The 126,896-nt window shown below is 38.0% G+C and overlaps 2 long non-coding RNA genes and 1 pseudogene across 2 annotated transcripts, besides 6 other annotated features; 1 reads left to right on the top strand and 2 right to left on the bottom strand.

Annotated features, from left to right (window-relative positions):
• Positions 21,068 to 21,247: an enhancer, noted in NCBI's record as "active region_24962". NCBI's record gives its function as "activates an Ori minimal core promoter by ATAC-STARR-seq in GM12878 lymphoblastoid cells {active_cell/tissue: GM12878}" and the evidence as "EXISTENCE:reporter gene assay evidence [ECO:0000049][PMID:35858748]".
• Positions 25,709 to 26,003: a silencer, noted in NCBI's record as "tiled region #11267; K562 Repressive non-DNase unmatched - State 24:Quies". NCBI's record gives its function as "represses a minimal TATA promoter and a strong SV40 promoter by Sharpr-MPRA in K562 cells {active_cell/tissue: K562}" and the evidence as "EXISTENCE:reporter gene assay evidence [ECO:0000049][PMID:27701403]".
• Positions 30,452 to 31,037: an enhancer, noted in NCBI's record as "NANOG-H3K27ac hESC enhancer chr6:113908315-113908900 (GRCh37/hg19 assembly coordinates)". NCBI's record gives its function as "activates a minimal SCP1, AML or CMV promoter by ChIP-STARR-seq in naive H9 embryonic stem cells {active_cell/tissue: H9 hESC(naive)}" and the evidence as "EXISTENCE:reporter gene assay evidence [ECO:0000049][PMID:30033119]".
• Positions 30,731 to 98,880, top strand: LOC124901379 (uncharacterized). The gene is made up of 2 exons (XR_007059713.1): positions 30,731 to 30,976; positions 95,575 to 98,880. It is a non-coding gene; the product is annotated as an uncharacterized LOC124901379 (long non-coding RNA).
• Positions 36,151 to 36,687, bottom strand: RPS27AP11 (RPS27A pseudogene 11; annotated as a pseudogene).
• Positions 52,542 to 53,305: an enhancer, noted in NCBI's record as "OCT4-NANOG-H3K27ac-H3K4me1 hESC enhancer chr6:113886047-113886810 (GRCh37/hg19 assembly coordinates)". NCBI's record gives its function as "activates a minimal SCP1, AML or CMV promoter by ChIP-STARR-seq in primed H9 embryonic stem cells {active_cell/tissue: H9 hESC(primed)}" and the evidence as "EXISTENCE:reporter gene assay evidence [ECO:0000049][PMID:30033119]".
• Positions 53,306 to 54,070: an enhancer, noted in NCBI's record as "OCT4-NANOG-H3K27ac-H3K4me1 hESC enhancer chr6:113885282-113886046 (GRCh37/hg19 assembly coordinates)". NCBI's record gives its function as "activates a minimal SCP1, AML or CMV promoter by ChIP-STARR-seq in primed H9 embryonic stem cells {active_cell/tissue: H9 hESC(primed)}" and the evidence as "EXISTENCE:reporter gene assay evidence [ECO:0000049][PMID:30033119]".
• On the bottom strand, positions 72,907 to 76,313 carry LOC124901380 (uncharacterized). Its single transcript, XR_007059714.1, has 2 exons — positions 76,249 to 76,313; positions 72,907 to 74,747 (listed from the first exon to the last, which is right to left on the bottom strand). It is a non-coding gene; the product is annotated as an uncharacterized LOC124901380 (long non-coding RNA).
• Positions 104,170 to 104,359: a silencer, noted in NCBI's record as "fragment chr6:113834993-113835182 (GRCh37/hg19 assembly coordinates)". NCBI's record gives its function as "represses an EF-1alpha promoter that drives an FKBP-Casp9 reporter gene in an ReSE screen in K562 erythroleukemia cells {active_cell/tissue: K562}" and the evidence as "EXISTENCE:reporter gene assay evidence [ECO:0000049][PMID:32094911]".

The following is a 126,896-nucleotide window of genomic DNA, read 5'->3' as shown; positions in this document are numbered from 1 at the left end:
TTTGCTTTAAAATAATTCAATGGGAGGCAGGGAGAGGGGTGTATAGGGATGTAGATAAACATACAGTGATGACTCTTGAAGCTACATGACGGGTACATAAAAATTTATTATACTATACTCTCTTCTTGCATATGTTTGTAATTTTCCATAATAAAATATTTTTTTAAAAGCCTTTGGAACTTTGTTTATTTGTGGGCATAGTCATCATCTAATTCAGTTAGTAGTTTTAGAAATATTACCCTCTTTCACTACTCACCATCTTAAGAATATCAGAACTGACGTTCTGGGGAGACAAGTACTTGGAACATCAAGAGGGGAGCTCAGTAGAATCTATACCCTCATGCAGACTAATCTCTGTTCTAGACATGTATTTGCATACATTTTTATAAAGTGAGAGAAAAAGATTACTTATGGAAGTTTGACCAAGGTCGGTTTTTGAAAAAAATCAACCAAATATATAAATCAAATAATGAAATATAATGTACATGCAATAAAATTCATATATTTTAAATATTCAAGTTTATGACACTGTAGAACATCACCCAGAACAAGACACAGAATAATTTTGACCTCCCCAGAAAGCTTCCTTAGGCCACTTGTGGTCAATTACCTTTTTCCCCTACTTAGGAAACTGCTGATTTGATTTTTATTATCATAAATTAACTCTGCCTTTTCTTTTCTTCTTCTTTTTTTGTTTTTTTTTTTTTTTTTTTTTTTTTTTTTTAGACAGAGTCTTGCTCTTGTTGCCCAGGCTGGAGTATGATGGTGCGATCTCAGTTCACTGCAACCCCTGCCTCCCAGGTTCAAGTGATTCTCCTACCTCAGCCTCCTGAGTAGCAGGGATTATAGGTACAAGCCACCACACCCGGCTAATTTTTATATTTTTAGTAGAGACGGGGTTTCACCACATTGGCCAGGCTGGTCTCGAACTCCTGACCTCAGGTAATCTGCCCCTCGGCCTCCCAAAATGCTGGGATTAACAGGCATGAGCCACAGCACCTGGCTGACTTTGCCTGTTTTATAATTTCACACAATAAAATCATGCACTGTGCATTTCTTTGTATTGTCTCCTTTCACTCAGCATAATGTCTGTGTGATTCAACCCTGTGGTGATGTGTCATTTTTTTAAAAAAAATTAAGATATTTTATTATATGAACATACCATAATTTGTTTATTCATTTGGTGAACATTGTGTTGATGCCAGGTTTGGGCCATTATGAATAAAGCTGCTTTGAATGTTTATGTACAAGTCTTTTGTGTACACATGTGTTTTTATTTCTCTTGAGTAAACACCTGGGAGTGGGATTGCTGGGTTTTATGCTTAGGTATGTTTTTGACTTTGTCAGAAACTGCTAAACTGCTTTTCAAAGTAGTTGTACCATTTTACACTCTCACAGGCAACGCATGAAAATTCCCTTGGCAACGTTTGATATTGCCAATCTTTAATTTTAGTTATTCTAGTGGGTATAGAGTAATATCACATTGGTTTTAATTTATATTCCCAAAATGACTAATGTTTAACATCTTGGATATTCACATGTCTTTGTGAAGAGTCTACTAAAATCTTTTGCCCTTTTAAATAAATTGTATTAATTGCCTTCCTATTGAGTTGGAGATATGCTTTATGTATTCTGGATATACTCCTGTATCCATTAAGGTGTTGCAAATATTTTCTTCCAGTCCGCTTTTTCATTTAAAAAAATTTTTTTTTGAAGACAGCAGAAGGATTTACTGTTGAAAAAGTCCAATTTAAGCACTTTAAAATTTTTAATTAAAAAATTATTTTTAGTGATTTTTCCTTTTTTATCTAAAAAATCTTTGCCTACCACAGGGTCATCATACATGTTTGAATCTATTTCAGAACTTTCTATTCTATTCCACCATCTTGATTGCTATAGCTTCACAGTTAAGTTTTAAAATCGAGTAGTGTAAGTTATCTTTCTAAACATTGTTTTTCCCCCTTAGATTCTTTTCTTTTTCATGTATAATTTAAAATAAGCTTGTGAATTTCTTTAAAAAAAAGCTTGCCAGGATTTTGATTGGGATTACATCAAATCTGTAGATTAATTTGCTAAGAATGGAGAACAATACTGAGTCTTCCAATCCATAAACATAGTATTATCTCCATTTTTCAATTCTTTAAAAATTTCCCTAGCAATGTCTTACAGATTTCTGTGTAAAAGTCTTGCATATTTTTTGTCTAAATTTATTTCTAAATTTCTATGTCTTCTGAGACCTTTGTACCTGGCGTTCTTTTGAAATTTTATTTTCCAATTTTTAAATTTAGTTTCCAGAGGATCATTTCTGATTATTATGTTGAGATTATCTAGCACCTTTGCCAGCCTAAACCATATCTCTACCAGTTTCATGAATTATCTATCACAAAAAAGACACAATTAAATTGACTCTACACTGCAGCTGAAAATGGAGGCACCTCAAGCTGAAATCATTTGCATCATACCAATACGATGTGCACAGCGCCTCCCAGACTTTTGGCCATGCCTCTTTTCTTAGGTGGAAGAGAAGTGGATAGATGTCACCCTGTTCGTAACACTTCTTGGAAATGGGAAGGGGATACTTTTCTCTTCTATGCTGAGAATGTCCCTAGAAGGGAGCATAACCTGAGGATGGTTGGGGGAGAAAAGAAGCAAAATCCTTTGCTGTGATGGCTCAGGGAGTGCATACTGAATGTCCTGTGCTATGTTTTTTACAACAGTCATGTGCACTACAGCCCAGTCTGGGCACTTTCTGCTACTTTCCCAGAAATATCTTAATTCTCTAGGTTTAAGACAAAGCTTTGTAACTTAGTAGTTGAGTAAGTTTGTATAATTTGTTCGAGGGCACTCAAAATGTTGTTTCATTTTTCTCTTGTAAAATAAATAGGATAATAATCCTTGCTCGGATAACTTTATGGAACTTTTTCTGAGGATTAATGCTAAGACTTGTAAAAGCCCTTTGTAAATAGCAAATCTTTAATTATACATTAAATATCAATATAGTTGTAACCTTTTTGGAATGGCTATACAGAGAAATTTGTTCCTTTTTTTAATTTAAGGAGGCCAGTACCTTATCTATTAGGTGACTGCAGTTTTTTTGTTGTTGTTGTTTGTTTTTTTGTTTTTTTTTACAGGAATAAACGAGAGAAAGGGACATTAATATATATTGAATATCTGCTGTGTCAGGCACCTTACATATATTGATTGCTTCTTCACTTCTTTTAATCTTTACTACACCACATGAGGCTGTCATAGAGATTCTGAGGTAAGAATCATTATCATTCCTTTGTAAATAAGAAACTGAGGCTCAGAGAGACTGATTAATTTGCTCAAGGTTCCTCAGTTGTTAACTGTCTGACTCTAAAACTTTGCATTTCCACAGAACAAATTGTCTAATTGAGAAACTGCTGAGCATTGGAAATGAGCTTGCCAGGGGAACAGAGGGATACCTGAATAGCGAATGCAAGGCAGTTCAAAACTCAAACTCAGGCCACTGGATTTGCTGCCCACTGCTCCTTGTATGATCGCCCTTGGGCACCACATCCATGTAGAGTCTTCTTCTAAGAGGCAAGGAAGGTCAAAGCTGAAACCACACATCCCAGATTATGATTGAGGTGTTTTTATAGAACTTGTTTATTTACAGCGTCTATACTAAAACTTATTTTTGGAAGCTGTAGTCAAATAATGTTTCTTAAGTGCCTTCACAGGATAGACCAGCAATAGATGCTGTGGAAGAAGTGCATGATGTAGCTCCTGACCTCAAGACACTTTTCCACTGGATACGGATACAGGGCATATCTCCAGGGAGATCATTCAGGATAATGCCCAGTCATCAGCAGGCAGTGCCATATGAATGCATAGCAAGTTATGCTCCAGGAAGCAGAGGAAGCAGAGCACATGAGGAATGGGCTTCTATGTGTAGCTGGAGTCTCACCTGGGTTTTGAATTCATAAATAGTGTTCAAGGAGGAAGCAGGGAGGGTATAGCTCTTGATAGGAAGTGATGGGATGGCGATACGAATATATGTTCCTTGTTTGAAATACCACATGAAGGGCATGTGGCTGTGAAACCAACTTTGCAAAGATGATGACAGTGAGAGAAATCTAGCATGGCTGACTCCATCTTGCTTCTAGCCTCGCAGGCTGGCTACCCTCACTCACTCTTGGGCATAGGCCCAGCTAACCATGGGAGTCATTTGATTTATAGATTAACTTTGAAACAAGAATGATAAGAGTCTCTCCCTAAAACTGACCCCTTCCTTGTTCAGGAGCTGAAACTGCCTTTGTAAGACTAATGAAAGGCCACAAGATTAGGATTATGGGAGAGGCCTGGATTCTGCTAAAATGTAGGTGTAGTAAATGATAAACAGACATTGATCTCCAGTTGGCTTTTCTATAATCCCTTCCTGCTCCGGGGTCAGGTGGCCAGAGGCACAAGATTTGTGGCTTCCGCAAATTCTCCTGTAGGTAACATCACTATTGTAGAATTTGAGATTGGTCTTTTGAGATGTTTTTCAGGCTTTTGCATTCTGGCAACTCACTGACCCCATGACTCATGACTCAACCTGTTCTGTGGCCCCCACACAGAGGCTAGTTCAGTGCACAAGAACCATTTTCCACACCCCTATGTTGTCATTCCCAACCAATCAGCAACACCCACCCCTGAGCTCCCTGCCTGCCCAATTATCCATAAAACTCTAGCCTCTGAGTTCTTGGGATGGCTGATTTGAGCAATTATTCCCATCCTTCCATTCAACTAGCCCTGCCATTATTAAACTCTTTCTCTACTGCAATACATCTGTCTCAGTGAACTGATTTTATCTGTGCAGTGGGCAACAATTAGCCATTGGGTGATTATAGCTGGAAAAGTGCCTACCTTGTGGCAGTTAAACATGAGGTTTGGAGGGAGACTACCTACATCTAACCACCACTGACCACCATTGTAGTTGAGGTTCTGGTCAACTTATTAACCCTTTGTGCGCACATGTGCATGCGTGCACACACACAGACACACACAGACACATTTTCTCATGTGTGAAATGGGGACCATAATGTTGGATCTCCCAGTGTTGCAGGAAGGACTCATTGTAACAGAACATGAAAATATTTAATGTGCTGCCTAATGTATAACAGACACTGAATAAAATAACCACTGTTTTCATTAGTAATGGTCTTAGATACCTAGCTAAGGCAAAAATTTACTCGATTTCCTGTCCCTCATCTTTCAAACTTACTTGGGTTTGTAACCATCCTTGCTTCCTTCCCCTCTTTTCAAAGTGTTATTTCCTTTCAAAGTTAATCCTTTCACTTGATTCTCATTCCATCACGTATTGTCTTCCTTCTCTCTTTGTGAGTGTCTTGATATTTGGGGTTTTATGTCATATCTCCTTCTGCTATTCATTTATTTAAACATTTTTCTTTGAAGAAAGAGGTAGATAAATATAAATTTTCCTTCCTGTCTCACATACTTACTATTGTAGAGATAGAAAGAATTTTTTCCTTTTCTTAAATTGAGAAAAGACCCTTTGTTTTAAGATTTTTACACAGATTTTACACAGTGCAGGATAGGTAGCAGCAAGTGACATATTATGAGTGCATATGTGTACATACAGCTTTTAGCCTGAAAATATGGAAATCCTAACTCACATTTAGACAATTTCTAAAATGTGTGCCGTCCAGTTAAATAATATACCCCAAATGGGAAAAGCAACAGAAAAAAAAAAAAGGACTCATGAAAATATCAATGCTGGCCGATTGCAGTGGCTCACACCTGTAATTCCAGCACTTTGGGAGGCTGAGGTGAGAGAACTGCCTAAGCCCAGGAGTTTGAGATCAGCCTGGGCAACATGGTGAGATCCTGCCTCTATTTATTTAAAAAGAAAATCAGTGTTAAGGAAGATTGCTTGTCTGTATTCAAAATGCCAATCACCACTTTTAAATAGAAAAGGAAAAGGTACATTTTAAAAATGCATATTTTAAAAGTCCTGTCAAATAAATAAGCACAAATATGTAATTTAAAGTTCTGATGTGAAAGAATAATTTAGAGCTTTCCTAGCAATAGGAGCTTTGTTAAACAGTCGTGTGGCCAGTGGTGCCTAAGCCCTCTGCCATCTCAGCTGCCTGCCAGTGTCACTGAATCTCTGCCATTTCAGACACACTGTAGATGTGGTGTTAACTTAAATGGTGCTCAGGGGAAAAAAAATACACATGTTGTGTATGGAGAAAAGCCCAAGTTCTTCCTCTTTTTTTTAAATAAGCTGCCAAATCTTGCTGCTGGTGTTTACATTAACAGAGGAATGTGATATTAATATTTAGCTCACTCTGCAGAAATATGTATTTAAATGGGAGACATTTCAGCATGCAGGCTCCAGAGCAAGATTTCTGTCTCTCTGTATCTTTTTACACACACACACACACACACACACACACACACACACACACACACGCACACACGAAGAATGTTTTCCAGCTCACATGGCTAGGAGCCCTCAATGAAATGCAAAGACTAACACATGGCCAGCAGAAGGAGGCGATCTAGCAGAATGGCAGTGTTTACAGCTACAGGGGATGCCCAGTGTGCATGAGGGCTTTGTGAGCCCTGTTGGAGATGGAAGTCCCACATGGACAGCTGCAGCATCACATAATCCTGGTGACCTAGATTCAGCTATAGATTGTGGACTGCTTTGGCCTGTGCTGCTATCACTACGCCAGTAGCCTGCTTGCAGTTTCATAGGCTGCCTGGCAAACAGCGTTGACCCATTTCACCATGACAACCTAGGCTGCTCTACTAAAGGCTGTGCATAAGGAAATGCTCACTGTTGGCATTTTAAAGATTCCAAAATTAAGTTTACTCAGAGTTTTGAAAAGCACATTTAGAAGACCAAACTAAAAGCTGATTTTTTTTTGACAATGGTAGAAGAGATGGAGAAGAGAAATGTGGAAAAGTTGCTGTTAGCCTTTTCCATGTTCTCAACTCTCAGGAAAACTATTCATTTGATGTTTTACTCAGCCAAGAGCATTGTAATAAATATGTTACTAACCAAAATAAATTGATAGACAATAAGTAAGCCAAAAGGCTAGTGGATTAACTTCTACTGCCATATATATTCTGGTCTATTAAAACAGAATCTACAGAATAAAATAATTTAAAATCTTATGATAAATAAATGGAAGTGTTTAGAGGTGGATTTATTACAGCCTTGGGTCAACCTTGAACTGTACAGAATCAAGTTTCATTGGAGAACTAGAATAGTATGCCCCTTGGGGCAAAAGTGGGTCTGTACTTTGGTAAAGGAATTCTATTTAGTAAGTGCAATTTAGGAAAATCAGGACCTGGTATCGGCATGTGATCGCATTAAAATGCAGCCTCTGCTTTTTTGACAAAAACCACAGTGCAGAATTGAAAGCATTTGCAGGTCTTTAAATTGAAATCCATGCATCATTCTCAGCAACACTTTTTTGCTGTTGTTAAATTAGCTCAGGAAGTTAACTCTTAGAATTTCCTGACTGATCCTGTCTATTGCCTACACAGAGAAAGCAAAGTCAAAAGAGGCCAAAGGATTGCTCCACATGATGCACAGTCTGTTCTCACTGACAGATTCTGTCCTTGGGCCATAAAGGTTTTTACTTGGGAATGATAAAATCACACAGAGCCTGTACTTTTTGAGGAGATAAACTGGAAGAGCAGTGTGTTAATCTGTTCCCACGCTGCTAATACAGACATAACCGAGACTGGGTAATTTATAAAGGAAAGAGGTATAATTGACTCACAGTTCAGAATGACTAGGGAGGCCTCAGGAAACTTACAATCATGGTGGAAGGAAAAGCAAACATGTCCTTCTTCACATGGCAGCAGCAAAGAGAAGTGCAGAGCAAAGGGGATGAAAAGCCCCTTATAAAACCATCAGATCTCATGAGAACTCACTCACTATCACAAGAACAGCATGGAAGTAACTCCCCCCATGATTCAATTACCTCCCACCGAGTCCCTCTCATGAAACATGGGGATTATGGGAACTACAATTCAAGATGAGATCTGGGCAGGGCCACATCCAAACCACATCAAGCAGCCATAGCTTGACATTATGGGAATCAACCCAGTGCAAAGTATGGAAATATAGAAATAAAACTAAAGCATATCTTTTAAAAATCAGCCATTCACTCTTTTTTTTCCAGAGATTTCAGAGACTTTTTAATTCTCTCTAACTCAGCATTTTCCTTCAGATCCTAAAACAATTTTTATTCCTTCTGCAATGACTTAGCCTCCTTTCCAGATCCTTCCTGTCTTAGAGCCTTCCAGGAACAATGTCTATCCTGTGTTAAAGAACTGGCTTCTGGTCGGGCACGGTGGCTCATGCCTGTAATCTCAACAGTTTGGGAGGCTGAGGCAGGCAGATCACGTGAAGTCGGGAGTTTGAGACCAGCCTGGCCAACATGTTGAAACCCTGTCTCTACTAAAAATACAAAAATTAGCTGGGTGTGGTGGTGCACACCTGTAATCCCATGTACTCTGGAGGCTGAGGCATGAGAATCGCTTGAAGCCGGGAGGCGGAGGTTGCAGTGAGCCGAGATTGCACCACTGCACTCCAGCCTGGGAGACAGAGCAAGACTCTGTTTCAAAAAAAAGAAAAGAAAAAGAAAAAAACTGGCTTCCTTTTGGAGAAGCTTCTAACTCTCTTTGCAACTGTGTATGCCTGCCACTTTTCAAGCTAGAGACAGCTGTGAAGAATTTATTAGACTAACTAAGCATCTAAGCATCTAACACATTGCTGAAAATTAGATCAGGAATTAGAAAACAAATATTTATAAACAGTAGTAGGTATGGAATCAATCATTCAACTCTCAAAACAAAGATAAAAATCAATTATCCAATACACCAGAAAGACAGTAATAGTTTTTCATGGCCAAACATGGATTTGTAAATAGGATAACCATACATTCTAGTTGACATGTCTGCCTGTAGACCTGATGTAATTATAAATAATGCCCCCTTTGTATCCTCATTTGCATGATAAATTGCATGGTTTTCCTAATAATATTTTCAGTGCTTGAAACACCTTCCTTTAGTGCCTTTCCACAGTTAAGTTTACTGTGTTTGAATAGCTTTATCAGCAAGAGGGCTATTCTTAAGAAGCTGAGGCCACCATCTCTTGGCAGAAGTGCCACCACTTTCACAGTATGATTGATGATAAATTTGAACTGATTACTGAGTGAGTGAATGAATTAATGAAACCAATAAACGTAAAAGTAGAACTATAATAAAAGGAGTGTATCAGGGGCAACGATAGTCAAAGCTGGGAAGTAGGCAAGGTTTAGATTCGTGTCTAGGTCTCTCCAGGATAACCTTATATACCTTTCTTTCCTCATTAATATGCTGTCTTCTAAACTTGGCTCTCTTCATCCCACTTCTCCCCTCGCTCCTCTTCCCTTTCCAAGGTTTTGGGTTTTCAAATCCTCCACTAGCACCAACATACATGTGACTGATAAAAGCTTTAAAATTTGTTTGCTTCCATTTTTGCAATTTGCTATTTTAAAAGGAGAAAAGACTTGAAAAACTAAATGAAACCTTCCTTAGTACAATTTCTGGCATCCATTCATAAAGTCACACACTCACCCTCTTCATTTATCCTTCTTCCTGTGTCACCAGCCACTGATGGTACTTGGGTATCCAAGAAGTCAACAGATTTCTCTAGGGGATTCCCTAGTATAAATAACCTGACACACAAGGTAAAACTGCCTTTTGGTTCTAACTGCTTTTCATTCCTTGGTCTATGAATATGAAACGATGTTATTTATATGCTTCTAAAAATGGCATTTATGGGAAAGCACACATAGAACCAAAGTTTGTATTATTTCATACTTAGAAGACAGGAAATATTTTAGGTCTGTGTAATGTCAGGTCTTTTGATGTAAAAGAACAATGTATCTATGGCATATTTAAGTCATTTCCTTAATTAAATTGGCATTCAACTGGCAGTCTAGTGTTATGATAATTACTTTTTATTGTGTGAGGAATAAAGCCTTACAGTATCAATAAATTCTGAAGGATTGTTTCCCATATAATATTTTATATATAGGGTAGGGCATTTTATTAGATCATTCAAAATCCTTCCAATGGTTGTGATATGGTCTCCCTTCCACCCTTCAATCACTAATTTATTAACTTTTATGGTTTGCCTTGCCAGGGTATTCAAAGACTCGTGTAAACATTATCTTTGTAAATGCTTTCAGATTTCCAGCTCTGAACTCCTGCATAGTATTAATGGAATTCATTATTCAGACATGTGCTATCTTGTAGACAGAATCATTTTTGTTAATTGATCATGAGTCCATTGATGTTTATAACTACCAGGCATTTAATAATATAAGTTACCAGTCCATTTCTAGAATATTAGAGCATCCACTGATGGTAAAGATTCACTTGCTTTGACCTGCAAAAGCATGGTGTTGGGTTGAGAGTATTTAGTTCTAATGCAGGTAGGATACATGTAAGCATTTATTCTTGATACAAAGTTATCTTCCATTTGGAATTTTCATAACAAATAGTTTATTACATGTTTTGCTTATATTCTATGTTGGTCATTTTACTGACAGATAATTTCTTTTAAAAATTACTTTTTTGTTTTTTTCTTGTAAATTTGTTTGAGTTCATTGTAGATTCTGGATATTAGCCCTTTGTCAGATGAGTAGGTTGCGAAAATTTTCTCCCATGTTGTAGGTTGCCTGTTCACTCTGATGGTAGTTTCTTTTGCTGTGCAGAAGCTCTTTAGTTTAATTAGATCCCATTTGTCAATTTTGTCTTTTGTTGCCATTGCTTTTGGTGTTTTGGACATGAAGTCCTTGCCCACGCCTATGTCCTGAATGGTAATGCCTAGGTTTTCTTCTAGGGTTTTTATGGTTTTAGGTTTAACGTTTAAATCTTTAATCCATCTTGAATTGATTTTTGTATAAGGTGTAAGGAAGGGATCCAGTTTCAGCTTTCTACATATGGCTAGCCAGTTTTCCCAGCACCATTTATTAAATAGGGAATCCTTTCCCCATTGCTTGTTTTTCTCAGGTTTGTCAAAGATCAGATAGTTGTAGATATGCGGCATTATTTCTGAGTGCTCTGTTCTGTTCCATTGATCTATATCTCTGTTTTGGTACCAGTACCATGCTGTTTTGGTTACTGTAGCCTTGTAGTATAGTTTGAAGTCAGGTAGTGTGATGCCTCCAGCTTTGTTCTTTTGGCTTAGGATTGACTTGGCAATGCGGGCTCTTTTTTGGTTCCATATGAACTTTAAAGTAGTTTTTTCCAATTCTGTGAAGAAAGTCATTGGTAGCTTGATGGGGATGGCATTGAATCTGTAAATTACCTTGGGCAGTATGGCCATTTTCACGATATTGATTCTTCCTACCCATGAGCATGGAATGTTCTTCCATTTGTTTGTCTCCTCTTTTATTTCCTTGAGCAGTGGTTTGTAGTTCTCCTTGAAGAGGTCCTTCACATCCCTTGTAAGTTGGATTCCTAGGTATTTTATTCTCTTTGAAGCAATTGTGAATGAACCCCATCAAAAAGTGGGCGAAGGACATGAACAGACACTTCTCAAAAGAAGACATTTATGCAGCCAAAAAACACATGAAGAAATGCTCATCATCACTGGCCATCAGAGAAATGCAAATCAAAACCACTATGAGATATCATCTCACACCAGTTAGAATGGCAATCATTAAAAAGTCAGGAAACAACAGGTGCTGGAGAGGATGCGGAGAAATAGGAACACTTTTACACTGTTGGTGGGACTGTAAACTAGTTCAACCATTGTGGAAGTCAGTGTGGCGATTCCTCAGGGATCTAGAACTAGAAATACCATTTGACCCAGCCATCCCATTACTGGGTATATACCCAAATGAGTATAAATCATGCTGCTATAAAGACACATGCACACGTATGTTTATTGCGGCACTATTCACAATAGCAAAGACTTGGAACCAACCCAAATGTCCAACAATGATAGACTGGATTAAGAAAATGTGGCACATATACACCATGGAATACTATGCAGCCATAAAAAATGATGAGTTCATATCCTTTGTAGGGACATGGATGAAATTGGAAACCATCATTCTCAGTAAACTATCGCAAGAACAAAAAACCAAACACCGCATATTCTCACTCATAGGTGGGAATTGAACAATGAGATCACATGGACACAGGAAGGGGAATATCACACTCTGGGGACTGTGGTGGGGTCGGGGGAGGGGGGAGGGATAGCATTGGGAGATATACCTAATGCTAGATGACACATTAGTGGGTGCAGCGCACCAGCATGGCACATGTATACATATGTAACTAACCTGCACAATGTGCACATGTACCCTAAAACTTAGAGTATAAAAAAAAAAAAAAAAATTACTTTTTTTAAAAAATTATAGCTCTGCATTTATGTTTATTGGTTTCATTAATTCATTCACTCAATGAATATTCAGTTAATTACACCTCCCTCCCCTAACAAGGCAATGTGTTAGGTACTGTGCCCTGCAAGATATGACTTCTGCTTTCCATTGAGTTTCAGTCTGGTGGGAAAGCTAAGACTTGTACCTGTACATATAATATTCCAGGCAGTGATGATATGCCATTGCTGTGATGCAGACCCTGTGCTCCAGCAAATTTGAATGGAAGTATTCCAACTATGGTGGGGATAAGGTCTGGAGCTGAAGGATAGACTTCATTATGATAAAGATTGAAGGGCAGTGCTATGCAGTGTTGCAGAACCTATAACATGGAGGCTAGAAGGACAGATTGTGATCAGAAAATACTTCAAAATAAATTGTATTTTGTGTTCAACCTTGAAGAGTAGTAGTGCTTGAGACTGAAAGATTCATTAAGAGCCAGATTTGTTGGGCTAAGGGGTTTGGACTTAATTCCATCGATACTGAACTCGAAGATATTGAGTAGGAGCTTGGCAACTTCTCCATTTTATTATATACTCTTCTTTTCTTCTATATATTATTTTCTTTTCTTCTATATATTATTATAAACTCTTCTTTATTTATTAAGAAAATAAAGTTGGAGGGTAATCTGCAGGATAAACCAGAGGAGAGAGGGGCAAGAGAAGGAGGAAGGTCAGTTGGGAGGCTGTTGCAATACTCAAGGTGTGGTGTAATAAGAGTTGGAAATGAAGTGGGAGCAGTATAAATAAAAGAGAGAGAAGATATATCATGTGGAAGTGCTATTTCCCCAGAGAATTAAGTTTGCCTTGATTAGTGAACCAATAAAATTAGTTATGCTTACGCTAAGCTTTCCAGGAATGTAACAACTTATTTTGCAGGAATTTTGCCTAAGATTTACCTATGAGTGTTATGAAAAGGATTCAGTCAGTGACTTGAAAGACATATGTCAAATGATGTTTATCATAATCTTAAATCCAATATGCTTTCTTTTCCAACCCCCCACTGCCCATGATATTACCTATCCAATGCTCATCAATCCCTCTGAGACTGATGAGTCATTCTTGCTTGAAGATGGGGAAACTGCAGCCCAAAAGTTTAAGTATACAAAGTGACACAAAAGCCATATTCCCATTGCACCAGTTTTCTTTAGCAAGAGACAGGTCAGTACCCCTAACAATGGCTACTCAACAGTGAAGTGGTTTAATCAGGGCAAACTTGTGATGACCAGGCTAATTTGGAGATAATTAAAGCTGAGCATATTTGGAGGACAGAGGTTTCTTCCTAACAAAGGATGGTCCTTGATTGCTGAAGCTGGCATGGATAATTTAGGAAATTTAGGAGAATGAGATTGGATTGTTGTCATGAATTATCTGACATTTTTTTGGTCCAAATTAAGAAAAAAAATAGAATTGCTCATTCTTTACTTTGTGTATGTCCCAATCCACTTGTATTGATTCACCAATGGTAAGAGAAAATTGAAATACTGGACAGAACATAGAGTTCAGTTGAATACAAGGTTTGGCAGCATTGCTGAATATACATCCCAGTAAATGACATCAGAAAGCATGATTTAGTTAAACAATTATTATGAAAGTGCATTGGCTATGCATTATGTATTTATGTGTCTACTTGGGAACATAGAACTTTGAATTTTTCGTGTGTAAATGATGAGGTAGAAACAAGAAGAGGGAAGGAAGTTAGAGATTTTATCTAAAAGCAGAATTTTCTAAGTATTTATGCTTAAACAATTTTTTCCTTAAATTACTTAAACACTTACTCTTTAGTTGTGTGAAATGAAAATTATCCTTTTAGAGTTCTATTTTATTACTCAGTTTTGTTCGTACAGTGTTGTCCAAGAAGGCTGCACTGTAATGGGCTATGATTTACTTTTCTATCACAAACAAAAGAAGAATTATGGGACTTTGAAAGCTGACATGGGAGAAAAAGGAGGAAAAAAAGAAAATGTTTATACCTCCTCTTTTTGACATGGCTCCTTCAGAAATCGGATACTAAATATCTTCCTGCATCTGGAGGAGGGAAGAAAGAGACCATACAGGCAGTCTGTACATAATGTTGAAATAAAACCCTCTATTGTCCACCAAGACAATAGAACTAGCCTATAATAATGTAGTACAAGTAGAGCATAAATGACATAAGCCAGCAATGCAATCTTTGTTCCAGTGTAATCTTCCATATCAACCATCTACAATCTCCAGAGGTAAGAGAAAGGCCTTTCTTCCATTTCCTATAACTGGCCACCATTTCTCTCTCTCTCTCTCTCCCTCTCTCTCCTTGCTGGTTTTCCTTTGGGATGGCTAATCATGTTTGACAGCATAGGAACTGTCCTGAATCTTGGCTCAAACTGTTTGTATGCATGAGAAAAATTAGTTAGCTTCATTGTTTCAAAATTTACACGAGGTGTTTACTTTGGTGTGAAGAGATATAGGAATACTGAGAAATAAGGTATGGGTGCCCACAGAAAAAGCACTGCTGGGGAAGATTTCATTTCAATTTCTATCAAAAACATTAACACCTTTTCATAAAAATAGGAGATAAAGACACAGGCCATTACTGAAATAAAATATATATATATATACATACTCTATATATACACATATATACATATATGTACATACATATATATGTGTATATATATACATATTCGATATATATATAGAATATGTATATATATATACGTAATATGTGTGTGTGTGTGTGTGTGTGTGTGTGTGTGTATATATATATATACACACACACACACACACACACACACACACACATAGAAGAATAAAGCCAGAAGCACTGACTGGGCACACTGAAGCTGACAACAGATTCACTACTACCTGCTACTATGTGAGGCACTGGTGGGTCCTGCAATGATGAATAAGGCTGGCATACTGCTGTCTTAATGGAGATTACATGCATAGTGGGCTTTCTGCTCAAATGCAAAGATGAGCATTTGAGAAATATTGCAACCCTTGGAATGTTTTCTGAGCCTAACCAAATTTGAGCTCCTAACCTTGCATGAGTTTGTTCGTTACTAATCTTGCTGAAACCTATGACTTTAGGTTATATGCAGAAGTCAAAAATAATAAATTCTCAAGATATGTCATGTCTTTTTACAATAAAATTAACCTTTTGCCTAAGAGAAAATTCAATCTGTTAAAAATAGATAATGAATGGAAGGTATTAGTCTGTAAATGTAAAGAGAAGATCATTAAGAATTGAAAAAGCAGGCCAGGAGCAGTGGCTCACATCTGTAATCCCATAACTTTGGGAGGCCAAAGTGGGTGGATTACCTGAGCTCAGAAGTTCAAGATCAGCTTGGCTAACATGGCAAAACCCCATCTCTACTAAAAATACAAAAATTACCCTGGTGTGGTGGTACATACCTGTAGTCCCAACTACTTGGGAGGCTGAGGCAGGAGAATCGCTTGAACGTGGGTGGTGGAGGTTGCAGTGAGCTGAGATCACTCCACCGCATTCCAGCCTGGGAGACAGAGTAAGACCTTGCCTCAAAAAAAAGAAAAAAAAAAAAAAGAATGTCAAAAGCAACCAAAACAACAAGAAGAAATTTGTGTATTTAAAAAATTGAAAGGGCTCTGGAAGAGAAAAGTGTATGCTGTTGTCTTTGTTTTGCTTAAGAACAGGAGAGAAAGGAAAGAATTACAACACTCATAGCCCTCAACGGGCTACTCTCCTCAGAATGGAAAAGGCTGGTTTAACATCTCTTTGGTGCACCTTTGGTTTTGGCATGTGTCTCAGTGTCTGTTATATAGACATGTTCAATAATACTTATTGAATGAACAAATGTTCACCTATTGCTGTAGGGGATATAACAATGTCTTAGTTTGTTTTGTGCTCCTATAACAGACTACCATAAACTGGGAAATTTATGGTAAATAGAAATTTATTTCTCACACTTCTAGAGGCTGGGAATGCTGAGATCAAGGTGTCGACATCTGGTAAGGGCCATCATGCTGCATCATAACATGGCGAAAGGCATCACATAGCAAAAGGGGAAAGAAAGGAAGAAAGAGAGAGAAAGGGAGATATAAAATGGGGCCAAAGTCATTCTTTCATAGGGAATCCACTCCTGCAATAACAAACAGATTTTCCTGATAATGGCATTGATCCATTATGAGGGCAAAGCTCTCATGGCCTAATCACCTCTAAAAGTTTCCACCTTTTAATATTATTACACTGAAAATTAAATTTCAACATGGTTTGGGAAAGGACAAACATTCAAATCATAGCAATCAGTGAACAAAAACAAAGACCTTGATCTCACAAACCTTATAAACCATAGTTGGAAACATATATTAGATACATAAATATTTTGGGTTAAAAATATTAATAAGGAAAAATGAAGCAGTTAAATGTAGAATTATGGAGTAGTTTTTATATAGAACTATCATGAAAGACCTCTTTGGTTGGGGGATATTTAGTAGAAATCTGATGTGAGGGAACATGCTGGGCAGATATCTAGGAACAAGGTCTCTAGAGAGAAAGAATGGCAAGTGCAAAGGCCTTGGGGCAAGCATGTGTCTGGTATTTTTATAGCTATGAGGTCAGTGTGCCTGAAAGAGTAAGCAGTGGCAGAGTAGGAGGTCATGAGATCAGAGAGGTGAAGAGTGAGTGAGTAGGCAAGTCATAGATGAATCTTTTAGGCAACATTAAAGAGTTTGAATTTTATTGCAAACAAGATGGGTATATTAGTCTGTAATACTCTTTATTAATAAAGAGTATTTATTATTTATTATATCAATACATTGCTATAAAGAACTACCTGAGACTGGGTAATTTATAAAGAAGAGAGGTTTAATTGACTCAGAGTTTCACAGGCTGTACAGGAAGCATAGCTGGGGAGGCTTCAGGAAACTTACAATCATAATGGAAGGCAAAGAGGAAGCAGGAATATCTTACATGGCAGGAGAAAGAGGAAGAGTGCAAAGGGGAAGGTGCTACACACAACAACCAGATCTCGTGAGAACTCACTCACTATCACAAGAACGGCAAGGGGAAGTTCAAACCCATGAGACAATCACCTCCCATCAGGCCTCTTCTCCAACATTGGGGATTACAATTCCACATGAGATTTGAGTGGAGACACAAATCCAAACCATATCAACAGGTAGTTTATTCAGGGTCATAAATGAAGCTGTGAGGACTCCCTATTTCAGAAGTGATCTCAAACAAAGGGAAAATAAGTCTACATTTCACCAAGAAAATTTAGGTAAAATGTGCAAAATAATGTTTGGATTTTAAGGCATTTAGTCATTGGAAAAGTTTATTAAAGAGCAAGAATAAATCTCATTTCCTAGAGATCCTTAGAAAAATACAATGTTTATTTGACATAAAATACCACCTAGAGAAAAGAATCAATGTGCTTTTTTCCTCCAGCCACTTAAGCTAATCAACAATCAATTTGATTGACCATGTAATCATACTGACTTACTAATTAAGACCACTAGGAAAGCTGGAATATATTCAACCCCTGTGTCTATTGTTTTTCATCAGTAGGCACTTCCCAGGGGATATATCCTTTTGACTGTCTCCAGGACAGTGATTCTGCCATTATTTGACCCATGAACAACTTCAGTAGATCTTCAGTTATTTGTTCTAGAATTTGTCAGAATTCAGCTATCTGTGATCATAATTTTCAGTTGATGGCCACCACTATTTCCCCAAAAAATACTCAATAGAAGTGAGTTTGCCCTAGTGAAGAGTATTTTCTTTTTTTTTCTCAAGGGCACTAGGAATGAGATCAGTGCACATTGATTCCTGTAACATTTTGGTGACCTTTATAGATTAGTGACAATTAGTTGCCCAGCTGGCTGGTCCTACTCTTTTGTATTTATTTATTTATTTATTTATTTTTAATCCTGCTCCTTCTATAATGACTCTACTCTTAATGTGGTCATATAAACATGTTGTAAACAATAATGCTGCATAGCACTTGCCCAGGAGCCATGTAAGGGCTTCACAGGCCAGCTAAGACTCAGGCAGAGTGGCCAGGGGCATTTTGAAGAAGTGTGGGACTTGTGGTCTCAGACTCCTCCCCTACCTCCTTTATCATTCCCATGGAGACTGTAACATTCTCTTCTCTTTCCTGTGAATCATTGCTTGAGAGGCTTATCTTATTCCCTTTGCAAAGCACAGTGCCTGCAAAAGTAAGGGATTCATATTTGTTTGTTGGTTTTTGGTTTCTGTTTGTTTTAAAGAATGATGATGGATGCTCTAGTTGCTTTTAAAGAGTTAAATGATGTTTGCACTTGCTAAGAGGTCACAGTCTCCAGATGGTAATCTTTTCCACAGGGCTCAGGCTGAAGAGCCACACAGCCGGGCCCACCCTTTTCTTCCCTTCTATTCCCAAACTCCTCTGACAGCATGTTTTGTTAAGATTGGGACCATTAACATAGATTCTTTCCAACAGCAAACCAAAATTTCATGTTGGCAAAGTGTGAACTCAGTTCCGGGAAGGAAAAGTGAAGGATGTCTTGCTCTAGTTCACCTCCAGGAATTTCTGGTAGATCTATAAGCTACGTGAGACAAAGAACAGGTAAAAATTCCCTATTGTCGTGAAGAGATCAGGGATGCTTGTGTAATTCTAAACTACCTATTTTTGGTTCTAAGCACTCTATCTGTCTAAGTCTCTCCACACATGTTTTTCCCCACCTTCCTGTTCATGGACCTGCCATTACACACTCAGTCCATGTGTCATCCAGCATTAAAAGCAATTTATTTATTCATGCATCTTATCTGTGGTATGTGAGAAGTTCTGTATGAGATCAGGCAGAAGAGCGGTGCCAAAACATAACATCCATCATTATAACATCAAGACTTTTAAAAAATACTGTTGTGTGGTATCAGTGATAATTGGGCCTAATGATAATAACAAGTATTACATGGCAGTAGAGATATAGTATTCTATATGCAGAAAAGAATTTGGAAACGGGATTGAGGCAAGATGGTATGCATCTCTGGTTGGGATACGCTGGACAGACAATTACCATACATGCAATTACAAGTAAGGATGCTGGGTTCACACCTGGGCCTTGGGTGTAAGAATTGCCCCTTTCTGGTCTGCCTTTAGGGCAGCCTTGAAGCTAGTAAGGAAACAAGTCTTAAAAAAAGCCATTCTGTTATCATCTAGCGTTCAGCTTCAGAGGGGTTTCTATTGGGTAGCTTCTGATGTCCTTTCAAGGTCACAGCCTTCAACTGCCTTTGCCCATCACTACTTCCCAGAAAAGCTGAGTCTCCCATTCTTTCCCCAGATGCTATTTTCCTGATGCAACGTGGAAGGTAGAGTGGGATGGTAGGAAGGAGATGGCAAGAAGCAATCCCTCAGACTTTTTTTTTTGAGACAGAGTCTCGCTGTCACCCAGGCTGGAGTGCAGTGGCACAGTCTCAGCTCACTGCAACTTCTGCCTCCTGAGCAGCTGGGATTACGGGTGCCTACCACCACGTCTTGCTAATTTTTGTATTTTTAGTAGAGACGAGGTTTCACCATGTTGACCAGGCTAGTCTCCCGACCTCAGGTGATCCACCCACCTGGGACTCCCAAAGTGCTGGAATTATAGGCATGAACTACCACATCTAGCCCCTCAGATTGTTTTTTGAAATCATTTTCACCGAAAGTTTTATTTAGACACTGATATATGCAATGGGAGCAACCAGATTTATTCATTTGGAAAGGAGGAGGCAGCACTGTAGCTCTGGAGGAGAATCCACCCCAGATGCTGCTATTGAACTCGAAGACCTTACAATGGGGAGGGAGGTAAAGGCTTCTCTGAAAAGCACATTTCCTGTTCATAAAAGCTTCCTTGTATTGAGTGCCTATCAGGAGTTATCTAATTTAATCTGCATAATCGTTCTGTGATGTAGCTATTATTATCTCTATTTTATATATTGGGAAACTGAGATGCAGAATTCTTAAATAACTCACCCAAGATCTCATAACTAGTAAGTGGAAGAACTGGTATTCAAACCAAGAGCCCTTTATGTTCAAAGTGCATGTTTTTTTTCCAGAAAATAAACTGCCTCTTGGCTCATACTTCTTTGGGGGAAATGTTAGAATAATTTAATAAAACTGATTCTAAGCTTTGAGGCACTAAGAGAGTGATCTTTCCACAGTGTGCACAATTTGGATGTATTGGCCATGGGTAGGCCTGTTGGTGATAAAAAGAGGGTGCTGATTAATTCTTTCTCTAAACCCCATGAATCTGTAAGTTGGTCCATTTCACCCTTGCCCTTCTGGGGAAGTTAGGAACGAGGTAGTGTTGGTCACTGTTTTGTGGTGATGTACCCATGGTAAATGCAGAACTCTGAGGTTAGCCTGGCTGAGGGGTAACTCCTCTGGGATTCAGCCTCTTACTCATTACATAAATACAAAAGTTTGAGCAAGTCCCCATGTCTCTCCAGATGGGGCCAGGGGTGATGGCCCAACCTGAGTCTGGAATCCCACCTGCCCAAGAGTGACACCTGGGACGTTGATGAATACATTCTCTGTGCCAACGGCAAAGGCTGCACAGTGAGAAAAATAATCATTCTTCCCTAAGCAGTTGAAACCTGAGCTTTTCATTTCATGATACTAATCACCAAGTAAACAGCTCTTTTATGCTAACATCTGTGTGAGGGCTGCTTCCCACACCAGCCTCCTTCCGGCCTGCCTGTTCTCACTGAAATACCAGCAGCATCATGGGGACACTTAACCCTAAAGGTTATCCCTGGGCTCTCCCAGGGCCTATGACATGTTCCAGAGAGGCTTGGTCTTAGGGACTTTTCATTTCCTCAAGAGGGTAAGTGACTCCTTTGGTGTGCAAGATGTGTGAGCTGCCTTGGCAGCTGCTGAGACCCATTCAGAGACCTCTGTGCCATTTGCCTGGATTCTGGAGTTTCATACTCCTGAAAGTGCCTGGTTAATTTGCTGGGAGAACTGACTGCTTGAGCATAGCTCTTGGTTTGCTTTAACTTTCTTATTTGCCTGATATCAGCCAGTTCATGAAGCAGTTCACATATACCGTGCCAGATTTATAAAGTGTGAATTCAAGTCTGTCCTTGGCCTTCTCTGCCCAACCCCCACCATTTCCTTATTGTAGTTTCTCTTAAAACAGCCATGTTTCCCTTCTAAAACCCTTAGTAAATCCTGCCAGATTAATGAATGGGGGAAAAACGACAATTGCTTATACAATTTCATATGTAGGCTATAAGCAGTCCCTGTTCTCTGAGATCCTCCTCACCGTGTTCCTAACAGTCCAGGGCAGTTATTATGCTCCAGGTTTTATAAGAGGAAAAACAGAGAACATTCCTTTTCTTTTTCACTGCCAAAGGGGCGGGGTGGGGGGGATCCAACCCTGAAATTAAGTGAATTGAAAATGAAGTCAAAGGAACGGAGGCCTTCCGTTCTCTAAGCTCAACACTTTGTGATTTGCTTGATTACACTTCCCTCAGCCCCTCCCTCAAATCTCATAGGCACAGACTCATTACCCCATTAGGATTTGGCTGGGGAGGCCTAAGGGACAATGAGAACATACAAGAATCTGGCTGGGCTGCCAGAGTTAACAACTTCTCATGTGCAATAAAATCAGACAGCATTTTTGATGGACCACATTCTCATTGCATTCAAAGAGCCTTGGAAAGCTTCCATGGCTGCTAATTTCAAATAAGCAAACATCCCGGAGGGATGTGAGGCAAAGATGTGTCCTTTCGGCTCGCCCCTAACATTTGCAGGGCCCAGGGCAAGAGTACAAACGGAGGCCCACAAGCCATATGCCTAAATACTTAAAAGTTATGATGCAAGCTTGAACATTCTTAAGTAAAACATAAAATATGTTCTACCCTCCCTTCATGACAAATGTATTTTCATTAACTATCTAGAGGCTGGATTTGAATTTAGAGTTCCCTGACTCCTTGGAGTTTCATCCTGGAATTGGATGGCCAGGGAAATCGGGCCTCTCACTGCCTGGCCCACTGCCCTAGGTCCTGGGTCTACCCCCATCTTTTCAGACCCTACCCCCATCCTACAATGCATGGGACCTCTCAAACTCCACCACACGTGTCCAAGCTGCATTAACACCCTCATCAACAGCCACCTCTGGGACATCCCTTGGCCTAAAGGTGTGCCTAGTCAGGTCCTAAGAAGTTGGTTTTAGTTGATTGGGAAGGGAATTTTAGGGTCCTGGGAACTCAAAGCATGATTAAGGATGTGTTTGGGGTGGGGTGGGGGTATCGCTTTGGCCCCGTGGACTCTCCTTTTCATGAAGAGAAGTGCTGTTGAAAGAAGGCCAGGTTGCTTGCTCCCTTATAAGATGCAGAGCAGCATCCTCTCTTGCTTGGATTTATGGATGGTACATACACAGTAGGTCTTTCATTTTTTATTTTTTTGAGACAGAGTTTCACTCTTGTTGCCCAGGCTGGAGTGCAACGGTGTGACCTCAGCGCACTGTAACCTCCGGCTCCCAGGTTCAAGTGATTTTCCTGCCTTAGCCTCTGAAGTAGCTGGGATTACAGGCACCCACCACCACCCCCGGCTAATTTTTTGTATTTTTAGCAGAGGCGGGGTTTAACCATGTTGTCTGGGCTGGTCTTGAACTCCTGATCTCAAGTGATCCACCCGCCCCAGCCTCCCAAACTGCTGGGATTACAGGTGTGAGCCACCTACTGGCCTACAGTAGGTCTTTTATAAGGAAAGTTTCATCTAGAAAGTGGACACCTGCCACAATGTCTGCTGGTAGAGGAGCTGTAGGGCCAGGTACTTGCTTCATGCACTGAATGAGAATAGATGTCTAGCTGCAGTGATTCTATTCTGGATGGACAGTGACATCACCTGGGGAAGATTTCCCATGACTCTGCACAGATAGATTCTGATTTCTTTGGTTTAGGGTAGGGTGCAGGCACAAGTGTTTTCAAAAGGCTCCCCAGGTGTGATGGTTAATACTGAGTGTCAACTTGATTGGATTGAAGGATACAAAGTATTGATCCTGGGTGTGTCTGTGAGGGTGTTGCCAAAGGAGACTAACATCTGAGTCAGTGGGCTGGGAAAGTCAGACTCATCCTTAATCTGAGTGGCACAATCTAATCAGTTGCCACCACAGCTAGAATATAAGCAGGCAGAAAAATGTAAAAAGGGAGACTGGAGGCCGGGCATGGTGGCTCACGCCAGTAATCCCAGCGCTTTGGGAGGACAAGGTGGGCAGATCACCTGAGGTCAGGAGTTCGAGACCACCCTGGCCAACATGGTGAAACCCTATCTCTACTAAAAAGTACAAAAATTAGCTGGGTATAGTCGTGGGCACCTGTAATCCCAGCAATTTGGGAGACTGAGGCAGGAGAATCACTTGAACCCAGGAAGTGGATGCTGCAGTGAGCCAAGATCACGCCACTGCACTCCAGCCTGAGCAACAGAGCGAGACTCAATCTCAAAAAAAAACGAGAGAGGGACTGGCCTAGCTTCCCAGCCTACATCTTTCTCCCGTGCTGGATGCTTCCTGCCCTCAAACATCGAACTGCAAGTTTTTCAGTTTTGGAACTCGGACTGGCTCTCCTTGCTCCTCAGCCTTCAGATGGCCTATTTTGGGACCTTGTGGTCATGTGAGTTAATACTTAATAAACTCCCCTTTATTAAGTTTATTAATACTTAATAAACTCCCTTTTATATATATATATTCCATTAGTTCTGTACCGCTAGAGAACCCTGACTAATACACCAGGTGATTCTATGTGCAGCCAGGACTGAGAACCACTGGGCCCAACCTAATGACTTTGCTTCTCATACAGCATGGCATTAAATCTTTGTACCTACTTGAAAAGAACTCAAAGCCATTATGACCCCAGAAAGGTTCATTTCTAGAATAACATCTTCCATATTGTAACCAACAATTAAATCTGTGCTTACAGCAGCAAGACTTGTCTGCAAAGGTTCTGCTAGTGGTAGGCAGAAATCTTAACTGGCATCTCCTTTGTGCTTCATGCAAGGTAAAACTCAAAATATTTAATATTTAACAATCATTATAGCAATCAATCAATACAAACAGACTCCAACTATAAAATACAGGTTGCTGATATGGTTTGGCTGTGTCCCCACCTAAACCTCGTCTTGAATTGTAGCTCCCATAATTCCTATGGGTTATGGGAGGGACCCATTGTGAGATGATTGAATCATGGGGGCAGTTTCCCCCATACTATTCTTATGGTAGTGAATAAGTTTCATGAGGTCTGATGGTTTTATAAGAGGTTTCCCCTTTTGCTCTGATCTCTCATTTTCTCTTGTCTGCCACCATGTAAGACATGCCTTTTGCCTTCTGCCATGATTGTGAGACCTCCCCAGTCATGTGAAACTGTGAGTCCATTAAGCCTCTTTCCTTTATAAATTACCCAGTCTGGAGTAGGTTTTTATCAGCAGCATGAAAACGGACTAATACAGTTGGCTTTACCATTGCCTGATAAATTAATCTAGTTACTCCTCCCAGAAATCCTTTAAGATGTGCCTGTACCAGGTGACTTATAAGAAGGTGGGAGATCTGGGACTCAAACCCAGGTCTTTTGACTCCAAATCCTGAGTTCTGTCAACTCTACCAGACAGCTTTGCATAGCACTTCCGGTTGGCACAAACTGAGTTCTTTAGTCTAAAACATTGGCCTAAACCAGAAAACTTTAGAGAACTGTATTATCAGCCTCATTAAAAAAAAATACCACCCTCAAAATGTATCACCCAGTCTAAATCCATACAAACACAAAGGGGAAAACAACAGTTCAGAGCCTCTAGTTGAATGACAATTGTTTCTGGGACTAAGAAGTGGCTCTTTCATTCTGAAGTTGATACATATATTATGACATATACTTAGAACTGTGCTATCCCTTAGCAATGGCTCACACTCAAGACCTGCAACATGCAGGATCTGTGGTCATAAGCTTGTAGGTACACTGTGACCCGTGTAAGTATAATACTTTGAAATCACAAAATCACAAGGCGGAGTGGGATCTTTCATGGTCATTAAGTCCACCTCTGTTTCTGGGAAAGTCTGCATTTAAGCCATCCCAGAGAGACAAACCTCCCCCACTTGGAATACAATTTCTTTCTCTCCTCAGCAGGGGAGCCTTCTATTCAAAGCTCAGGTCAAGACCTACCTTCCTGGCAAAGTAATTCATTGTGGATCTCTCCTCAGCAGGGCAGATTCAGGTTCTGGGGAATGGAATTTTATACAATTTGAGGGGTTTTCTTTATGATAAAGAATACAAAATCAGGTACAAAAGTGAATATTTATTTAGCATGAGAAAATGAAACACAATAAATTACTGGAGACTTTGAGCTTCAGGTCCTTTTCATATAACACCCCTGGCAACTTTCCAGACATGCTTGCTTAGAATGCTTCCTGACTGCAGCCTGGCTTTCCTGTTACACCTCTGAAAGTCCTCAAAGCCTAGCAGATTCCAACATGCTCAAGGCCTGGTAAATCTGCTTCTGCTTTTCAGCAAACATGTATGGGGATTATTTATTTGTTGGTTTATCTATTTAGGTGTTTCATCATTTTAAAAGAATTTGAAGCAGAGAATCTAGCTCTTTACACTCCTGCAATGCAGCACACATTGATTTTGCACACACCATGCTGTCATACTGTTCCTCACTTCTGCCATTTCTCACTTCCCCTGCCCCAACAGTACTTGTAACCTGGCAAAGCTCCATTCATTAATACTTTTCTGAATGTTTCTAGACCAATTATTCTCAACTGGGGGCCATTTTGTTGCTCAGAAGACATTTGGTAATATAGGGAGACATTTTTGAGTTGAGTACCCTTCCTCTGTGAGTTGGGTACCCTTCCTCTGTGCTCTCAGAGCCAAATACACAGATTCTGTCTTTGTACTCAACATATTGATTATAACCATCTGTATATGTGTCTATTTCTCCCTTTGGATGGTGAGTCTTACAACAGCCACTTTTGCATTTTAGCAACCTTAGTATCCCCAGAACCTAACAGGGAGCGCACAGGAGGTGATATCATGGTCACTGAAAAGACAGAACACTTCTACTTTTATCTGAACCATACAGTTCAGCATGTTTACCATATATTGTCTTGTTTTAAAATATTTCACTTGTGTAAATACTGTCTCATGAGAAAGACTATAAACTTCATATGGGAAAAGATCATGTCTTTCTTAAACTTTTTTTCGATTTTCCCACAATACTTTTGCAGTGCTAAGAATGTAATAGAGACTCAATAATTATTTGTGGATTACCGATTGGTTTCTTGCAAATCTCTATAAAGTGTTAAGTAATAGATGGATCAAGATAGGGTGGAGTAAATCAAGGAAGGTTTCTGATAGAGGGGTGCTCAAAACTGATTTTTGAAGCAAAAGAAAGAACATTTGATTGGAAAAGAGGGATTCCACATGGGAGACAGAAAATTAGAGGTATTTAGTGATGTTTTTTAATTTAAGAAAAATCTGAGTTTATGACGAATATTTTTGTGAGATTTAATCTACTAAGTACAGGAACATCTTGAGGTTTGTTGAATAAACTTTTTTTTTTTTTTTGGTAAGAGTTTCAAAGCCAATGTTGTGGTTTTAAAGTAATTAAAGTAGTATCTGATTGTCAGGGGTTACGCTTCCAAATGTTTCAATATATAGAACAACCTGATGGACAAGTGATTGCTGTAAATTGAAATTACAGAAATATTTTAAGGCCCTGAGAAATCTCCAAATAGCAGTGCTCTTTTTGTGTGCATAGGCCCTTTTGTGGGTAACAGAATCACTTATGGGCTCACCCACGAAGGAGAGGTTTTAGATTTTCTTTTTTTTTTTCTTTTTTTAAGTTTTTTATTTTGAAAAAAAATAGAGACAAGTTCTCACTATGTTGTTCAGACTGGTCTCGAACTCCTGAGCTTAAGCAATCCTCCCACCTTGGACCCCTAAGGTGCTGGGATTACAGGTATGAGCCACCACACCCAGCCATGGGTTTTAGATTTTCACATTCATGACTCCCATTCATTTCTCTTGGCATGGTGACTGGGAGGGCGATGAGATGCCTTCAGATGGTAATAAGCACCCTTTACATAGCACCTTTTTCCAAGATGCTTTGTACGTGAGAATCACAAGAACTTGGAGGCTGCAGAGAACTAATAGTTTCAAAAATTACATGAACACTTGGACATCTGTCTCACACTTTGTGGAATGGTAACTCACACCTTGTGGAATAGTAACAAGCAGGTAGGAGACACTCATGGCTTTTTAGAAATTCCTTATGCCAATCCCAGTTAAGCCCAAATCCCACACTTTGCTTCTGCTACTACAGGGGTTTGCAGGATATCAAAGAACCCAGGGATGTTGGTGGGTAGTAGGGAGGAGACATCCCTGAGGCTTGAGGCTTCCATTAGTTAGACAAAGGCTAACTCTCTGCCTTATCACTTTCTTATTGATTTTTCTGGTGGATAAGAAGGAATTTTATTTTTCAGTTTACCCTCTAGGCTGTGTGTTGAGTAATTATAGTGTTACCTCTATCATCTGATAGCCAGTGGGCCTCTCATCTTTTTTCTCCCTGTGCATAAAACACACTGTGGATCTCATGGTAGGAACTAAGTAAATATGTCTTGATTGATTGATTTGTATTTTTTAAAGTGCTTCCTCTCAATACAGTTGAGCCTCTGCTATGTCTCCTTAACACTGGCTCATTCTAACTTGTCCGAGACTTCACATTGCATAGATGCCAGGTAAAATTTTGGCTGAAGGACTTTTTTTTTTTTTTTTTTTTTTTTTTTTTGGTATGTGGTCTCACTCTGTTGCCCAGGCTGGAGTGCAGTGGTGTGATTTCAGCTCACTGCAACCTCTGCCTCCCTGGTTCAAGTGATTCTCCTGCCTCAGCCTCCCATGTAGCTGGGATTACAGGTGGATGACACCAGGCACGGCTAATTTTTGTATTTTTAGTAGAGTTGGGGTTTCACCATGTTGGCCAGGCTGGTCGCAGACTCCTGACTTCAAATGATCTGCTCTCCTTGGCCTCCTAAAGTGCAGGGATTACAAGCATGAGGCACCACACCCGTCCTGAAGGACATTTTAATATTATTTCCTTTTCAAGGTAGTAGACACACCTCTATTAATCTCATTAGTTTAGGTAATTACAGAAGCTGGTTATTAGAAGCCCTGATTTAACTTGAGTTATATTTTATTTCAAACATTGAGTAGTAAGTCCTCCATGGAGTAAACATGGAGGAGTGGATTATAGGTAGCTATTGGTTTTATCCATCATCCCCTGAAGGCTTTCTCATCTTCCTCTTTGTGTAACAGACATTGCACCTCCAAACATCTAAGTAGGCAGTAACAAGAACTGGCCAAATATTTCCCTGGTCATGGAGATGCAGTTAAAATTTGGGCCTATGAGCCAAACAAAGTGAGTTAGAATCTTTCTCTGCTTTTGCTACATGGGAACCAGGAGAAAGGAGTGACCTCTTTCTGATGGGGTTACTAAACAAAGGGGAGGTAAATCTAGAACTTCCTTCAGCCACTTTCTTGGGCTGCTCAGAGGGAGTCGTCATTGTTTTCTAGCATAAGGGTTACTAATCAAAGGGGAGGTAAATCCAGAACTTCCTTCAGCCACTTTCTTGGGCTGCTCAGAGGGAACCGTCATTGTTTTCTAGCATAACGGAGCTCAACTACAAAAGTAGGGCTGAAAGATGAAGGAATGACAGATGGGAAAGAAGAAGGAAAAAAAAGGGTCAAATATTGGACACTTGACATTTATACATTTATCCTCAGATTTAGCCATGCTTTAAGCCAGTGCCTCCCTTGGATTTTCATTTCCAGAGTCAATAACTATCCTCCTCCTTTGTTTTCTTGCTTATTCACTTAAATTGGTTATTTGCCACTAACCACTGAAGGAATTCTGATTAATACCATCTGTGGACTATATAGGTGGCTTATCCAAACCAACGTGGTCACATTTGGACAGAAGTATATTTCACTAGAATTTTGTTCCATAAAAGAACTTTCACAATTGAGTGTAGTAAGTCCTCAAATTGAAGAAGTGATCAACTTTTGTTCTTATGATGTTCTGACTATTAGATCTATCAATCACCTAATGCTCTTAACAGCACATGGCTCTAATTATTTGCTAACTATCATCATTATCATCATCACCATCATCATCATCATCACCATCATACTAGGTGTTTATTAAAGGTTATTGAGATGGGGACTAGGTTGAGAAATTTCCTGGAAGCCAGATAGTGTTACATTTATATGCTGTGCAAGAATATTTTTGCAGGTGGTACAACGGGTTTTGTCTATATTACTGTAGAATATGGAGTATAGTGTGCTTCATGAGATTTTTGTTGTGTTTGTTGTTTTAAGAAAGTCTTCTCTTGGCCAGGTGTGGTGACTCACACCTGTAATTCTAGCACTTTGGAAGGCTGAGGTGGGAGGATCACTTGAGCTCAGAAGTCTGAGACCAGCCTGTGCAACATAGTGAGACCTGTGTCTCATTAAACAACAACAACAACAAAAAAACAAAAACAAAAAAGGAGAAGTCTCCTCTTTATTTGGCAACATTCTTAGAGCCTTTTCAAGTTAGTTACATAAGTGTATTTGGGAGGAGTTGGCAAGATTTATTTTTACACAGAAAAACAATGCATTATTTTGACCCTATATATACAAGGTGAGACAAAACGTAGCTTATAAACATGGGCTAAGACAACTTCAGAAACCAAACACATGCCTATTCTTTTTCATGAGTTGTAGTTTACATAACCTATAAGATCACTTTAAAGAAAAAGAGAATTTTCTGTCACTTATGAACTAAAAATTTTGAAGAAATTTAGAAGTTATTTTTAAGAAAACATGAGAATTGATTATTGAAATTAATCCCAAATTAAGCAAAAGTTGTCATAATACGTTGAGAAGCACACATATCTGTCCTCTGACTGATGAGGCAATTAAAACCAATTTTGGTGAATAAGGTCAATTATAACAGGGTAGGAGACTACAGTTGCCAAAATCTGGGGAAGCTCAGTAAAAAGACAGAAACTGAGAAAATTCTAACTCTTTAAAAATCAGCCATTTTTGCCCGAGAGGATGCAAGTTGAAAACGTCTTTGTTTTTTCACTCACAATTTTATTTCTGTTCTCACACCCCACCCTCCTTTACATGAATATTAAGGACTAAGGCTTTAGCAACAGGCTTTTGGTTGTGGGGGAGCGAGGGGTAAAGGGAAAAGTGTTGTGTATGGCTTTTCATATGCTAATAAGTTGATTCCATGACAACCATTGAAAAAAGAAGGGCTGGAAACAAAAGCTGCAGCCAGAGAGAGGATCAGGGCTCTTTCAGGGACGCTGTAAGAATAACAGCCAAGACTCCCTCCTCTGAAAGGTATCTGATGGCTGCTTGTCAATGGGCTTTGTTTTAATAGTGCAGAGTCAGTATATAATTAATGCAGACTTTTATGAATCCAGATTTTACCCTCAATGTTGCTTCTATTTTAAAAAGTAGTGAATAAGAATCTGAAACCAAGAGGATGTCAAATCACTTCTCTCATTCAGGACCTGGAAGGGAGTCCATCCAGGGTAGGTTCGTAGACTATCAGTTCCAATGATCATACACTTCAGTTTTACGTAAAAAGGTCAAGGGCTTTTATCTTTGAGTCTAAGAAGGTGTTTAGAGATGGTTTAGAGGAAGTGCAATGGGAAAGGCTTGCTCTCCTCTTCAGGCAGCCTTTGAACAGCATAACATGTTATTTCCAGTGACATGTTGAAATTGTCCAGGATGCAGACAAGAGCAAGCTGTAGAATGCTGATGGCATCCTAGGTTTCCCTGACCTATGAAAGAAATCATGATTGGCTGTTTATCTTTCCAGAAACATAAAGTGACATCTTCGTGCCAGATACCCTAATGTCTAGTACAGCTAAGTTTTTGCTTGAAATCTAGTAGTCACACATATGAATTAGCTGTTGTATCATGCTAATACAATGCATTCCTTCTAGCTGGTTCTTAAATACCATAAAGTATTGCACTCAGTTATAATGCTGACTTTACTAATATTCTGTCCAGCCTTGTTTTTCTCTCATGTGCATTCCCCTGTCTTTGATTGAATTATATTAAATTCCTCTATTTTGTCCCCTTTAAGTAGCTGCCAAAAACTTGCCATGAGTAACTTGTGATACAGTGTTTTCTCTGTTTGGATGGACACAAGAGCTTTCATCACAATGGAATGCTTATGGAATCACATATTTCAAAGGACACTAACACGAAAATACAACTTCATTCAGAGACAGGTTACAATGATGAATAGTAATGCAGCAATTACTAAAAGAATTTGCAATTTGCTTTTAAAGTATTGGCTTTGGTCTTCAGTGATTATAAAATGCAATTCATGTTTTGTCCTTATAAACTTTATGAACCTAAATGAATCTCACTTTCATGCTATTTGTGACTGTAGTAGTGTTGTTTGATGAAAAGAAAAGAGATATTGTAGCTATGATGAATCAGAATTTAAGATCTGACCAATATTGTTACCAAGATTGTATAATAAAATTTGCTGGTTTTCTTGAAATAATCTTATTTTTCAAATGCATATTTTACTCAATATCTGCAGTGTGGAATTTATCATCTTCTAATATTTGGTAAAAATCATTGAACCATTCATTCACTCAACAAATTTTTAATAAGTACTCATTGTGACTAGAACTGGGATGAATTATATAGACACAAGTGTAATGCTATGACTGCTTTTTTCTTGAAAAATATAGTTTAGTGAATGAATAATTATGTTAATAAATAATTATAGCTTTTGTCTTTTTTTTTTTGAGATGAAGTCTTGCTCTGTCGCCCAGGCTGGAGTGCAGTGGCTGATCTCGGCTCACTGCAACCTCTGCCACCCGGGTTCAAGCTATTCTCCTGCCTCAGCCTCCCGAGTAATTGGGATTACAGGCACTCACCACCACGCTTGGCTAGTTTTTGTATTTTTAGTAGAGATGGGGTTTCACTATGTTGGCCAGGCTGGTCTCAAACTCCTGACCTTGTGATCCACCCGCCTTGGCCTCCCAAAGTGCTGGGATTACAGGCATGAGCCACTGCTCCTGGCCAGCTTTGGTCATTTTTAATATCTTATCTCATCTAAAATTAAGATTTGCTGTGGCTTAAGTAGATACATATCATAAAATATAAAAATAAAATAAATGAGAATAAATAGGTGAAATAAAATCAAAACAGGAAAATGAAATAAAGTAAAAGTAGGAATAGGCTGAGCTCTAGACGCCGACCACAAAATTCTGTATTGTTGCCAGAGGTGAACCACAAATGTAACCCTGATTTGCTCCAATGGGTATTTACAAATTTAATCTTTTACATAAGAGCAAAACCAACCAGAAACTCATGATAAGCAAAGCTTTTATTTGCATCAGGATGTAAGAGAAATTTATCTCTTAGACCTGTGAAAACTGTATTCAGTGAGATGTAGTTGTACATTCTCAACAACATAACTAAAATAAATGCAATACAAGTCTCTATAAATATTTTGTGTACTATTCCTCAGTGCAAACCAGGACAAACTAAAATTTAAAGTGCTTACAATAGCCACAGATCACTAAGGAGAGGAAATTAGCCATAGCTGGCTGGCCTACAAGTAGCTGTGCTCTGTACCCTATAGCTCCCCTTCTAACACACAAACACACACACACACGCACACACACACACACACACACACACACACACACTTGCGCAGATAACAAATGCCCCAATTATAAACATTATGGCCACAGCTAATTGGCCTGGGGATGGGAGGGGCACTTGACTGAAGAGTAACTGGTGTTTACAGACTTGCTAGTGGCCTACAAGGCCATCTGACAAAAAAGCTTTGCTTAGAAAGCATGACTGAAGTTGAGAGAAAACAACTGGATGTTTTCTTTTAGGGTGTTTGAAGACAATAGGTACAAAGCGGAGGCAATTATTTGGAAGCGTGGGCAGGAACTGAAGGGCCAAGGAGAAAAGTTAGGTTGCAGAGGCCAAGAGGCAGTTGAGACAATACATAGGCACAAAATGAAAAGGACACACAGAGGTGATGATTTTGTTGGGCTAGCAATGGTGTAATCCATAAGCCCTGATGCTGAGCTGAGGTTTGAGACAGCTGATCATGGGGACTGTGGAAATTTCTGAATGACATAGCAGGTTTCCCTGGAACCTCACTCTATTGTGGTTCTGCTCTTCCTGCAAGACACGGGTTTGTGTTTATTACTTGAACTAACCTGACAGAATCACTGATTTTTGTCATTGTGAGAAGAAGCCAAGTGTCTGATGGCACAACCTAAAGTGTAATTCAGCGAAAAAAATCCTTCAGGAGTCAGGCAATCTGGTTCACATAGGCAACCTCTGAAGATCTAGCTTGATCCAAGATAAAATTTATAGTATATATGAGGTATTTTTCCCAGAGTCCAGAAACCCAAAGCTTGGTACCATAAAGCAGAACTTCCATGATGTTTACCTATAAACATTTGAAAGTACTATGGGCAATGATTGTCCCCCATGGCCGTAATAAATTTCCATTATGTTCACATAGAACATCTTGCCTGGTATGGCATTCTTAGAAAGAACCAACGGAGTATTGGAGTTCAACTTCTCAAAATAATGGCTTCAGTTTTAGCAATAATATAAATATTAGGGTCTGTTACTTATTGGAGTACATCTTGGTCATCACATTGATCCGAATGGGAGAGGAATGGAACATTTTCAAAATATGTATGTCCAGGCCCTATCCTTGAGGAATCAGACCATAGGACCAGGATGAGCTCTGGGCCAGTGAAATTGGATCAAGTTTCCCAAGTCGTCCTGACCTGCTTCTCTGATTAAAGATCAAAACCAATGCTTGGTGAGAGACCAACTTCTAGATGTAAATGTCAGAACTACTTTGGGATCTTATCTCCATGTTAGTTGGGATTTACTTTGAATGCACTCTTGCTTAATTTAATTGTTTGGCCAATTATACATTTCAAAGTACATTTCAAAGTTAAGTTTAGACCTTTATTAAGTTTCTGATTCAAAAAGTCTATACAAAAACTAGACTCATTTCACTACATGATGGTATTATTTACTTGTATCTAGTGCAAAATGGGAATAACAACAACCATCTGTTGGATACAATTGATTTTGTGAATGTAAGTATTCTCAAATATGATTTTATTATCTTTTCTTATTTTTTTCCTCTTGGATCTTGCTGAGCCAAACTAATTGACTTCCAGAAGTAATTAAGAATTCTAATTTACTAGCAAGATATCAAGGGGCAAAAGTGAACAAAAGAGTTCATTTTTAATATTACTAATTTAGAGGAGATTTTCTATTTTTTAAAGAGATTGTTACGCTAAAAGCAGTAAACACCTCAAAAGGTACTGCCTTTCAGTTCCCCGATTAAAAATTTTTCTATCATCCGTGTCTCCATGGTGGATGGAATACTGAGGTTCATATCAAAAGAATTATCTGGTTCTTCCAGTACGTACTAAGAGTGTTCTGTTGGGCAAAGTTCTTATATTTAAAAAAATCTTGACTTTGCCTGTTTCATTTCTCTGCAAAATGGAATGTTATCTGCTACTTAGACAATGTTTCTAAAAAGAAGGAAATAAAATAAACTCTATTAATACACTGCCATAGTTTCTGACATAGTAGGTGTTTAATAATTATTTTTCTTTGCCGAACTTTGGAAAGTTGAATAAAAACAGAGCATTGTCAAGGCTAACTAGGATTCAAGTAAGTCATTCTAATTAGAGACTGAGGGATTTATTTCTGGTTATTGTAGAACAATCTCTCCCTTGAGATGACTTCTCTAGTTTAACAAGTTTCATGTTTTGAATAAAATGTGGAACTCTGCATTTACAATTGCAACTATGGTTTGTCCTTTTACTTTGGGTCGTCTCTATGGATGGAAAGTGAAGGGGAAAATTGAGGCAGCTGTCTGAATAATTCCAGCCAAACCAATAGAGACTATAATTGTGTGGGTTGTTATCAGCGAAAGTGGTCTGTAGCTTAAACTATCTAGATAATTGCCTCAATTCTTTCTCTATTTTGCGTACAAATACATAACCTTAGTATTGGAGAAACGTGAGGAATAGTATTCTGGCCAAATTTCAATTCCAAATTATTCATTAATGAGCTTCCTCGCTTCATTGGGTTAATACCCTCATGGAGCTACCTTATTCCTTTTTCTACCATTTGCTGTACCTCGTTGGAGAACGATATAATATTCATAATCCAAAAACATACTTTTTAATGCTGAGTTTCAAAACAAAAGATGACTAGTGTTTTAAAAATAATTCCCAAGGGACCAAACTGTTTACATTTCTCTGAGAAGCTAAGTATATTCTAGGTGTTGAGAGGAGTTTGAGACCTTCATTCCTGGGTTTCATGAATCTCAACATAATACTCAAAAGAAAGAAAAGGAAGGAAGGAAGGAAGGAGAGAAAGAAAGAAAGAATGAAAGAAAGAAAGAAAGAAAGAAAGAAAGAAAGAAAGAAAGAAAGAAAGAAAGAATCATTCTGAAATTAGAAACTATTACATCTAGAGAACCCAAATATTAGATTAGTACTTCAATAGTTTGTTTTGTAGGAGATATCTGCCAAAAATAAGGGTATCTCAGGAAGTTAGGCTCTGTGGAAGGTTCTAATTAGATACGTTTTAAAGTTTTTATATGATGTAGATGCCTAACATAGGAAGGCAGTTGGATGTACAGAGAAAATGTTTTTGTTGTTGTTGTTGTTGTTAGTTCATGTCTTTTATTAACTCATACAATTACTTGTCTTCTGGTTTGTTAAGCAGTAAGTCAGACAACATTTGCCACAATAATGTCTGTCAAAGTGGCTTGCCATAAACACCTCAGCACCACATTCATCAGAAGGTCACTCTCGACGAAGGCAACTAATTTTGCCATTCTCATCCACCTTATAATATTTCAGGACAGCCAGCTTAACCTTCTTTCTCTTGTGCTTATTCTTCTTGGGAGTGGTGTAAGACTTCTTCCTTTTCTTATCACCACCACGAAGTCTCAACACAAGATGAAGAGTAGACTCCTTTTGAATACTGTAGTCAGACAAAGTACATCCATCTTCCAGTTGCTTTCCAGCAAAGATCAGTCTTTGCTGATCAGGAGGAATTCCTTCCTTATCCTGGATCTTGGCCTTTACATTTTCTATCGTATCCAAGGGTTCAGCCTCGAGGGTGATGGTCTTCTCCGTAAGGGTTTTCAAGAAAATCTGCATTTTGGTGGTGGCTCCACCACAGATGGTGGATCGAAAAGCGAAAATGTTTGTTTTATTGGAACAAACCTTCTACTATAACTCTTAAAACATTGAGTTCTCCACTAGGAAGTGGTGGGACTTTGGAAATGACATTTCTCCAAAGGGGCTGTGAGAGAGGGCTCTGGAGTCAGACTGGAGCCTACTTGCCTGGGTTTGAATCTCAGCTCTTCAGCTTACTAGCTGTCTGACTTTCAGCAACTTACCTAAACACTTTCCACTTCAGTTTCTTCATCTATTAAATGGGACAATAATAGGACCAATCTCATAGATTTGTTTTGAGTGTGTTATGATCAGGCATCATTGTACATGCTTATATATATATATAATTTCTTTGTGTATTTTATATATATATAAAGTGATATATATATATCAGTAATAGGATCAACCTCATAGATTTGTTTTGAGTTTATATAAAGTTTCCCTCCTGCCACCCTCAACCCTCAAGGAGACCCCAGTGTCTGTGTTTCCTTTCTTTGTGTTCATGAGTTCTCATCATTTAGTTCCCACTTGTAAGTGAGAACACCTGCATAATGGTTTAAATTGCTGTTGATAACTGTATGAGTTAGTGTAGACTAAACAGGTATAACCGACAGACTCAAAATACAATGTGGCTAAACCACAATTGAAGTTGGTTTTTCACTCGGTCCAGATTACAATGTGGCTCAACCACAATTGAAATTGATGTTTCACTCAGTCCAGATAGGATGCTCCTATGTTCCAGGTATGGAGGTAGCAGAAGGACTCTTTTCTTATATAAACTTACAGCAAATCTATGAGATTGATCCTATTATATAGATTATATATATATATATATTTATATATATAATACACATATAAATTATATATATGTGAAAGCATTTAAAATGATGCCTGATCCATAGACATTCTCTCTACCCCCAAAAGTCACCTGATAGTGTATGGAAAACAATAATGTTAGCATAAGATGTATAATGTCATGAAGGGGGGATGATGTGACAATTGGCCTATTTGGACAGACTGGCACCTTTTAGAAAGAACTACATTGAAACATCTATTGAAAAATATCATTTCATTTTAACCATTTGTCAGAGAAAAGTTTCTAGCAGTGTAAATTAATACATTGCAAAGAAAAGCAAACAGGGAGAGAAGAAAAGTGAAGACAGGAGAGGCCTTGTATAATTGTCTGCATATGAATTATAGGTACCTCATTTCCCTCTCAATGTTGCTATGTTCTCAATCCCCATCAGATTAAGAAAACATTCTCCTGTAGGTCAATTCATTTGAAAATATTTATTGGTGCTGAGAACTATGAGGCCAGGGTATGGGTATAAGTTGTAAAAAAAAAAAAAATGGCCAGGTGTGGTGGCTTACCCCTGTAATCCCAGCACTTTGAGAAGCCGAGGTGAGTGGATCACTTGAGGCCAGGAGTTCAAGACCAACCTGGCCAACATGGTGAAACCCTGTCTCTACTAAAAATACAAAAATTAGCCAGTTATGGTGGCATGCATCTGTACTTCCAGCTACTCGGGAGGCTGAGACAGGAGAATTGCTTGAACCCAGGAGAAAGAGGTTGCAGTGAGCCGAGATTGCGCCACTGTACTCCAGCCTGGACAACAAAGTGAGACCTTGTCTCAAATAAATAAATAAATAAATATAAAAATAAAATAAATAAAATAAAAAATGGAGGTGTCAAGAAAATAAAAACGGTGGGAATAGAGATATAATAAATTTAGAGACACACACACACACATTTTTGTACCTGCACAAAAATGAAAGCTAAAGAAAAAACTAAAAGAAAAAGCTAAAGACTAGGGAAAAATAAAGAAAAAAGATAGAATAGGGTAGGGTAAAATGGAAAAAAGGAAAGAAAGAAGCAACTATTAGTTTATCATTTTCTTCTTTAAAAAGGACTATGCAAAAATAGAGACTCAGAAGGAAGAAAAAGAATAAAAGAATTCCCTGCATTTTCTGAATGGAGAAATGAAACTAAAAAGATCCTTAAAGGCAGTTTCCAAGGCATGGGCTCAAAGGACAGAATCCTGCCCTGCATACTGGTAATATGCCAGTATGATGGTAATAGCTGTTTTTTCTGCTCCTCTCGCTCCTCACACCCTCAACCCTCAAGTAGACCCCAGTGTCTGTTATTCCCTTCCTTGTGCTCATGAGTTCTCATCATTTAGCTCTCAATTATAAGTGAGAACACCTGCATAATATTTTAATTGCTGTTGGTAGCTCTATTAGTTAGTGTAGACCAAACAGGTATAACCAATAGACTCAAAATACAATGTGGCTAAACCACAATTGAAGTTGATGTTTCACTCAGTCTAGATTGCATGTTCCTGTGTTCCAGGTAAGGAGGTAGCAGGAGGACTCTCTTCCTGCAGTTTTCCAGGGACCTGTGGTGAAGGCAACTCTATCATCCTCAATTTGTGCCTTACATGGATACATGGAACACCTGATCATCAACATCTCAGGCAGTGGAAGGGGAAAAGAGCACATGAGGTTTCATACTCTAGGCCTGGAAATAGAACACATTAATCACTTCTACACACTTGCCATTGGCTGGAACCTAGTCATGCGGCCCTAACTAAATGCAGAGGAGCTTGCAAAATGTGGTCTAGTTGTGTGCTCGAGAAGAAGAGGAGGAAGTATTTGATAGCTGTGTGACCAAGAAGAGGAGAATATATTTTGATAGATGGCGAGTAGTCTCTGACACAGTTGCTGACATTTAAAACCAACAGATTTCACTCTCTCTCTCTCTCAGACACACACACACACACACACACACACACACACACACACACACACTTAAGTTTCTAGCTCCAAAGGGGGGGGAAATGAATGAAGTAAAAAAGGGAAAGGAAGGAAGGGAGAGAAAGAAAGAAAAGAAAGAAAAAGAAGGAAAGGAAGGGAGGAAGGGAGGAAGGAAGGAAGGGAAAGAAAAGAAAGAAAGAAAGAAAGAAAGAAAGAAAGAAAGAAAGAAAGAAAGAAAAGAAAAGAAAGAAAGAAAGAAAGAAAAGAAAAGAAAGAAAGAAAGAAAGAAAGAAAGAAAGAAAGAAAGAAAGAAAAGAAAAGAAAAGAAAGAAAGAAAGAAAGAAAGAAAGAAAGAAAGAAAGAAAGAAAAGAAAGAAACCGAGTTTGGTAATCCCAGCACTTTGGGAGGCCGAGGCAGGCGGATCACCTGAGGTCAGGAGTTTGAGACCAGCCTGACCAATATGATGGTCTCTACTAAAAACACAAAATTAGCCGGGCATGGTAGCATGCGCCTGTAATCCCAGCTTTTTGGGAGGCTGAGACAGGAAAATCACTTGAACCCGGGAGGCGGAGGTTGCAGTGAGCCGAAATTGTGCCACTGCACTCCAGCTTGGGCAACAAGAGTGAAACTCTGTCCAGAAAAAAAAAAAAAGAGAAAAAGAGAGAGAGAAAAGGAGGGAGGGAGTGAGGGAGGGAGGGAGTGAGGGAGGGAAGGAGTGAGGGAAGGAGGGAGGCAGGGAGGAAGGAAGGAAGGAAAGAAGGAAGGAAGGGAGGGGGAAGGGAAAGATCTGGAAATTTTAGCTGCATTCCACATCTAATCTACTGATTAGAGTTCAGATTACTTTTCTTTTATAAATCTCATATATAACATCACCCCTATAATGTTAAATTTTGTCCAGTAAAGGAATATATATATATTATAAATTATATATATTATAAAATTATACATATATAAAAAATATTTTAGATTTGGAGTCTGGCTCTGTCACCCCCAAGCTGGAGTGCAGTTGGCTCAGTCATAGCTCACTGCAGCCTCAAACTCCTGGCCTCAAACAATGATCCCATCTCAGCCTCCTACTACTACAGGTGTGTGCCACCATGCCTGACTAAGCTTTATTTCTTTTTAGAAATGAAGACTTGCTATGTTGCATAGGCTGGTCTCGAACTCCTGGCCTCAAGCAATCATCCCAACTCAGCTTCCCAAAGTCCTGGGATTACAGGCATGAGCCACTGCACCCAAGTAAAGGAGGAATTTATAGAAACTTGTGAAACATTCTGAGGGAAGAATCTTTTAAGTTTTGGTGATATCCCCCCAATCATTCACAGTTGTTTTTTCGTTTGTTTTCTTTTTCTTTTTGAGACGGGTCCTCATTGTATTGCCCAGGCTGGAGTGCAGTAGTGTGATCATGGGTCACTGCAGCCTTGCACTCCTGGGCTCAAGCAACCCTTCTGCATTGGCTTCCCAAAGCGCTGGGATTATAGGCATGAGCCAGTGTGCCCAGCCCCCAGTTGTCTTAATCACACTTGATTTTTAGTGACTTGCCTTTACTGAATTGTTCCAAAGTATTCAAGTTAGTATTCATAGAAACAATAACTTCCTTTTAACTTGTACTCATATTTCACTGGGTGAAATAATATTTTGAAAAATCATGTACTTATAATAACAAATATATGTGATATAAGTAAGTCTGAAGACACACACCACTGATTTTCAGTAAATACATTAATTACAGGCTAAGTTATTGTAATAATTAAAATTCAATACAGAGGTACTATAATATGGTAGAAATTTGTTTTCACATAGCAGTCCAAATTCAGGTGAGTAGTCTAGGGTGGGTAAAAAATAACCCCCGTGTGTTTTTTCTCCTTTAAAGTTAGAGGTTAGCTATGCCATGTCTGCATTTCAATCCAAGAAAGAGGAGAGGAGGAGAGTCAAATAAAAGCAGCATTGTATTTAAGGGGATGACCATGACATTGTCCTGAATTATTACTGTTCACATTCTACTGGCTCCAGCCTACACATAGCCTTACATAGCTGCAAGATGGCTGGAAAAATAAAGTCCATAGCTGGCCATTTATCCAGATAAATATGGAACTTCACTTAAAGGAAGAAGGGGGAAATTACTTCTAAGCACCAGCAGTCTGATCCCATAAACAAAGAAAGTAATTAATGGAGATAGAAATGAGTCCTATGTGATATTGTATCAGTTAGCTTTTGCTGTGTAACAAGTCATCCCATACTTAGTTGCTTAAGACAACAATCACACATTGTGATCCTGTGGGTTAACTGAGCAGTTCTTATCTTGATGGGTTAACTGCTGCTGCATGATCTAGGAATTCTCACTAGGATTTCTCATTTTTGATACATATGATTTTTTTCTTCTTATAGGCTAGTCCAGGTGTCCTTTCATAGATATATCAGAGTTTCATAAAGCAGCAAGAATGTAAGTTTCAAATGTATAAGCAATTTTCAGGCCGCTGCTTGCAAACATTTGCTAAAGTGCTGTTGGATAAGGCATGTCTCATGGTCATCTCCAGGTTCAAGAAATGGAAGGATAGGCACCACCTCATGGTGGGAAGGCTGCAGTGTCACATTGCAAAGAGGAGCACACATAAAAAAGGGAGGAATTTGTGGCTGCTTTTGAAATATACCACAACTAAGAAACAATCTATTAACTTTGAGGGTTCAATTTTTAATACAGAAAAGGGAGAGTGTTGATTATCCAGGCTAGTCTGCTAAATGAAATTCAGTCAATAAAGCTTCTATCTATTTATTATGAGATTTGATTCTTGAAGGAAAAATAGCGGCTTACCTTTGCCCCTACTTAAAAATAAGAAAGGATTTCTTGGATAGAAGGACTTCTCTCTAATAAGAATTTTTTAGAAAGCGAAAACCACAACAAAAAGGTTGATAAATTGAAATTGAATACACTGGAATTAAAACTATCTCCTTAGAAGATACAAATAACATAAAAAGCTAACCACAAATTGACTGCTAATGCAGCATGAATAACCAAATAGGTTTGGTACTCAGAATATTTTTTTAAACTTCTGAAAATCAATAAAAAAAGATAAACAACTCAGTGGAAAATTGAAAAAAACTACAGGGTCATTTTATAGAAGAGGAAACTTGAAGGGCAATTGGCATATAAAAAGAATCTCAGCTGTATTTAATATCAAGGAAGTGCCAAGTAGAAATCTCTATCAGACACCATCAGGCTCAAAAGATGGGCAAAAATGAAAAAGCCAGACACTAATGAATGCTGTCCAGTGAGTAGCAAAAGAGAATAACTGTGACTCAGAAATTAATTTCCTGATTGGCTATTATTGCTCTCAGAGTCACCAGTCCAAATTTATGCTTGGCCTCTCATTCCAACTTCAACACGGCAGTGGCCATCTTTCTCCTACCACCCTATAATACTTTAAAAAATTCCTAGGCCAGGCGAGGTGGCTTATGCCTGTAATCCCAGCACTTCGGGAAGCCAAGGCAGGTGGATCACTTGAGGTCAGCAGCTTGAGATCACCCTGGCAAACATGGTGAAATCCCGTCTCTACCAAAAATACAAAAATTAACTGGGCATGGTGGTGAGTGCCTGTAATCCCACCTACTTGGGAGGCTGAGGCAGGAGAATCACTTGAACCTGGGAGGTGGAGGTTGCAGTGAGCTGAGATCACACCACTGCACTCCTGCCTGGGGGACAGAGCAAGACCCCTTTTCAAAATAAAAATTAAAATTAAAAAATAAAATAAAATAAAAATACCTAGACTCTAGGCTCAAGAGAATGTGGTTGCAGAAAGAGAAAGGAATCCAGCTTATTCACTGCCAGTTCTGCCATTGAAGTCATAATTTTTAGTCTTATGACCTACATCATTTTGGTACAATTAACAAAGACCATCTTTTTTCTTCAGTGAGTACCAGCTTCAAAAAGGCAATGACATAGGAACAAAAATGTTAGCATAAGGGAAAAGAGATAGATACATTTGGTGGATAGGAGGAGTTGGAGTGGAACATGAGTAGTGGGGGATGGGCCCTTTCCTTAAAGGTAGCTAAATAACTCTTTCTTGAAGAAGTGAATAAAGGGCCGGTGAGAATTCTTAGAGTATACTGTGATGGGAAGAAGATGCAAAAGAAAACTAAGAAATGAAAACATAGGAAGTGGAAAAATAAGCAAATCCATTCTTAGAAACCAGAATAAGATTGATCAAATGGTTTTTGTTGCCAATTTTTTTTTGAACTTTAGTTGAGTGTAACTCCAGTAATGGGGTGTGCCAACCTTCTGATGGGGTCCATTTTCATGACCTAATGAAACAACATTGCAAATGGAAAGGCAGCTCACAATGTTTGCCAAGGGAAAGGGAAATTCTAGGCACACCAATTTGGATGCCTTTCAAGTTCAATGCATGTGTTTACTTTGAAAGTCCGAACACCGAACAATTAAGAGAACACTCCTCTGATTCGGCCTGCTTATGTCAAATGACTAGTGAAATAAATGATTACATGACTTAAAAATATTAGTTTTCGTTTTTTTTTTTAAACAGGAAGGGGGAACTAAAGAAATCTGGGTTAAAGAATAATTTATTCATCCAGCAAACATTTATTGTCCATTTCCGTAGAGATACTCTGATGGCTTATATGAATACAAAGAGTATTTAAACACATTCCACGATTCCTAGTAGCCTAGCATCTAATGGAGATAAAAAGTAATATAGATTATGTAGTCTAGTGTGAAGATAAAGGACCTCAAGTGGGTAACAAAACAGCAAAAACAAGCAAAAACCACAGGAATGTACTATGGTAAGATCTATCAAATCCGATTAGTAGTTATAAAATAGAAAGGGACTTGAAGATAAATGGACTTGCCAATTATAATGATTGGCAATTGGTTTTAAGAATTAGAACAAAATAGTTGTTAATGGAACTGCTTATGTAACAACTCCGGATAAAAACTGTGTAGAATTCTAAGGTTGAGAGACAATATCTTTCTGGAGCAGGGTAGAGGAAGGAAAGAAGGATCACAGTAAAGTCTATTTTCTCATGCCACCTTATTGAAGTAGGATCCAGAAAACGGAGACAGTTGGAAATGGAGAGAGGAGGAGGAAAGAGTAGCCTATAGCTACCAAGGAAGAGTTTACAATAACTTATCCTTACTGGTATCAGGAATAACAAGGGTAATGATTTCCTGTAAAAACAGCAAAGTCCAAGTATATACATAGATGGAAGGGTCAAGAGAACTGGTAAGCAGAATAAAGTGCAGATAAAAAGTGAGAGTGAGACAGGTAAGGGGCGAACAATAAACATTAGTAGAAATTTTATTTAAATTTGAACTCTAAAGTCAGTGGGCGTGTTGTTTGTTCCGCTAGTGTAATGATTATACCTACTTATGATTAATATGCAAATAAATACCTTTTGTAATTTAACTTTGAAAGTTGAAATTGGGGCTGGGTGCCTGAGCTCAGGAGTTTGAGACCAGCTTGGTTAACACAGTGAGACCCCATCTCTATTAAAAATACAAAAAATTAGCTGGGTGTGGTGGTGGGTGCCTGTAATCCCAGCTACTTGGAAGGCTGAGGCAGGAGGATTGCTTGAACCTGGGAGGCAGAGCTGAGATCACAGAGCTCGTGGGACACTGGCTCAAAAAAAAAAAAAAAAAAAAAAGCAAAAAAAAGCTGGGCACAGCGGCTCACACCTGTAATCCCAGCACTTTGGGAGGCCGAGGTGGGCTGATCACTTGAGGTCAAGAGTTCAAGACCAGGCTGACCAAAATGGTGAAACCTGGTCTCAACTAAAAATACAAAAATTAACCAGTCATGGTGGCACGTACCTGTAATCCCAGCTACTTGGGAGGCTGAGTCAGGAGAATTGCTTAAACCCAGGAGGCAGAGGCTGCAGTGAGCTGAGATCTCGCCACTGCACTCCAGTCTGGGTGACAGAGTGAGACTCCGTTTCAAAAAACAAAAACAAAAGTTGAAACTGGAATGTGGCAGAAAGTACTTCAGGCTAAAAGTTATTCCCATGTAAGGAATTATTATTATATGCCGTTTGTAAAGGGTTTTATTCCCAAAGTGTAGAGCAGAAAAAAAACCAACCAAACAAAAACTGATCTTTTGAAAAGTGAAGAAAACACTTATTCATTCATTTCATACAGATTTATTAAATGCTTGTTAAGTATGTATTGTTTGGGATTAGAAAACCAGTATAATATTATATTATTTTAATTATTTGTAAGTGTTTTCTTTTATTTTTGAGTTGAAGTTTTGCTCTTTTTGCCCAGACTGGAGTGCAGTGGCATGACCTGGGCTGACTGCAACCTCTGCCTCCCAGGTTAAAGCAATTCTCCTGCCTCAGCCTCCTGAGTAGGTGGGATTACAGGCGTGCATCACCACGCCCGGCTAATTTTTATGTTATTAGTAGAGACGAGGTTTCCCTATGTTGGCCAGGCTGGTCTTGAACTCTTAACCTCAGGTGATCTGCCTGCCTCACCTCTCAAAGTGTTGGGATTACAGGCGTCAGCCACTGCGCCCGGCCTGTAAGCATTTTCATCTTTCATTTGTTTTTACTTTGCAGCTAACACTTTCTGTGACGACGAGGATGTACATTTTATTAGTAGCATTATTTAAGACAGGGTTCCCCAGCCCCCTGGCCATGGACTGATAATGGTCAGTGGCCTGTTAGGAACCTGGCCGCACAGCAGGAGTGAGTGGCGGTGGCGAGCATTACCACCTGAGCTCGGCCTCCTGTCAATCAATAGGCTGGCATTAAATTCTTGAGCCCTATTGTGAACTGCACAGGCAAGGGATCTAGGTTGCATGTTCCTATGAGAACCTAATGTCTGATGATCTGAGGTGGAAGTTTCATCCCGAAATTACCCCCATCCCCTGCCCCCATCACTAGCTATGGAAAAACTGTCTTCCACGAAACTAGTCCCTGGTGCCGAAAAGGTTGGAGACCACTGATCTAAGAGATCTGTTTAATTTTCAGTGAAACCCTACCCAATTACATTAGATAAAAATAAAACAAGAACTATAACCTTCCATGTACATGAGGCAATCATGTTACCTCATACTTTTAAACCTTTGGGGCCCCAGAGTGGTAGCAAGTAGACCCTGTTTCTTCTTTTTTTAGCCATTTTCTTTCTTTCTTTTTTAAATTGAGAAAACCCCAGTATAATCAGAGAAACAATGTTTCCAGTTACAATATACTACTCTCCTCAGTTTCCTTTGAAATTAGGGTTGGTTGTATAACCTAGTGTTTATCAGTAAGATGTAAGAAGAAATCTACATATAGCCCATAATAGGGCTATATGTAGCCCATAAAACGGGCTGACTCCTTCATGATGTCTGTTGCCCTTTGTTCATCTCCTGCTTTTTCCCTGGGGACGTGGTCATGATGCAGCAGCCATCTTGTAAGCACAAGGATGTGATGGAACCTGAGCTGTGGCAGAGTGAAGAACAGCTGTATGGATCTGGGATGGGATCCCTCCAGGATGGATCCACATGGAATCCTGATGCCACCGTAATTGTAACCCTTCAATTTCAAGACCTCCTTGTTATGTGGGGAAACTATACCCTTATTTGGCTTGGCTACTGTCATCAGGTTTCTGTTTCATGGAATTTTAGGGAGTCAAGGACAAAACAATAATCTTAGAAGAAGAAAAACTAAGGATTAAAAAAATTGAAAAACATGGGACAAAGTGCAAAAACCGCAGAAAAGTATCTTAACTCTCAAATTCATTTCAACTTCTATGAAGTAGTAAAATAGTTCTATCTAATGTGGTATAGCTCGTGCAATAGGCACAGCATTTCATGATTCTAGATATACATTTTTTCATATTTTTATGTCTGGGTGTTTTACAATTGCTGTTGGCTAGGTGGCAGTCATATTGTGGATGCTATTGTTTGCATAGGTGCATACAAACTTGCAGAAAGAGTGTCAGTGGCTTGGAAAAAAATTATAGACACAATCATAGAGTGAGAAATGCTGCTCTTGATGGCATAAATGATGAAGTTATGTAGAAAAACACAGATATTAACAATTATTCTATATGACATGTTTTAGTAGAGTTGAACTCGAAATATGAGAAAGCTTTGCAAATACATTACCCTATTTATTTTGCTTATTTTCCTTTTTATATATGCATAAGCGATATATAATCCCAAATAAACCTAAATGGGCTCTTTTAATACATATAACATTAAAATTCTAAGAGATAAAAAATGATATCATAATTTAGTTGGCAGCTTCTTAATCTTTCCTAGTGGTATGTAAAATAATGATGTGTTTTACAAGATGTGATATTCCAGATTTGATGAAATACCATAAAGCTCCTTTCTGCCAGGAGTAAATGTCAGCCTTCTTTTTCACAGCATGATGTTGTAATAGAACACAGGCCTTGGGGAAAGAGGCCAAGGAATCTACCCCAAAGTAATGTTTTATGGATTCTGTGCAAAATGCCTGGTAGAGTGCCTGGCAGTTATATTGCCTTAGGGACACATCCTATGAATTGCTCCCATAGGTAGCTATGAACTCTGGTCTGAATCTGCATAGGCAAGCCAGATCATAAACTTGGCAGATACACAAAATATGTATTTGTAGAATAAATTAATTTCTACAAATTCCAATTAGCTTCATATATCGTGCAGGTTTGTTTGGGATTTTAAGTATTTCTTTTAGTAGAATGTTTTAATGTAATTTATTTATACTTTTGCCTTTCAAAACTTTTATATTTCAAATAAATTTCAGGTACTGTGATGACTTCTCTTCTATAAAGGCAGGTTCTTATATACCTATTTTAAAATAGAAGAATCTGAGGTTTCAAGAGATTAAGTAAATTGCCTAAGTCACAGAGCTAATATGTGGTATAATTAGGATTAAAATTCACATTTACCTGTTTCAAAAGTTCATGTTCTTTATAGTATATGTAAATTAAAGTAAGCCCCTCATTCCCTAAATCACTCCCAAAACAAGACACTGGAAACACAGCATAAGTTGCTAACAGAAGCAGCCAACTATCATGGCCAAACTGTGGACGGTTCAACTATAAAAATAGAAATAAAGAACTAACCAGTTTATATCAAGTTGGCATTATTCAGAAAAAAGAAAAATCTATAATGGGATAAAATTTTCTAAATAACAAACTGAGAATAAAGAAGCAGCAATTACAAATGACAAAATATTCTTTCCTAATTTTATCTTTAACATGAAGACAAGGGTAACAATGGTGACTTGATTGCCAAGATGCTTTTTAAAAGAAATAAGACTTTATAAAAGAATTCAGCAGGACAGATCATGTTTTGGACATTTAGGAAATTTCTTCTTAAGAGTCTAATTTCTCATGCACTATCAACTTAAATGTGAAGATGTAAAATCATTGGCCATACCTATACTAGCAACAGAATTGGGTATGACAAAGACTTGTTGACTTGTTTTAATCCGATTGGCTAGAATTTATTAAGGTGATCCCTGCAATTTATGATGTATAATAGTCATAGCTAAATGCCTAAACCTGTCTTTGAAAAGTGGTTTCGTTTGAGACTCACAAACTGATTTTCTACATATGAAAAGTTGTCTAATGAACAAGAAATTCATTCTTAGGGTCTTGACAAAAACATAAGAAATGTTCTCTTTTTTTTTTTTTTTTTTGTGACAGAGTCTCTCTCTGTCGGCTCACTGCAACCTCCACCTCCAGGGTTCAAGCGATTCTCCTGCCTCAGCCTCCCAAAGTGCTGGGATTACAGGCTTGAGCCACTGCACCTGGCCTACTATATATATTTCAACCTAATACATTGTAATGGTTTGTTGGCCAAAGACACAAAATGCAACTTGGGTCTGAAATAAAATATTAAATTGCCTATGAGAAGATCAAAGTTGAATGAAAGTGACTCTGTCAAGGTTCTCAAAGTGGCTCCCTGGGCCAGCAGCATCAGCATCACTTGGAAACTTGTGAGAAATGCAGACTTCGGAGCCTGGCTGCAAACTCACTGAATCAGACATTTTGAGATGTGTCCCCAAAATCTGTGTTTTAATAAGCCACCAGGTGATTTTGATGCAGGCTAACATTTAAGAATCACTGGAGTATGTTTTCTAGCATAAACTATGTATGTCCTCAATACCACTGAAAATGAAATCGAGTTGTATTGGACTTGTATTTACTTTTTGTGCGAGCTGGTACAGAAAACACAACAGCAGCATAATCATTCCATTTTACCCATTTACAACATTTCATTTCACAAGAAATACTAGATATAATAAAGCTATATGAAAAAAATCTATAGCAAGATCATCTTTAATGGAGGAGTTCTAGACCCAGTCCATTCATGGATAGACAAGGATGTTCATTTTCAACCCTGATGACATTATAAGAGCTTCTAGCCAATTAAATAAGGAAAATAGATTTTAAAAAAGTAATAGAGATATAACCTTAAATTCAAGGGCCTCAATAAACTATTAACATAATAAAAAGACAAAGAAACTTGAATAAAAGGAAAGATATATTTAATATTCTGTATACATATTTTAAATTTCCATTACTTAATTTATTAATTCTAACAAATCCAGTCAAAATCCCAGCAGAACTTTTGAGTAACTTAAAAAATTGATTCTAAAATTTATGTAGAAAGATAAAGGCCCATGAATAGTTAAAATGTTTTTTAAAAAGAGCCAAGAGAGACTTACCCAAACAGAAATTAAGACATTTAAAAAACTATTGTTTAAACATGTGGTACCGGCACAGGAACACACGGGTAGATAATAGAATAGAATAGAGTCCAGAGAGTAGAGAAAATAATACATGAGATTGAGATGATAATCACAAATAGCAAGGGACTAGGAGTAGTGGCTCATGCCTGTAATCCCAGCACTTTGGGAGGCTAAGGCAAGAGGATTCTGCTTGAGGCCAAGACTTTGGGATCAGCCTGGACAACATAGCGAGATACCATTTCTATAAAAAAAAAAAATTAAAAAAGCAGCCAGGTGTGGTGGTGCATTCCTCTAGTCCCAGCTACTCAGGAGGCTGAAATGGGAGGATGGCTTGAACCTAGGAGAGCAAGGCTGCAGTGAGCTATGGTCGTGCCACTGCATTCCAGCCTGGGTAGACTGAGTAAGAAACCATCTCGAAAAAAGAAAAAAGGAAGAAAAGAGAAGAAGTTAGCAAGGAAAGAGTGGATTCCTTATTAAGGAATAGATTAATTGGGTCACCATATGAAGAAAAATAAATTGGGAATTCATACATCATAGCATATATAAAAAGAAAAGAAGAAAAAAGAAAAAGAAATCCATTTAAATTAGATTAAAGGGCTAAAGTTGAAAGGCGAAAATCTAAAGCTGTTATGGAAGAAATAGAGAAATTTATCTTTGTGATCTCATGTGGAGGAAGCTCCAACAGAAACCCAAAGCACAAATGAGAAGAAGAAAAATGAATGTGTTTTGCAATATCCAAATATAAACATTCTGTTTAACAAAGGACTACATAACCAAAGTTAATAGGCAGATATAGATTGAAGGAAGGTATTTATAATGTGAAAACTAACAAGAAATTATCTTACATACACATAAATGTATAATTGGTTTTTGGAAAATAAGCAAGAAAGACTGTAAACCAAATAAAATATGGACAAAATACATGAATAATAATTCACAAAAGCTTAGGGTGGGAATCAAATAGTTAACAAGCATATGAGCAGGTGCTTCCTAATATATTTATGCATTTATTTTTTTGAGACAGGGTCTTGCTCTGTTGCCCAGGCTGGAGCACCGAGGTACAATCTCAGCACACTGCAACCTCCGCTTCCCGTGTTCAAGCAATTCTTCCACCTCAGACTCCTGAGTAGCTGGGATTACAGGTGCATGCCACCACGCTCGGCTAATTTTTGTATTTTTAGTAGAGACAGGGTTTCACCATGTTGGCCAGGCTGGTCTCAAACGCCTTACCTCAAGTGATCAGCCTACCTCGGCCTCCTAAAGTGCTGGGATTACAGGTGTAAGCCACCTCACCGACCAATGTTTACTAATTTGAACAGTCATGAGCTACCATTATCAGGCTGGCAAAAGTGAGGTAGCTTCAGAATATCCACTGCTCATAATATCAACTGTTGTTGGAGGTAAGGATGATGCAGTCACTATGGGCAGTAATATGGCAGTATTTAGTAAAATTAAATATTCATGTAACTGTGATCCAACAATCCTCCTCCTGGTGTACACTCCAGAGAATCTCCCCCCCACGTCCACAGGCAGACTTGGTTACCACAGTGCTAGTCCTGTCAGCAAAGGGGAGGAGGCAATTGTATGTGTTTATCACCAGTGGAATATGTAAATATCATGTGTAAATGCAAACCATGAAACCTAGTTGACTAAAGACTCCTGGGGTCTCCCAGAAGACTACCAACAAAGGATAATTATCTTCCTTATCTGGATTCTGAACAAATTAAGAAATAAAAGCAAAAATGAATGGAGATCTAAATATTGCTTTTATTGTTGATAACATAGCATTCGAAGATGTTTAGTGTGGGTGAAAAAGGACCCGAACACTGAAAACCAGAGTAGACAGAATCTCCACCTTGGGCCAGGTGCCCACATGGGGCGCCACATCTAAGCAGGAGAAAAAGTGGACTCTCTGAAAGTCGCCAGGACCCATGAAGAAGAAGGGGAAGACAGAGAAGAGCATGCCCAGCCATTCTTCTCAAATTTACCCATTAATGCAAGTCATGGAGTAAAAAATGGAATAGAACGAGACGCTTCATGGGAAAGTAACATCTGTGTGAGGAAGAATGACAATGGAATAGACCTCAAAGGATAAGAATGGTGAAAAAGTCAGGACTGATACAATCACAGTTCAATCTATGTACATTAAAATAAACACATGTAAAAGACAAATGTAGAATATTTTTCAGGAATATCCATCTAAGGAAATGTATGAAAGGTAGATTTGAAAGGCAGAGATTACATTTTAGGGATGTCTATGTCTATGGGGAATTAATACTAAATGTTTTAAAAAATAAAATGGGAGATTTGCACAGATAAAGGAAGATAGAATGACCTGAGGTGAGGCATATGAACAACTTTCTGGGGTTAAAAAGAAAACATTAAAAACGCAGATATGACATGGCATATTATTATTGCTTGCATTTGTATTTGTATATATAACTATCCCACAAAAATCCAACAGCAACAACAAGAAAAAATAGTTATTGAATGACTGCACGGATGGTCTCGGAGTTCAAAGATGGACAAGATATTGAGCCTTCTCCAGAGCTTAGAGTCTTTTGGCGACAGCTTTCGTTTGTACAGAACGTTTTTAGGTCTTATGAGAGTTCATCATTAATCAGGAGACATAACATCAGTGGGAGAGAAGAGAACACAAACCCGAAATCACGCTGATGTTATGGGCGACCTTTTAACTTCAAGGCTGTGCTTTTCACATCCGGAGTGTGCTCCTTAACCAGTTATCTTCTATTCACATTTCTCACTAGTGATGGAGACACGTTGCTAACTCAGTTCATCTTGTTTCTTTCCCAGAATCTAAAGGGAGAAACACAATCGTTTTCCTATTCTTGTTACATAACTATCTTATGAGAAATCTGCTAGCAAAACGCCCCGGCTCGGCCCTGGATGAGGGGCCAGGCCCAGGAGGCGTGGAAGAAGAGAACTGCCAGCACCGGACGGGGTCCTCCCTGGCTCAAGGAGAGGCAACTCCTGTTTGGACCGTGCGCACAGCGCAGGGCTGCTGAGCGGCACTGACTAGAAGGGACTTGGAAAGAACCGCTCAGCCCCACAGGCGACAGATGGTGTTTCTTCTGCATTTGTGTGGAGGGGGTGGGGGAGTGTTGGTAACAATAAGCAGCAGTAGCCACTTGACAGGCTCCCTGCTGCCAAGAATTTGCATGACGAGCGCTTGCTGCCATCTGGAGAACTTCAGCTCATTGAGGAAGAATCGGTGTTTCAGCTTCCATGCTCTGTGGGCCCCAGTCCATGCTGAGGATATCCTCTCCCAGGGGAAGAAGAGCGCAAAAGGGAAACCAATCAGATGAACCTGGCTTGGGGGAGGTCCAAGTCCACTGCACCATCCCTTAGGCAAAGTCAGGGTGAGCTGGCCATGCTGGCCTAATCCCGAGGACGTGTGGACAGATCTGGCACTTCAGAGTGGATTAGGTCAATGGAGCCCAGCACCTTTTGAACATGAGTCTGTTTACACAGCAGTAGTCGATAGAGGAAATGTGGACCCGAGGAGAAAACTCAAACAAGTACCCTGTTTCCCATGGCCTCCAGAGGAGAGTTCAGTGAGGCAAAAGGCTGACCATACACCCCGGGGATTCCAGGATTCCGTTCACAGACCACAGTGCTGTGCATTACAAACACATGTGTGGGCCATTTAATTAAACACATAACAGGCTTCCAGCTGCTAAGATTTTGTGTGTTTAAAGCAAGATGTATTTTCAAAGTGCAAAAAAAAAAATCACTTAAATCTTAAGTTTTACTTTTAAAGTATTTCCTTCCTTTCTTGTTAACTATCTGGGAAATTTGTTACTTTTTTTCTCGTATATATATGTAAATATATATGTATATATAAATATATGTATATATAAAAATATATATACATGTATATATAAAAATATATATATACATGTAATATATACATGTATATATAAAAATTATATATATACATGTATATATAAAAATATATATATATATATATTTTTTAGCCAGGCTCAGTGGCTGTAATCTCAGCACTTTGGGAGGCTGAGGTGGAGAACTGTTTGAGGCCACGAGTTTCAGACTGGCCTGGGCAACATGGCAAGACATTGTCTCTAAAAATTTTTTTTAAAAAATTAGCTAAGCATGGTGGTGAGCACCTTCAGTACCAGCTACTCGGAGGCTGAGGTGTGAGGATCACTTGAGCCCAGGAGGTTGAGGCTGCAGTGAGCCATGATCACACCACTGCACTCCAGCCTGGGGGACTGAGTGAGACCCTGTCTCAAAAACAAACAAAAGAATTTTTTTTTTTCTAAAATGTCTCTAATTGGTATTTAAATTTTACTGGATCAAATGATATTTTAAATATAACATCAGGAGATTATATCCTATAGTTAAAAACAAGTTACCAGTAGCAGTTAAAAGGTCTGTATTTAATACACATAACCACAAAGCTTGATAAACGCTCTGTCTTGCCAGAATTTCCAGTGTCAAACTGCATGAACAGTGTTCCTCATAGGAGAAAAGACATGTGCTCAAATATATTAATTATGGATTAATCAAATAAGTGAGAGTAAGACCACATTTACTATTGATGCTCTGTGAGATTTTTGAAGGCGGAAACTATTATTAATATATCTATCTTCATTACCCCAGCAGGTAGCACAATTCCTGCCATGGGGTAGGAGTCTGTGTTTGTTTCAGCATTGGGAGTTACAAGGAACAGAATATTGGTAAAGTTAAACCAAAAGAGAGATTTATGGGAAAGTTGCTTCTCTCTCCTATGGACTAAGAGGTGAACAGCCAACACTAGAAAGGAAGTGCCAGTCTCACAAACTGCAGGAATGGGTGGTCTTTAGTCTCCACAACTTGATGATAAATGTGCTGACATTCTGGTGACCTCTGTATCTAAATTTCAAATTCTCTGAAGGTTGATTTTGGTAGGCCTAGGTTGGGTTGGTGTTGGGTGACTGCTCTGACCCATCAGAGAAGGATGAAGGTGGCAGGCACGAGGAATGCAGTGGTGGCTGTAGGAGCCTGACTCTGGCTATCAGAGGCAGTTTTCGAACAGGGGGAAAGGTATGTTCACATGTAATGTGCAAAGAGTAGTGTGCAGTCATTTTCAGAACGTCATGAAGCATCATCAGGTATGAAGCATTCTGGTTGAACTGGATTATTTCGGAGAATGTAAGCTTAATGCTCTGTTTGTCCAAACTTAACATTTAAATTACTTAAAACTTTTAAGTGCATTTCCCTGACTTATTAGGTTGAATTATTGAAGTGATTTAGTGCTTCCATGGTTCAGAATAATAATTATGCACATTAGTTATTATGCAATACTGTAACATAGTGATTCCCTTAAGAACTACTGAAGGTTAAGAGAGGCAGGCCGGGTCTAGGGTGGTAGAGGGAGGCACCTGGGACGAGCCGTTTATGAAGGCAGCCCAGCATGAGAATCACCTGTAGAGTATTTTATTAGCTGCTTCCTCCTGTGTGCCTCCCTTGCTGCACCCTACTCTGGACCCTGATGAGATTACTATTTATCCTTATGCAAAAATGGCTCTATATTATTCACCCTGAAAGTTTGACAGCTCTCCCTTCTCAGGAAACTTTACTACAATCATTCTCACTTCCCCACCCATTCAAACTCTCCTAATCTTGTGTTTGCCACAACCATGGTGTCCTAATTGCTCTTTCCCCCACCCCATCCCCCAATCTAGGGCAATCCTTATTTTAAATATTCCATCATATGTTTCCATTGCCAACACACCACCACACATGTGAATGAAATACTCATAGATATAGGCATGGATATGTGTATCCAAGCAGACTTAATGCATTCAGAAAAGGGTCATTTGAAAAAATACTAAATAAGTGATTTTTTTTTTTTTTTTGAGACAGAGTCTCACTCTGCGACCCAGGCTGGAGTACAATGGCGCAATCTCAGCTCACTGCGATCTCTGCCTCCTGAGTTCAAGCGATTCTCCTGCCTCAGCCTTCCGAGTAGCTGGGATTACGGGTGGACGCCACCACTCTCGGCTAATTTTTGTATTTTTAGTAGAGACAGGGTTTCACTGTGTTGGCCAGGCTGGTCTTGAACTCCTAATCTCGTAATCTGCCCACCTCAGCCTCCCAAAGTGCTGGGATTACAGGCATGAGCCACCGCGCCCAGCCATGAGTGATATTATGTGCAAACACATTGGGATAAACACATTTCCTATCAGAACATGCGTCCTGATATTTAGATTTGAAAATGTGGTTGTTATAACCATAATCTAGGAAGAACTAAAGATTTAAAGGAGAAAGCAGACAACTACACTAGTAAAATTATATACTACATTTTAAGTAAATCTCTAAGACATCACAATTTTTGTTTGAGCCCTTGAGGGTGGTGGCAGTACTGCCCTGAGAAAACAATAGTGCATGACCTCTGCAACAGATTCTAAACTTACTTCTAGTCTCTGTGTGGCCATTGGGGGCCTAATTTTGGGTAACATAGGTGATTTCCAGACAAGGGTGATATGATGGCTATCCTGTAGCAGAACATCATTAATTTAGAGGGGACGCCAGGTCTCAGATTATTTTTCTGGCTCTACTGCAATTTGCTAAATTACCTTGGGCAAGTCACTTAAGGAATCTCTCAGGAACACAGTTTTCAAGTCTATAATGTTAAAGAGTTGGACTAGACAATTTTGAAGGTGCTTTTCAGTTATAATATTTTATATTCTCATTATTATCAAAATAAGTTGACCAATATAAAACTTGGAAAAAATTTCTATTGTTTCTGAAAGCACCTGAGGCAGTCTACACACATCAGACAAAGAAACCACACATTTTTAAGGGGTTTTTTTTTATAACACCCACTTGATACTCATCATAAGAATAAAATGTTGTGCCTTTGTGACTTGTGATTATAGCTCTGAGTCATTCCAGTGGTATGGCATTTGTTTTTGCTGTGTCTATATGATATCTGTCCAACCTTATGAAAATTGAATTTTAAAAAGTTAACCAACAGTTGGTTGCTTCCAAAACACTAGACAATGAGCCAGCTCAGAGGACAGAATTAAAATGTCTGATTTTACAGAGACCTAGTCTTTGTATAAGGAATAAAGTAATATAGACATCTAGTCTGGTTAAGTATGTTTGCTTGCTTTTACCCTATGTAATTATTCTTTCGGGGGAGTATGCTATGGGTTGAAATGTGTTACCCCCTAATAAAGAAGGATATATTGGCATCCTAAGCCCCAGGACTTTAGAATATGACTTTGTTTGGAGATACAGTCTTCGCAGAGGTAATCAAACTAAAATGAGGTCTTCAGGTGGGTCCTAATCCAATAGGATTGGTGTCCTTACAAAAAGATAAAACTTAGATACAGGCATGCATCTAGAGAGTCTGCCATGTAAAGATGAAAGCATAGATAAGATGATGCTTCTTCAAGCAAATGAATGCCAAAGATTGTCAGCAAACCACCAGAAGCCAGGGAAGTGGCATGAAATAGCTTCTTTCCCTTGGCCTCAGAAAGAGTGAACTCTGCTGATACTTTGATCTTGGACTTCTAGGTCTAGAACTGTGAGACAATAAATTTCTGTTGTTTAAGTCACCCAATTTGTGATACCTTGTTGTGGCAGCTCTAGCAGACTAATAGGGGGTTCTTGTTGTAATAGTGTCTAAATAAGGATCCCTTATTAATTTCAGCGCTGGTTTTGGACACATTCACATGCACATACATTCCAAAATTACACTTTTTTTTTGTATCATAGTAAAACAAAAAAGTGTGCTTTAAAGAGGCCCTAAAGAATTAGTACTTTATACATATGCTTACCCGTGGCCTGGAAACCCAATTGCTTTCTGGATCTAATTTTATTAGTGGAATAGTAACTATTAGTACAATTTTCAGAATCATCTTGCTACTCAAATGTACACATAGAATTAGGAATTTATTCTAGCACATTTATGAACCATCACTAGGCATAGATCTTGTGTGACAAAGAGTGGTCCCTCCCTTCATGAAAAAAGTCCATCGTTCTGCCATTAGCAAGTTTTTGGGCTATACGAGCATTTGTATCTTTCTTCCTCTAGGAAATATGTTATTGAGGGATTATCCTTAAAAATTCTTACTATCTTCCTTATAATCTCATGAAAAAGAAAATTGTATAACCTTCCTGGTTTCCTCTTTCAGCATTCCAGAGTCCCCTAAAGGAAGAGAATTGTTCCTAATATCTAAGTAAGGTTATCCTTTTTAGAATTTATGCTTGAACTTATTTGCATTTAGTAAGAAATAAAGAGCCTAATACAGCAACTGCCGCATATTGTATGCTTTCACTTGGAGGTAATGAATATGGAACCAAGGCTATAACATTTTTAGTCCCTTCTACTTGCTTTGCCAGTTTTAAAGTAAGATTATATGCTTATAGAAATGTTGTTTTCCTTTCTGGCTAACTAGGCTGCATTTTTTCTCTCTCTCTTTGATATGCAGGGAGCAAAAGTAGGGCAATTTAAATATATCTTTTGAGCCAGGGAAGCTAGCAAGAAACAATCATAATTTTAAGGAAAAATTAAGAAATGGTGACAGTGTTTAAGTAGAAGATTACATTGTGTTTGGATTCTGTTAATTACTGCTACCCCCACAAGCAGTTGCAAAGGCCTCCTGGACATTATTTCCAATCTATTTATGGATCTTCAGAGGAGAAGTTATGAGAATGTCTTTTTATTATATTCTCTTTAAACTTTCATTTTCAATAGCTCACAGTTAGTTGTCTGGAATGAGGATGTGTATTAGACTAAATATGCAGGGGTCATAATTTTGTGACCCACTTCCTTCTTCATGCCCAAATACATTTGCAAATAACTCTTTCCAGATTCTGTTTGTCTGTTGTGTTAATTTACAATGACATCTTTTCAACTGTCTTGGTTTCAAAGTGTCCTGTCTCTTTAAAGTAGCAATTTCCTATTTGAAGGGATCCATTACCATGCCTACAAGAATGTGGGTAGATTAGAAAAGCTGTTCCACACTAGTCAGTGACTTGTAGAGGAAGCTTAGAACTGAGATGAGCAGACAGAATAAAGATGGGAGAAAATTAGTGCTGAGAACAGGAGGTAGATTGTAAAGAGAAGCTGGGTGTATCTGTCTTGAAAAATGGGCTTCACTGCTGGGGTTTATTTAGGTAGTTTCTTCTTTCTTCAGATTTCAATGGAAGTTTTTATCTTCTTTATTAGAAAATCATAATTGATAATTCCATTTATTTATATTCTCTTCTAAGTAAGAGAGAAATATTTTGATTTTATTCATTGGTTTCCACATAATAGAATTTTATACCTTCCTCTTTGACACCATATGTCCATTTGAGAAATGCAGGGCTTTGTTAGTCCCCTAAAATGAGCTGCATGTGTGCCAGGGGCAGCATGTGACACTCTCCCATCTGGCATACAAGTTGCCACTTGGCTGCCACCTGTGCTGCCACCCAGGACCCTTGCCATTCCCCCCATCCAGTGCTGTAGACCATAGTCCCTGCAGCCTCTTACTGGTTGCTGTCTCTCCTGCAGTGGCAGATGTTGGGGTGGGAAACACTGAGGGCCAAGCATTTGCTATTGCCAGTCTGGCTAGACTCAAACCCTTCTCCACTGACAAAACATAAGAACCTGGATTATGCTTGCCTCTAAGTGTACAATCACTTCTCTTCTTTTCCCTCTCCTTAGCTCTTTCCAGGATGTTTAACGCCCCTTAATTTGACCCTTTGCTCTAACTTGGGGTGTATCTGATTGCACTCACATGCGCACTGTGCTTCCCATTCCCTTTCTTCACTGAAGAGATCTTTTGTGGGCCTTCCCTTGGGTGAGGAGGACTGAATCATGCTTTCTTTAATCAGCTGAGCTCAGGTCTCTTGCTGAAGTGCTCCTGGACCTTGGACGTGCACATCCCAGACCATTACGTTTTGTGGTCTGCGTATGATTAGGGCACTGCTGGAAGTGCTACAGAGACCATCAGAAGAGATTGGAGGTGCCAATACATTGGACCACTTTGACGATAAAAGAGCAACTCTCGAATCATAAACTCATGTTATTTTTAGAGGTGGAAGTAATCTTGGAATCATTCATTTATTTTACAAATGACAGAACTAAAAGTGTTCTGTAGCTTAGTTACACACTGTTTATACATTGATGCCGTTCCTATTAATTGATATTCTATAAAAACATGTCATGAAATTTATTGTTGTAAGTATTTTGGATTTATATTTATTGTTTATACACATACCCTTTCAATCTGGGAAATCTGAGGAACAAAGCATTTCATTTTAATGAGACCATATGGATGCTAAGATTCCTTCTTGGTCACAAGCTTGGGATATTTTACACACTGAGAAAATGTTTTCCTCTCAGTAGTTGAAAGTCAATGGCAATATCTTTAGGGAAAAAAATTACTCAAGGCCATAACTATTCACTCATTCGACATGTACTTATTGAATATTTATTATTATTATTAATTATTTCCTCCTACCACTTCCCAGTGAATATTTATTGAAAAATGCCAGGCGCTAAACCAGGTACTGGGGATACAATGAGGAACAAAACAAATAAAATTCCAGATGTTAAAATCGAGTGGTTTATATTTTGATTTAATGGACTAGTGAATATGGATGGACTTAAGAACATTAACCTATTTCTATTTGTTTTTACTTTTTTCTTTTCTCTGATGTCGCCATCATTACAAAGTGTTTGTTAGGTACCCAAGTGTTTCAGTTAGAATGCATTTGGCTGTGAGTGAAAGAAAAGTCAATTAAATCTAAAGTGGCTTAAATAATAAAGGGAATTTATTGGCTCAGTAACTTGAAAGTCCAGCTGGTGGGTGGGCTTCCAGCATGGTTTAATTAGGGTTCCAGGTCAATTGCTGTATGGCTTTTTCAGCTCTGTCCAATTCTATGCATGTATCATGTTAGTCCCTGCCAGGCTTCTCTCATGGTTGCAAGATAAACACCAGGAGAAAACAGGGTATGATGCTTCTCACTCTTACATAGGAAAGAATAAGAGTATTCCTAGCTTAGGATTCCAAGAAAGACTCTTGAGATTACTGTGCCTGAATTTGATTAGATCATATCTGGACAGCTAACCCAATTATTGTGGCCAAGAGAATGAAATGTGTAATTAGATTTAAACCAATCCACAGCCTAAAATTGGAGATGGAGGTAGGATCAGTTTCCCTCAAAGTAATTTAGCCAAAGGGGCAATAGCAGATACTTGAACCAAATCTTGAGTGTTACTAAAATGTAGAAAGTAGATAATGGATACCAGATAGAAAATCATCAAATATTTGTTGTATAAGTTTTGGGGTAGAACCACATCAGGTTCTATGATCTTGCTGGTTACCACTCGCGGACAGTTGTTAAATGAGTTCAAAATGAATTTACATGAAAAGCAATGTTTGAAGTGATAAAGAAGAGAAAGCATCAGAATCGGATTAAATACTCAACCAAGGAAGCAAAAAAAAAAAAAAAAACCTATAATAAAACAAACCAAAGAAAAGTAGAACAAAGGAGTTAATAAAGCCAAAAGCAAAAATTATTTAGAAAAGAGAATAGACTTTTTCATTTTGTGATCATGTTAGACTATTTACTTTCAAACCCACTCTACACACTGAGAAAGACAAAATAAGCTGAACAACAGCAACAATAACAACAAAATCTGTTTGAAGGCACTGAAGAGCTACCAAAGTAGCAAGGACTTGAGAGTCAAGATCCTGGAAAAGAGAGCACAGAGAGATGAACCCTACCTTTACCATCACTTTTCATCTTAAGTTATTTGCAGGTTAGAAGGATGGGTGAAGGCTGAGAGGCCAAGAAGGTTTGCAGAAAGTTGTGGTTGAGAGGGTAAGGAGTTGAGCAGAGTTTGGGTCGGTCTTATGAAGCTGGGGATGACCCAAACTAGAGTACAGAGCCCACTAAAGAGGCATTGCCCTGGTAAATACCCAGGGCTTTCAGCTGAGACTGAAAAAAGTTATCTTAGGAGTGTGGGCTAATTATCCAGCTCTCAAAAGAAAAAAAAAAAAGAAACAAATCCCAGTTTTGAGTCAGCTCAATCAACTTTAATAAAATGGATCAAAAAGATATACCTTTGGCTTACTTCATTGCCAGAGAAAAGTTGATCCTCTGTGGAAGAGACAAAACCATCGAGAACTTCAAATTATTTTTTAATATATAATGTCCCACATTACATTAAAAATTAGTCTGTCATTTTGACAAAAACTAAGAGAAAAAAATTTGAAACAGGCAAATAAAATCAAACACATAGGAAATCCAGATATTGGAGTTATCAGGCATGGATATTAAAATATCTGTGGTTAATTTAGTAAAAGATGGATAATTTCAGCAGAGAACCAGAAAATATAACTATATTAAAAGGAAATTTTATAACTAAAAAATGTAATAATTACAAGTAAGAACTGAATAGATTGATTTTACTAAAACAGAATTCATGAACTGGAAGATAGGTAATAAGAAAATATTCAGATATCCAGACCAATGTATCAAGAGGCAAAAAGACAAAATACATAAACAACCATCAGAGACCAATGTGTTACGGTGACAAGGTTTCAGATATGTGCACCTGGAGTCTCAAAAATAAAAAATAAAAATAAATAAAATAAAAGAATGTGGCAGAAGCAATGAAGAGGTAATGTCCTAGGATTCTCCAGAAGAGATAATGTTCTAGGATTCTCCAGAAAACAGGTGGCAATAGAAGAAAGACCCAAGCACAATTTTTTAGAACAAAACAAAGCAAACAGTAATAACACCAAAAAAGTGACAAACCTTTAGCTAATCTAATCAAGAAAGGAAGGAAAAAACACAAAATAAAAATGTGAAAATAAACATAACTATAGATACAAGGGAGATTAAAATTATGTTTATATTTCTGCATTCCAAACTTTTAATGCAGTAAATAAATGTCTAGAAAAATATAATTTAATGACATTGACTTAAGAAAAAATATAAGTAGTCCAATAATTATTTAAAAAAAAATCCACTAAAAGTTGTTGATAAATCAGCTCCAGAAAAGCATGGCTTGATACTTTCATGGATGAGTTTCTATAAACCTTCAAGGAATAATTGATTCTCACAATGTATAATATTTCAGAGCAGGGGAAAAATGTGTAAAAATTTCTAATTCACTTTCAAAGTTAATGATGTTAACCAAATGAAAATCTGCCCCCAAATGGCATAGAAATCTATAATAGGTTCTCATTTATAAATAGAGATATCAAAAGTTTTGAAACCTCTCTCTGATACTGTATTCAGAGATGTCTGGGCCAGGTGCAGTGGCTCACGCCTGTAATCCCAGCAATTTGGGAGGCTGAGCCAGATAGATCACCTGAGGTCAGGAGTTTGAGACCAGCCTGGCCAAAATGGTGAAACCCTGTCTCTACTAAAAATACAAAAATTAGCTGGACATGGTGGCAGGCGCCTGTAATCCCAGCTACTTGGGAGGCTGAGGCTGGAGAATCACTTGAATCTGGGAGACAGAGGTTGCCACGAGCCGAGATCACGCCACTGCACTCCTGCCTGGGCAGTATGAGCCGAGATCACGCCACTGCACTCCTGCCTGGGCAGTAAGAGCAGAGAGAGCTCATGCTCAAATAAATTAAAAAAAAAATGTCTAGCATATTTCAGCAATACAAGGAAGGTTTAATATTAGAAATACTATCAATACATTTTTATCACTTCTATAGATAAAAAGAGAAAAAAATGTATAGTATTCTCTACTCAGTGGTTGTCAATTGTTTTTGTTTTCTCAGTTGAACTTTATTACCCTAGGAGATAACACATTTTATTAGAAAATTGGCTTACACAATCAGTGATTCTAAAATAGGGGCAATCCACATCACCCCTCCAACCTTCAGAAAGGAAGAGAGAGTGGGATTCAGCAGATTCTCATGTATATGAGAATATAGTCTAGTTTGGGAAAGCTCTGCAGTTGATTGGCTAAAACCACCAATGGAGAATTTTCCTTCTTTTTCCTCAATAAGATCACTGAAATAGAAAGTTCCATTTTTTTTTAAAATAAAGTTAAAACATTCATGTTTAATTTAAGAACAAACAAAAAGAGCAACCACCACAAAGTCTTAAAAAAATTATGGAAGAATATTTCTGTAACTTGATGAGTAAGTCTATCAAGCCAGTGTCCAATGAATATGCAGTATCTCTTATTACTATTTAACATTATTTGGGACATAATGACCCACACAGTAAGGCAAGACAAAAAAGCAGCTATAAATATTGGAATTATCATGATTTTTATATAAAATCCCCAAAATCTCAATAAATTCAACTGACAGTCTATTCAAAATGAAAAGAGTTTAGTGGCCTGGAAGAAAATAATATATGCAGGCCAGGTGCGGTGGCTCATGCCTGTAATCCCAACAATTTGGGAGGCTGAGGCGGGTGGATCACTTGAGGTCAGGAGTTCAAAACCAGCCTGGCCAACATGGTGAAAACCTATCTTTACTAAAAATACAAAAATTAGCTGGGTGTGGTGGCAGGTACCTGTAATCCCAGCTACTTAGGAGGTTGAGTCAGAAGAATCACTTGAACCTGGGAGACGGAAGTTGCAGTGAGCCAAGATTGCACCACTGCACTCCAGCCTGGGTGACAGAGCGAGACTCCAACAAAAAAATAAAAATAAATAAATAAATGAAAATAATGTATGTATAAGTAATTAATTTTCCTATGTATCAGCCACAGCCAGTTCCATGTTATGATATAGGGTGACCGCCCATCCCAGTTTCAGTATTAAGAGTCCTGTGTCCCGGGAAGTCTCACAGTTTTGGGTAAAGTGGGAAGATTAGTCACCCCAAAATGGGAAATAACAAACTTAGCAAGTATATTTGTTAAAGCTGTAGAGGAACTTAGCGGGGAAAACCATACAATTTTACTGAGCACTATAAACACAAACTAATGGAACTTTCTATTAATAGCATGACCTTAGATGAAAAAAATTAACATTGCAAATACATAAATTTTCCTAAATTTATTTTTTAAATTTGGAGACAAAGTCTTCCTCTGTTGCCCGGGCTGGAGTGCAGAGATATGATCACGACTCACTGTGGCCTCAAACTCCTTGACTTGAGCAATCCTCCAGCTTCAGCCTCCCAAGTAGCTGGGACTACAGGCACATGCCATCATGCCCAGCTAATTTCATTTTGTTTTGTAGAGATGAGATCTTGCTATGTTGCCCAGGCTGGTCTTGAACTCCTCGGCTCAAGCAATCCTCCTGCGTTGGCCTCCTACAGGGCTGGGATTATAGGCATAAGCCACTTTGCCTAGCCAATTTTTCTAAATTAATTTACAATTTTAATGGAACTCTAATAAAAATCCAGCAAATTTTTAAAAACTTCTGCAAAATGACTAAAATGTTTATGTGAAAAAAATCCAAATAACTTACATAATACAATTATGAAACAGATAATGAAGGGAGGGACATTTAGATTATTGACTATGAAAATATGTTAAACAGTGAAAATAATTCCAATTGTTGTGTATGTGCAAAAAATAGAAAATTCAAAGGAGTAGAAATCCTACAGAGTAAAAGATGAAGAAACAGGAACAGGCTTAAGTATATGTAAGTACTTAGCATAAAAATAAGATTGCTTTTTTTTTTTTTTTGAGACAGGGTCTCACTCTGTTACCCAGACTGGAATGCGGTGGTATGATCATGGCTCACTGCAGCTTCAACCTCCTGGGCTCAAGCAATCTCTCACCTCAGCCTCCCAAGTACCTGGGACCACAGTTGTGCACCACCACACCCAGCTAACTTTAAAAAAATATTTTTTAATTTTTGTAGAGATGGGGTTTCACTATGTTGCCTAGGCTGGTCATGGCCTCCTAGGCTCAAGCAATCCTCCCACCTTGCCCTCCCAAAGTGCTGGGATTATAGGTGTTAGCCACTGCATCCAGACTAAGACTGCATTTCAATTTAGGAGAAAAAAAATCAATGAGTTAAAAATGATGCTGGACCAATTTGTTACAATTTGGAATAGAATAATGTTAGATCCCTACCTTAAACTAAGCCATAAGATCAGTGGCAGTCTGATTACTTAAATGTAATCAAAGAACAACCCTATCTCCCACACTCCAAAAAAGAACTTGAAGAAAATAGAGGTAGATCAAAATGATCATCTTTTTTGCTTATTTTTAATTGACATAATATAATTGTACTTATTTATGTGGTACAATGTGATGTTTTGATACATAAATACATTGGAATGATTAAATCAGGCTATTTAGCATATCCATCATCTGAAACATTTACTATTTCCTTGTGGTAAGGACATTCAAAACCTTCTCTTTTAGTTTTTTGAAATATACAATACAATATTCTTAGCTCTAGTTATCCTACTGTGCAAAAGAACACCAGAAATTATTTCTCTTATCTAATTACAATTTTGTACTGTTAACCAATCCCCCTCAACACACACATAGCCTCCCCAGCCTCTGGTAGCCGTTACTCTACTCGGTACAGTATTTCTATGAGATCAACTTTTTTAGTTTCCACAAGTGAGTGAGATCATGCTCTATCTGTCTTTCTGTGCCTGGTTTATTTTACCTAACATTGTGTCCTCTAGGTTCATCTACATTGCACAAATGACAGGATTTCAATTTTTTATGGCTGTATAGTATTCCATTGTGTATATATACCACATTTTCTTTATCCATTCATCTGTTGATGGACACTTAGGTTGATTCCATATCTTGGCTATTGTGACTAGTCCTGCAAAGAACCTGGGGCTACAGATAGCTCTTCAACATACTGATTGCATTTCCTTTGGAAACATACCCAGTAATGGGATTGCTGGATTACACAGTAGTTCTATCTTTAATATTCTGAGGAACCTCTATACCATTTCCATAATGGCTATACTAGTTTGTATTCCCACCAATGGTGTGTAAGAGTTCCCATCTCTCTATACCCATGTAAGACTTGTTATTTTTGTCTTTTTGATAATAACCATTCTAATTGGGCTGAGGTGTTACCTCGTTGTGGTTTTTATTTTTTATTTTATTTTTTTTATTTTATTATTATTATACTTTAAGTTTTAGGGTACATGTGCACAATGTGCAGGTTAGTTATATATGTATACATGTGCCATTCTGGTGTGCTGCACCCATTAACTTGTCATTTAGCATTAGGTATATTTCCTCCCCCCTCCCCACACCCCGCAACAGTCCCCAGAGTGTGATGTTCCCCTTCCTGTGTCCATGTGATCTCATTGTTCAATTCCCACCTATGAGTGAGAATATGCGGTGTTTGGATTTTTGTTCTTGCAATAGTTTACTGAGAATGATGATTTCCAATTTCATCCATGTCCCTACAAAGGACATGAACTCATCATTTTTTATGGCTGCATAATATTCCATGGTGTATATGTGCCACATTTTCTTAATCCAGTCTATCATTGTTGGACATTTGGGTTGGTTCCAAGTCTTTGCTATTGTGAATAGTGCCACAATAAACATATGTGTGCATGTGTCTTTATAGCAGCATGATTTATAGTCCTTTGGGTATATACCCAGTAATGGGATGGCTGGGTCAAATGGTATTTCTAGTTCCAGATCCCTGAGGAATTGCCACACTGACTTCCACAATGGTTGAACTAGTTTACAGTCCCACCAACAGTGTAAAAGTGTTCCTATTTCTCTACATCCTCTCCAGCACCTGTTGTTTCCTGACTTTTTAATGATCGCCATTCTAACTGGTGTTAGAATTCTCATTGTGGTTTTGATTTGCATTTCTCTGATGGCCAGTGATGGTGAGCATTTTTTCATGTGTTTTTTGGCTGTATAAATGTCTTCTTTTGAGAAGTGTCTGTTCATGTCCTTCGCTCACTTTTTGATGGGGTTGTTTGTTTTTTTCTTGTAAATGTGTTTGAGTTCATCGTAGATTCTGGATATTAGCCCTTTGTCAGATGAGTAGGTTGCGAAAATTTTCTCCCATTTTGTAGGTTGCCTGTTCACTCTGATGGTAGTTTCTTTTGCTGTGCAGAAGCTCTTTAGTTTAATTAGATCCCATTTGTCAATTTTGTCTTTTGTTGCCATTGCTTTTGGTGTTTTAGACATGAAGTCCTTGCCCATGCCTATGTCCTGAATGGTAATGCCTAGGTTTTCTTCTAGGGTTTTTATGGTTTTAGGTCTAACGTTTAAGTCTTTAATCCATCTTGAATTGATTTTTGTATAAGGTGTAAGGAAGGGATCCAATTTCAGCTTTCTACATATGGCTAGCCAGTTTTCCCAGCACCATTTATTAAATGGGGAATCCTTTCCCCATTGCTTGTTTTTCTCAGGTTTGTCAAAGATCAGATAGTTGTCAGAAATAACGCCTCATTGTGGTTTTGATTTGCATTTCCCTGATTAGTGATGTTGAGCATTTACAAAAATATTCTTTGCCATTTGTATGTATTCTTTGGAGAAATGTCTATTCAGGTCTTTTAATTATTTAAAAAATCATATTATTTTTTTTTTTGCTGTTGAGATTTTGAGTTCCTTATGTATTCAGGATATTAACCCCTTGTTAGATCCATAGTGTACCAATATTTCTCTAATTCTTTAGATTATTCCTCTACTTGTTTATTGTTTCCTTTGTTGTGCAGAAACTTTTTAGTTGGATATAATCTCACTTGTCCGTTTTTGCTTTTGTTGTCAGTGATTTTGAGTTCTTATCCAAAAAATTATTGCCCAGATCAATGTCATGACACATTTTCTCATATTTTCTTCTAGAAGTTTTATAGTTTTGAGGCTTACATGTAAGTCCTTAATCCATTTTGAGTTGATTTTTCTAAATGGTAAAAGATAGGGGTTTAGTTTTATTCTTCTGCATATGGATATCCAGTTTTCCCACCACCATTTAAAGACTGTCCTTTCCCCAATGTGTGTTCCTAGCACCTTTGTTAAAAATCAATTGGCTGTGTGTGAATTTATTTCTGTGTTCTATATTCTGCTCCATTGGTTTACATATCTATTCTTATGTCAATGCCATTCTGTTTTGTTTACATTTCTGCTTTGTAGTATATTTTGATGTCTGGTAGTGTGATGTCTCTCACTTTGCTCTTTTCACTCAAAATTGCTTTGGCTATTTGGGATCTTTTGTGTTTACATACAAATTTTAGGATTTTTTTTTCCTATTTTGGTAAAGAATGTTCTTAGCATTTTCATAGGTATTGCATTAAATCTGTAGATTGCTTTGGGTAGTATGAACATTTTAACAATATTAATTATCCCAATCCATAAACAAAGACCATCTTCCCATTTATTCATAGTATCTTCAATTCATTTTATCAAAGTTTTATAACTTTTATTGAAAAGATCTTTCTTCTCTTTGGTTAAATTTACTACTAGACATTTTATTTTTTTGGTAGCAATTGTAAAGGGGATTGCTTTTTTAGTTCTTTTTCAGGTTCACTATTAGGGTATAGAAATACTACTGATTTTGTGTGTCGACTGGTATCTTGTAACTCTACTGAATTCACTTATTAGTTCTAACAGTTTTTTTGGTGGAAGCTTTAGGTTTTTTTCTGTATATAAGATCATGTCATCTTCAACCAGGGAAAATTTGATTTCCTCCTCCCCAATTTGAATGCCCTCTATTTCTCTCTTGCTTTGGCTAGGCCTTCCAGTACTATGTTGAATAAAAGTGGTGAAAGGGGGCATCCTTGTCTTGTTCCAGATTTCAGAGGAAAAGTGTTCAACCTTTTCCCATTCAGTATGATGTTAGCTGTGGTTTGTCATATCCAGCTTTTATTGTGTTGAGATAGGTTCCTTCTACACCTAATTTGTTGAGAGTTTTTATTATGAAGTAATGTTGAATTTTATTAAATGTCTTTTCTGCATCTATTCAATTGATCATTTGGTTTTTGTCTTTGATTCTGTTAATGTGATGTATTTTGTTTACTAATTTGCATGTGCTGAACCATCCTTGTATCCTTATGGATGAATTCCACTTGATCATTGCAAAAAACTTTTTTATGTACTGTTAAATTTAGTTTGCAAGTATTTTGTTGAGAACTATTTGCATCTATGTTCATCAGCGATATTGGCCTGAGGTTTTCTTTTTTTTGTTGTTGTGTCCTTGTCTGTTATTTTTTTTTGTTTTTATCAGGGTGAAGCTGGCCTCATGGAGGGAGTTTGGAAAAATTTCCTCCTCTTTAATTTTTTGGAATCATTTGCAACAGCTAAGTATTCAAGTACTGGGCTTTTCTTTGATGAGCGTCTTTCATTACTGATTTAATATTGTTGCTATTGGTCTGTTCAGATTTTCTATTTTTTTATGATTTGATTTTGGTAGGTTGTGTGTGTCCAAGAATATATCCATTTCTTCTAGGTTTTCTAATTTGTTGCCATATAGTTGTTTCTCATAGTCTCTTGTGATCCTTTGTATTTCTGTGGAATCAATTGTAATATGTTCTTTTTTTAATCTCTGGTTTTATTTATTTGAATCTTCTCTCTTTTTTTTCTTAGTCTAGTGAAAGGTTTGTTAATTTTGTTTATTTTTCAGCAAAACTCGGTTTTGTTGATATTTTGTATTTTTAGTCTCTAATTTATGCTTTGATCTTTATTATTTCTTTTTTTCTACCACTTTTGAGTTTAGTGTTTTTCTTGTTTTTCTAATTTTTTTTTTGATGCAACATTAGGTTGTTTGAGATCTTTCTAATTTTTTTGATTCAGGAATTTTGATTCAGAAATTCACTGAAAACTTCCCTTTTATAACTGCCTTTTTTCAGTATCCTGTAGGTTTTGGTATATTTCATTTCTATTTTTTATCTCAAGAAATATTTAAATTTCCTTTTAAATTTCTTTATTGACTCATTTGTCATCCAGGAGTATGTTGTTTAATTTCCATATATTTGTGTAGTTTCCAAAGTTCTTCCTGTTATTGACTCCTAGTTTTATTCCATATGGGTCGGAAAAGATGCTTTACATGATTTTGATTTTTAAAAATTTGTTGAGACTTTTTTATGGCCTAATATATTATCTGTCCTGGAGAAAGTAGCATGTGCTGATAAGAAGAATGTGTATTGTGCAGCTCTTTAGTGGAATACTCAGTGAATGTCTCAGGTCCATTTAATCTACAGTGAAGTTTAAATCTGATGCTTCCTTGTTGATTTTCTGTCTAAATGATCTGGCCATTGCTGAAAGTAAGGCGTTGAAAACCCCTACTGTTTTTGTATGGCAGTCTATCTCTCCCTTTAGATCTAATAATATTTGCTTTATATGTTTGGTGCTGTCTTGTTGAGTGCATATATATTTATAATTGTTATATCCTCCTGCTGAATTGACTCCTTTATCATTATATAATGATCTTCTCCATCTTTGTCTCCTTTTGTAGTTCTTTTTACTTAATGTCTGTTATATCAGATGTAAGTATAGCTACGTCTGCTGTCTTTTGGTTTCCATTTATATGGAAAATCATTTTCCATTCCTTTACTTTCAGTCTATGTGTGTCCTTAGAGATGAAGTAAGCCTCCTGTAGACTGCATATAGTCAGGTCTTGATTTTTTTAAAATTCAGCCGCTCTATATCTCTTTTTTTTTTTTTTTTTTCCCCTGGAGATGGAGTCTTGCTCTTGTCGCCCAGGCTGGAATGCAGTGGCAAAATCTCAGCTCACTACAACCTCTGCCTCCCGGATTCAAGCGATTTTCATGCCTCAGCTTCCTGAGTAACTGGGTTTACAGGCATCTGCCACCACGGCTGGCTAATTTTTGTACTTTTAGTAGAACAGGGTTTCGCCATGTTGGCCAGGCTGGTCTCGAACTCCTGACCTCAGGAGATCCACCCGCCTTGGCCTCCCAAAGTGCTGGGATTACAGGTGTGAGTGACCATGCCCGGCCCAGTCTATATCTTTTAATTGTAGAATTTCATCCATTTATATTCAAGGTTATTATTAATAGGTAAGGGTTTGCTTCTGCTATTCTGTTAATTATTTCCTGGTTACTTTATAAGTCTTTTTGTTTATTTCTTTCTCTCTTGTTTATCTTTGTAATTTGGTGATTTTCTATAGTGAAAAGTTTTGATTTTTTTCTCGTTCTCATTTATGTATCTGCTATAGTTTTTTTTTTTTCTTTATGGTTACTCTGGGAATCACAAAACAATCTTAGAGCCATAAAAGTCTACTTTAAGCTGATAACAACTTAACTTTGGTCACATATAAATATACCAGACTTTTATTCTTCTACCAATTTGTAATTTTGTTGCCTTAGTTAATATATCTTTATGTTGTGTATTTCTTAACTTATTGTACCTATGGTTATCATTAACCATACTGACTTTTAACCTTCATTCTAGAGATTTGAAGATTATATACTGCTATTACAGTAATGAAGTATTCTGAATTTGATTATGAGTTTACCTCTACCAGTGAGTTTTTATAGTTTCATATGATTTCACGGTACTAATTAACATCCTTATGGTTCCGGTTGAAGCACTTAAGGATTTCTTTTAAGGCTGGTTTAAGGTTGATGAATTCTCTCAGCTTTTGCTTGTTTGGAACTTTATTTCTCCCTCATTTCTGAAGAATATCTTTGCTGGGCATAATATTCTTGAATGGCAAGTTCTTTCTTTCAGCATTTTGAATATATTATCCCATTCTCTCTTGGCATGCAAGGTTTCTACTGAGAAATCTGTTAATAGTCAAGTGGGACATCCATTATATGTGACTTAGGGCCATCTTCTAAGTAATGAGTCAAAGAAAAGTCTTGAAGACAGCATTGAGGTATGTATTAGTCCATTCTCACATTGCTATAAAGAAATGCCAGAGACTGTGAAATTTATAAAGAAAAGAGGTTTAATTGGCTCACGGTTCCATGAGGTGTACAAGAAGCATGACTGGGGAAGCCTCAGGAGACTTACAATCATGGCAGAAGGCAAAAAGGAAGCAGGTGCATCTTACATGACTGGAGCAAGATGAAGAGAGCGAGAAGGGGAGGTGCCGCACGCTTTTAAACAACCAGATCTTGCGAGAATTCTATCATGAGACAGCATTAAGGGGATGATGCTAAGTCATTAGAAACCATCCCCATGATCCAATCACTTTCCACCAGGTCTAACAATTTGACATGAGATTTGGGCGGGGACACAGAGCCAAATCATATCAAGATATTTGAATATATACATGAAAATTAAAAATGTCTGCAGATCCATTATAAAAAAAACAACATAAAACCTAAAGACATTTAGCCAACTAGGTATTTTTATTCACATCAACTATAATGGTTTTTATATTCTGAATATGTAAGTAGCATTTATAACTCAATAAACAAATTATGCACATTCCAACATAATACAGACAAAATACATGAATTGAAAATTCACAAAGAACCTCAGTGGCCAAAACACTTATGGAAATGGGCTCACCATTGCTAGCAATCAAAGATATGAGAAATAAAGCATCAATGAGATTATATGGCTTTCATATACTTGACTAGGCATGACATTGATATTCCTAAATTATCTTTATTATATTTAATGTGAACATTCACATGGTAAAATAATATTTTTAAATGTGGTAGGTTGGTGCTGCTAGTCTGCCAATATGTATTTCAGTTTCAGCAGTGCTTCTATCTCTCTCAACATAGTAATGTATATGAAATTATTTGAATGTTTCATCATATTTTGTCCTTTTCATTTCACAAAAGTGAGTAGAAATGAAAAAAATAAGAATTACTTATGTTACTGATAAGCAATATATGAATCAAATTTGAAACAATGGAGACACAGATGGAAATCATTTGTCATTTTGAGAGCCTTCATAGTATTTTAGTCTCAATTAGTTGTTTGTCACACTTAGGCCAAACTGTCAAATTCAGTGTACCCTTAATAAAGACATTATATTATAAAGAAAAGACATACTATTTAGGAAGATGTCCAAAAAAGTGACTTACAATTAGTAATTGTGCAATTAGTAAATATTTTTTGCTTTTTTTGGAATCTGTAATGATGTGTTACTCTATTATTTAATTTTTGCACACATGAATTTTATATTAATTGGCAGAAGTACATGTGAAAGTAATGCAGAGGATACATTTCAACTCATTAAATGTGTAGATATAAAATAACTTACTCTATTTTATTTAAGTTTTGAGCAAACTGATCCTTTAACACATTTTCGGTGGTGGTGTAACTTGGTATGGTCTTTTTGTGGGCAGCATGGCAGGATGTATCGGAGGTATTAAATATTAATTTCTTATGTTTGACTAATTCTATTCTAGGTATTTATGTCAAGGAAATAACTGTGTTGTGTAAAATTATTTATATACCAGGATATCCTTCTTGTTGTAGCATTACTTTGATAGTGAAAAATTGGAAACTACTTAATTGTGAACAAGGGGAGATTAAGTAGATTATGATGCAGACATGTGATTAGATATTACATCTTAAAATAATATTTTAATAGCATAAAAAATATTAGTTATGCACTGATTTAAAAAATAAGGTTACAACTTTCTAAACTCTTGCAAAATGCAAGTTGTACATATAAAGACAGCAGGGATATAAAACAAAATGATAATAGGCATTTTTCTAAGTACTGTAGTTGCAAGAGATTTTCATTGTTTTCCTTTGGGCTTTTCTGTAATTTCACATTTCCAAAATTTTCATGAGAAACATGTCCTGTTTTTGTAATCAGAGAAATATTATTTTTAAAATTGTGCTTGAAATAAGTTAGGCAAAAAATGGAGGTTACTTCTTTTAAGGAGAGTTAGAAAGTTTTCAATAGTATCCAACATTACATCTATGACTGAGAAATGGTGTATTATTTCCTTTTCCCTCTGTTTTAGGACTGCTTACGTACTATTTTTGGTTTTTAATATCTAACATTCAAAGGTTATTATTACTATTGTCCAGAGTGTTACCACCTGATAAATATTGACAGTGGAATGACCCTTTGAGAACATGTCTATCATAAATAAAACATTTTTGAGATCCCTTTTCAAAGGCTAGACCAGATAACTACATTCCTTAAAATCATAAATCAGTATTCAATATAATGGATACATACTTTAAAATAATATTTTTAATGTCATGAGAATAAATTATAAATGAGAGCCACTTGTACTATTGTCCTCTGAGCCTAAATCTATCACATGATACTGTAAGATGAGGAGACAGGAAAAACTAGAAAGCAGAATAAAATGTTATGAAAAATGATTTAATGAGAGGAGGTTTACTTGGGTATGCTTGCAAATTTAGGAATTCTACAGAAATGTGTTTAGTAAGAAAAATTCTAAAGAAACCATAATATCTTTGGGGGGAATGAGCATGTAGGAAGGAAGAACAGGATGGAATAAAATCAGCAATTAGAGAACAGAAAATAACTTGTAGATATTGAAAATACAATCCTGAAAAAATTTAATGTGAGGTTTAGAATGTGGGTTTGTTGCAATTTCCCAGAAGGCAGGATTAAAGGCAAATAAATTTATATGATTTATCAAGGATACCTCACATCTAGAGTTCTAGAAGGTAAGAAGAAAGAGAAAAGATATAAAGGTGTTTTCCAAGAAATAAGTTGATAAAATTCCCCATAAAGAAAGAACCTGAGTCTGTAGGCTGAAAGGACTTGCTACCCAGCCCAAAGCCAAGAGAATCACACGAAATCCTACACTCAGCTATTGCAAAGTTGTCCCTCCCAGACTAATGAGACCAAATTAAAAGCAGAGAGAGTGAGATCACCCATGCATAACAAAACAATAACAAAATAGGTAAGGAAAAATAGAAATGGAAGGATAATTTTTAACAGCAACTGGAAGCAGAAAGCAACATTGGGAAAAAATGCTTTTAAAATTCTGAGAATTTTTAACCTGGGATTTTCCACCCAGTCAAATTATTAATCAAGTTAAGGTAATGGCAATCCCTTAATTCAGTGGCCGAAGACAATAGAAGTTTATTTCTCACTCAATAGTTCAATACAATGGAGAGTTGGTGAGGGCTCTGAGCCACATAATCACTCAGGGACCCAGACTGATGGAGTCCCCAACTGCAATACATGCCTTCCTTTCCAGCAAAAGGGAAAAAAGATGGACAGGCCCACGTGCTTCTTATAGGCTCCAGCCCAGAGCATCACCATCAATTCTGCTCATATCTCTGTTGTGAAGAACTGGTTGTGTGGATTTACCTGAATATGAAGGCCTGAGGCATAAAGTCCTTGGCTGGGTAGACACAGGTAGCAACAACTCCAAACTGTAGAAAGAGAAGTACAAATTTTGGTGAACAGTTATCAAAATTTTGTCTTTCATTCAGTTATTTTGAGGAAGTCACCAATAGATGTGTCCCATCAAGATAAGAAAGAAATTAAGAAAGATGAAGCTGCAGGATCGTGGAAACAGGAGAGTGAGCCATCACAGGAGGGTAAAGAGATGTTTCTGAGCAACAAAAAAAGCTATGCAGCAGGCCTAAAAGAGCAGCCAGTTTAGATTAGAGAGGGAGTGATAGAGGACTTAACAGAGAGAGATGTTCCCAGGAAAAAAAAATACAGAACTAGGAGACTATCTGTTGCATTTGGCCATGTGGAAAATAGTATTATGAAACATTTTCATACATGTTGTGTTTCAACGTTTGAGAAAAACTAGGCGTAGGTATTTAGAAGCCTAAGTAAATTAAAAATTTGGACAATTAATTAATTAATTTATTTTTGAGACAGAGTCTTGCTCTGTAGCCCAGGCTGGAGTGCAGTGGTTCAATCTCAGCTCCCTGCAACCTCCACCTCCTGGGTTTAAGCTATTCTCGTGTCTCAGCCTCCCAAGTAGCTGGGTTTACAGGTGTCGGCCACCGCACCCAGCTAATTTTTGTATTTTTAATAGAGACAGGGTTTTACTATGTTGGCCAGGCTGATTTCAAACAATTAGCCTAACGTGATCCGCCCGGCTCAGCCTACCAAAGTACTGGGATTACAGACATGAGTAACCATGCCCGGCAGAATTTAGACAACTATTAACTTCAAGAAATAATAGAAGTACTATGGGAATGGAAACATAATCATACTATACTATGTGGCTAAGTAACTTACGCTAGTTATGAAGTTATAATGAAGTATAGTCATGTGCCACATAGTGACGTTTTGGTCAATGATCGACAACTTATATGACAATGGTCCCATAAGAATATAATACCATATTTTTATTGTACCCTTTCTATGTTTAGAGTTACAAATACTTCCCATTGTGTTACAATTGCCTGCAGTGTTTAGTACAGTAACATGGTGTATAGGTTTGCAGCCTAGGACACTAGGCTGTAGCCTATAGCCTAGGTATGTAGCAGGCTATACCATCTAGGTTGGTGTAAGTGCACTCTATGATGTTTACATAATGATGAAATAGTCTAGTGATATATTTCTCAGAATGCATTCCTGTCATTAAGTGATGCATGACTGTACCTCTAAATAGGAATTTAACTAAAAACAGATGTATAAATATACTGGGAGGATGGTGGAGATTAAAATTAAATGCTAATGTATGAGGGGTTTCATGTAAGAAAAATTTTAAAAAATCTGCCATAATTGGAAGTCAGTAGATGATGTATAGTCAACCCTCAGTTGGAGACTGGTTCTAAAACTTCCACGGATACCCAAATCTGCAGATGCTCAAATCCCTGATATAAAATGGTACAGTATTTGCATATAGCCAATGCACATCCTCCTGTATACTTTAGTTCATCTTTAGATTACTTATAATACCTAATGCATTGTAATAGTATGCAAAAAGTTGTTATACTGTATTGTTTAGGGAATATTGCCAAGAAAAAAGTCTGCACAAGTTCAGTATAGATGCATTTTTCTTCAAATATTTTAGATACATGGTTGGTTGAATCTGCAGATATGGAATCCAAAGATATGGAGGGCCAACTATTTAGACATATTAGTTAGAAACATAGAGGAAAATACCAGACAAAATGGCTTAAACATTTTCGAAAACTTTTGCCCTTTAGGAAACAGGAGCTGGTGTGGGGAGGTGGGGCAGTGGATGTTGGTTTTTATGATAAGTATAACATTTTAGAACTATTTGGCTTTTGCAAACAAATGTATGAATTACTTTGACAAATTAAAAATCAATGACTTTTAGGAGATAATATAGCTATTAAGGGGCAAAATTAAAACTGCAGAAGAAAATGAAGATTGTCAACTTTTATTTCTAGGCTTATATCCAGAAACAAGAGAATGAGTCAGCCCCAAGTTCTTTTAACATCAGAACTTCTGTGATCCTATTCTGTGCTCTTCAAATTTTATAAATTTGTCACTTTACATGTCATCTTAAAATCATTTGGTACATTGGATGATGTAAAAGCAACTTGACTCCAATTATTCTTCTAGATTATTTTGTTTCTCTTAGTAATGAAGGTAAGACTTGTGGGCTCTTCCAGAACTGGTATGGTATTAAACAGGCCACCCAGTCAACAAAATTGAAAAGGAAGTGTCTTTCTGTACCTCAGGTTTCAAGGAACAGTCTTTGCTCTGGCTAGATATACTACACTGGTAGACTGTCAACCCTTTAGTGTGTGGTTTTGATTCTAAAATGCGGGGACACAGGAGGAATAACTCAATATGATTATCAGCCATTGTCACAGAAAATGTTAACAAGGATTCAAGGGCAGACTTAGAGTGTGTTTATTTGTGGGGTTGGTTTGGAAGATAGAGTGGCATGAAAGGAATTTGAAAGCACTGATTGAGGGCAGACACTGGAGAGAGGATTTAGGGCGCAAACTGCAGCCTCTGCTGTTTTGCTTACACTTGGAGTAAGGGCTCTTTGAAATTTCTTTATATTTGTGATAATGGGAAAGTTAAAAGAAAAGCATATCATTGTTTTTGACTTAGATTCTTATTTACAACAGAGAAAGTGATCGCTGGTTTGCAAATCATTTATTCTCAAGGAAAGGAGTTCCTATTGTTAATGAGCTCCTGAGCTGAAGCTGAATACTCTGGGATTTTACCCAGGGCTCTTTGCCTTGATGAGAGGGAAGCTTAGGTGTACTTCAGACCCTAAGGCAAGTTTTCTAGGGAAGACTGCTTTGGTGTATTATAAAAGCATCTAACTTATCACTTCTCTTTTTCCTCAGCCCTTCACGGTAGAATTCAGAACGAATTGGAACTTTGTTCCATTTCATGCCAGATAAATTACTGAAAGTTAACATGCATCTAAAGGCAAAATGATTAGAGAACTATTTGCCACAGCCCAAATCTCCCAGCTTCCTCAGAAAATAAAAAATATGGCAAGATATTGTAATAGTTGAACAGTCCAGATTTGCTCTGGTCAGCCGCAGATGGAAATGAGTGATTGCAGACGTGACTTCTCCTGGCCATTGAGAACTAAAGAAAGCAAATAATTATGGGACATTATTTAATTAATTATCATCTTAACATATTTCTTTGTGATCTGAGTTGTGTCCAATCTTGCCCATCCCTCTCTCCCAATTTGATTTCAAAGAGACAACATTCTACCAAACTCAATTTTCTTCCAACTCTAATTTTTACACACATGACAAGCAAAGAAGGGGATACATTTATTTGTGGGAAAATGAAAATATTTATGTGATTATGTATTTCATTTTTACTTTGGCTGGTGACATAACATTTCTAGAGTCTTTTTCTTTTTTTTTTTTTAGATGCGTTCTGGCTGTGTTGCCTAGGCTGGAGTGCAGTGGCGTAATCTTGGCTCACTGCAACGTCTGCCTCCCAGGTTCTAGTGATTCTCCTGCCTTAGCCTCCCGAGTAGTTGGGACTACAGGCGTGGGCCACCATGCCAAACTAATTTTTGTATTTTTAGTAGAGACGGGGTTTCACAGTTTTGGCCAGGCTGGTCCTGAAGTTCTGACCTCAAATGATCCACCTGCCTTGGCCTCCCAAAGTGCTGGGATTATAGGTGTGAGCCACTGTGCCCGGCCTAGAGTCTTGTAAGATTACTTTGTTTCAAAAGAATCAATACTATGTTCCAGTCTCCATTCATTTTCTTAATAACCACAGGCTACTCTACCTTACCACTCAGATCTCTCCTCCTAGTGCTGATGGCATTTGCTACCTAATGATCTGTGACTTTAGAGCTGAGCTAAAAATCATGGGGTGAAGGGCACTTGTCATATTTACTACAAAAGTATGTGCCATTTTGTAAAGCTCATTTTTCCTTAATTGTTAGAGTTTCTCTGTTTCAAAATAAAAAATGACATTGACATTGTATATGCTTACAGTAGTACATAAGCATTAAGTTTACATATAACTTTCTTCAATGACTTTTACTATTCTATTAATAATAGCCAAAGCTTTGTAGCATATTGCCATGCTTTCTATAAAATATATATATACATATATATATATACACGTATATACATGCATAAACACACACACACACACACACACACACACACACACACGTATATGTAAATGGTGAGAGTAGGGGTGGTAGGGGAGTAAGTGGGCTTTAGCCCCGAAAGAACCGATGCAAAGATGTTTTAAATTGGCTGTGTGTGGAAGTTATTCTACTTTCTCCTTTTTATTCTCCTTCTCACATCTACCCCAGCTATATGTATGTATGTACATGTAAACACACACACACATTCACACACACACAGACACATACACACACTCATTTCCATTCCCTTCATTGTATCTTATACCACAAATGTCTAATAAAATGCAAAGACAGAAACAATGCTGGGAAGCTGTAGGGTAAAGGACTAGAATTGCAACTATCCCTTCTTTTCTCATCAGGAAATTGTCAACATTTGCTTTTCTGAGGCAAATTCATTTTGGCTTTCCTTAAATAAAGTAAAAAGGAATGGTTATCTACAATCTTTTTCATACTGGACTCAAAGTTTCTCTCTTTTTTGGCCTTATCTGGTGTCAACTGCTCTTTTGAATGGATGTATATTTTCTTTTTATTTTTCTTCTTTTTTTTATTATACTTTAAGTTTTAGGGTACATGTGCACATTGTGCAGGTTAGTTACATATGTATACATGTGCCATGCTGGTGTGCTGCACCCACTAACTCGTCATCTAGCATTAGGTATATCTCCCAATGCTATCCCTCCCCCCTCCCCCCACCCCACCACAGTCCCCAGAGTGTGATATTCCCCTTCCTGTGTCCATGTGATGCCATTGTTCAATTCCCACCTATGAGTGAGTATATGCGGTGTTTGGTTTTTTGTTCTTGCAATAGTTTACTGAGAATGATGATTTCCAATTTCATCCATGTCCCTACAAAGGACATGAACTCATCATTTTTTATGGCTGCATAATATTCCATGGTGTATATGTGCCACATTTTCTTAATCCAGTCTATCATTGTTGGACATTTGGGTTGGTTCCAAGTCTTTGCTATTGTGAATACTGCCTCAATAAACATATGTGTGCATGTGTCTTTATAGCAGCATGATTTATAGTCCTTTGGGTATATACCCAGTAATGGGATGGCTGGGTCAAATGGTATTTCTAGTTCTAGATCCCTGAGGAATTGCCACACTGACTTCCACAATGGTTGAACTAGTTTACAGTCCCACCAACAGTGTAAAAGTGTTCCTATTTCTCCACATCCTCTCCAGCACCTGTTGTTTCCTGACTTTTTAATGATCGCCATTCTAACTGGTGTGAGATGGTATCTCATTGTGGTTTTGATTTGCATTTCTCTGATGGCCAGTGATGATGAGCATTTTTTCATGTGTTTTTTGGCTGCATAAATGTCTTCTTTTGAGAAGTGTCTGTTCATGTCCTTCGCCCACTTTTTGATGGGGTTGTTTGTTTTTTTTTTGTAAATGTGTTTGAGTTCATTGTAGATTCTGGATATTAGCCCTTTGTCAGATGAGTAGGTTGCGAAAATTTTCTCCCATTTTGTAGGTTGCCTGTTCACTCTGATGGTAGTTTCTTTTGCTGTGCAGAAGCTCTTTAGTTTAATTAGATCCCATTTGTCAATTTTGTCTTTTGTTGCCATTGCTTTTGGTGTTTTGGACATGAAGTCCTTGCCCATGCCTATGTCCTGAATGGTAATGCCTAGGTTTTCTTCTAGGGTTTTTATGGTTTTAGGTCTAACGTTTAAGTCCTTAATCCATCTTGAATTGATTTTTGTATAAGGTGTAAGGAAGGGATCCAGTTTCAGCTTTCTACATATGGCTAGCCAGTTTTCCCAGCACCATTTATTAAATAGGGAATCCTTTCCCCATTGCTTGTTTTTCTCAGGTTTGTCAAAGATCAGATAGTTGTAGATATGCGGTGTTATTTCTGAGTGCTCTGTTCTGTTCCATTGATCTATATCTCTGTTTTGGTACCAGTACCATGCTGTTTTGGTTACTGTAGCCTTGTAGTATAGTTTGAAGTCAGGTAGTGTGATGTCTGCAGCTTTGTTCTTTTGGCTTAGGATTGACTTGGCGATGCGGGCTCTTTTTTGGTTCCATATGAACTTTAAAGTAGTTTTTTCCAATTCTGTGAAGAAAGTCATTGGTAGCTTGATGGGGATGGCATTGAATCTGTAAATTACCTTGGGCAGTATGGCCATTTTCACGATATTGATTCTTCCTACCCATGAGCATGGAATGTTCTTCCGTTTGTTTGTATCCTCTTTTATTTCCTTGAGCAGTGGTTTGTAGTTCTCCTTGAAGAGGTCCTTCACATCCCTTGTAAGTTGGATTCCTAGGTATTTTATTCTCTTTGAAGCAATTGTGAATGGGAGTTCACTCATGATTTGGCTCTCTGTTTGTCTGTTATTGGTGTATAAGAATGCTTGTGATTTTTGTACATTGATTTTGTATCCTGAGATTTTGCTGAAGTTGCTTATCAGCTTAAGGAGATTTTGGGCTGAGACAATGGGGTTTTCTAGATATACAATCATGTCGTCTGCAAACAGGGACAATTTGACTTCCTCTTTTCCTAATTGAATACCCTTTATTTCCTTCTCCTACCTAATTGCCCTGGCCAGAACTTCCAACACTATGTTGAATAGGAGTGGTGAGAGAGGGCATCCCTGTCTTGTGCCAGTTTTCAAAGGGAATGCTTCCAGTTTTTGCCCATTCAGTATGATATTGGCTGTGGGTTTGTCATAGATAGCTCTTATTATTTTGAAATATGTCCCATCAATACCGAATTTATTGAGAATTTTTAGCATGAAGGGTTGTTGAATTTTGTCAAAGGCTTTTTCTGCATCTATTGAGATAATCATGTGGTTTTTGTCTTTGGCTCTGTTTATATGCTGGATTACATTTATTGATTTGCATATATTGAACCAGCCTTGCATCCCAGGGATGAAGCCCACTTGATCATGGTGGATAAGCTTTTTGATGTGCTGCTGGATTCGTTTTGCCAGTATTTTATTGAGGATTTTTGCATCAATGTTCATCAAGGATATTGGTCTAAAATTCTCTTTTTTGGTTGTGTCTCTGCCTGGCTTTGGTAACAGAATGATGCTGGCCTCATAAAATGAGTTAGGGAGGATTCCCTCTTTTTCTATTGATTGGAATAGTTTCAGAAGGAATGGTACCAGTTCCTCCTTGTACCTCTGGTAGAATTTGGCTGTGAATCCATCTGGTCCTGGACTCTTTTTGGTTGGTAAACTATTGATTATTGCCACAATTTCACCTCCCATTATTGGTCTATTCAGAGATTCAACTTCTTCCTGGTTTAGTCTTGGGAGAGTGTATGTATCGAGGAATTTATCCATTTCTTCTAGATTTTCTAGTTTATTTGCGTAGAGGTGTTTGTAGTAGTCTCTGATGGTAGTTTGTATTTCTGTGGGATGGGTGGTGATATCCCCTTTATCATTTTTTATTGTGTCTATTTGATTCTTCTCTCTTTTTTTCTTTATTAGTCTTGCTAGCAGTCTACCAATTTTGTTGATCCTTTCAAAAAACCAGCTCCTGGATTCATTAATTTTTTGAAGGGTTTTTTGTGTCTCTATTTCCTTCAGTTCTGCTCTGATTTTAGTTATTTCTTGCCTTCTGCTAGCTTTAGAATGTGTTTGCTCTTGCTTTTCTAGTTCTTTTAATTGTGATGTTAGGGTGTCAATTTTGGATCTTTCCTGCTTTCTCTTGTGGGCATTTAGTGCTATAAATTTCCCTCTACACACTGCTTTGAATGCGTCCCAGAGATTCTGGTATGTGGTGTCTTTGTTCTCATTGGTTTCAAAGAACATCTTTATTTCTGCCTTCATTTCGTTATGTACCCAGTAGTCATTCAGGAGCAGGTTGTTCAGTTTCCATGTAGTTGAGCGGTTTTGAGTGAGATTCTTAATCCTGAGTTCTAGTTTGATTGCACTGTGGTCTGAAAGATAGTTTGTTATAATCTCTGTTCTTTTACATTTGCTGAGGAGAGCTTTACTTCCAAGTATGTGGTCAATTTTGGAATAGGTGTGGTGTGGTGCTGAAAAAAATGTATATTCTGTTGATTTGGGGTGGAGAGTTCTGTAGTTGTCTATTAGGTCTGCTTGGTGCAGAGCTGAGTTCAATTCCTGGGTATCCTTGTTGACTTTCTGTCTCGTTGATCTGTCTAATGTTGACAGTGGGGTGTTAAAGTCTCCCATTATTAATGTGTGGGAGTCTAAGTCTCTTTGTAGGTCACTCAGGACTTGCTTTATGAATCTGGGTGCTCCTGTATTGGGTACATATATATTTAGGATAGTTAGCTCTTTTTGTTGAATTGATCCCTTTACCATTATGTAATGGCCTTCTTTGTCTCTTTTGATCTTTGTTGGTTTAAAGTCTGTTTTATCAGAGACTAGGATTGCAACCCCTGCCTTTTTTTGTTTTCCATTTGCTTGGTAGATCTTCCTCCATCCTTTTATTTTGAGCCTATGTGTGTCTCTGCCCGTGAGATAGGTTTCCTGAATACAGCACACTGATGGGTCTTGACTCTTTATCCAATTTGCCAATCTGTGTCTTTTAATTGGAGCATTTAGTCCATTTACATTTAAAGTTAATATTGTTATGTGTGAATTTGATCCTGTCATTATGATGTTAGCTGGTTATTTTGCTCGTTAGTTGATGCAGTTTCTTCCTAGTCTCGATGGTCTTTACATTTTGGCATGATTTTGCAGCGGCTGGTACCGGTTGTTCCTTTCCATGTTTAGCGCTTCCTTCAGGAGTTCTTTTAGGGCAGGCCTGGTGGTGACAAAATCTCTCAGCATTTGCTTGTCTGTAAAGGATTTTATTTCTCCTTCACTTATGAATCTTAGTTTGGCTGGATATGAAATTCTGGGTTGAAAATTCTTTTCTTTAAGAATGTTGAATATTGGCCCCCACTCTCTTCTGGCTTGTAGGGTTTCTGCCGAGAGATCCGCTGTTAGTCTGATGGGCTTCCCTTTGAGGGTAACCCGACCTTTCTCTCTGGCTGCCCTTAACATTTTTTCCTTCATTTCGACTTTGGTGAATCTGACAGTTATGTGTCTTGGAGTTGCTCTTCTCGAGGAGTATCTTTGTGGCGTTCTCTGTATTTCCTGAATCTGAATGTTGGCCTGCCTTGCTAGATTGGGGAAGTTCTCCTGGATAATATCCTGCAGAGTGTTCTCCAACTTGGTTCCATTCTCCCCATCACTTTCAGGTACACCAATCAGACGTAGATTTGGTCTTTTCACATAGTCCCATATTTCTTGGAGGCTTTGCTCATTTCTTTTTATTCTTTTTTCTCTAAATTTCCCTTCTCGCTTCATTTCATTCATTTCATCTTCCATTGCTGATACCCTTTCTTCCAGTTGATCACATCGGCTCCTGAGGCTTCTGCATTCTTCACGTAGTTCTTGAGCCTTGGTTTTCAGCTCCATCAGCTCCTTTAAACACTTCTCTGTATTGGTTATTCTAGTTATACATTCTTCTAAATTTTTTTCAAAGTTTTCAACTTCTTTGCCTTTGGTTTGAATGTCCTCCCGTAGCTCAGAGTAATTTGATCGTCTGAAGCCTTCTTCTCTCAGCTTGTCAAAGTCATTCTCCATCCAGCTTTGTTCCGTTGCTGGTGAGGAACTGCGTTCCTTTGGAGGAGGAGAGGAGCTCTGCATTTTAGAGTTTCCAGTTTTTCTGTTCTGTTTTTTCCCCATCTTTGTGGTTTTATCTACTTTTGGTCTTTGATGATGGTGATGTACAGATGGGTTTTTGGTGTGGATGTCCTTTCTGTTTGTTAGTTTTCCTTCTAACATAGAGGACCCTCAGCTGCAGGTCTGTTGGAATACCCTGCCGTGTGAGGTGTCAGTGTGCCCCTGCTGGGGGGTGCCTCCCAGTTAGGCTGCTCGGGGGTCAGGGGTCAGGGACCCACTTGAGGAGGCAGTCTGCCCGTTCTCAGATCTCCAGCTGCATGCTGGGAGAACCACTGCTCTCTTCAAAGCTGTCAGACAGGGACATTTAAGTCTGCAGAGGTTACTGCTGTCTTTTTGTTTGTCTGTGCCCTGCCCCCAGAGGTGGAGCCTACAGAGGCAGGCAGGCCTCCTTGAGCTGTGGTGGGCTCCACCCAGTTCGAGCTTCCAGGCTGCTTTGTTTACCTAAGCAAGCCTGGGCAATGGCGGGTGCCCCTCCCCCAGCCTCGCTGCTGCCTTGCAGTTTGATCTCAGACTGCTGTGCTAGCAATCAGCGAGACTCCGTGGGCGTAGGACCCTCCCAGCCAGGTGTGGGATATAATCTTGTGGTGCACCATTTTTTAAGCCGGTCCGAAAAGTGCAATATTCGGGTGGGAGTGACCCGATTTTCCATGTGCCCTCTGTCACCCCTTTCTTTGACTCGGAAAGGGAACTCCCTGGCCCCTTGCGCTTCCCAAGTGAGGCAATGCCTCGCCCTGCTTCGGCTCGCGCACGGTGCACGCACCCACTGACCTGCGCCCACTGTCTGACACTCCCTAGTGAGATGAACCCGGTACCTCAGATGGAAATGCAGAAATCACCCGTCTTCTGGGTCGCTCACGCTGGGAGCTGTAGACCGGAGCTGTTCCTATTCGGCCATCTTGGCTCCCCTCCGGATGTATATTTTCTTAGTCCACAAATACAGACAAAGCTTCTACTTTTCTGATTTGCCCAAGGCAACATGGTCTGAGTCTCAGAGCAGTGCTGTAATGCTTTTGTATGAATAACAGTATGCTTGGGTGAGTCACTCTACCTCCTACAGACCCATGTGCAAGCACATGCACATGTAGTTTGAAAGCACTGGTCAAAGGCTGAGGGTCAGATCTGACCCAGTCTGAGCTCACTGTGACCTTGCAAACAATATCAGTGCCTGGGGTTACTTTAAATTTCAGCATCTTAGCGTCCAACTATTCTTTTTCACTACTATGAGCAATTTAATGAGGGTTAGTTTTTACAGACTTAGATATTGAAGAGCCTTTTATATTTATGAATGAGCTATTTAAAATATACTCCATCTTTAAAGCAAGCAATTATCTTTTTCTCCTAAAGATAATTTCCAAATTCAGAGATTTTAATATACATTTTAACTTTTTTGAACACTATTTAATGAGTACCATTTTGGAAACAAATACTTATTTCCAAAAGGAAAAATAATAAAGCAAAGCAAGAAGTGTTTTTTTTGAAACAGGGTGTCACTCTGTCACCCAGGCTGGAGTGCAGTGGTGCGATCTTGGCTCACTGCAAACTCTGCCTCTAGGGTTCAAGAGATTCTCCCACCTCAACCTCCCAAGTAGCTGGAACTACAGGCATGTGCCACCATGTCTGGCTAATTTTTGTATTTTTTGGTAGAGACAAGGTTTCACCATGTTGGCCAGGCTGGTCTCAAACTCTGACCTCAAGGGTTCCACCCGCCTCAGCCTCCTAAAATGCTTTGAAGTTATTTTTTATTCATCCACTTGTTAAGAGTTTCTACCACTGAGTATGTACACCCTATATTAATAGAGCATTTAAACTCAATTTCAAGTGGGATATCCTTAAAATATATATTTGGTTTGAGTGGCTGTTAACACATTTCTAACAGTAATTAAATGTTTTCATTAAAAATTATGCACCACTGTACTTTTTCCTCAATACAAATTGGAACTGTAATATGTTTTTCATTTACTAATTATAGATAACCATTTTTGAACATCTGTTGTGTGTAAGATATTGGATTATTAATTTAGATTCCAAAAAGAAACTATCACTATCTCTGCATAGTGGTAATGTAGCAAAATAAACAAGGCTGTAGCTCCCAATGGGCTGATTATTTGGTTTAACACTGCGAGTCCAGAGAAGTGACAACCAATTTTGTTCGGGCTTTAAAAACAGAAATAATTTAGATAAAAAGAGAGAGGGTACCGCAGAAACTGATAACAGAGTAAGAAAAAGTATGGGGGCAAGAAATAGGAAGAAGCAAATGTGACTTAAGGGTATAGTCTAATTTGAGGATTTTATTATTCATCTATTGCTGTGTAACAATATTAACAGAAACAACACACATTTATTCTCTCTTATTTTGTGGGTCAGAATTTGGCCTTGAGGAGCTCTGCGTGTCTCGCAAGGCTGCGATCAGTGTTGGCCAGGGCTGGAGGTCTCATCTGAGGCTTGACTGTAGAAGGATCTGATTCTAAGTCAGGGGGTTGTTGGCAACATTTTGTTTCTTGTGCACTGTCAGCCTGAGGGTCTCAGCTCTTTGCTGACTGTTGGCCAGCCCTCAGCTATTTCCATGTTGGCCATCTTCCAAATGTGGCTGCATGCTTCCTAATGCCAGGAAACAAGGTAGAGTCTTTTAGCAAGAAGGACACTATAATTTTATGTGATATAATCATGTACATTCCATCACTGTTGCTGTATTCTTTTGGTAAGATGTGAGTCACAAATCCTACTTACACACATGGGATTGCCTACCTTAATGTCCAAGGAGAAGAAAACTCAGGAAAGAAATAAGTGTCATTCTTTTAATGAAGAAATGGGTGAATATAAATGATTATCTTCATGTTGAGCGAAAAAGCATCCAATTTCTTATCTCTTACTGATTCCTAACTTGAACTTTCCACCATACTATATGTTAGTGATAGTATTCTGAATGTATAAATAGTTACTGTCCAACTCTATGTAGGCAGTTTGATAAGTGGTGCTTCAGTATTTCAGGCCCTTCCTTTGCATTGTATGTAGTATAGCCATGGGGAGTTAGACTATATGGGGAGGAAGTATGGTGAGGTTTCCAGAGAGACTCTGGTGACTAGAGAAGAGAAGGGCCACTGGGAAAAGATTCACTACACATGAATCCTGAACAGGGTTTGATAGACATGAAGGCCATATCTGAGGAGAGAATAAAGAACAACTTGCAGAAATTACAGCAGGACAGTGGGAGAGCCAAGAGTCAAAACAAAGCAGCTTGACCCCAGAGGCTGCACTCTTAACCATCCTCTCCTAGTGCCTCTGAACTGGTTCTTGGTGAAAGTGATCTTAGAAGTCATTCAGTCCTATCTCATCAGCTTTCATATTAGAAAGCTAAGGAGCCTTCATAGCCTATGTGTCAGCCCCAAATCATGAAACAAGTCCTCTGACATAGTCAGAACCAAAAGTTAAAACAAAACAAAGCTCAAAGTACTGCTTTAAGAGTTTCACGGACTCCTTTCCTTATAATTCTTATTTTGTAGGAGGACAGCCCTCAGAATAGCATTGATTATCTCTTAAGTTTTCTAAAGAAGAGGCATCCCACATTGTTGAAAGGGACTGACTATCTGAAGAACTCCTTCAGGCTTCTACTACTTAGGGGATTAGGATATAAAGAAATTCCGTTAAAGAAATGTTTTAAGAGCAGCAGCAATATGTCTCTGGAAAAAAAGGATATATATGAAGCAGATTATTTCTCAATATATTTTTTCCTTCATTCTTCCACCTCTTCAGTATAAATCCAACATAAGCCTTCTGAAAGCAACTTGGAAGGAGGATCGGTGAGAAGCTTAAATACGTTTAATCAAGCATTCTTGTCTGCTAACTTCAAAAGGGAGCCAAACATGGAGGACATTTGTGGAGATTCAGCATGCAGGAGGCTTAAGATATCTTATGACAGTTTGCTTGAGTGTGTAGCATTCCTAAATGTTAGGAGTATCTAATGAAGTCTGAAGAAGCCTGGAGGAAAAATGGATGCTACCTTAATTTAATCACCAACAAGGTTCAGGTGTGTTAATAGTAATCAAATCAGGTTGATAGCTGTTCTGAAAACTCTGTGTGAAGTGTATGCTATTCAAAACAATGATCTGATTATGTTTTATTGATCTGATCAATCAATTGCTGTCTCATTAATGTTTATTTCCACTAGATCAACAGATTGAAAGATTGGTTGCAAAGACCAGATACAGAACAGAAGATGAAAACTGCACAAATAGAACACACATTTGAATTGCAGTGCAGGTGTTTGCTATTTAATGTTCCTTTCAGTCTGAATCTGTTTGTATCTACCTGCCTACAGATGCTTTAACCATTAACACCAGTGCCCTCAAGGGTCTTTACATGTGCACAGTCTGAAGCCCATAAAGGTAAAGTGACTTGTCTTGGCCACGAGTCCAGGTGACTGTAAAGCCAGGGCTTGGTCCTAGGTCCCTAAGAGTATGTTTACTGTGTCAAGGCTCTCAGCTCCCAACACAATTCATGTACCATTGACCTCAAAAAGAAAAAAAATGTTAAAATGAGATGATCACATGTACCTGAAAAGCAGAATGGTCTTCAATGAATTATATTTCACATCCAGACATTGCCCTTTAGCTTTAAAGTTCTGCAACTTCTCAAAAATTTAGGCGGCTCTCTTGGTGCTATAAAACTTAATTATTGACTAAAAAATATTTGAAATCCTTAGACGAAAGGTGCTGCATTAAATATTAAAATATTCTTATTACAGAGTAGCTGCATGGAGCTGGTATGGGTTTGAATTGGATGTGCGTCACCTAGTTAGCTGGCAGCCTGGTTATTTTAGGAGATTACATATATCTGTTGCAATAGCAGGGACAGAGGGAGTGTTAGCTCTGGCACTGTCTTCTTAGAATAAGCCCAGGGATAAGCCCAATCCAGACCTCTTCTCCCACTAATTGTTAAGTTTTACTTTTTTCCCCTTTTATTAAATATCTTTGTGATTCAAGGTGATAATATCAGATCAGAGCACATTACAGTTAACAAAACATTCAGATTGATTATCTCTTTTGAAAATCTCAAAGTCTGTGAGGTAGACAGGTGGGTATCACCACCTTCTCTTTATGCATAAGTACAGCCAAGTATTGTAAATACTACATCAGAAAAGGAAGTTCCTTAGCAGAACAAGGCTGCTTTCCTACCTAAGGTTACAGTCCTAATACAGAGGGTAATAATGATGTCACCCTTCCAGGGCATGCTGGAGCATCACCACTGAGTGGGAGGTTGGCAGTCCTGGGAGGATTACTGAGAGGGATTCAGGTTATTCTGGTCCTAAGTGCCAGGAAGTTAGATCTCTCCCTTTGGTTTTACCACCACGTGTTAACAAGACTTTATGGAGAAATTGCTTCACTCTTCTGGGCCTCAGGTCCTTGCTTTACCTTCTCTAGGTGAATGTGCACTAGAGTTGAGGGAGAAAGGCACCAGGTACAACTTCCAAGGGGTGCTGTGCATGGTTGTACAGGCTGTACACTGCACAACTCTAAGGGCGCCGTTCACATCAAAGATGTAGATGTTCATGTTTGTTATGAGATTGAACAATGGAAGCCAGTTGAAGCCAGGTGTTGAGGAAGAGGCACTTTTTCTAATTTACACAAAAGTTCAAGGCAAATAGTAGCCTTGAATTAGAATGATTTGTGAAAAAAAAGATAAGAATTAAGCCAACAGGAGCTAATAAGATGTTAAAATAGAATAACTTTATTTTTTGGTCAGTTCACTTAGAAGGCAATTCATGAAAATATAATCCAGTTTGTATTTAAGAATAAAAAGGGAGTAAACTCTGCCGTATTATATATATCCCATCAGACAACACTGTGAATGTAGAAATTTCAGGTGTCAGGCCTGATTTTCAAAACATTTAGAATTAATTAGAAAATAAGTCTTTAGGTAGAGTGAAATTTTTCCCAGTTTCACAGGAACTAAGTTACCTAGTTGTAAATTTCGTAGATTATTGGAAAAACTTGCCCAAAAGATATTTCTATTTTTCCCATCTCTGTAATCTAATTATGAAATTACGAGACTTCTTTCATACTCAATGCTTCCTCAAATTATGTCAAAGTGAAAAATTAATTTAGTCACAAAAGAGTACTATTTTAAAATATTTTTGTTAGCCTGGATGGGATTCGATTGAACTGAAAGTTGACTAATAGGAGTGGGGTCAAAATTGAGCATAAGTTATACATTAGTAAACCAAGGAGAGCCCAAAGCTACCAAGATTGATGGTGTCAAAAAGAGGTGAAAAGAAATGAGTTTTGTATATTGAAATCAACAATTAAAAAATACAGCAGAAGAACAGCCATCAAGCATGTTTCTCCAAAATTTCATAACATCTGTATTTTCCAATTATAGTTTTAATCAATTTCTTACATCATGTGCAAAATATTGCAGCTATTTCTCAAAGGGCTGCAATCTCTCTCATTTTTTACCACCACATACACAAAAAAATTGATCTCTGACTTTAATTACTCTTTATCATTTTCCTCTCTGAGTCCCTGTTAACTTAGTTTTTGTGTTTAATGAGACATCTTGGTGATGTCACCCAAGGCAAATATATTGTCTTGTTCTCCTCCTTTCTCAGCCTGGACACTGTGTTAACACCACCAACCACTTTGTCATCTCGGACGCTCTTGACTTCTCAGTTGCTAGGCTCCTTTAGCCATCCTCAGAACTGTCTTATTTCACCTTCCTTTCTACTTTCTTGGATTCTTCTAATTCCCCATATCGTATTCTGTATACACACCCACATTTTTCACACATGCACTTCTTGAGCATCTTTATCTGTGTTGACAATTCCCCAGATTCTTTTCTTGAATGCTTTCCCCATTCCCTACATTGTTGGTCCTAGCACTGTATCACTTTGCTTGACTGCCCAGCCATCGGTTTACTATCTATCCTGTGTTTCTTTCCCTCAAATGTTTCCTAAGTCCACTCTTGGCACCTTTTCATTCTACAGACACAGAATCTTGAACTTACTGCCTTAAACAACTTCCTTGCCAATTTCTCTGCCTTTAGTCTATCTTCATCTGATCAGCTGCATTCACACAGCAAATATTTTCTTTATCTTATGTGACCTCTTTTGTGGTAGTTTTCAATAGCCTGTCACATCAAATTTAAACACCTTCTCAAGAGATTTCAGTGTTTCCACTGCCCTCTTCCTTCTTCTCTCATTACCCTCTGCTCTTTGTAAAATAATTATATATTCTAGTTCGCCCAGGAGAGTCCTAAGCAATTAGTAATTGTGCCCCTCTTATTCTCAAAAGTGTCCTATTTGGGTAGTAAATTACAGGGCCACTCTATCTATCTGGGACTTTGGTTCTGACTGTGCCTGCTGTACAACAACTGCGATTCTCCATATTTGAGTTGCCCTCATGCTTATCAGTACTCACACACATCATTCCTTCTGTAATCTTTTTTTCTCATGCTCTTCTTATAACTCTCATATCTATTAAACTATGCTATATTCTATATGGCCATGTAGAGTCAGAGTACATTTTTTAAGTTGGGACTGTGATCACTACCTGTTTATCGCTCAAAACTGTTTTATTTTTAAAATTGGGTCTATGACTACAACTTCTTTATGACCCATTATTAAATCATTGCTTATACAATTCTTAACATCAAAAATGTAAATTAGTTCAACCACTGTGGAAGACAGTGTGGTGATTCCTCAAAGATTAAGAACCAGAAATACCATTTGGCCCAGCAATCCCATTACTGGGTATATATCCAAAGGAACATAAAACATTCTATTATAAAGATATATACACACGTATGTTTATTGCAGCACTATTCACAATAGCAAAGACATAAAGTCAACCCAAATGACCATCAATGATAAACTGGATAAAGAAAACTTGGTACATATACCCCATGCAACACTATGCAGCCATAAAAAGTAATGAGATCTCCTCCTTTGCAGGGACATGGATGGAGCTGGAGCCATTATCCTCAGCAAACTAATGCAGGAACAGAAAACCAAACATCGCGTGTTCTTACTTATAATAGGGGCTAAACAATGGGAGTACATGGACACAGGGAGGGAACAACCACTCACTGGGGCCTGTCGGGGGAGGGCAGGGTGGGGAGAGCATTAGAAAAAAGAAATAACACATGCTGGGCTTAATTACTAGGTGATGGGTTGACAGGTGCAGCAAACCACCATGGCACAAGTTTACCTATGAAACAAACCTGCATATCCTGTGCATGTACCCTGAAACTTAAACAAAAATAAAATAAATTTAAAAAATTAAGGGTGGAGGCCAGGAGTGGTGGCTCATGCCTGTAAATCCACCACTTTGGGAGGCCGAGGCAGACGGATCACCTGAGGTCAGGAGTTTGAGGCCAGCCTGGCCAACATGGTGAAACCCCGTCTCTACTTAAAATACCAAAAATTAGCTGGGCGTGGTGGTACACACCTGTAATCCCAGCTACTTGGGAGGCTGAGGCAGGAGAATTGCTTGAATCCGGGAGGCGGAGGTTGCAGTGAGCCGAGATCATGCCATTGCACTCCAGACTGGGGGACAAGAGCGAGACTTCATCTCAAAAAAAAAAAAAAAAAGGTGGAAATAATCTTAAAACAAAACAAAAATAATATTTTCATCTTATTTAGTTCATTTCTGACCTAATAATACAAATATTTAGGAGTCATTTTTGACCTGTGTCTCAATTTGTAATGTTACCTGGAATATTTCTGTGTGAAATAATGTATGTCTGAGCTCTTTTATTTCCTCCGGAGAAGAGTTCTGTACCCTCTGCAGTTAAACAGTATCACAGCTATAAAGAAGTGTAAAACAAACCTGCATTTTTGCCATTTCTTTCTTTTTTCTTTTTCTGAAACAGGGTCTTGCTCTGCCACCCAAGGTGGAGTACAGTGGCATGATCACAGCTCACTACAGCTTTGACCTCCTGGGCTGAAATAATCCTCCCAACCTCAGCCTCCTGAATAGCTGGGACCACAGATGTATGCCACCATGCCCTGCTAATTAAAAAAAAAACATTTTTTTATAGAGGTTGGGGGTCTTACCTTGTTGCCCAGGCTGGTCTCAAACTCATGGGCTCAAGTGATTCTCTCACCTCGGTTTCCCAAAGTGCTGGGTTTACAGGTATGACCCACTGTGCCTAGCCCATTTTTGCCATTTCTAATAAAAGAAGTTGAAATTGTTCCTTATACAAAATTTTGGGATTTTAGCACCTTTAATTTTTGCACATTGGTTTGAAGATCAAACATGATCTGGAAGTGCTCTTCTTTTCCTCTTGAGTTCTTGCCTTTATAAAATAGCAAGGACGCCAAGCACTTAGAGGAGATGCATAGACTTATCATTATCTACAAAATATTTCAGTGGAATTCAGGACAAGTGTTAGTTGGTGTTAGGGAGGGACAGATGACTGAAAGCAACAATTTCTGTCTCTTTTCTTGTTCCTAAAGGAATTCTCCAGGGACTTATCAGAGTTGCTGGAAGAAAACAGCTGAGGATTGAGCACAGTGAACTAATTTCCTCACATCTTTGAATAAGCAGAAGTTGGTGAAAAGGAATGTAAATATTCTTATGGTAAAATGAGTTCAAAAAGAATCCTTAAATCCTTAAAATTAATAAACCAATAAAACAAAACATAAGACTGCACAATTATTTGCATGGCTGATAAGAAGAAGGAAAATAATTCCAGATATCTTTTTGAAGAAAGGAACAATAAAACAGGCATATTAAAAAATAAAACCACATTAAAAATTATTCAATAGAAAAAAATATAGAAGTCACCAAATACGAGAAAGTAAACTTTGTTTTATTGACACAGAATACTTTTAAGAGCGATGATTTGAGGTGTTAACTTCCTTTACTTCCTGATCCATTGTCCAGAACTTCTGAAGTTGTTCCTTTCTACATTTTCTACCTTCTCATGTACCTTTCACCTTCCCTGTTCAGCAGGGCTTGTCAGAAAACTTAATTTTTGGTGAGGGATGGAAGGTGGAGTTGGAACAGGTTCTTTCTCTGTCGGCCCAGCTGGAGTGCAGTGGTGTGATCACAGCTTACTGCAGCCTTAAACTCCTGGGCTCAATAGATCCTCCCACCACAGCCTCCTGAATAGCTGGAATTATAGGTGTGAGCCATCGTGTCCAGCTAGAAAGCTTCATTTTCTGAATTATTTACTTCTTATATTCTGCATCTATGGTTACATATTTTTCAGTTGTCAGAACTGGCACTGAACTTTCAGAGGCACATTTTTAAAATATAAAGTTATCCTTCATTTTACAAAGATGATACTACTGATTGGCTATCAATATTAGGTGCTTCAGGTTGTTTTCTTGAAGTGAGGATGGATTTACATTGCCTACTCACATTTTCCAACATGGTTCCCTGGCAACTACGGGCATTAATTTAGGTGAGGGTTTTTCAGGACTGCAGATGCAGATTAGGGTCATGGAATAGGATAGTGGTTCTTAAATTTTGTTGCAGATAAGAATCATCTAGGGAGTTCTTTAAAAATCTTGATATCGGCCGGGTGTGGTGGCTCTCGCCTGTAATCCCAGCACTTTGGAAGGCCGAGGCGGGCGGATCACAAGGTCAGGAGATCGAGACCATCCTGGCCAACATGGTGAAACCCCGTCTCTACTAAAAATACAAAAAAATTAGCTGGGCGTGGTGGCGGGTGCCTGTAGTCCAAGCTACTTGTGAAGCTGAGGCAGGAGAATGGTGTGAACCTGGGAGGCGGAGCTTGCAGTGAGCTGAGATCGCGCCACTGCACTGTAAAACAACAACAACAACAACAACAACAAAACCTTGATATCTAGGTCACACCACTTATCAATGAAATCCAAATTTCTGGATAAGAGTTCCAGGCATTAGATTTATTGTTTTAAAATCTATATTCATTATATATGTGGGTGTATGGTTTTGATTTTTTATAATTTTTAAAACAGCTTTATTGAGATGTCATTAACATACAGTAAATTTTGACATATGTATACACTTATGAAACCATCATCACAATCAAGATAATAAATATATCCATACATTTTTTGCAAGCTCCTTGATAATCTCTTCCTCCTGCCCCTCCTTGCCCTTTCCAGGAAACAATTCATCTGCTTTCTGCCACTATAGATTGGCCTGCACTTTCTACAATTGTATATAAATAGAATCATGCAGTATATACTCTATTTGGTCTCTCTTCTTTCATCAGAAAGAAGTTACATGTATCAAAAGCTCATTTAAAAAATATTGCTGAGTAGTATCCCATTGTGTGGAAAAAACATAATTTATCAGTTCACTTATTAATGGACACTTGAGTTGTGACTATTACAAATAAAGCTGCTATGAACATTCATGTACAATATTTGTAGAGACAGACATGCCTTCCTTATGTTTTTGCATAAATATGTAAAAATAGAATTAAGTAAATGGATGCTTCAGTTTTAAGAATCTGACAAACATTTTTCCAAAGTGGCTAACCCTTTTACATTTTTATCAGCATTAAATATTATTTCAGTTCCTCCACATCCTTGCCAACATTTGGTGTGGTTAGTCTTTTAAATTTTAGCCATTTCTAATAGGTACATACTGGTGTCTTATTATAGTTTTAATATGTATTTTGTTAATGACAAATGATGTTGAGCATATTTTCATGTGTTTCTTTGCTAATCGTATATATTCTTTGGTAAAGTGTCTGTTCAATTTTTTAAAGATTGGATCATTTGTCCTTTTATTTTTGAGTAGGAAGGGTTTTTCAATGTAATTCTAGATAAAAGTTTATTGTCAGCTATATGTCTTGCAAATAGTTTCTCCCACTCTGTTAAAAGTTTTTAACTTTGCTGAAGTCCAGTTTATTGAATTTTTCTTTTATGATTTGTGCTTTTGCCAAGCTCAAGGACACTAGGAGTTTCTTCTGTTTTTTTTTTTTTTAATACTAGAAGTTGAATAATTTTGCTCCTTTATGTAGTTCTATGATGTATTTGAATTAATTGTCAGGAAAGGGTCAAGGTGTATTTATTTTTTTCTGTATTGATATCTAGTTTTTCCAGAACCATTTGCCAAAAAGATTATCCTTTCTCTTGCTGAATTATATTGGTCACTTGGTTGAACATCAATTAATTATAAACATGTGGGTTAATTTCTAAACTCTTTTCTGTTGCATTGATCTATTTGCCTACTTTTGTACCAATGCCACACTGTCTTGATTGCCATAGCTTTATAATAAACCTTGAAATCTGGTAGCATAAGTCCTCCATCTTTATTTTTCTTAAAAAAATTTTGCCTTTCAGGGGTCTTTGAATTTTCATATACATTTTAGAGTCTGCTTGTTAAAGAAAAGGGCTTCTAGAATTTTGATTAGCATTGTATTGAACATATAGATCAAATATTAACAATATTAAGTCTTTAAATATATAAATGTGGTATGTGGTATGAGTCTCCATTTATTTACAATTTCTTTAATTTTTTTCAGCAGTGTTTTATCATTTTCAATGTTCAAGTCTCACATATCATTTGTTAAATTTATTCCAAAATATTTCATATTTGTGATGTTACTGTAAATACTGTTTTTCTGAATTTCAATTTCTGATTATTCACTGTTAGTATATGCAAATTATAATTTATTTTTGTATTCTGATCTTTTAGTCTGTAACCTTGCTAAAATAATTTATTAATTCTACCAGTTTTTTTTATAGGTTTTGTAGGATTTTCTACATAGAAATTATGTTGTTTTCTAATAAAGACAGCTTTAACTTCCTTCACTCCAATATTGATGCCATTTGTCTTTTTCTTGCCTTATTATGCTGGAAAGAATCTTTAGTACAATTTTGAATAGAAATGATGACACCCTTGTTACTGACCCTAGAGGGAAAGCTTTTCGTTTTTTACCATTTAAGTATTAAGTAATCTTTTTTTTCTTCAATTGTCCCTTTTTAGTTAGGTTGAGAAAGTTCCTTTCTAGTCATAGTTTTCTGAGACTTTTTATCAGAAATAGATGTTGAATTTTGTCAAATTCTTTCTCTGCATCTATTGAGATGATAATATTATTTTTCTAATAATGTAATGAATTACATTGACTGAATTTTCCTGTTAAGCCAACCTCACATTCCTGAGGTAATGCCTAGTTGGCTATGTTGCATTATTCTTTTTACATAATTTTGGATACCCAATTTGCTAAAATTTTAAGACTTTTAATATTTATGCTGATGACTGATGCTGGTCTGTAGTTTTCCTGTAATTTCCTTGTCTGGTTTTAGTATCAGAGTGGTGCTAAACTTATAATAATAGAATAAGTTGTTAAAGTAGTGCTTCCTCCTCTGTTTTTCTGGAAGCATTTATATTGAATTTATATTATTGCAGCTGCTCAATGGGTTCACCTTGCCCACTGCCTAGACACAGTCGATTTGTCAAGACAGGGGAATTGCAATAGAGAAAGAGTAATCCACATAGAGCTGGCTGTGACGGACACCACCCACATCAGTCTCCTGGAGCATTAGGGGATCAGAGTTTTTAAGGACAACTCGGTCAGTGGGGAGAAGCCAGTGAGCCAGGACTGCTGATGGGTCAGGAATTAAATCATGGGGAGTCCAAGCTGTCTTGCACTGAGTCAGTTTCTGGGTGGGGGCAACAATATCAGATGAGCCATTTAATCCACCTGGGTGGTGCCAGCTTGTCCATCAAGTGCAGGGGCTGCAAAACACCGCAAGCACTAATGTCAAGAACAGTTGAGGGAGGGTCAGAATCTTGTAGCCTCCAGCTGCCTGACTCCTAAACCACAATTTCTAATCTTGTGGCTAATGTTAGTCCTATAAAGGCAATCTAGTCCCCAGGCAAGAAGGAGATCTGCTTTGGGAAAAGGCTGTTATCATCTTTGTTTTAAACTATAAACTGTAAACTAAGTTTCTCCCAAAGTTAGTTCAGCCTATGTCCAGGAATGAACAAGGACAGCTTGGAGGTTAGAAGCAAGATGGAGTCAATTAAATTAGATCTGTTTCACTGTCTCAGTCATAATTTTGCAAAGGCGGTTTCATTATTTCTTCCTTGAATGTCTGGTAGAATTGGCCTGTGAAATCATAAGCCTGGAATTTTTTTAGTGAGAAAAGAGAGATTTCTTTTTACTACAAATTAAAATTCTTTCATAGATATAAGGCTATCAGGTTATTTATAACTTGAATGAACTTTGGTAGTTTTGTGTTTTTCGAGGCATTTGTTCATTTCATTGAATTTGTTGAATGTATTAATGTAAAATTGGTTACAATATTTTCTTATCATCCTCATAATATCTGTAGAAATCATAGAGATATCACCTTTCTCATTTCTGTTTTTTGGTGAGGTGTGTCTTCTCTTTTTTGTCCCTGATCAGTCTGGTGTGAGGTTTATCAATGTCTAATCAATCTAGTCAGAGGTTTCTGTTCTCAATAAATTAGCTTTTGGTTTTATTGATTTTTCTCTATTTTTTTTCTTCTTTTATATTTTGTTGATTTCGGCTCTAATCTTTATCGTTTTGTTTCTTTTGACTATTTTTAGATTTAATTTATTCTTCTTTTTCTAGTTTTTTTTTTTTTTTTTTTTTCAGATGGAAACCAGGAACTTTGATTTGAAGCATTTCTTCTTTTCTAGTATAGGGGTTCAGTACCATACATTTCCCTTTTAGTATTGCTTTTCTTGAATCTTACAAGTTTTGATCTATTGTGTCTTTGTTTTCCTTTACTTTAAACTAGTTTCTCTTTTATTTCATGGGTTATATATGTGTGGATTTGGTTTCTAAACATTAGGGAATTTTCTGAATTTGTTTTCTGTTAGTGGTTTCTCATTCAATTATACTGTGGGCAGAGAACATGTTTTGTATGATGTAAATTCTTTTGAATTTCTCGAGACTTGTTTTATGGCTTAGAATATGATCTATCTTGGTAAATAGTCAACACTTAAAGTGAACATGGCTTGTGTTCACTTTAAAGAATCTCTTGGTAAAAGAACCAGGCATCAGTGTTTTTTTTTTTGTTTCTTTGTTTTGTTTTGTAAAAATGCTTCCTAGGTGATTCTAATGTACAGTCAAGTATGAGACCAATGGATTAGACCAATGTTCTCAAATTTAGCAAGCATCGTAATCGTCTGACAGTCTTATTGGCTTGTTAAAACATAGATTACTGACTGCCACTCCCAGAACTTTTGATCCAGTAGTTCTGGGAATTAGCCCAAGAATTTACATTTTTAAAATTTCTCAGATGATGCTGAAGATGCTATTCCAGATGACACTTTGGGAGTGACTGGACCAGATTTTTGCATTCTATGTGTGGGTCAGGGACCAGCAGCATCACCTCAATATCTAGCCCCAATTCCATACCTAATACCAAAATCTGTATTTCAGTAAGATCCCCTGGTTATTCATATATATATATATAAGCTTGTGAATTATTGGCGTGACACACCAATTTCTATTTTGATTCAGTAGGTTTGGGGTGGGTCCTGAGATTCTGCATTGCTAACAAGCATCCAGGTGATGCTAATACATTGGTCTTTGAGTAGCACACTTTGAGTAGCAAGGGAATAGAACATCTACTAAATGCAGTGCAGTGAAGAACAGATAACAAGGGTAATGATACAAAAATATCTCTATACAAGAAGCACCAAATTTCATAATATCTTGTGATGCTAGGGAATGTAAGATGGAAATTATTAACCAACACAACTGATTGGCTAAGAGGCTAGTGAATATCAAAAGGAGGTGGCACGGTATGTTTGGGGTGCAGGTATTATAGGATTTGAGTTCATGCTGAAATCAAAGCTTACTTTAGTAAATGTGAGGTAGTCTAGGTAAACAGCTATGAATTTGTGGTTAGACCCAGAAATTTAGAGGTACAAGTGTTCTGGCTTATGATATTTTAGGGTGTGGCGAAGTTTATCTGTGGCAGAGGAGAGATGCACTCAGTTAACTATAGAAACAGGTAATATAAATAACACATATTGAAAAAAAAACAAAACAAAACAAGACCATTGTGTTACCAGACAGAGTAGAGACACCACATCATGAACTAGGTTCAAAGACCACTTAGCAGTGGTTTTCAATCTTGAGAATAAATTAGAATCACCTTGGAGCTATAAAAATTTGATCCGTATGTCCATACTGACATAAATAATTAAACAAATGAGAGAGAAGAGAAAGTATTCCCTCATAGAAGGTTCCAATTAATAAACATGGAAGAAATGAAGGAAATAGAAAATCACCATTAGAGCACAATGGTAAGAGTTTTTGCATGCAAGATCTACTGATACAGGCTCAAGTCAGTTTTAATGTTTGAGGAGGAAAAGGATATTTGTATAGTCTCAAAGTATTTTCTGTAAGATATTTATTAATTACAAAGGTGAAACTAGTATTGTTGCAGTGGAGAAACCTAGCAGACACCACTTTAACCAAGTCATCAAAATTAGTATCACCAATAATAAGACATATTGACATAAGGTATCCACTGATAGAATGTACCAAGAAGGGCACATCATTTCTGTAGTATTCTAGCAAAAAATTAGAAACTTTAATATAATAGTAAGAGAACATTAGAGAAACCCAAATCAAGGAACATTCTACAAAACAAGTGACAGGAGCTCTTCAAAAGTACAATGTCATGAAAGACAAGGAAAGAACGAGAGCTGTCATGGATTGGAAAGAGCAAGAAGAAACTAAATGCAACGTGGGATCGCAGATTAGACCCTGGAACAGAAAAAGGTCATTCCCGGAAAAACTGGTGAAATATGAATAACCATCTGTAGTTTTGTTAAGGGTTCTGTACCAATGTTTATTTCTTTGTTTTAACAAGTGTACTACATTTTTGTAAGATGTTACAAAACAAAACAAAGGATTGGGCCACACTACAGGCCAATTAAAATTAGGTTTCCTGGGATTGGGAGCTGGAATTTTCTAGGGCCTTCAATGTGCCTCAGGATTGAAAACCACTTATCTATTAGATTGATGCAAAAGTAATTGCTGTTTTTGCCATTACTTTTATGGCAAAAACAGCAATTACTTTTGCACCAACACTGTAGGTTTACAAATTCATTGGAAAATCTGGAAACTTGTAGTCAGCATTCTTTTAAATAAAGAATGTATATGTATAACTTTCTAAAGACTTCAGAACACTGCTTTTACAAGGAAAAATAAATAATAAAATATTCCAATGTTTTTAAAGCATCTTCTATGTTCCAGCCATCAGAGATGAAAAGATAACTAAAGCTCAATTTCTGCCACCATGTAAATTTATGATTTAGTAGGAGAGAGAGATAAATACATGAATTAGTTTACAATATTTTCATATTTGAACCACATAAAGGATAAGTGGGGCAGGAAAGGCGGTATGGAGTTTCTTCTTGATGGAAGTAAATTTTAGCAATGTCCCCACACTTAGAAGTTTCACTGAAAAGACCATGTATTCACCTTACTGAAAATCCTCAGTATACTCAAGTGCCTGGTCTGCCTGGGAAAAAAAGCTCTGATTAGCTTCCATCTCCTCTCAGTCCTCCACTCACAATGACATTTGAGTACCTTACACATTACAAAAAGGAAGAGATGCCCTGAAATAACCTTTGGATGGTCAGGAGCCAAAAGATTTCATTATTTTGTAATTAATAGAATAGAACGCTCTTTGAAAAATTTGTTTGATGGGTGGTGTCAAAATGTTAATCAAACCTTGGCTTAGAATCAAATTTATTAGTTGAATTATGCATACAGACTTCTCAGTCTCTGTGAAACAATGTTAAAGCCAATAAAAAAATTTTAAATTCCCTCCGTACTATCCAGGTGAAAATAGCCAAAATACCCTTGAACTTTTTTCCCTGAGAACTGAAAATGTTTGCTTTAAACCAACAACTAAATCTTGTACTTTCAAAAACTTTACATTTCAGGGCCAGGCGCGGTGGCTCACGCCTGTAATCCCAGCACTTTGGGAGGCCGAGGCAGGCGGATCACGAGGTCAGGAGATCGAGACCATCCTGGCTAACATGGTGAAACCCCGTCTCTACGAAAAACACAAAAAAATTAGTTGGGTGTGGTGGCGGGCGCCTGTAGTCCCAGCTACTCGGGAGGCTGAGGCAGGAGAATGGCGTGAACCCGGGAGGCGGAGCTTGCAGTGAGCGGAGATCGTGCCACTGCACTCCAGCCTGGGAGACAGAGCGAGACTCCATCTCAAACAAACAAACAAACAAAACCTTTACATTTCAGTCAGGATTTTTACAGGGAGCGGAGATCGTGCCACTGCACTCCAGCCTGGGCGACAGAGCGAGACTCCATCTCAAACAAACAAACAAACAAACAAACAAAACCTTTACATTTCAGTCAGGATTTTTACAGGGTAATGTAATTTCAGAAGTTTTCTTGTGCGTGTGTGTCGGGGGGTGGGTGGGGGGTATTTAGTGTACAGGGAAGAAGAAAGATAATTTCATTATAATTATAATAAGTGAATTACAATGTGGCGGTTTTAAAACATGACTTCACATTTTTGGACATTCCTCCCATGGAAAGGTGGGGATCTGTGTCCTGTCCTGTCCTATGCAACCTGGCCCAACCTTAGTAACTACCTTGCAACCAACAATGCAGTGGCAGCAACAATGGTGCCTTTTGAGGCTAGTTCAAAAAAGGCCATGCAACTTCCTCCAGCTTTACTTGGGATGTTTGCTCTGGGGGAAGCAGACACCATGTAAGCCTCTAGCGAGAACTCCACACTGGAGAGGCTACATGTAGGTGCTGTGGTCAGCTCCAGCGGAATGCCCAGCAACAGCCAGCTTCAACCACAAGCCCTAGGAGGAAGCCATCTTGGATGACCAGCGCAGGAGAGCCTTCAGCTGAGTCCCAGCTACACCCCACTCTCACTACGCCCTCCTGAGAGACCCCAAGTGAGAGCTGCCCAGCCAAGCCCTCCCTCCATTTCCACTGCACACAATACTGCCCAAGATAAAACAGTTGTTTAAAGGTACTAAGTTTTGTGACAATTTGTGACATAGCAAATGTAACTAGAAAAGTGTCAGAAAATGTGTATGAAACTATTTCTGGAACAATTTGTAGGTTCACAGATCTTCCCCAATTAGGCTCACCTACAGTCTACCAAAATTGATTTACTGACCAATCATTGTCTAATTTTAATTGTGTATTCTAGGTTTTACATGCATTTATGTAAAAGCAGTCACTTTGATTAATTGTATCGTATGTGGGAAGGATTCACAGTTTAAATATGCTCAGAAGGGCAGCTGCTGCCAGGGAGGAAATGTGTTTCAATGGACTGGAGACTTAGGCACAGTTTTTCTGACTCCAGCCACCTGTTTCAACTGAACTAAAATAGCCTGCATGCAGAGATTTTTGGAGGAGTCATTGGGAAAGAAAATAAGCTATATTCATTATGAAAACTTGATTTTGTGGAGAGAAATTCAAAGGTCCAATTTAGCGGATAGTTATGAAAGCAATTTGCAAATGAGTTAGGATTTCTTAGTGGAGAATTTTGTATAAAATTGGCAAAATGTTTGGCACTGTTGGTTGCAGCAAGAAAATGAGGCTCTATTGAGAAAGAAGCTTGGTGAGAGCTGATTTCTTGAAGCTGTATTCTTGAAAGTGATGTACTCTAAGTCACTGTGGATAGATGGCATATAGTTCTTCTGTTCTCGGGGAATGCCTTCCTTCAAGCAAGGCACAAGATATAGAAATCAAACGAGTTCATCGTTGCATGAAAATGTTTCCATAGGTGGGTTATTATAACAGCCACACTCTAAGAATTTAGAAATTATACTATTTTTTTCTGAAGCTTACATATTCCTGTCTCTGTTATTTGCCCCCTCACCCCACTTTTTTCTTTTACTCTGATTAAACAAATTAGAAAAAGGGAAGTTGAAAAATAAGAGCATCTGGAAAAGAGGAAGAAAGAGGGTATAAGAGGGAAGGTCAATTATTATCTGAGAAAGGGAAAAATTAAGGTGTGAGATGACATTATCAATTTAATTTTTAATTAAAACATCTTGTAAGTGTTCTGAAACAAATGAGGGTACCTTATTTTTATTTTTTTAGAGACGAGGTTTTGCTCTGTTGCCCAGGCTGGAGGGTAGTAGTGCAATCATAGCTTACTGCAGCCTCAAACTCCTGAGCTCAAGCCATCCACCTTTCTCAGCCTCCTGACTAGTTGAGACTGCAGGTGTGCACCACCATGCCTGGCTAATTTGTTTTACATGTTTGTAGAGATAGGGTCTTTCTATGTTGCGCAGGCTGGTCTTGAACTCCTGGGCTCAAGTGGTCCTCCTCCCTCAGCCTCCCGAAACACTGGGATTATAGGCTTGAGCCACTGTGCCCAGCCAGTACTTTATATTACTAGGTATCTCATGCTTTTTTTTTTTTTTTTTTTTGGAGGAGGAAAGGTGTTTTGTTTTGTTTTCCATTTGGAATAAAAATTCTTAAAGTTATATAAAAGATTTATTGAATTGGCTGGACCAGAGAGGGTACAAATCAGGAAAAACCATTATTTTCCCCACCATCTGTTAGATGTCCCTTCCCAGGACCCAAAGATCCCATTGCTTTTGTGGTCACTTTTAGTATTAGAACAGTCTTTTTTTTTCAGCTATGAAAATGTTTAATTAAAATTAAAAAATGAAACCATCACTGAATTCAAAGGCACAACCCTGCTCCCTAGGTGAGGCCTGAACCAGGCTTGGCTTATGCCCTTCAGACAGAGGAAAAGGAGCATGGGCGTCCTGCCTGCCTGCTGTGAACTGACTGGTCAGGCTGCCTGCATCCTCTCTGTGGCAGATGCTCACTGCTTGCTGTTGCCAGGTGCGTGTGTGGGTTCTCTGGAGAGGCCTCTCTGAAGGCATCCTCACTGCAACTCCCTCACACAGGCAAAGCATCCTCTTGTTCACCTCTCTGAAACTTCCTCCTTTCCTGTAACAGAGATCTACCTTTGGGGTTTCCTCCAGCTGGTGGGAAACCGTCTCCAATGGGATCCCTTCAAGATGGCTAGAGCCTAGCTACCTTCTGCAGTTTCTGCTTGGTCTGAAGGAAAGCTGTGGAAGAGTTTGTCACCTCCACTGCTGCCCTCTTTCCTCACCCCCTGCTGTAGCTGCCTGTAGCCAGTGTCCCACCCTCAGACTTCTCTGAGGCAAGGCAGCCATCAGTGTCTATCTTCATGTATAGTTGCAACCCATGGGGACACATGCCAACATGTTAGGCTCTCCCAAGGCTTTTTTTTTTTGCTTTTTTTTTTTTTAAGAGATGGTAGTCTTGCTGTGTTGTCCAGGCTCATCTCAAACTCTTGACTTCAAGTGATCCTCCCACCTTGACCTCCCAAGTACTGAGATTACAGGCATGAGCCACCATGCCCAGCCTCCAAGACTTCTTTAAAAGGGCAGGTTACCCAATATTCAAACCTTAGCCAATATCCAGCTGGGGGCAGAGGTACCAATCTCCTCTTCTAGAAAGTAACCCTGATCTCTATGAGAGCTTCCCTCTGAGCCTTCTTGTCTTGGTTTGGGGTGTGTGTGTGTGTGTGTGTGTGTGTGTGTGTGTGTGTGTATGTGTGTATGTATTAGTCTGTTCTTGCAGTGCTGTAAAGAAATACCTGAGACTGGGTAACTTTTAAAGAAAAGAGGCTTAATTGGCTCACGGTTCCACAAGCTGTACAGGAAGCATGATGGTGGCATCTGCTCTGTTTCTAGGGGTGGGCCTCAGGAAACTTACAATCATGGCAGAGGGCGAAGGAAAGCTGGCACTTCTTATGGCCAGAACAGGAGGAAGGGACCGGGGGAAGGTGCCACACACCCAGATGTCAGGAGAACTCACTAATGCGACAATAGCACCAAGAGGAATAGCATTAAACTATGATCAAATCACCTCCCACCAGGCCTCCAACACTGGGAATTATGACATGAGATTTGGAGGGGGCACAGATTGAAACCATATCAGTGCGTGTAAGAGAAGCACCACATGGAAAAAGTGAGAGAAAACACTAATGTGCCCTCTACTCTTCCTAGCGTCTTTCAAGAAAACTCTCCTCCATTGCATTTTCAGCTGCTCCAGATTGGTGTTGGCTGATGGACTTGGTAGTCAAAGATCCAGTTTGACAACCTCTTAGTAAGTCCTGTAGGGATGTAGCAAGAACATTTTTTTGAAAGGAGAGGGGAATAATAGTCAAATTTAGTCCTTAGATTTGAGGCTTTAGCCAAGCTTTTGAGAAAACAGGGAAAACTTCACTCCATCTCTTGTCACATTTATACTTGGATATAGTTTAATAGCAATAGACAGTGAACAGTGCAGTTGGAGAGCAGGTCTCAGATTTTAGCTTTGAAATGATTTTTATATTAAATCCAGCCTATAATAATTTATACTTTCTTTTCTATGGACACCTCACTATTTGAATTCTGGAGACTTTCCTTTTAGCTTCTTATCACAAGCTTAGGGCCTTTTCCCTTCCTTGTCTTACTCTTTCCCTTTCTTATTTTCTCCCTCCCTCCTTTCCTTCCTTCTTTCCTATTCTCCCTTTACCCCTGATCGGTGTCACATTTCTGCTTTCTCCTTTCTCTCTTTACCTGACAGTCTCTTTCAATGCCAACTGAGATATTTTACAATAAGATATAATGTAAATTATAAGTAGGCAAAGAAAGAGAAGACAAGCTGGAGAGGAGTATGACATGGCGTTAAGAACGCAATGAATGTAAAAACGTTCAATAAAAGCCTATGGTGTTTGTGCAAAGGGACTATAGATTTGTACTAATTGGTTTCTTACCAGCCAAAAAGAAAGAGAAAGCCACTTGATCACTTCCACAACTTACGGCATCTATGACATAGAAAGAGACTAATTGGGTAGGGAAAACTTAACTATTGCTTGTAATAAGGACAGATAGGAATTTCTCCCGAGGGTGTAATGATATGAACAAACCCAACAACTACCTCCTAGTATCTGCAAGAATAGGTTTTGTGGGATTGTTTCATGGAGTGATCCTTGGCATAAGTAGATAGTATTTTGCTAGTTTTGCTATTGTAATTCAATAGCAACAATTTGATAAGCCCTAGTTATTACCCTGCCTCTTCGTATCTACGGGTAGAAAAAAACAAAACAAAAAAATCCTTCTACATAGACTTAAAAATGACTTAAAAAGCCCAGAAGAGGAAGAGAAGGTAAACAGTATTGACATCCCAGTTTGAATGTAGGCAAACATCTAGATCCCAATATACTTAACTTATGTTAAATGTAAACTAAGAGCCATATTCCACTGAGAGGGAAAGCAAATGTAATCTATAAAATTGATTAAGTTCCAGAGAAGATAAAGTGTGCACTCTTTAACCAAGACCAGCCCATCATGGTAGTAAACAATCTCTGAGTATAGTTAGGCTCCTAGGAAGTGTGGAAAAGCCAGGTCTGGAATGGCATACCATTTGCTAATGCGTAATTCTGCACAGAAAATGGCAAGAAATACAAAACTACTGTTGACCTACGATTGAATTCAAAGAGTGTAATTTTAATTTAAGATCATCAAGAAGATTTTCCAAGAAATTATGTTTTCTGTGGTAACTGTTAGGCAAGAGAGAGTTTCTAAAATGTTTTAGATGTTTTGTTTATTTTTAAAATCTCTATAGGATGTCTCATGACTCAGAGCCCCATACTCCTGAGTGCAACATCTTTCTCTGATATTTCATTTAGAGTCTCTGTCTTCAGGTATCTTGTACTCGACCTGTTTCTTACTTTTAGTTGAGAATTGGGCAGTGCTTTTCAAAAGATCTGTGGCAAGGACCTCAGTATGACCACCCTCTCTCCATCTGTCATGGACTCACATTTTTATACAATTCAACAAAAATGAATGACTAGAAAGATGATCATGTGTTTTGATGTTGTGATGATATCTCTTGTTAAAATGTTTCTAAACACTCACTCTAAGTTTCTGTATTTATCTCCCTGAAAATGTGTAACAATTTGCAGATGGGCATGCAATATGCAGGCCATACTTGGAGGATATATCACCAAGGTACCTGGTGCTGTTCAAAGTCAAATTCTAGTTAGTCTGTGATCAAGTTGAGATGCTGTTTGGCTTAACATCTTCTGACAGTTTTGGCTCACCTTCTTGTCCATTTAGAAGGTATTATGCTGGCTAGCAGACAAGAGATACAAGGCAGACACTGGGGCCAGCACAGACCACATAATTTTTGGGGCTCAATGCAAGATGAAAATACAAGTCTTCTTATTCAAAGATTATTGAGAATTCCAAGACAAGGACAGCAGAGCATAAAGCCAACGGTGGGGCCCCTCTGAGGCCAGGACCCTGTGCAATTGCATAGATCACGTGATTATGAAGCTGTCCCAGACTGGGGTGCTCAAATTTCTTTTACAAAACATACTTTAGCAAGATGCTATCTGCCTGTACCAAGGATGCTCTAAGAGACATTCTGGTGTCTACTCAAGCCCTTGTATCTGAGTGCTGCTACTGCTAACACTGTTGTTCCTTGACGTGTGCATAATCAAAAATAAAAAAGAAATTGCGAAAAACAACAGTCTTTTTCATACTGCATTAAGATACAGCCAGGTATGTGTTAGAGCCTATTGTAAGTATAATTCAAGCTTCTTAGCCCTTTAGCGAATTTTTTCTTATAATTGGCTTTCTCCAATTTCTGAATGCCTGGGTGACAAGGTTAAATACAATGGCCTTTGTGGTGGTTAGTGCCAGAATTATTCTAGGGAACAAACTGGTTTTTTCTTTCTTTATGAACAAAGTTAAATGGACTATTAGGGTGTGAAAAAATAGGCCCCAGGTTCAATCTGGAAGGTGAAGACAGAAAAAAAGGAAAGTATTTAGGCACATAATTTTGAGTTGTTTTAATTGCCATAAGGCAGACTTGCTCTATCCATCATCTCAAATCTTTAATAGAGTTTACTACACACAAAATACCTTGTGTGATAATTTTTTTTTCTTTTAAAAAAATAAATCAAAGGAATGGGCTATTTCACTTACTTCACCTTGGGGTTCATAAAGTGCAGAATAGAAATAGCACATATATGATGGAACAACATTCACTCAGCAAAGCTCAGTGAACAAGAACTTGGGGTCTGAGGCCAAACTGCCTGCACTTGAATCTCAGTTCTAACCCTTATCAGCTCTGTTATCTTGGGAGTTATTTTCTTCTTTGTGCTTCAGTTTCCTCTAATAGTAATATCTATCTCTTATAAGGCTATTATCAATATTAAGTCAGTTATTATCTTTAAAGCTCTGAGGACAGTGCCGGGTTCAGAGCAAAATACACACAAGTGTTAGCCATTATTATTATTCCATAAACTACATTAATTTCGATAAAGACCATGAGAGCATAGGTCTACCAGAAAGGCAGGGAAACCTTGGGAAGAGCATTGAGCACAGAAATGGCTTATATCAATCTGATCTAGACCTTGAGTCCAGGCAACTGCACTGGACATTGTGGTTGTTCTAGGTTAAGCTTTTCCTTACTCTGTCCTACTTGGGTCCATACTGTTTTGTCATGGCCATTTTGATGAGACCATTTTGATAAGGCTGTTTTGGCATTGACTAAAACAAATTACTAAATGTCCCCACTTTTTAAAGGTACTGAAGTTAAGGGACCATCTTCAATCTCTGCCATGCATTCTTTCATCCCCGATTGGCATTCCTTCGTTTCTTCATTATTCCTTCAGCTGTAGAAAGCATTCTGTTTGGGTGTCCACAGCTAGCCCATACACTTAAATTTGTTTTTCTACACAGTTTATTTCTTCAGTGTCTTTACAACATTTTCCTCAGCTTGTTTGTCATCCACTTCTCCATTCCCCAATAATTCAGTGCCTGTTTACGAGGTCTGCCATTCTTCACCTGCTCTCAGCATCTCGTCCAGGGAGGCTGATGCATCAGTATCAGTCTCATGCTCCACACCTGCTGAGAAGATGTCATTATTAGTGGCCCTGTTGTGCTAGTCAGTGAGAACCTGTGTGTGGTAAATATCAATGCGACAAGTACAAATACTTTCCCACAAGAAAGACTTTAAGAGCAGTTAATAAAATCAAAGTTAAGTTGTCCCAAAGTAGTTTATGAATTATATTCTTGAACCATTTCAAAAAGCTAGGTTATTATAATGGTAGCCATAAATACCTTGGTGACAATGATAATGATAATAGCTAGTACTTCTTGGGCGTCTATATGCCAGGCTCTCAGTACTTTATATGAACTCACTAGTTAATGTCATAGCAGTCTTGTGAAGTAGGTAATGTTTTTCCATTTCTACAGATGATTGAACTCTGAGATTCGTGAAATTTGGTTCCATGCTTGTGAAATGAGAGAGCTGGCTTTCTACAGTCCCTCTCAACTCTAAGGGTAAGAATGATTTAGCAAGAGAATGCAGTGGTGTTGCACTTTTAAACAGTGGTCCTCAGATTTTGGCATGCATTAGAATTACCCAGAACGCTTATTAACACACAGATTGCCAGGCCCTAGTCTCAGAGTTTCTTGTGGGACCGGATAGTGCTTGAGAATTTGCATTTCTACCAAGTTCCCAGGAGATGCTGATGCTGCACTGGGCTGAGCCCAGTCATGGGAGGTTGTGATGTTATTCAGGACTGGAGAGGGCCTAAGGCAGAAATCTATGGCAATGAGATTGTTTCTCATATAAATAATGTAAATTTCAAGGCCATAGATTTTTGTATATGCAGTCATGCACTCCATAATGACATTTTGGTCATCAATGGACTGCATATAGGATGGTGGTCCTATAAGATTATAATGGAGATGAATGATTCCAATCACCTAGTGACATCATGGCCATTGTAACATCTTAGCAGAACACATTACTCACATGTTTGTGGTGATGCTGCTGTAAGCAAACCTACTGCATTGCCAGCTGTACAAAATTATAGCACATATGTTCAGTACATAATACTTGATAATGATAATAAACAACTATGTTACTTTTTTATGTGTTTACTCTGCAATATGTTTTATCAGTATTTTAGAGTGTACTCCTTCTATTTATTTAAAAAAAAATTCACTATGAAACAGCCTCAGGCAGGCCCTTCAAAAGAGGGTATTCCAGAAGAAAGCATTGTTTTCATGGAAGATGACAGCCTTATGCATGTTATTACCCCTGAAGACCTTCCAATGGGACAAGATGTGAAGGTGGAAGACAGTGATATCAATTATCGATGATCTTCACCCTATATAGACCTAAGCTAGTATGTGTGTTTGTGCCTTAGTTTTTAAGAAAAAAAGTTTAAAAAGTAAAAGTAAATAAATCAGTAAATAAATCTAAAAATAGAAAAGAGCTTATAGGATAAGTATATAAAGAAAGAAAATATTTTTGTACAGCTGTACAATGTGTTTGTGTTTTAAGCTAAGTGTTATTCAAAAAAGTCAAAAAGTTAAAATATTAAAATATTTGCAAAGTAATGTTACAGTAAGATAGATGACATTAATTTACTATTGAAAAAGAAAAAATACTAAAAAAATAAATTTAATGTAGCCTAAGTGTACAGTGTTTATAAAGACTGCAGTTGTGTACAGTAATGTCCAAGAGGCCTTCACATTCACTTGCCATTCACTCATTGACTCGCCCAGAGCAACTTCCAGTACTGCAAGCTGGATTCATGGTAAGTGCTCTAGACAGGTGTAGCATTTTTAATCTTTTATGTCATATTTTGCTGTACTCTTCTATGTCTAGACATATTTTGACACATAAGTACTTACCATTGTGTTATAATTGTCTACAGTATTGAGTACAGTAACATGCTATAGAGGTTTGTAACCTAGGAGCAAGAGAGTGACCATAGAGCCTAGGTGTGTAGTTGGTTATACCAGCTATGTTTGTGTACCCTTTATGATGTTCACACAATGAAAAAATTTTAATGTTTTAAATGCAAATTTAATGATCTAAAGTTTATGATCATTAGATTAAAATCTAATGATGCATTTTTCAGAAAATATTTATTAAGTAGTACATTACTGTATATGTCTATTTTTGTTTATTCCACTGGAATAAGAAAAACATCTTTTACTTCTTTATCAAATTAAGAAAGTATACTTATCTACGTCATGCCAATTCTCCTTTTTTTTTCATTAGGGTAGTTTAAGATTCATGCAAAATTGAGCAGAAAATCCAGAGTTCCTACACACCCCTGTCCCCACACATGCACAGCCTCCTGGTTATCAACATCCTGCTCAGAGCAGTGCTGTATTTGTTACAATCTATGAACCTACATTGTCACATCATTATTATCCAAAGTCCACAGAGTAGGGTTCCTACTTGCTGTTGTACATTCTATGGGTTTGAATAAATGTATAATGACATGTGTCTAAAATCCTACTAAAAAATAAATTAGTTATTATAAGTAATCAAATTTTCATATTTTTCTTTGTTTTTGTAGAACATGTAGTTTTTCCTCAGAGGTAAAATAATATTCATTTTGCTGAAAGGATCCATCTGCTCCTGCTTTCACCCCTCCCCCTTCAACTCACACACACTTTTTTCTTTTTTGAAAGTTAAGGAAGAGATGAGATCTTATTGGCTAATTTAAATTTTTTTTCAAAGTTAGGAAATTCCCTATAAAAGATGCTCTGCTTCAGATTTCAGTGGCAAATCAACCATGGGATTAAGTGGATTAGTGTAAAAAGCTTTCTCAAAAAGAAAAAGAAAATCCATTCTTATTTTCTTCTGAGTGAATGTGTCTGTGATTTCAATGGCCCTGACGGTACCAATATGAAACAGCCACCACACAAATGGATGGTAGCAGCTGTACTGTAACACCAGGGCACTCAGTGACTGGACGTCCAGCACAGACCTCTGAAGCTGTCTTGTCTTTATGTGATTCCCTTTACTGCAGGTGGGGGCATGTCCTTTAAACAAAGCTCCATTTCAACATATCAGCAATATTTGAAAGGCAGTGTTATGGTGGAAACAGCTATAGGCTTTTGGATTCAGTTAGATCTGGGTTTGAATTCTGGCTCCAAAAGTTGGCAGGTTCTTTAATTTCCCAGAGACCATTAAAATGACGGAGATATGTGATAAAACCTACCTTCTTGGGTTACTGTGATGCTTAGTAATGAGCTAAAAAAAAAAAAAATGCCAGTATGCCAGTAAATGACTACTGTTATCATCATTGTTGCCAAAACTGCTTCATTAAAGCAACCATCCAACTTTCATTCATTCATGTATTCCTTCTTCATTTGTATTATGTACTTGTGTAGGTGCCCCATATGTGGCACGACGGAGTAGCAATAGCTGTTTTTTTTTTGTTGTTGTTGCAGCTGTCTTCTCCATAATGATTTCACTAAGCAAGGTATCAACATGAAATATTTTAGGTGGTTATAGAAACATAAGTATAGTATATTTTATTTTTAATTTTTTAGAGAGAAATAAGGACCATCTCTAAACGTCAACAGTAAATTTTCTAGAGAAATGAGATTATGCGTGTTTTGTATTTTTTCCTTGTGCTTATTTTCATTTACTAAAAATTTTCAAATGAGTTTAGATGATTCAGAGATAAGACAAAAAACAATATTTATTAAGATTTAAAAAAGTGTTTGGCTAACCATGATGACAAGGGTCATCCTTGCTAACTAATTAGTGGATTCTCCCTTAGATAATTAATTAGTGGATTCTCCCTTAGATAATTAATTAGCGGATTCTCCCTGTGTATAAGGCTTTGCATTACACATTGGGAGACAGAGGGAGGATGAAAAGATAAAACTTGTGCTTAAGAGTCTTTTAACAAAGTTATAAAGAGAGAACCTTCTCATATATTTTCTTGGTTAATATGGTTACAGAATCTAAATGTTACCTCATGAATCAGTTGTATTATTATTTTTGTTGGCTTGCCACATTTAATTTGATCAGATATCCCACTATCTTATCAATTTTTAAAACAATAAAGAATAAAGCTTCAAGTTTAGAAATAAAGGACTATCAAAATAAAGAGAAATGATAATAAATATCTTGCCTAGGAAAACAGTAAACTTATTTTTAAAAATCTTAGAAGAGTTTCTCAAGCTTCACAGTCAAATACCACTTTATTTGCTCTCTTAGGATAAGGAGTTTTAAAAATTATTTCTATTTTAGTTTTTTTCTAATTCTGGCCTACTATACCTCATATTGGCTCTAATTACCCAGATTAATGTGAGCACTAATAGGTTGTCCATTCTAAAAATATTTACCACGTGACTGATAATGTCATTTGCCACATCTTGGTGATTATGGGAGGGAATTCAAAGTAGATGGAAGATGAAATTTTGTCAGAACTCTCCACTGTCACCAAATCTAGGACAAATGGAAACTTGTTCTTTGTATAAACTATCTTTACTATTTTCTATAAGATGTCAAATGTCAATTCTTCTGAGATTACAAATATAAAAACAATATGAATTTAACAATAGCATTTTCTTTGGTATAAACCGATTCATCAGCCAAATTCATAGAATATCTCGGAATACTGAGATGTGTCAAGGGATTGGGATTTCTTGGCAGGGCTGTGGATTATGGAAACAATATATTATAAGTGTGATATTTACCAATAGCCAGAATATTTCTATTTATTCCGTGATAATGGAGACCTGAATGGCAGCTGCTTTGCAGTGCTGCAAAGGTCTCGTAAGTTATGTTTGTAGTTGAGACCTGAGAGGTCTGATAACAGCTTATAATTTTTTCCCAGCATGAAACCCAATTATACTTTAAGGACTTATACAAGCTAAAATAATTATTTCTCTTTCAAACTTGATTCAAATCATTATCACAGCTGTCAGGCTTGAAGTGAAAAACACTGCATGAGGTATTATTTTTTAAAAGAAAAACAAAATGTAATGAATACTATTTACCCCCCAATTCTCTACCTTGAAGAATTTTTTTTTTCCAAAAAGTATCATTCTTATCAACTTAAAGTGATTTTTATCAGGAATTTGATTAGTCAATTTAAAAAAGAGGAAAATGTCTTCTATTGAGTGCATATATGGTTGTGGTTGGTAAAGTTCAGCTGCACTTAAAATAGTCAGCAGATGACCAGTTAAGTCATTCCTGGTAGTCAAATGAGGGCATGTTAGTGGACACCCATATACTTGAGCTCAGGGATGCAGTCAGTAAGGGAGCAGTAAGTGGTGATTCCAACAGTGGGTGCCAGAAAAGCTTGAGGCCCACCTATCACAGTCATTCCATAAATATATTTGGAATTCTCTCCTCTAGGCACCATACTTTATTGGGCATATAGAGCCATTCAGGCAAATCTCTACCCTCAAGAAGCTCACAGCACCAGTGGCACAGTCAGATAATGTCAACACTCTGATAGAGGGTCCTGTAAATCTTGAGTAGGGTGTTCCTAAGGCCCCTGCGTGGTGCTGAAGGTTGTCTGTTTTTCAGAGAGGGTTCTGAGGCTTAGTGAGGCCATATAACCAAAAAATGATGTCCCTGGGATTCGAAGCCCATGTCTTTTCCTCATGCTATGTCAACTCTTCTGGGGCATTGCTGGAGCAATAGAAGATGGAGGCAGTGGGACAGACAATGACTGACAAGATTTGAAGAGATAAAATGGGGGTGACTAAATGTTGAGTGTGACTAAGAGGAACAAGTTTGGATGCCTCCAGGGGTAGAAATCTGGGTCTCACAACTAGGGAGATAGCAGCACTATTTGCTGAGAAAGGGAAACAACGAGTGGGAAACAATGAGTAGGAAACAGTATGCAAGATGATGACCTCAGTTTTGGATCTATTGTGTTACTATTGCTTAAGATTCTATTACTACTGCTATTACAATTCTATTCTGTTTCTATTACTCTTGCTTGTAATTCTGGCTGATTCTAGCACCTTTTTGGAGCTCATAAGAGAGGAGTCTAAACAGGCAAATGGGATTTTGGAAGAGAGGCAGTGGTTGATGCTGTGTGTGAGGATGACATTTCCCAGCAAGGGTGTGGAAAGAGAAGTAATTTGAGGTCAGGATCCTAAGTTACACAGGAGTAGAAAAGGGAAAAGCAGCCAAAAATGGATTAGAGAATAAATGAAATGCAACAGAGATAGAGAACTAAGAGTGTACAGTAGTGTAGAAGTAGGGGTCTGGGCACGGTGGCTCATGCCTGTAATCCCAGCACTTTGGGAGGCCAAGGCAGGAGGATAACCTGAGATCGGGAGTTTGAGACCTGCTGGCGAACACGGTGAAACACCATCTCCACTAAAAATACAAAATTAGCCGGGCATGGTGGTGCACATTTGTAATCCCAGCTACTTGCGAGGCTGAGGCAGGAGAATCACTTGAACCTGGGAGGCGGAGGTTTCAGTGAGTCAAGATCACTCCATAGCACTCCAGCATGGGCAACAGAGTGAGACTCTGTCTCAAAAAAAAAAAAAAAAAAAAAAAAAGGAAGAAGAAGAAGAAGGAGTAGAGGACGATGATTTCAAGAATGATAATAGTTGGTAATAAAGGCTAATAGTTGCGCATTGCATGCCAGGCACTATTCTAAACACTTTACACAATCAACTTCTTTGACATTCACAACAACCCCATGAGGTAGGTGTCATTATTATTATCATTTTATAGCTGTAACTTGACTAGGGTCACACAGTTGGAAGATCACAAAGCTGGAATTTGAACCCAGGCAATTTGACTCAAGAGCCTGTGCATTCCGTTGCATTATAGCAAGTGTTTAATCTATATAATGTCCAAGAAAGCTCCAAGATGTGATAGTCTTTTTATCCTACTGCTATGGTCTGAATGTTTGTGTCCTCCAAAATTCATTTATTGAAACCTAATCTCCAATGCAGTGGTATTGGGTGGTGAGTACATCATGAAGGTAGAGCCCTCAGAAATGGGATTACTGGCCTTATAAAAGAGGACTGAGGAACTTGTTTGTCCCTTCCTCTATGTGAGGATGCATCGAGAAGGTGCCATCTATGAAGCAGAGAGCAAGCCAGACACCAAATCTGCTGGTACTTTGATCTGGAATCTTCCAGCCTCCAGAACTGTAAGCAATAAATTTCTGTTGTTTGTAAATTATCCAGTATATGTTGTTTTTATTATGGTCACCCATATGAATGAGATACCTACTTTTTGCTTTTTGTATATATATATTTTCTTTTTTTTTCTTTTAAGGTTAAACATGAAATTCTTTTAGGTCTTATTTCTCCTATGTAAACTCCTGGGAAAGTGACTTGTTAGAGTGCCCGTTGCTTTAAGGACTGCTCTGCTGTCATTATTCTCCAGATACAAGCTCAAATAGGAGTCCTTAACATGATATCAACAACAAAGGCTTGTTCGATGAATAAATGAATGTCTCTCACTTGGACACCTACTGCAGTGTTTTCAGCGCATTGCATCAGTAACCATACCACATCATACCAAACCATACCACATCATGCTATGCCATGCCATACCATACTATCCCATACCACACCATGCCATGCCATGCCATGCCATACCATGGTAGCTGGTTTCCATGATGTCCATAATGATCTTTTTTTCCTAGTATTCATGCCCTCATAATCTGACCTTCAAGTGTGGGTTTGGCTTATCGTCTTTTTTTAAGTGAATAGACTAAGGCAGAAGAGTTGGTTTATGGCCTGGAGATTTAGCCATGTAAGGCAGTGTGGCATGTCTTTTCTTTCCCTTGGATCAGTCTCTGAGAGAAGTCATGCCGTGAGCTTGTCCTTGGAGATGTACACATAGCAAAGAACTGAAGCCTCCTGCCAGCAACTACCTGGAAGAGCTTGGAAGTGGGTCCTCCAATCCCAATCAAGTCTTCAGAGATTGTAGCCCCAACTGATACTTGATTTAGGAGGACAAACTATGTCATCTGTCCAGAGACATTCCCAGTTTTAGCACTGAAATCCATTTCTGGGAAGATCCTCTGTCATAGGCAAACTGGGATGGTTGGTCACCCTAGCTTGACTGCAACCCGTGATATCTCTCCTGAGCCAGAATCACCCAGCTAAGCTGCTCCCGGATCTATGATTTTCCAGAAACTGTGTGAGATACTAAGTTTTTGTAGTAATTTGCCACTCAGCAATAAATAACTCACACATATTCCATATCACACTGTACCAAGACACTAGATTCTGTCTCTACTAAAAAGGTGTTGAAGAAAGAAAATGTAAAGGGTAGGTTGTAATTTTCTTCACAAATGCTTAGGAGATTTCTGCAGATTCAACTTTCCCATATAGCAGAGCATCTTGCTGTTCTTGCCCCTTCATTTTAATTGCAACTGGGATGGAGAAATGTTACACGAAGCCTTTCTCATTACGATAGTGGGGAGTCATACATGAAAATTAATGCAATTACTGCCCATGAACAACCCCAAATAACACAGAAATCCCTGAAACAAATAAGATATAAAATGCTGATGCTTTTTCTTCTTTCACTCCTGTTTCAGTATAAGTCATGGAGAGCAGTCTGGAGTAATGTTTCATGTTAAGAGTTAGCATTAGGCATCCGTAAGATGTTATATTTGTCACATTTACAGGCATGTTTATAGTTTAGAAAAAAACTCAAAATTTTCTTAATAAGTAAATGAATTTAATGTTCCAAAATGCAGTAATATATTTGACTTCTCAGTATCATTCCCCACCCCCCTTTTTTTCCTGTTTGACCTAAAACATTTATGCATTGTTTTATGTGGGGCTTTGGCTTCCAGTATATAAAATAGTTTTGTGATACTAAACTTTAAAAATATTGTTTAAATATTCTGAATATATAGCTGTTGTAAGAGTGCTACATATGTATTGTGCTACTGCAAAATATTGTATAACTGTATATTATATAATATTTATATAACTCTATAACTTTTCAAGCTCAGATCAAACACAACTTAATCAAAGACAATATAAATACATATTTTTCCATAATTTCATTTTACCAAGAGGGACAAAAATGAACTCTGTACCTATGATTGTCGACTTGTATAAACTTTATTCTATTATGGGAACCTGAATATTTAGAAACTGTTACTTAAAATGGTAATCTTGATGGCTAAGCCAGGAGTCTAATGCTTTGGAGCAAAGACATGGGAGATAAAGAGCAAGTCTGAATCCTTCTGTCATTTGAAGGGACACATGAACCTGGAGAGTTTGGAGGTTAGGTTTCATGAAGGTACTTTGAATGAAATATACCTAGTGGATAAGACAAAATATAAATCTCCAAATGCTAATATTGCAAATTATAAAATAAATCAGTATAGGTGAAACAATGTACTCTATGTCTTACCAGAATGAAATATTTAAATCAATTTTTTGTGAATTTTTTATTTTTAAAGTTCAAATGAAAATTAGTGATGTTTAACATAAACTTTTTTTAAAAAAACCATGTGCAGGTAAAACAGTCGATAAATTCTCTTGTCCATAAAGCTAGACAACGTGCTGATAAAAAGGACTATTCTTCCCCCGCCGGTATTTCCTTGTTCTCCACCATCTCTCAAACAAAGGATGTTAGATTTAGTCATCCACAGATGCTGCTGCATTTCTTCTGTCATTTTTTGAGTTAAAAGCTCAGCCTCTCAATTTTTCCCTTTCTGTTGTTTTTATCCAGTGAGTAGTAATTATTTGACGTATTTTGTTTTTATCTCTTGAAGCCTCTTGGTTTCTTTTTCAGATCTCTTCCCATAGTTCTTCCGTTGTCTGTGCTTCTTTGCTATTGTCTTCCATTGTCTTAAAAAGTATTCACATCCTATACCCTGAAACTTCCAGTTTCCGCACACTTACTCCTTCCCTGTGAAACATACCCATTGTAACCTTCATCACCCCTGACCTGCAGCATCCCAGATGTTTCCTGTGAGACAAATTCCAGGCTCCGACTTGTGAGTTACAGGAAGCAGTGTTCTATTTTTCTAGAGTTTAAAATGCTAAAATAGTGTAAAAATGCACTATGCTATCTCTTGATTATGGAAGGGGATTTTTCTCTTTTTCTCTTTGTGGACTAACTTTCTGTCCATTCACATCACTTGCACTACTCTACTGGAGAAGACATACAGATGAGACACAAAGGTAAAACTTTGTCTGGCTTTTTGGCATCTCCAGTGACAAATTTGGAATGGAAGAACATGAAAATGATAAGGCTGTCTTTGATTGCATCTTCTATTGGAGAAAACTTGTCACAATTTTCCACAATTGAAACTACTTTAATATTCATTTTCCAACATAATTTGTGAGCACATGTAGATCTGGATGTGGTTGAAATTCTTCAAATCTATAATACTTCAAACAAAATCATGAGGCTCAGTAGGAAATAGTGATAAAAATCATTAGTCACAGTCCCCTGCTCAATGGAGAGAAATGACATCATATCTTAGACTGATACATTGCTAAAAGCCCAGTCAGCAGGAAGCCATCCTGCTATTCTACACTCACCCATTCAACACATATTCATGAAAGCCAACAGTATATGGGGCACTATGCTGAAGGCTGAGGATGAGTATTCAGGAAAGAGATACGCAAGGCACTGTGAGGTCATGCAGAACAGATATTTAACTCAGCCTGGGGGGTGGTGGGTGTTACATGTCAAAAAAATCTATAGGAGATTCTCAAAGAATGAGTAGGAGTTAGGCAGGTAAGGTGTGTTGGCCGAGGTGAGGAGAAGACAAGAAGAGATAGGAAGAGAGACAGGCTGTGAGCAAAGAATGAAGGCAAGAAATTGAATGCTGTACGGGAAACTGCAGGCATTTAGAGGTTTCTGAAATATGAAGTATGAGATTCAGAGGTGAAAAATAAAAGGCATGAGACTGAGTGGCAAAAAATAATGGCATAGAAATGGGCAAGGGGCCATGTTCCTTGTCTAGGAGCTTTATTCTGAGTAGTTAGGGAGCTAAAAAGACATAGACATTATAGCTATAACTCTCGTGGCTAGTAGAAGATACAATGGTTCTAAGTGAGACTTTTGAGAAGGTTGCCACAGTGTCTCAAGTCAAGAGCCTTAGTTATGACAGCAGTAGCTGGGGTAATAAGAAGAATAGATTTTATAATTACTTAGAAGTAAAATAACAAAGACTCTGCGATTTGATTGATTACATGCAAGGATTGAGGGAGGTGGTAACATTAATAATGGGATCCTCGTTTCTACTTGAAATATTTGTTTGAATGGCAGTATCATAAACTAGAGAATATAGGAATAGGAACAAACTTAAGGGAGAAATTAATGATTTCAGCTTTGGACACATTGAATTTGAAGTCTTACTGTTTATTCTGGTGCATTTAGTGAGACTGTAGTTTAATGTACAAATCAGCATTTCTAGTGGGAGGTTTGGACCAAGGATTTGAACTTGGAAGCCATTAGTAACTATGTGGTTCTTGAACTACAGGTGTACATAAAACTACAATGTGAGAGAACATAGGGATTGATAAGATAAAGCTGGGCAATATGGGATGGCTGTGCAAAGAAAACAGGGAATAGCTAGACTCATCAAAATTTAAGAAAAACCAGGAGGATGTGGTGGAATAGAAACCAAGTTAGGAGAGTTTTAAGAAGCAGAGGGTGATCAATGTCGGGGACAGGCTGAACTTCTGAGAAATTTGGAGATGGGCATAAGAAATTTAAGTGATAAGACAGAGAGTCAAGACAAAAGAGAAGGGTTTTTAAAATATGTTTATTGGGAGAGTCTTGTATATATTTAAATACCATTGGGGAGAGAAGACACAGAGAAAGGAACGAGACACGGATCCCGTCCTTCAGTGTCTCCTGTATACTGTGTGATCTGGTGGAACATCACAGAGGACAGAAACTCAGAAACCTGGACCTTGACAGAGCAGAATCAGGTTGATCCGGTTTTACCTACCATAGATGACACTGACCCTGTCCTTCAGTGTCTCCTGTATACTGTGTGATCTGGTGGAACTTCACAGAGGATAGAAACTCAGAAACCTGGACCTTGACAGAGCAGAATCAGGTTGATCTGGTTTTACCTACCATAGATACTCACCAATAAAATATGTTGTCTTTCTGGTTAGCATGTTGCTTAGGGGTGAGTTGGGTAATTAATTGGATTAGTGGAAGAGGTATGATCTAACTCAAGTCTATAGAATACATGCTAGGGTCTTGGGAAACAAAGATCATGTAGAGATTTAGAGATTTAGGAAGGAGAGGCCGGGCAGGGTGGCTCATGCCTGTAATCCCAGCACTTTGGGAGGCCGACGCAGGTGGATCACAAGGTCAGGAGTTCAAGACGAGACTGGCCAAGATGGTGAAACCCCATTTCTACTAAAAATACAAAAAAAATTTAGCAGGGAGTGGTGGCAGCTGTAATCCCAACTACTCAGGAGGCTGAGGCAGGAGAATCGCTTGAACTCAGGTGGCAGCGGTTGCAGTGAGCTGAGATTGCTCCATTGCACTCCAGCCTGGACGATAAAGCGAAATTCCCACTCAAAAAAAAAAAAAAGAAAAGGAAAAAAAGGGATTTAGGAAGGAGACTAGGCAAAGGTATTGATAAAATACTAAAAGCTATGTTTATCATGAATGAATTAATTTTAAAACTAAATATGTTGTCTAAAACAACACATTGTGTTAAAATTTTTGAATTAAGCAAACTAGTCTTGCTCTTTACTAACATAGATAATTGAGGGCTACTTCTTTTACTCCATATACTTTCATCTGATTCTCAAAATAAATGTTCAAGCATATGACTTTCTCTGAGCACTACTTTCTTTCCTTTCCTTTATGGAAAGAAAAGGACGTTGATATTTAAAAAAATAATAAGTCTGGACACATTTAGGTGTCAAGCCCAAGCAAGTAGAGCGCAAAGGACATTGGGTAATGGGGAACCCATGTGTAGATAGAGCCTTAAGATAATTTAAAAACAATGGGGCCATATTTTTCTTTGTGCCTAAGACTAATATTTAATGTTTTTTTTTGGTTGTTGCTATGCTATTGAGGCAGGACTTTAAGCCTTTAAGGGTACTCTTTCTGTGTTATTTTTATGCAGGAGTATTACTCTTTACTTGTGGCGGATGTGTTCCTGAAAATTGGTAAATCAAATCTTATTTAAAAGCAGTAAAAAAGTGATTTAAAGAAATCCTATATTAAATCTATTTGTAAATCCAAGAGACATTTTTAAAAGGGTCTGTTTAGGATGTATTCATTTTTGCAAATCAGGTTTTGTCAAATGGGAGTGGAGATACATCCACAGTAGACAAACTTCTGCCGTAGACAGAAATAAGAAAACTTTATCAGAGCTGCTTCCAAATTCACTTCATTTGGTCAAGCCCTGATTATCAGTAATAGGTCCTGAAGATCAGAGCTGAAGTCTGCCAAGCTGTTGGAAGATAAAGAAACCAAGTGTTCCCACGCCATTTGTAAGGTGAATTAAACTTGGGCAAATATAGCTGGAGTATAGATGAGCCTCAAACATAATGGCCTGGAGGTAGATGATAAACAACTAGCACACGGTCAGCCTGAAGCACAGTCATAAGAAGGGCTTTTGGGCAAAGGTTTAGGATGATCCCATAATACAAGGGCAGAGTAGAAAATAGGGATAGGCTTTGCAAACATCAGGATACCTGAAAAAATAACTGATAGAGTTCTTTGATTTCTACCATCTCTAAATTCCACTTTCAATGTGTATCTTAGTGAAGTTGGTCATCATATACTTTAATAGATATTTTGCTAAATTTAATGAGCATAGTTGTACTTCATTTGTCTGTTATTGCCTTTATCCACTCTTCTCTCAGTTGTTTCCAGTTGATCTCCTTTTCTCTGCTTTTATTGTTTGCATTAGTATTGCCTCCTGTCAGACATCATTATGACATGGTTCTTTTTTGAATATGACTTATTTCCTCCTCTGACCTAAAATATACACTTTAAGAGAAATGACACACATCTTTTTTATACATTCATATGTATACTTTTAGCAATACCCTGATCTAGGTGCTCATTTTGACTTCATTTTGAGTTTCCTGTTTTTAAAGAATAATAAAGAGTATTTTTCCCATGCCTTAAAATTAATGAAGGATTTTCTCATCCACTAGCCTCTTTGTTTTCACAACTATCCAAAGAGGAATTTATGTGAATTTTGATTTTCAGAGGAGAAAATGGATGCTCTAGAAGGTCATATAACACTGAGCAGGTAGACCATCAACCCGTAGGTCCTTTGAATGTTCTAGGACCTACATATTTAGGAGAAAAAATACTTCAAGTACTCGTACAAGCATTCTGTTTTTCACTTTCAGTACAGTATTCAATAAATTAAGATATTCAACACTTTATTATAATATGCGCTTTGTGTTAGATGATTGTGCCCAACTTTAGGCTAATGTAAGGGTTCTGAGCACATTTAAAATAGGCTAGGCTAAGCTATGATGTGTTAGGAAATCCTATGAATAGGATATACCTTCAAGTACATTTAGCAAATTCCCATGGTTAGTTTGAGACAGCCCGGAAATTGGGAAAAGAAAGTGACTAAAGGAAGAAAAAAAGCAACAGTAGCAGTACTAGTAGTAGCATCTTAGGCTACTGATCAGATCCCTGGAAAAATGCCTGTTGATTGCAAGACATCAACAATTTCCCAGTCTTTACCAGGAGCTATTTTTAAAGAGTCAGACATCATCAAAGCGTGATAAATAAATAAAGAGTCTGACATTGCAAAGAGGAGAATAAATGTCCTGAGTTTATTTAGACTTGGGCAGGGCAAACGTGGTTCATCCTGGCTTATGTGGCATTTGGCAGCTTTAAGGCTTCTGATTTAATTAACTGTAAGTCTTGCAATTGTGCTTGCACACACACATATATAAACACATATATACAGATGGTTCCAAACTTACAATGGTTCAACTTACAAGTTTTTACTTTATGATGGTGTGAACACATTACATGTTCAGGAGAAAAAATACTTCAAGT

The sequence above is a fragment of the Homo sapiens genome, chromosome 6 (genome assembly GCF_000001405.40).
Source record: "Homo sapiens chromosome 6, GRCh38.p14 Primary Assembly".
NCBI lineage: Eukaryota > Metazoa > Chordata > Mammalia > Primates > Hominidae > Homo > Homo sapiens.
This window is presented reverse-complemented; position numbering and strand designations above follow the sequence as displayed.